We start from the raw sequence: 143,238 nt of genomic DNA on the forward strand, positions 1-143,238 counted from the left end.
TTGTGAAGTATTTGTTCATGTTTCATCAGACAACACTAGAGTTTGAGAGTGCGGTTTTGTTCTTTTGAGCTCTTTTATGTCGGGTCCCACAGGATCCCATGCCCCATGTCCAGTGAGCTGTGCTACATTGCTGTTCACTGTGCTGTGATGTGCTTCTCTGTTTTTCCCAGCTTCATTGTGCCGCGTAATGCTATTACACACTGTGCTAATCTGTGCTCTTCCACCATCATGTGTGGTGGAAGATTATGCCTTTTGCTACGTTTCGCTACATTCCACTACTGTGCTGTGTTTTGGAATGTGGTATGGCGTTGCTCCACATTTTGTTCTGATGTACTCACAAGCTGTGCACCATGATCACACAATAACACTGTAGTACTCTATACACTATGCTCTCTTCATATTAGTTCCTCCTGTCCACCATGCAATTTTATGTCGCTAAGTCTACATAACTTTGTGATGTGCTACATGACTGTTCCCCACAGTGTGCCATGTAACTGTTCTGTGGTGTGCTGTGCTATGCTATGCTATACTATGTTGTGCTGTGCTCAGTGGTTTCGTGCTCCTTCCGTCACATTTGCTGAGCATGGCTGTGCTGTGCTATGCTACGCTTCAAGCTATGCATTGTAATGTGAGGTTCTGTTATGCTATGCTATGCTATGCTATGCTATGCTATGCATGGCTGTGCTATGCTGTGATATGTTATGCAGTTTTATGTTCTGTTGTGCTGAGCTAGGTTATGCTATGCTAAGCCATGTTTTGCTGTGCTGTGCGGTTTTGTGCTGCGCGTTACGACCTGCTGAGTGACTGGTGTGGACTGGTCCTCGGGGGAGCGGAGCAGTGTGGTGCGGTGGCCCAGGCAGAGCCGTGCTGGGAGCCGCAGGGGCTAAGCCAAAGCTGCGCTGCATTAGCGCATTCCTCCCCACAGAGAGCCCCGGGGTCAGGGGTCAGCCAAACACTCCCACGCGTGGACCCCACACGCCCTGGGCAGCAGGACAGTCATGGAAAAAAAAAAAAAACTGCAGAAAGTCTAAACATTAACATCCCATTGACAAGACTAATGCTGTGATTAATTATTAAGAAAGGGACTAAATAGTTTTCAGCTGCAGGGAGTTTCATTAAAGTTTGTTTTAGTCCTTTCTCTATTGTGTCCAGTTTGTTAGAGACATTAACAGATTCTGCATCTATACTTCTTTCCCTTGTAATTTCTGCTTTGAAACAAGTGGGCCTATTAAACTCTATATTATCTTAATATGTGAGACCTGAATTCAGATGGTGGATTTCCAGCTTAATGATGTCACATCAGATATAATCCTATTACAGGGAGGGGGTCTTTACATGTGATGCAAACGGCTATGGTAGGGTAGAGCAGGACCTCCAGCTGACTTTGGGGGGGAAATCTCTGCTCTTGAGTAATCTGAAGTTCATCTCAGGTCAAAGGATTAGCAAAGGTTTCTGGGAAGAGATCTAAGTGTGTGCCACCGACACCCAGTACCTTCCTGTATGCTGAAGGCAGCCAATGTCACTATACAGTGTGTGTATATATGTCTGGTAGTCCAGGTTAAATATAAGACTGATAGAGGTCTAAATAGAGGTTAGGCATTTTGGGGGCATTTTCAGGTAAAAAGCATTCTGCGTCGAGACTTTGAAGTCCATATGATTCAATTTTCCATCATTGGAATTTATGAAGACAGAAATACTGAACATATATCAAGATGTTTAAACTGATGTATTTATTTACAAACATATATACAATATGAAAATAGACAAAAGTCATAAATACACAGATATACAAATCAAAATCAATGAGTCGAAATATCTGATGTATAAAATATGTTACGGTGCAGTTTGTTTGGCATACTATGTATTTGTGCCTGCATACATATATGCTCATATATATGTGACTCAGTAGACTCCACTCCCCCCACGCCCCCTCCTCTCTGGTTCCCCGCCGTGGTCTCCCGCACGTGCTCAGTGCGGTGTATTGCGTAGTGTGGCGCTGCAGGTGATGGCTTGCTGCAACCGCGGCAACGGCAGCAGACAGCAGGGCGTCTGACGGCTCTCTCTGACAGGGCCGCCCGCACCCAGACGCACTCCATGACCCTCCAGAGTCATCCCTCTCCTGAGGCATTCCTGAAATGGGTCAATTAAACCACGAGCGCATGAGAGAGAGAGAGAGAGAGAGAGAGAGGGAGGGGGGAGGGGGAGGGGGAGAAAGACAACACAGACAGGCTGAGATGGCAAAACAGTGAAAAAGTGATCCATCCATCCGTCCATTGCATGTCTGTCGTAACGGCTTCCATGTGCTGGCAGACCCCTTCAGAGGAAAAGGAACTTGCGCTCTCCGCTCGCGAGAGCAGCTATTGACAATTTCCTGAAGTATGCGAGTGCACATGCGGCGCCCATCCCAATAGGGCCCCATAGCCTGGCTAAATCAAAGGCAGACTGTTCTCACGTGGCCTTACATGTGGCTCACAGACAGAGAGAGAGAGAGAGAGAGAGAGAGAGCAGGAGCGAGAGAGAGAGAGAGAGAGAGAGAGCAGGAGCGAGAGAGACAGGAAAGAGAGAGTACTGTGAGAGGAGAGAGGCCACTGCAGCCTCAGGAACCAGCTGAGAAATATGCATATATACGGCAACAACTCAATGACCTCCGCTACATAAACTACGGGTGTACAATAGGATAAGCTCTATGTAACATACAGAAGTGGCGAGAGAGAGAGAGAGAGGGAAGGGAGTGAAGGGGAAACAAAGGGTCACTGTGGAGACTGTGCTGTTCCTCTTTCACCAAACAATGCCTGTGCATTAGTTTCCTCGCCTGTCCCTATTGGTCGGTTGCCATGTCACCATGTCACCATGTTCACATGAACAGCCTGTTCTCTGCTCAGTGGCGAGGAAACCGAAACTGGCCGTGACATCTAACGGAACATGGGAACAAAGATCAGGTTACACATGTGTGTGGAGGGGAGAATGGGACTTAGCATATAGAGGAGGAGGAGATGTATGTGTGTGTGTGTGTGTGTGCGTGTGTGCGTGTGTGTGTGTGTGTGTGTGTGTGTTTCTGAGGAAATATGTTCCCCAGTTTTTTTTAATAGGGAAAAAGCAGGTGTAACTTACCTGTGCTATCTTCAAACTAAATAAGTAGTTTTGTGTGTTTGTGTGTTTTGACCTTTTTGGTATGGCAGCTCCACTCCACTGCAACTCCAGACTTGTGAGCACCACCCCACCAGTAGAACAGACAAGCTTAACACATCATGAAATGAAAACATGTACACACACATCCCAAATAGCATCTGAGGTCCAGGGCGGCTGTCACTGGGCTGCACCTGACCTGACCCGGACCCCGTGGGTGGGGGTGGGGGTGGGGGTGAGCTCCTCTCTTGGTTAAACCGGGTGTTGTGTATGTAACCTGCCGCGGTGTCTTTAGAGCCATGTCCCTTTAATAAGATTGTCTGGCTTGTGCGTGTCCCCCGCTCAGACTTTCCGTAGAATTACATAATAGGCCCTCGGCGGAGGGAGCGGGTAGAAGCGTCTGGCTGACAGCTCCTGCACCTGACGTCACCATCGGGATTAAGGTTGAAGGTGCAGAGGCAGCAGATTAAAGATTCACAAGGAAATGTGTGTTCTCCTCTCTTCCTGTTCCCTTCATTCATGCCCACGATGATCCTCACCATCCACCCTCCCCCTCTCTCTCTCTCTCTCTCTCTCCGCTCTCTCTCTCTCTCCCACCCTCAAGCTCTAAACTCCTCTGCATTTTTCCTCGCTTCCCATCTTCCACACAAATCTATTGCATCTATTTCCAGCAAGTTGTGTAGTGTGTGTGTGTGTGTATGTGTGTGTGTGCTGAGTAGAACGTATACAGGGCAGTAGGGGTTTGGCTTGTTAGTCGGCGGCGGCCGTAGAGAGTGCGAGTATGTGCGCTCTGAGTCATCTGCCGCCATCGGACACCCAGGGATGGGTTTTCCAGTGCCCCTAATGAGTCCCCCAGACTGGCTGGACTCCTCTAGCAGGACAGCAGAGACGCGCTCCTCCAGCCAGGGCTATGGGGGTGGGAGTTGGGGTGTAGAAGGTGGGAGAGGAAAGGGTCTACGATTCCCCCACCTCTGAATTAAAGATGACATTTTTTGGACAAATATCACTGCACAGCCATTTTCTTACCCGATGGCATTTTTTAGTTTACACGTAGGGGAATTCACTCCGCATCCTGTCTGTGTGTGTGTTCAATGACTCATGCACTGAAATTCATATTTACCCAGGGTCAGTTTAGATGTGGTGTAGACACAGGGACAGTATGTGCACTGAGTGAGTATGTGAGTGTGTGTGTTTGAGAGAGAGAGGGAGGGAGGGAGAGACTAGGCCACAGCTGCAGTAGAGCAGAAGAACCTGAGGAAGCAGTGCACTGAGTCACTCTAGAGACATGTGACTCTCTTCCACTCAGACAAAATGGCCGCCGGAGAGCGCTTTTTTTAGGTCAAACAGTGCGTGTTACAGTACATGAACTGAGGATGGATAGTTCCTCACACTAAGAGTCAGGTGTTTGTTTAACTGTATGAATTAACCGTTTATCTCTTGGTCAGCTCATGTCTCCTTTCACTTTGAAGTATTTTACATGCTTATAATTATGTAACTTTGTACCTGTCATTTTGAAGTATATCAAATGCTTGTATCAAATATCACATGTTACATACTTCAGCCAATTTGTGTAAAACATGACCATCCTATCTCATCTCTCACAGTAAGCGTGGCACTGACCCTGGAATGCGGAGGTCAAGTTGAGATTTCAGGATAAGGGAGCGGCGTTGCAACACAGACTTCTCGTCAGGTGTGAGCGCAATGATCTCCCAGTAGCCTGGCGCTTGGTATAATCTCTTTAAGCAGCTTTCACATGGTTTAGGACGGGAAGGGGGGTTGGTACTGGGCCCGGCGTGTTCTCTGTTCCCCCCCTTCCCAATCAGAGCACGTGGAGGGAGAGGAGTCATCCAAAGGAGGGAATGGGGGGGGGGGGGCATAGAGCCCACTGCAGGCACGTCAGAGCAGTGACACACACACACACACACACACACACACACAGGTTCTCACTTCATCACAATCATTCACAATCTGACTCACTGACTTCACAACTAAATACTTGCTATTTGATATGGGTTCAGAAATGTTCAACAATCAACAAGGCAATCGCAGTCCAGACTGTTCTCATTTGGGCTTTCTTGATGGTGGGAATGAGCTACAAAATGCTATCAGAGCAGGGGCATCCTTCTCCATCAAAAATCTCTTTAAGACTCATCTCTTCCGAGAACACCCCTAACATTTTTGGACTTACCGTGCACTTCTTCTATTTGCTCTTGAGTTGTTCCTCAACTGTAAGTCATTTTGGGTAAAAGTGTTTACCAGATGAATTCATGTCAATGTAATGTAATGAACTGGTATATAGTTATAAAGTGACACAAAGAAAAACCTCAGACAAGGTAAATTGATTATCTCACACTTTATTGAACTGATAATTCAAAAATATGGTCACTGGCACAGCTATAGATGACAAAGCAAAGACTTCCTGCATGTGACCCTTCACCCAGTTATCAAATCACAGAGGGCAAGTGAGTGAGTGTGTGTGTGTGTGTGTGTGTGTCTGTGCGCACGCGTGTGTGTGTGTGTGTGTGTGTGTGTGTGTGTCTGTGTGTGTGAGACAGGGATGTGATCTCTGAGAAGTTGATCTGTCTCACCTCTTGAGCCTCTTGGCAGACTGCACCAGGTAAGCAGGTAGAGTCTATGAGGATACTCAAGGACACACTATCACATGCTAATAGCTACATAATACATACATGTACACATAGCTTACAGTTTAAACAATATACACAAATTCAGTTTAAAATAGAAAAGAACATAAATGCAAACTGGGGTCTAGCACACAGACACCATGGGAACCTTTGCCAAGACAGGCTTCTTGAGCCGAGAGGACCCTCTGCAATCTTTTAATGTACTTGGAGCCAGATTGCCTGCCGCCTAGAGCCGATCAGGTAGTCCACCTTAGCGCATGACCGCAGAAAACCCCACGCAGGGGTCAGAGTGTGGCCTTTGGAGAGCAGCTCTGTTACATGAGCAAAGTAGGATGTCTTACAGAGAGAAGATCTAAGAGGGGTGTAATCCTGTAGACATTGTGTGTGAGTATATGGACATGTTTGTGTGTGTGGGGGGGGGGGGGGGGGGAGAGAAGAGAAAGGGAAAAAAGGAAGAATAAAGAAACAAAGAAAGGGCGAGCTAAATGATTTTAAGAGATCATTTGTGCATCTTTTCTTTGGAGAAAAGATTCTTTGACTACACTGTACTCGTGGCTAGTACTCACACCTACAGAACTACTTTGTCCATTCAATGTCCAGTCAATTTAAGTCAAAGTCTGGCTCTTTCCTTGACTGGGTTCCAGCGGGGCATCTGGTATCTAGCGAGAACATTCCCTACCTTTGTGTTCATCTGGCTTGGCACTTTCCAGCAGGCCACTTTTTCATATCCTGTTTTCGGCGCCGGCTTTTGCCCTTGAAGTGCGATTTACGACGCGTTCGAGGGCCGGTCGGCCTCTGTGGCATGAACGTGTGTGTGTGCGCGTGTGTGTGTGTGCGAGCGCGCCGAACTATGACGGCTGTTTCAGGGGCACACGGCACATTCAGCCTGAACAAACAAAACTCCACAACAACAACAAAAAAACAACAAAGGCATTCAGACCACAAGGCAGGAGAACAAAACAAAAAAATTAAATAAAACAATGAAAATTACAAAAAAGAGAATTTGGGCTTTGGTTCCATGTCCAGCCAGTGTTTTTCATCGACTTTCTGGCAGAACGCTGTGACTTAACTAATAAACAGAAACACATGTCACAGTCACTGTCTGAGGCCCAGGGGGACAGAGGGGGGAGGAAGAGGAAGAGAGCTAGTGAAGGAGTCGCCTAATCCTCGTCTCTTCCTCCATGAGCCAGAGAAGAGAGACGAGGCGAAAGGAGAGCAGAGAGGGGGAGGGACAGAGAGAGCTAGAGAGAGAGAGAGAGAGAGACAGAGAGGGAGGGAGCGAGAGAGAGAGCGAGCAAGCGAGCGAGCGAGCGACAGAGAGAGAGGGAAGGAGACAGAGATGTATGGAGGCTGCCGGTTCCTGTTTGCATTGTAAAAGCATCATGCAGCCCCCTGCCCTACTCCGCGCCCAAATAAGGGCAGGGTGGGAGGACGTGACCAGGGTGTGGAATGTGGCTGAGTCAGCACGGGCCCTGCCCAGTTGCCTTTGTTTATGCCCGAGCAAAAATGCTCAGCCAGTTAGAGAGATGGCCAGGCCAGCGTGAGTGAGGAGGGCAGGGTGGGTAGAGGAGAGAGAGAGAGAGAGAGAGAGAGAGAGAGAGAGAGAGAGAGAGAGAGAGAGGGGTGGGTGGGAGAGATGGATGGGTTGTGTCTGATGTCAGGTCTGATCGAGGCTCAGCGAGCAGAGAGCAGCCCTACTCTTCAGCTGCAGCTCCATTTCCCCCAAGGCCTGGAGCCTCTCACTCCTCCAGCTCTCTGCAGCAGAGTGGGGCACCGGGGGCACTGGTGGTGGTGGTGGGGGGGTTGGAGTGGGAGGGGAGGGTGTGCAGGGAAAGAGCCAACCACAACAGTTCTTCAGCTGGCAGCTTTAGCTGGTACACAAGAACATAAAGCTTGCCAGTGAAGAACTGCTGCGGGTCAGCCAGTGAGCACGGCCTTCCCCGGGCGACTCCATCATGGCCCACTCCCTGTTCTACCCCGGGCGACGCCATCATGGGCCACTCCCTGTCCTCTCCCGGCTACCGCTGCTGGACAGACTTACCCCTGCAGGTGGACAAGGGGAAAGGAGGGAGGGAGGGAGGGAGGGAGACAAGAAAGCGAAACACGAGTTACGACAATGGGGCATCATCATGGCTGCTTCTAAGCAGTAGTGAGAGCTAGGAGACGGCATCAGGAAGTGCTCTGGATTCTGTTCTTTTTTCTCTCTCAATCCTCCCCCCTTTCACAAACACACATACACACATTTTGAAACTCAGTCTCTGCGGCCATGCAGTCAGTGAGCATTGGGTCCTAACACTCCGGCCCACTGAAACACCCCCAGAGCAGCAGAGCGCCCATGTGACCCGCCCTGCCTCCTGGGCCCGTCCCCAGCACCAAAATGATAGTGGAGGCGACGGAGGACAGCCATTGAATGAGCAACCCCAGCTCACCCAGGTCAGCGTGTACTTATCTCCCACCCAGAGCCACAGGCCTGTCTGGATTTATGGCGCTCTACTGTAGCATTAGCCAGACAAAGGTTAGATTGACTTTGGGGCTGAGCCTGTGTGTGTGTGACAGTGTGAGTGTGTGTGCGTGTGTGACAGTGTGAGTGTGTGTAGGATTGAGATTCCAGTGGTGCTGGAGCTTCATATGAGAGAAAGAACAGACACAGGGCTTGGGCCCACCTGGTGAGACCTCAACATCTCCCCCCCCACACACACACACACACACACACACACACACACACACACACACACACTCTCTTCTAAGAGGGGAGGAGCGGCGAGGTGAGGCGTGTGGCGCAGTCACACACTCCTCTCGCTCTTCCGATTCTGCCCCCCGGCCATCCTCCACTTCCCGGCTCTGCCCCGTTCCCCTGTCGCCCCTGCCTCTAATTGAACCCAGATCGACGCTCTGCCAGACTAGAGACAGACTGAAGACAGAGGAGTCTTTTTTGATCGAGCAGAGGAAGGCTTCAGCAGGGAAGGGCTCCTTTTTGTTCTAGTTTCCCCTTTTTTTTTTTTTTTTTTTTTTAAACAGGAGCTCTGGACCGCCACGCCCGCCAAGTGAACACGCTGCCGTGTGTTTAAGAGGCGGTCTGGTCTGGGCGCGTGCAGCAACTCGGCTCTGGAGTTCCTCACTGCTCACACACTCCACATTTCATGAGTCGTGTTGTAAACCTCACAGTCAAATCGTCAGGTTCACTTTCCTTCTGTCCGCCTCAAGTATGGACACTTTTCACTCCTGTATTTGGAGGCAATTGGGTACTTTCATCCCACTGAAGTGACTAAAATGTACTTAAATCTTTAACAAAGATGTGGTTTTAAAAGGAAACCTAGGCTACATTTCAACTACTTCCGAAAATCAGAAAAGCTGAAAATTGATGTCGAGTTCATTCTAAAAATAAAACGTGCAGAATCAGTGAGCAGTCACTTCCTTGACACCCATGCGTTCAGTCATGCTTAAAGACTCAAGTGTTTCTTTTTTTTTTGAGGTGGGGTGGGTGTGTGTGGGTGTGTGTATGGGGGGGTTTGCACATGGGACCTCAAAGAGACATTGATTGGGGCAGCCAGTGGGCCGGTGTTAAAGGTTGCTTTGTGGCCGTGCATTTCTGAAGTGGTTCTAGGACAAGCCCTGGGTGAGCAGGGCTCAGGCAAGCAGCACCACGAACCCATCGACCCCTGCCTGCGCTGTGCCGCTGCCGCGCCTGGAAAGAGCCAGAGCGCGAGGCACACACACACACACACACACACACACACACACACACACACACACACACACACACACACACACACACACACACACACACACACACACACGGCTGGTCCTGCCAAACAGCAAAGCCCTGTTTCATCTGGCCACACTCATTTAACTCCTCAACTGACTGCCAGATAGATGAAACCAGACTAGGGGAAAGAGCTAGGTGTGCGTGTTTGTGTGAGTGTGTGTCCCGGCCAAAGGAATTTACTAAATGTGGTTTGCCTGCAACAATCCGCTCATCCTGGGTTAGGTAACCCTCCCTCGACCCCACCCTGTCTTAAGCAGGTGGATATCAGACACCTAAATGCCTGGATTGTTCTTTGTTCCAGTTTGGAGATAAAATTTCCTCTCTGTCCAGGAGGCTACAAGCAGGGAAGACTGAGGAGCATAGTTTCAGGAGTCACACACACACACACACACACTTCACATTTGAACTACCAGTCTGAACAACCGACCTTAATAAGTATGGCATGGCAATGCAATCATCCACAAGACAGTGGGCAACAAGCATGTCCAACGCCCAAAAATACACTCTGCAACAAACTACTCTGGACCTCCACTAGGACCAAAACAGCTTTGCCCCAAACCACTGCCCAGGCCTCTGCTTTGCCCAGCCAGTACCCACACAGCAAGAGTACACACAATGCCAACCTCGCCCTGACCCCGCCAAAGGGGTATGGGTGGGGTGGGAAGGCTTGACACTGGTGCCACCACGGGACAAACGAGAGTGTTCAAGCATACTACACTCTTCCTGTTTCACGCTCATTCCCACACACACACACACACACACACTCACGGTTGCACGCAACCGCATGCGTCGTCGCCATGGAACACTCTGTTCCCAGCGACTGATTTATTGTCCAATGTGGACATTTCCCAGAACAATTACAGTCAGCCGGCACACCAGACTGAAGATGGAGCTGCCTGGTGTGGTGACTTATCCTCTCCTACCCCTCCACAAACACACACACGCCACCCCCCCCTTTCTCATTCTGCTCAGCCACATGCTACTCCCTGCGGCCTAAACAGCACCCCACCCTCACCCCATCTTATCCCCCATCCACTCTAAAAATCACAGGACCAAAGCGCCCTACTCCCCAAATGAAGCCATTAATCAAAGACCTGTGGCGACGTGGAGAGGAGAAACGCTTTCAGACCTTTCCTTCCAGCTTCTCTCCCGGCTTCCCTTCGCCAGCACGGCAGTTGCCGGGGCGACGCGGAGAGCTGTGTCACTGCCCTTCCGGAAAACGGCAGTTGGTTGTTGCCACGACGTGGCAGTTTAAAAGGCTACGGCGACAGGTGAAAGGGACCAAATTCGGTGCCCCACACATCTGAAGTGAGCTAACTTATCTCATTTCATGGAGTCGGGCATGGGAACCTCTACAGACGGTGCACTCGCTAACACTTAACATACATTCTCACACACACACACACACACACACACACACACACACACACACACACACACACACACACACACACACACACACACACACACACACACACACACACACACACACACACACACTACATTTCAGCACAGTGGTATGACTGCTGCTCATCTCACCACTGAACTATGAGGAGCTGCAGGATAGACAGATAGATAAAAAAAAAGTCAATTCCAGTGCCTCCCTGTCTGCCACAGAACTGTAAATGCCCCATACAAATCTATCAATGTAACACGGAGATCAATGCGTTAGTCATTCTCTTCAGCACCCGGATGAATAACCAAAAGGAGCTGAGGCAACCAGGGACTGGGGGGAGGGGTCCGGGAGGAGAGCGAGGGGGACAGGAGGGGCGGCTGGAGGGAACGCCGTTTAATTAATGTAAAATCCGGATTTCTGCCTTCCACGGCACAGGAAGCCAGCGTTCCGAAATAAAACGGAGCTAAACTGCAATAACAATTATGTAGTAGGAACAGCGTGTTCAACGGAGCTGCAGCTCGTCGCCATTCAGAGGCCGTGGCTGGAGATGTGAAATTCCTGTCATACTTGTCTCCTCAAGCAAAAGCCCAGAAAGAAAAGAGAGAGCAAGAGAGAGAGAGGGAGAGGGAGAGAGTGACTGTTTGTATGTTTGGGTGAGTGAGAGAGAGAGGGAGGGAGAGAGAGAGAGAGAGAGAGACACACCCAGTGGTGGAAATGCTGGAAGCACTCTCGTCCTCTCTACTGCTCTGAATAATTTGAGGTTGGAGCCATAAATTGGCATTCCCTCCAGAATGCAGCAAGAATCTCTGGAAGGAAACCGCTAGGGCCTTCTGGGAAAACAGAGAATCCATTTTAGTTATAAAGTGCCACTTGACGCAGCTAGCAAGGAAGACAGCACTGATTCGTTTTAAGCAGAAGTGTATCCTGCTACGCTTCACCCAGTAGACACGCGCACACACCAACACCCTTCACTACAAACGCCTTACCAAACGGGTACCCTCTATATCTACTCTGTAACCATGTCAGTGGTACAGAACGTGCCTTAGAGGATGAATGGAGAAGCTTTCATCCTCTTAAATAATTTCTTCATGTCCAAAAAATTGTCCTGTGTGAAGAACAGGAGCATCTGCCTGATGTGAAGAGTGCATCCTGTAGATTTGATGGTCCTGCATGCGCGCACACGCACGCACGCACGCACGCACGCACGCACGCGCGCACACACACACACACACACACACACACACACACACACACACACACACACACACACACACACACACACACACACACACACACACACACACACACACACACACACACACACACACACACACACACACACACACACACACACACACACACACACACACACACACACACACTGTGAATAATTCATCAACACCACATCCACTTACCTACAGTATCTGCTTTTAATTCTTAATACATTGGCGTTGGTTACCCTTCCAGATACCCACCATCACCACAACAGCACTTGATTACCCAACATCATCACCAGGCCTCGATGCAATGCATTAAGTCCAATAAATCACATCCACACCCCACACATGGCATTCAGGGCTTCTATGGCAGTCAGGATTGCATCTTACTCATTTCCATGTGAAGTAGTGCGTGCGGTGTGGTGCGGTGTGGTGCGGTGTGACTTGTTGGGACTGAGCTATAAATGGTTGATGAGATGTGCCATGAGGCACAATGGCATCAGGGACTGGGAAAGGCAAGGGGGGGAGGGGGGGGGGGTGTGGCAGTAAACAGGAAGTGAAGGCTGTGTCTTCCGGGCCACAGACGTCACAGAGACATCCTGCCAGCTGGATTCCACGAAGCCCAAGGCCCACAGGCTCCCAGACGCAGTAACCATGCGGGCCTCTCATCCTATCTTTAACAACGTGACGTAGCTAGCACTAGTGTGTGTGTGTGTGTGTGTGTGTGTGTGTGTGTGTGAGAGAGAGAGAGAGATGCCTATCTCTAATTGCCCTCAGCCCTGCCTGGATGCTAAGCAACCCCGTGCCCCTCACAGACAGACACACACGCCCATCATCAGAAATGAAGATACGCTGAATCACTGCTGCGCCTTCAGCACGGTCTCTTTCAGCAGGGAAATACGGAGAACACACACACACACACACACACACACACACACACACACACACACACACACACACACACACACACACACACACACACACACGCCACTGCTCCAGACAGGTCGAAATGACCTAGCCGGCAGAATCCACCCGCTTCAGATAAACTCAGTGGCTCTTCTCTACTTGTTAAAAAAAGGAAACTAGGTCCCTTGCAAAGTGTGTGGGTTATAATTGTATTTTTTAAATAAATTGTAAGTCCTCTCTTCTTCCCAATTAGGATGAGTGAGTGTGAGTAGAATGTGAATTGAAATGCCTGCCCACTGAAGGGTCTACAGGCCCTAACTCTTGAGTAGCTGTGAGTTGAACTTTGACCTTCATGCAGCAGCACTCATTCCTTAGGCCTCACTCGGCACACACACACACACACACACACACACACACACACACACACACACACACACACACACACACACACACACACACACACACACACACACACACACACACACACACACACACACACACACACACACACACACACACACACAAGCAAACAAAATAGTTTTGATGCAAAAGAGGAAATTCCATGCAGCTTATACAATGGAAAGGGCTGTGGGGCAAATGCGGAAGCAGCGGAGCCGCTCCAGGAATTCCCATAATCTCCTGCTAATATCTGTGCCGAGGGCCGGGAGAGAAGGGGAGACTTTCCATAAATCTCTCCCAAAATACGGACCGCAGGTCTGCACGCGGCCAACCATGGTGGGTGGGTGTGAGTTATTTATTTTTTTCAAAAAGATGGGGACGGGTGGTGTCAGTTTGATGACATGATAAGCTCCGTGACACTCCCTCATTTAGGACAGTGTGTTTGTGTGTGTGTGTGTGTGTGTGTGTGTGTGAGAGAGAGAGAATCACCCTACCCACACACGAAAGCCTGACCCAGCACTCAGACCAGAGATATGTATATGGAAAAATACTAAAAAAGGCTAAATGCCTCCCCGACACACACACACACACACACACACACACACACACACACACACACACACACACACACACACACACACACCCACACACACCCACACACACCCACACACCCACACACCCACACACCCACACACACACACACACAAAGCTGGTGTGTATGCATGCAAATAGGAAGAGGAGATGACAGGCTCTCAGGCTTTAACCTTAACTCAACTCAACTTAATAGCAGACACGCCAAAATGGTGTCCCGTCCACAGGCCAGCTGTGACTGTTTATCCGCTCTCTCTGGTACAGAGTGTAAAGAACTAATGACCACTTTTGGCAAATTAAGTGTGTGTGTGTGTGTGTTTGTGTGTGTGTCTGTAGGGGGAGGGGAGTGTTCAACACCCACAGGTAATTATGCTTTCCTGGGTTGCTCTTTGGAACTTCACATGCCAATGCTAAGACGCTGAGAACATCTGGCCCAGATTTAACAAAAGCACCAATTTCTTCTTCTACTTCCACTTCTCCCCCTCTTCTCATCTGTAACTTATGCAGCGGACTTTGTCAAAGTCACCCTCCAACTCAGCTCCCACAGGGACCAGAAATAGAAGGACAGACCAAGACGGCGCAGACGAAACTACAAGCGAATCAAAACAATCAAAATGCGTAGTCAACGTCCTACACCCCACATGGGGCCGGTGTTTACCGCTAGAAGAGCGTCTTCAGAAGAGCTACATGCTTCAGTAGGAAACTGAAAACTGCTAGGACACTCACAGTGGGTTTTCTGATCAAGTTTTCCAGACACACCTTCTGTGCTGTGAGACTATGGGGATGGAAGACTGCACCGCCACTGTTGCCTCAATGCGTCTCACTGAGTGCGAGTGTGCCTGTCCGAGTTTGTGCCGAGGTGTGTTTGTGTGTGCCTCTCCAAGAGTTTGTCTCAAAATATGTGTGTGTCCGCTCGTTCACGTGTCAGTGAGCGTGCGTGTGTGTCTCTCCAAGGTCCTTTGGCGTGACTCAGGCAGGGTATGATTTCAGTGGCTTCCAGCCCCCACCCCCCCTACATTCCTGTTGGTCCTGAAGTGGTTATAACACAGGGCCGAAGCCTGCATTCCACAGGAGTACATTCTGGAAGCCGTGCCATGGAAGCAGGCGCTCACGTTCACCACTCACACAGTCAGACCTGCAAGCCCTACCACCTCAGATCACATGATCACATGATCACATTAGGACTATCAAGACTGGCCATTCAGCTTGATCTCTATCTCTATTTCCCTTATCTCAGGCCATCTCCTCTCTTTGTGTCTGTCTGTTTTCAAGCTGAGCAATATACCTACTGCTAGACTACAGCAGATGATTCAGCTTGAAGAAAACAAACGAGTGTAGCACATAACAGAAAATTAAATTAAATTAAATTAAAATAACAAAATCTTGGAAATTCTGCTGTCTTCTAAAGTCTGGCTCCAACACCAGTATAGTAAACATTGGTGAATGTGAATACGCTTTCAAGACAAAGATGCACGATCGAGAGCAATGATCACTAAAGTTCCGTGATTAAGAGCATCTGTTCACAATAACAGACATTAATGGCGCACTTACGATTTGTGCTGGGACTTAACATGCATTCCAAGTGCAGGAAACATGAACTCAACACCAGGCCTTTGTGAGCGGCTTTTATCTCCACGGTTTGTCAGAAATCAGGAACAGCACCATCACTTACCCTACAGGCTTTTTTTCCTCACAGGGAAGTATGCTCAACAGGTTTGTTCCTGCAGCCTAGCCACCCCCCTGTCTGCTGTTCCCTCTCTCCCTCCCTCCCTTTTCTCTCTCTCTCCGTGTTTCCTTCCCCGACGCACCTTTCTCCCCCATCCCCCCCGCTGATCCATTCCCGTTTCTCAAGGCCTTTCCGCTGGTCAGGTCCCTGCGCCACACATTCCGGAGATGCCTGGTACATATGGTACACATTCCATTCCGCCTGCTGAGGCACTTCATGCCGTCTGAGCGGAGCAGAACTGTGCAGAGTGGAGAGAGAGGAGAGGAGAGCAGAAGAGAAGGGGAGAGGAGAGGAGAGCAGAAGAGAAGGGGAGAAAAGAGGAGAGCAGAAGAAAAGAGAGGAGAGCAGAAGAGAAGAGGAGAGGAGAGCAGAAGAGAGGAGGAGAGCAGAAGAGGAGAGGAGAGCAGAAGAGAGCAGAGGAGAAGAGAGCAGAAGAGAGCAGAGGAGAAGAGAGCAGAAGAGAGGAGCTACATTCTGCTGGACTGACTCCACCCTCCCTCTCCTCTCCCTCAGCACTGGGTCAGTGCAGCCTGTGTGCTGGTCAATGTGAATCAGCACAGAACAGAGGGAGACAGGGAGACAGAGAGAAAGAGAGAGAGAAAGAGAGAGAGAGAGAAAGACAGATTGAGGAATGAAAGATGCAGATAGAGACATAAAAGGAGATCAAAAGTGACAGCGGGAGGGGAGAGAGAGAGAGAGAGAGAGAGGTGATATAACATGGAAGAGAAGAGGAGAAAGAAGGGAGACAGAGGGTGGGGAGATGTCCTACAGAAGAATGGGAGAGACACACAGAGCATAGAGAGAGGGAATGCAAGTGGAATGAAATGAAAGAGTGCAGGAGAGAGAGAGAGAGAGAGAGAGAAAGAAAGAAAGAAAGAAAGAAAGAAAGAAAGAGAGAGAGAAAGAAAGAGACATAGAAATGGGTGCAACCGGTCTTGAGAAATGAATCCTCTCCTGAGCCCCCATGTGTTAGGCTGCGTGGCAGGTAGGAGTTCTGCACTGTCCCTTTCTCTGTGTGTGTGTGTGTGTGTGTGTGTGTGTGTGTGTGTGTGTTTAGGAGTGGGTTAAAATTCCATGAGGAACAATAGCCCGAAAAAACTTAAACTGGGTCACTTACATGGCAGTGTGAAACACAAAGCCTGCACTCCATTTAATCAAGGGAGATTACACAGCTCCCTGAGGACAGGCACTCAGAGGAAACACACTCGCTGGAGCTACAAGTCTCCAAGCCTGGCAAGGCCGAGGTATGCGACTCGGCTGTTAGACAATCCCCACCACACACACACAAATGCATAACATACCAAATATGAACAGTTTTTTTCTACAGGTGGGAAGAGAAGACAGCTCAAAAATCATCTACCTAGCCATACACTGAATGACATTACATTACAAAGGCCAGTGGAGGTTTGATCTGGGCCAGCTGGTGCTGCTGGATCCAGCCTGGGCTCCCACAACTCCAGCCTGGACGAGGACAGGGGGCCCAGTGGGGGGGGGTTCTGTTCAGGGGCGAGATCGAGCTGCTCTGTCACAGTCTGGATCTGGATGTCCGAAACCCAGACCCCCCAGGACCAAACAGGAGTGTGTGCGTGTGTAGGGGGGTGTTGTTATTAGTGGGGGTGGTGGGGGTGAAAGGTGCGGGGCGAAAGACTGGTCTTGCTACGGATCGACAGAACACCTTCTGCTGCACCTCTCCCACCATTGGTGGAGAACGGCAGCCGCTGCGGCCCCCTGCCAGAGCAGAGAGAGAGGCCGGGAGAGAGAGAGAGAGAGGCCGGGAGAGAGAGAGCTACACCCCCACAGCCCACACACTGTCTGTTCCCCACACACTGCGTGACAAATGGAAGCCAGAAGCCATTTCTGTTCGGAAGGGTTTTTGTAACGTCGTCACTTACATATAGTTGTAAAAACGGCTTGAATTTAATGATTTTGAGGATTTTTAAAAGGGGATTGTTTAAAAGTGACCTGTGAAGTGGCACTCGTGAAAATCTTGACAATGCAGATCACAACCTGCTGGTCTGAGCGTTCCGGCATTTAATTTAATGCTAGCTTACGACTATTGATCCCAGCACAGCAAAGGTGAATTGATCACCTCAGAAGGAATTCAAAATGTGGCTCCAATCCACAAGAATTTCACAAACCTATGCCCAGTAAGCACCTCTCGCCAGAGGCATGTGCAACAAGCTGAGAGGGAATGAAAGTATTTCACTGAATTCTCAGAGTGTTTTCGCACTGACAAAGCTGGGGCCTGCGGGACTTCTGCCCCACACCAATCCAAACAACACTGGGAGATATCTGCAGCTGGACCAGAGGGAAGACAGAGCAACGGCACAGGCCTTGAACTGCATTTGCGAAAGCCACTGCAGCCATTTCTCCATATGACGCACACACACACACGCAGGCACACACACACACAGACACACACACACACCGTCTGGAGAGGCAGGGCGGGCGACTACACTCTAGACGCATAGCCTTGGATGTGTGTATTAATCTATACGTCATGCAGCAGGGGAGGCTACACTCATGGTGCGTCACTGGCGAGACGGAGACTTGGCCAGTCACTGGGTACACAGAGCAAACATTTACAGAGGAGAAGAATGGAAGATGGCGGCTCCAAACTGCCTTTTCAGCATCCAGCAAAAAGGATAGACAATTGGTCTTCCTACTGTGGATACCATACAGGACATGCAACAGGGCTGGGCATATTCATTTTAAATGTCAAGTCTGATTGACGCATACATTTGGGAAAAATAAATAAATAAAGCAGTTTAAGAAAAAAGTATATATATATATATATATATATATATATATATATATATTCTATTTCTTAGTGGCCCTATTTCCACTTCAAAATGTACTTTGGCTTTCACATGTTTTATATTCTTGGCCCGTACAGCGGATGCTGTATTAAGTCACTGCAATTCAAAGAGGCCCATGACAGGGGCCACAATTGATTTTCAATAACTGTATTGATTTTCAATAACTGTATTGCTTTCCCATCAAGGGGCGACGAGCTGTGGCACAATAAGGGGGTGGGGGGGGGGGGGGGGTAGAATGGGGGCGGTATAGGGGTGGATGTGTTAGGGTGGTCCAGTGCCAACAATCTCTCCACAGCACCAACTCAAATGCTTGAAAGGGTGGGAACCAACCCAAGATGGCCCTGCGGCTCATCCAAACTGCCTACCGCACACAGCAGGCCAGGAAGCAAACTTTGGCCCTGAATAAGGGTGAAGCGTCAATGTCGCAGAGGAGACAAGTCGCGGGGGCACAGAATCGGGCCCTGTGTACATCATAGAGGGTGGCATTCCAGGGCAACCAACTGGCAGGCCTGAGGATAATCCTGGAGGGCTCGACAGCAATTCATAATCGATCGCTTCCGAGTTAACCAAATTTGCTCCCCCCCGTGTCGCAATACAGTCAGGTGAACTCAAAGTGGAAGAATCCCCTCTTGCACATACAAGACAGTTGAGAAACTTCTTGTTCAGCAGGATTTGGTTTGGTCAACTAAAACCAAGTTCTTTTGAAGGTTTCATGGAAGCTGGAAGTAGTATCAACTTGAAACAACATTTGTGTTGAAATCCTCAAACTATGGTTGCATAAGCATGAGTTGGGGATCTTGTAAACACTTGCTAACTTACATAATTCTTGCCATAATTTCAAAGCAGTAAGAAGAAAAAGGAAAATTCTGCAAAAAAACTGAAAACCATAGTCAAATGTGATTGTAATATGGTGTCTTACCTTTAGCAGACTGGCGTCAATGACTCGCTTCCTCCTGATGCTTGATTCTATGCATCTTTGTGTGAATTTTTCCACGAACACTACATGGGGGGAGGAAACAAAATGAGAGTCCCAGTGGACGATTGAAAGAGACACAGAGGTGAGAAACGTCTAGACAAAAGAAAAAATGGCAAAGGAGAACGTGCTCATCTATATCGCAATGTACAGGGTGGGGCCTGGTGGAATTTGCCATGCATTCATTTCGTCGGAGAGGACTGGAAAGGTTGCCTCCCTATAAGGCCCGATTGATCGACAAGCTAAGTCCAATAATTAGTTATTCAAATACGGTACCGTTTAAGTTTGTTGGCTATTTTGTCAGAACTACGACTTCATCGAATTATGAGCAGTTGAATAAGTTGAAAAATAATAGAAAAACTGCCATTGCACGTTCTCTTAATATCCCAAAAGCAACACTATGGCCTATAGTGATGATACTTCTAAGTTACTTCATGAATTTCCACAGACAAGAAACAGTGTGACAGAGTGGACATCTAAAAAGAAATTCTGCGGCTTCATTCTTCTTCATCAAATACATAGAAGCAACATATGTAGTATGTAATTATCACTCCTAATTAAAACAATTCATTAAATTAATCTCACACGAAGCGCCGCCCACTTTTTAATAACGATAAAAGTGTAGGGCTAATACGGCTTTCCCTGTTGCATTCTAAAAGGTTTGGCCTCGGCCAGACCGGCTAGTCGTAGCTGAGAACTGAAATACTACGCAACATCGATCCATTGACAGTGGAATTATTTTGAAAAAAAAAACATTATGTCCCATTTTATGTGTAATACGGTTGCTTTGAACTACGGACAGTGAAAAGTTTTAATTAACTACCTTTGGAAAAGTAGGCTACTTACCATTTGCTATGAAATCCCTCAGTAACTTGCCCTTTCTCGCGGAAAGAAACTTGATAGAAAGCTTTAGGTTTATGTGATTCTCCATCGTGCATAAATAACTAAAAAGACATCCTCAAATTCTGAGCTGAAGATCGTCCGACTGGACTACACTGCTCGCACACGCCCTATGTCGTTCCGTCAACTCTCAATTATTCAGTCCGTCGGTGGCCTGCATGTTAACTTGCGGTCTTTAAGTAAAAGCACATCCGAATGACATTTCCCAATGCTTCAATGATCAATTTCATAAAACGGTTACTTACAATGGGTCAACATTGGTACAAACGTTAACTTCATAGCATTGTTCTAGCGATTACTGCTGTGTAATCCAATGCTTCCTCTCCTCCTTCAAAAAGCTTACTCATCTCCGACAGTTGCCATAAAACCAAGGCAAATCTCTTTTACCCTCGAACAGCCTACAACCTCGGTTATTTCTTAAATGAAATCTGCACATATTCTATTAAACGATTTTACCCTTTGGTTAAATTCTCTTCTACATGGAGCCACACCTTAACCCTAAATCAATTCTGACATTCCAAATACCAAAGACTCATTTTAGCCATAACCCAACGTATATCCACTAGTGACACAGAATTACTCCCTTATCTCCTACAAATAAGTGCAACAAAATCGATAAAACGAGATGCTACCTAGACACCACATCTACACCACTCTCTCCAGCTTGTCGACGACTCTCGGATCCTGACTTCAACTCCCTTCATACCGGCTTCTCTTTTCGATCAGCTGGCAATGCAATGACGCCAAATGCAACAGCTGACCAATCAAACTCTAACGTCAAAGAACAGCTATGACGCCCACCACTTATCGATCTGGAATGTCAGGCCATCTCACCAATGCCGTTCTCACTGGCAGGCGGGGACAAAGTACGAGCAGCCAATCAAATAGCCTGCAGTCGACAGGCGTTTCGCCGTTGACCTATAGTATTGCATAAAAAGAAAAAACTCCGTCATCTGAGAGAGTTAAGTTCACCACACGGGAACTACCGTGTTTGGTAGCAATGGCAGGTTAAAATCCCCAAACTAATTCTTCAGTATGAAGAAATTACTTTTAAGTGTTTACCAGATCGCAGCTTCATTTCGTTGCCTGGAAAGCAGTGACAGAGAATAACAACTCTCTATGCTTTGTAGAGCAATACATAACTGCCCTTTAGTGTAGATATCTCTGTAACGTTGCTCATTTGCAACACAGCAGCAAATACCCTGTAACTGTCCAGTCTGCCAAATACTATATTTGTCGTACTTATGCTTAGCACAGTTGCATAAATAGAATAACATTAAGAGTGGCAGTTTTGCTTAGTTGTAACAGAGGATAGTTAGAGGATAGGAGAAGTGCTTTGGTGTTTTCTTTCAAAAATTGTTCCTGAGATTTTTATGGATGTATGCTACTGGCTTAACAAGTGCTGTTTTGTGGATGGAAACCTTAATTGGTGGCTTGCTGAAATTGCAGATTTTTTTCTTTAGACTAAATTCTTGCCATTCTCAGAGAGTGCGCTATTCTAAACTGCGGGCTTTCGCCCTAATCAAAATCCTGGGCATTTGCTTGTCAACATCTTTGACCACAGAGGACTCGAATAGCAACCTATGAGAGAGAATGATAATGATGGTGATGACAATGACTCCTAAATGTTGGCATGACATATTAGCACACAGACAGTTTATAACACTGCACAACATCTACTACGATCACAGTAAAATAGACCACCACACCACTCAAATCTCAGAATAATGAACACCCATGATTTGGTATAATCTAAAACTCTATAAAGTCTACACAGTAGTAAGCAAGCACTTGTCATAAGAAAATGCTTATCACAGAAAGGTAACACGTTTAACTGGTACCCCAACCATTACTATTTACAGTGTAAAAAAGACTAAAGTGATGAGTCCAGTGCTATACATTCTTAGCAGGAATAGAATGTAGCACAAGAGTTGATACAGAGTGAATAAACTAGTAAACTAGCGTGTTTGTAGTGAATGTTCCAGAATGATAAAACTTTCATTCAATAATCAGCTATCAGCATGTGCAGAAGTTTCAGATATGTAGCACTCTTCATTTTACTCGGCCATTCATTTTCTTTCTTCACAGGCATTTCATTGTTTTACTTTTTTTTTTGCTCTGCAGCTAAGTAGTCAGGAAATAGCTCAGTGGGCCGGCCACAGCCCCGGAGCAGGCTTAAGCGTGTGAGTGTGTCTTCCGTGCTCTGCTCGGGCAAAGACAGAGGCATACTTCTGCCTGGTTACCGCTGGCAGGGCCAAGTGTCCTATTTCATTCCACTGCATCTCACATTCCCACACCCATGTCCCTGCGGCAGGAGCGGAGAGGGCCCTGCCGCACAGCAGTCTAGGAATACCCTGGAAATGAACCACCACCTCAGCAGCTGAGACCCCTCGATTCACAATCAGGTGAAAATATGCAACACCGGCTCGGCCTCTGTGTAGAAAAACGCTGCCGCTATTACTTCAGGCATGCAGAGGATCTGCTGCTATGTGGGAGCTTAATTGAACACAGGAGGCTGTCATTCCTAGCAGTTTGTCTGTTGGGGCCTGAAATGAAGCCTAAGTCCAGTTTAAAGCCGAAAAAAAAGATTGTTAACTTCATCTTGAAATGTTTTAGAATGCAAAAAAGTAATCTCTAATATTTCAAAATGGGCTTTTGGTGTTATGAATATATGACTTTGTCTACAAACACATTTCCTGTAACCATCCCCCATATTGTTAAATGATAAAACTTTTACTGTTCAGCACAAACATTATCATCTATTTTGCTGTCTTTCTTGTAAGATAATACAGTCCACAAATATCCTTGGGGTATGCTGGGTTTACATTTAATCACATTATCTCTGTTCAAATCACACGCATGTCTTTCATCTCTTAGTCATTCCCATTGTGTAATACACCCTCTATCACAAATGTCCAACATGAAGTGCCACTTTTCATATTAATTGAGCTTTTCCAACACGCTTTCCCACTGTCCGCTGCAAGCACTTAAAAAGCAGCTCAGGCGGTGTGGCAGCCCTTTTTGCTACGCAGCTCAAATATAGTAGCGAACATCTAGTCTGCAGAGAGCGCCAGTCTCCGAGGGCATATTAATCCCACTCTTAAATGGATTGCAGGAATCAATCACTGCTTTGCCAAGCAAGAAGCTGCCCAGATGAAGGTCTGCACAGGTAATAATGACACACCTACCACCCACAATCTTTCAAACCACTTCCACACCGTAGTCAGGGATGAGGAATATATTCCCGGGTCTGTGGGTGATGGGGAAATCTTTTCAGGCTCATTTGGAGGTCTTGGCCTCCATCTGTTGTTACATTACTTGATGGTACCAACCAGTATGCATTATGCAAACTCGAGAGTTCACTTGGTTCAGTGGACAAGGGGATTAGGAGCCCAGGGTCCAGGTGCTGCATGACGCAAGAGTGGTGTACTGGTACCTTGTGTTGAGCGTTTTGTACCCAGTCTAAGTAGATTTCATGTCAAATAATGAATGAACTAGATTTTACAGATGTTCATTTTGACTCCTTCACATACTTCTAGAGGTTCGTTGCGCATTAATACTCTCAGTGCCTCATTTTGATTTTGTTTTTACACCCTTTGACCAGATCTTTTGTAGTATGCTGTGGATTGCTGCTGATATATACATAACATGTAAGAATGACAGATCAGTTATCAGCACCGTGTCTTGCATTCCACTACATTCTCTCCCTCTTTTCTTTCCTTCTTGTGGTGACATTTCAGCATATCTCCTGACTGCCTGACCCCACCCAGTCACCTCTGCAGTTTAGAGACAATGGAATGCTGCAAAGACACTGCTGCAACTTTAAGAGCTGCCTTTTGGAGAAAAAAGGGAGCTGATTAGTGGTGCTGGCAGCCAACCAGTCACACTGCTGCATGAGTACTCAAGCCAATGAGAAGCCCTGCTGGGCGGAGGTTACAAAACCAGCCTGAACCCAGTGACTCAGCAAAGGCAAGTGCGTGCGAAATGACACTTAACAGCAATTTAAAGAGCCAGTGCCCAATATGTAACGGTAGGCAGAGGTGGTACGCTTTCAAACATTTTTTCAACAGCTGGTCACCCCCTCCTACCCCTTCATCCCCCCGTGCTGCGATTGTGGCTTTGGATCAAAGTGACTCGAGGAAGCTTAAAATGTGGGGGGGGGGGGGTTCATAAATCATAAAGCTTTTTTTCCTCTTGCTCCATAGAGGGGACACACCCTTCCAGTCAGCGCAGACGACCCATGACTCAGCACGGCTCAGCCACAGCCACAGCCACAGCCACAGCGCTCCACTGATTTCAGATGCACTGATTCTCTGACACTCTCCTGGCTCCAGCCGAGGGGAACAGACTGTTCTGTGACACAGTGCAAACTGACAGGGTGGGAGAGAGGCCCAGTCTGATCGCACCCGCCCGCAGGCCATTTCAGATATGTTCTGATATCACTTGAGCACACAACTTCCCTTACATTTACACAATGGCCGTGCTGGTAAATGAAGAGGGGGGGGGGGTTGGTTAGGCTTCTGAAACCTTGCTGGGGAGAGAGCCTAGCAGCAGAGATTGTTTCCAGCAGCAGAGCCGCTGCAGTCGCGAGGGTAACACCTAAGTGACAAGGCACCGGTTCTATTTACATCATGTGCTGCGTTCCTCCGAGCTCTCGCTGGCCCGGGCTTAGAGGAGGCGATTCAAGAAATACCTCTTTGTCTGGCCCCGGAGGCAGCCAACTCCCAAGGCCAACAGGCTGACAGCTCACAAGGTGATAATCTCATGGTTTACCCCTCACTTACCCATACATTGGAGAGGGTAATTGATGGCTAACAAGCTATTTTAAAGGTTATAATTACAAACCACCAAATGGGGTACCAGGGATGAAGTAAGAAAGTATCATATCGCTGTAACACATATTTCAGTATGCTGCGCATTCTTTGTGGTCACAGGCTGATATGGCATTTCAAATGTGAAGTTATAGTGCCAACATTTTATAGATATAGTATGCCAACAAAATGCATTTATTTAACATATCAATATATACACTCATAACCACAGTGTATGACTATTCCATAAAATAAGCAATGGTACAACTAGTGCTTGTTAGAGAGCTGGAGCTGGTTTTCACTGGGGAGTATGAAGAGTAACCAGATCCTGCTGGAGTAGCGGTAGTTTCCACAGTACAGTATGGACAGACCAAGTCATGTGAGTGAGGGACAAGGTGACAGGGGTGTGAATGGAAACTGCACAGGATCTCTGATCCCACCACCACCCCTCCCCCTTTGGACTTGTTGAGACGCTGCACATAACCAGCCTCGTCTTCTCGCCATAGCCCCAGTGCCACTGCCTCTGTCTGCACAGGACTCTGACCTCTCTGCATGTGAACAGGCCTGCCCGGGAGGCACCAGGGATGAAAGTTTGAGAGGCATTTATCTCCGTTTCCACACGCAAGGCCAAGGCCTACTTACAGATATGATTAGCCTTGTTCTTGCAAAGGAACACGCTCTCCTTGGACAAACAGATCTTTCAGCATTTCAAAACAGCCTCATTTCAATACTGCAATAGCTGGTAACATTTTGTGCTCACAGTGGATTTTTTCTCTTTTTTTTTCTTTTGATTTTCACAGAAGCAGAAGACAAATGTGTGACGCTTACTGATCGAGACAGGTGGGGAAGGAACACGACGGCTTGAAAGATGACGACGTCACCAAGTCCCCATGCGCAATTCAAGGCATTTTGAGTGACTACATGGCCCAGCATATCATCCAATCAGACAGATTGTTTCTGGGTCATTCTGGGTTAGCATGCAACAAATTAGCATACAGTCCAATTCCATCCTGTGGAAGAGTATTGATCCACCCACCATGAATGAAGTGACAAGCTGGTGGAAACTATCAACTAAATGTATTCACTACTGACCTGCCTATCTGAGCTGGGGAGACAGACCTAGCACAGGGGTGTTTTCAGACCACGCCATAGCATTTTATAACATGAACCCTGAGTCATTGCAACACCGGCTCAGGTAATAGATGATCTGCAGTTGTGCTTTCTCTCTGCACTTAGGAATCAATAACATGTTACATAATGCCCTGGGTGACTGGAAGTGTGATACGAGCTGACGGGACATGTGACAGTGCTTTGGGTGTGGGTGACCCACATTCACCCCCCCACCCCCCCTCCTGAGCGGGCACTGCCGACTGGGTCACAGCCCCAGTGCCATGTGCCAAGTTTGCGCTGCTGCAACGGGTTTTTTCTTTTTCTTTTCTTTTTTTTGTGGTCTGAATCATTACGCAGCAAGGCAGCAGTGTGCTGCACCTCCTTAGGCTCCTGCTCCTGTCACATGTCCATTCAGACACTAGTGAAGGAGTGTGAAACCCATGAGTGTGTGTGTGTGTGTGTGTGTGTGTGTGTGAGAGAGAGAGAGAGAGAGGTAGAGAGGGAGAGGGAAAGAGGCCCACTGCGAGAAAGACAGATAGAGAATGTGTGCAAGTGTGTGTGTGTCTGAGCCCCAGTAATACAATGACCTTGCAGACAGATGTCACAAGCAATTGTGTTTCTACAGACAACATGGCTTTGTTGTGCCTTCATGGCACAGATGAGGTCACTGGGCTGTTAAATAATGTTGGGATTTCGAACGCCATTCCGGTCCAATCCGCTTCGAACTCGCACACTCTCTCTCTCTCTCTCTCTCTCTCTCTCTCTCTCACACACACACACACACACACACACACACACACACACACACCCACACACACTGCACCTTGCACACTCCTATGAAGTCTGCACACAGCAAAATCTGGCCATCAGAAGTGTGACACAGATTCCAGCAGTCCATCCAGCTGATTTTCCACAAATAGAGCCTGCTGGCCCAACTATAGCACAGTGCTCTCCTCGGCAGCGCAAATTTACATAACTCACATAGGCATGGGGGAAGCACACGCCAGATCCCAGCCGACTCTGAGCAGAATAGTTCCATCGCTGATCCATTCTAGACTTAACTACGCTGTGTCTTACCGGTCAACACAAACGGCAGCCAAGTGTCACTGGTCACACTTGGCTGGATGGCTCCCTATAGACTATCTACAGATGCTCAGATTATAAAGAAACTATACATTGAAACTTTATCTTTTTAACCGTATGGTTAAGGTTAGGGTAAGGGGTTGGGTTTGGTGATGTTCCGTGAACAAGTAGACTGAACTTCAACAAACCATCTGTGTAGGCAGACAATCCAAATAAAGTGTTACCAAATCACTTGAAGGTAGACACACTAGACAATATGTATGTCTCTTGTGTGTGTGTGTGTATGTATGTGTGTGAGTCCTCTCCCATTTTGAATGACATGGGGTGGTAACAAAACTGCAACAAATGTTTTAGCGTGGCGTTAGAGTGCCTTACGTGGGAAAGCCTTGCCCAGCTCTTGGAGTGTAACGCTTCATGAGTGGATACACTGTGGCATGGACTTCACCCACCCACCCACCCACCCACCCAGGTGAGACCCACTGTGAGGAGGATGCACTTCCTCTCTGACAGCTCAAGCTCGCTTCCCGCAGCCCTGCTGTTCCCAGCTGACCTGTTTGCGTTGGGCTTTTTGTTTTGTTTTTAGAAAGAATGTTCTCGCCAATAAAACAGTCATGTTCTTGAGGCACAAGCGAGTGAGTGGTAAGGTCTTGTTTCTCCGCTCATTTCAGATAACCGGATGATTGGGTTACTCCGGTCGCGCTCAGGTCCACAGTCTGTAGGCGTAGAACACTGTAGAACATTGCCAAATTCTGAGGCAAGCAGAATGAGTCTTCTGCTTCCACTCACCCTCTGTCAAAGAGTGTATAACACTCTCATTTGGTCATCTCATGCATCAGGCCCTGTTCTCCAGACCGTCCCATCCTTCCAAAAAAAAAAAAGAAACTAGCCCACATAGTTTCTCAGATCTCTGTTAGTTCTCTGAGGAAGCCTTTGATGCCTCCAGCTAGCCAGACCTGGGGGAGCGGAGCATGAAGAATGAGAGAGACAGAGAGAGAGAGAGAGAGAGAGAGAGAGAGAGAGGAGGGCTGGAGGGTGGGGGTGGGGGTGGGTACAGGGCAGGATGCCACCCCGGCAAGGCCGTCTCATTGGAAGGTAATGAGACACAACATTTCTGAGGCCTGGAGATAAGTGTGGTACTTTTCCAGGGGTGGTGGGCTTTCGCCTGCTATGGGTCCAGCCCTCCTTCACCCTGGCTCCCATTGTGTGTGTGTGTGTGTGTCTCTGTGTGTATACGTGTGTACATGTGTGTGTATACGTGTGTGTTGGGGTGGTTTTGGAGGTTGGTGGAGAATGAAGATTAGAGATGTTGGGGCCCCACAGATAAATGAAGCACATCACTGTCTGGGCTCAAGGTGCTTTGTTCTTGGCAGCCAAAACTAGGGAGGCACCTTCAATACCAGCATCTGCAAGGCTACAGGTTCCCTGTGTAGAGTCTGCCCTGCCCCACTGATGTAACGTAATATTGCATAATATTGTGTAAGATCATTTTATCAAGTCAGTCAGTGCCAGAGTTCATGTGTTCCTTATACAGAGCAATATCTGTGTCATCACTCAGGGTGGGGCTTGACGTGGCCACGCATTGGTGCTCCACACACACAACCTGCAAATGGAACTTTGGGTTGGATTGTACTGATGCACTGGTCCAATGGAAACAACTTGTGGCCATAGTTTAATGACAACGTATCTGTTAACAGCGTGCAAGTATGCACTTATAGTCCACATTGCACAGGAGTTGCACAACGGAGAAAATGAGGGAGAAGAAAAAAAACTATTCAATGCAAAGGGTCTCCAAGACGAGAGTGATGATGCAATGAGCTGACAAATGCAATTTTAGAGAAGAGCTCAGGGAAGTGTGAAATCCAGTATTCCTGTCAATCACTGTTATATCCGTTCTCACACACACACACACACACACACACACACACACACACACACACACACACACACAGCCACCACAAGGAATAGGGGAATTATTCTCTTGCCGTAGCAGCACCGAAGCCTGCAGTGGAGTTCAGCCTGCTGGCATCCATTTCTCGAGTGATAAAATGCTCTTGGGCCAAGACAGGCAGCCTGTCATTCTGAATTACATCTCCTGCGTTTGTGTGTGTGTGTGTGTGTGTGTGTGTTGTGTGTGTTGCGTTGCGTATGTTTGCTTACGGGGAAGGAGTTAACCAGCTCCTCTCCCCATTCCTATCAAGCTCAAGCACACACACACACACACACACACACACACACACACAGAGGGAGAGAGAGAGAGAGAGAGTGTGCGCTGCAGAGGCCAAAGCGGCGCTTGCTGCTATCACCCCACCTATTGTATCTACGTCACTCGCATACCTAAGAATTTGCCGAAGGGTTCTGCAAATATTTGAGGGCGAGAGTGAGAGATGGTCACACCTGGGAGGTGGTGTGAATCCAACCTTCGTCACACAAATCAAAGTTGTTTTTTTTTTTTTTTCATTTGTCTTTTGATCTTGAGCATACAGTTCACTAGTAGGGACAGTTAAAAGTCCACTTATAGGAGCAGTTAAAAATAATTCTACAGCAGATTGTTCATTGTATATGTTTGATTTGGAACAGTTTGTTTTCCCAGATTAGACTTGGGAGTTGCCTCACATATATTACCTTTATCAAACAGATAACCATTCCTCAACTGAATACTAATTACGATATCTTATGCATAGTCATCTGTAATCTTTGGTACATGTTCTGTGTATTTAAAAAAATCAACAAGTTGTTGCTGAAATCTGGCACATTCTTAAAGATTACTTGGTGCCTGTACACAGCTGGTACAGTGTATGTGTGTGTGTGTGTGTGTGTGTGTGTGTGTGTGTCATGCACAGTAGCTTTCACTGCTGGGAGGCGCTGGAGGCCCCTGCACCCCATTCATTGAGTGCCATTATAATACGGATAAAGAGCAGAGCTAAAGAAGACCTTCTATGTGGTGTTGTGATTTACAAGGAAAAATGGGAGCTAAATATAATCCTGGTTTCCAAGCCAAAAGGAAAGATAACTGCGTCATTGTGTCAGTCACACTGTTGGGAGCGGTTACCACACTAGGACACACTCTGTTTATACTGCCACCTACTGCATGGAAGAACCTCTCAAACGGTCCCTTATAATGTCAACACAAATGCTGAAACTATTCAAATGGACACTGTACTCAAAGCCTTAGTTCTGAGGGACTGACGTCATCAGAGATACATTGAATCAGACACGACAAACCCATTTATTTTATTCCTGTGGAATTCTGCAAAACATGAGATTTAGAAATATTTGTAAAAATATTAAGACATTTAATTGTTATCTGACAATTTGAATATATTGCTTCTGACATTATTGCCTTTAAAGGTATGTCTGAAAAGTTTGAGTGTTTGCTTTCTGTGCTTGAAATTCCACTAGAGGGAGCTCTATGACAATTCATACTTCATTGACTTACCTAACGATTGGTCTTCCTTGCTGAATTACTAGCAGTAATTTTGACCCAGTGAGATTAAATTACACCTACAAAGAAATGTGGGTTGTGAATGTATGTATGTGTATGTACATACAGGTAAAATGCAATAAAAAAAATGATATCCTTGAATAGAATGCAAGATTTCAAGATATTACTCTGACCTAAAAGTACTATCATAAAATACATGAAAATGCATGCAGACAGCCCACAGCGAAGAACTTATGAATAAACAAGAGAACGGAAAAAGTAATTTTCAACAATTGTTGTCTTTAATCTGTATTACCATATCTGGGCAGTAGGATATTGAGAGTAAAGCATCCCCCCTCCCTGTTCCACAGAAAGTGAATCATGTCACTCTAATTAAATGAGACCCAATGGTGATTTGGGCCGACAGCATTATGTAAACTAAAGGGCAATCCGATTCTAACCATTTAGCTGTGCTATTGATTTGTTAGGTCGCCATTTGTCGTCTCGGCTCTTTCCCGAGCCATGAGATTAACCACAAAATAAAAACCCCTCTCCCCAAAGACCAGCACACCCAGGCCATCAACAAATGAGAGCCTCTCCCAAAAACAAAATGAACCCAGTGTTAAACACAACAACATGTCTGCATAGTAATGAGGTCATAGAGTTACACAGAGTTTATTCATCTTCCAGGAATATGATTCCCTCACATAAGGCTAGAGTGGGACACGTCCACTAAGAGCAGTTATGGGGGGGGTGGGGCTTCAGCAACACTCTCTCTCTCTCTCACTCACTCTCTCTCTCTCACTTACTCTCTCCCTCTCACTCACTCACTCACTCTCTCTCTCTCTGTCTCTCTTCCTCTTACTCACTCTCACTCACTCTCTCTGTCTGTCTCTCTCCCTCTCACTCACTCTCTCTCTGTCTCTCTCCCTCTCCCTCTCTCTGAGCTGTGGCACAAACGCCTCCAAGGATGTGGATGTGACTGGGGCTTCAGAGGGAGATGTCTCTGGGAATCAGAGCTCCACACTCACAGTGGCAGCACCCCAGGCCTGAGCTATCTTTAGGAGCCACCGAGGAGGGAACTCCTCATGCATATGATCAACTCCCTCAGACGCACAGATAGCTTATGAAGACAGCCTGTCTGCTCCCAGATGCTGTGCACTGTGCGTTATGTATACATTCAGTGATAGCAGCTCATTTGAGTTTTAAAAATGTGCTCTTTTGTACAAATAAACATAAGAGAATCATAAAAATTACAGTCATAGTCATTTAGTCATAAGTAAGGAAAGGAAAAGAGAGGAGGAATATATTTATACATGCATGTTCCATCTTTTCAAGCAATCATAAAATAAAGATACAACACACTCATTAACTTAACAATATATTTTATTTTTTTTCCCATTTTAACTTAATGATAATTTACCGACATTCAACATTAGAAAACACACAAAGGGGTAGCAAAGAGAATCCAGAGGAGCTTGTGATCTCTGTGGTATAAACAAACCAGGATTTGAATTACAAGATCTTGAAAACCCACTAACCGGTTCCGCCCTGCTCTCCAAGAGACCATCACGTAACGTCGTTTTTTCCAGAGAGTTCCTTGCCATCCCACATAAATCCCAGATGTTCAGACACCTTGTTCATGTGGTCTTCAAACTCAGTTTTCCAATGGGGATATAGGACTTCAATGTTTCCACAGTTCACCAATGTGCAAACCCAATTTTTGAAAAAATATTCAACCCCCATATAAAAGCACCCTGCAATCCATGGATACTTTTTTTATCACAAGTAAGTGACTTTCTCTGTGTTTCTGGAATTCAGAGACATTTGGATAAATATGATATTGAAAAAAATAAAACACTGCTACAATTTGGCAACCTGATGTGAAAAATGCCACTTAACAAGACAGATAATAAGTGCACCTTGTGAAAATACTTCCTGATGAAATGGTTTGGAAATGAAAATACATTTCATGAAACAACATAACAGAGGAATAGTTGTTCCCACTAGTTGTAATTTCAATGCTCAGCAGTAAAGAAAATATGAAACACCTTCAATAAAACCACTGGCATAGCAGACCTGACTGAATGAAACCAACAGCCAAAAGTGACTGGACAAACCCCGGCGCATAGCACCATTCTACCCTGACACCACCTTTAAGCCTTCACTCAGACAGATTTCTTTACCAGCTCAGATGATCCCTGCTGTACTGTGCTCCACCACACCAGAAGGCCAGGCCTCACAGACACCGCCATCATCTGGTGTAGGACCTCTGCCAGCTGTAGATGGCGTGGATGTTGTGTGAGCAGACGGGCGCCTTCTTGCACGTGCTGATGGTCCGATGCCGGAACGCTTTGCCGCTGCCGCTGAGACCCCTGCGCCGCGCCGCGTGCTTCGCCCGTTCCTCGGTCGTGAAGAAGTCACTGGTGGCACGAAGGAAGTCCAGCAGCGCCTGGTGGCTCCAGACCGACGTGTCGGGGCGGTCCGAGGCGCCCTCCCTGGGCGTAGAGAAGCCGCAGTGGCCGCCTTGCGCCGTCAGCAGCAGGAAGAAGTGAGGGTTGCTCTCGAAGAGCTCCAGGGGCAGCGACGACTCTGGGTCCCCACGCACCGGGTCGTCCTGGCTGCACATGCACAGCACTGGGATGGCCACCTCGTCCACGTCCCGCAGGGGGTCGTTGTGCTCCCAGTAGGCCTCCCAGGTGCTGATGTCCGCCGGAGAGGTCTTTGGGCCGGGCCGGCAGAACAGAACCTCCTCCACGGTCCTGAGGGAGGAGCTGGAGAAGAGCGCGTCTGTCTGCACGGTGTCCCCGAGCACAGTTCTGTACCTACATTAGGAAACAAACACGCACAAACAACACAAGCCTCATTACAAACAACAGCAGGTGGCTTTGTGGTCTCTTGCTAGTGCTGATTTGAAAACCAAAAGTGAGGTCATGCTGCTTCCCTGAAATTGTTAACAACATTCAACAACCTCGGTCTCCATGGAGACATCACTGCATTACAACTCATGTCATTTTCCTTGCTGGTAAACAGTGAGATGTGTCATCATGACCCGGCGCATTACCCCCAAGAACACCTGCTGATTTACGCTAGCTTGCCTGCAGACATCTACGCCAATATCACAAAAAGGATAGACAAATAAAAAACAATTGTGATAGAAATTGAGAATCAGAGTCTGTCTGTCCCATTTAAAATGATCACCATCAAGTTCAAACGGCCTTTCTCTTTCAGCCCTCCAGAGGACCCACCTGCTGAGCCACATCTTCTGGTAGAGCAGCAGGGCCCAGTGGAAGGGCCAGGCGGGGCTGCTCTCGAACCAGCTCTGGCAGCGGAAGATGGGGGAGAGGCAGGCGGCCGCCGTCACGTAGCTGGAGGAGCCGCACTCGCCCAAGTAGGAGAGGAGCAGGCCCGAGCCGGTGCTCTCGCTCACCGCATACAACCTGCCTGCCGGCTGCCGGTAGCGGATGTAGCGCACGGCCTCGCGCAGGTCCGCCGGGTCCCCGAACTGCTGCAGCTTAACGGTGCTGAGGGGTGTGCCGTTCTGGCCGCGCCGGTTGAACACCACAGGCAGGTAGCCATGAGTCAGAGCCATCTCACACAGCTAGTGGGACACAGAGACAGAGAGGGGGCAGAGCATGAGAGCAGGGCAGAGTGCAGCAGCACCACACCAACAACCTTACCAAAGGTTGCAAAGGAAGCATGCACACACACACACACACACACACACACACACACACACACACAGAGACACTGACACACGCACACGCACACAGACACACACGCACCTCTAATTCTTACGAACGCACAAAACCACACAAGTTACATGAATTGAAATATTTCACGTGACAGGGTGCCTCTTGTTGCCCGGGTGAGTTCATCAATTTTCTTTTCACTGAAAAACTTTGCTGGAGTCATGGAGTCATCAAACTTTGCTTTAGCTTACATGAGCCGGCCATGTTTTACACAACGGCATGTAAAATACCTTCGTACTGCCAATGCCTGGTCAGCTCTCTAAACATGCTGATGAGGTGCATGTACGGCCTGTGCCTTTGCTGTTGCAGCCTCCCCAGTAGTTTTCCCCTCAGCGTAGCACTAGCATTGGGCTGCTGAGGAATTCTGTCACAGAGGCTACAGACACATGGAGAACAGCAGCACAGCTCCCTGACACCACATTCCTCACACGTTTGCTAAACCCTACAAACATTTCTGACCAGCTTTCCAGCTCAGATGAACGGGGTCAGGGCCCAGAGCAGAGGTCCGATGACAAACTAGACAGAACCAATTACCTGCGTGTGGGCCCAGTTAGAAGTCATTGCACTTCTGCACAGCATAGCAGATAGGACAATTATAGTTTGACATCACAACGGGTGTTAGAGAACAGGTGTTTGAGAACATACGCATGTTTCAACTGCTTCTTTTCTAGAGGACATCCCTGCAGGCTAAACTCAAGGACAGCGAAGGTAATAGACTTGCCAATGTCTTCTGTCTACGAGCCAGCTAATCTTTGCACAGCGATAAGATCAGATCCACAGTGCTGGGCTAACAAAGACAACTCACACGTATCACATTACTACTCCCTGGCCGTGTAACTTAATAGAAGGGGTTATTGGGGAAAAGAGAGTTTCATTCATCCTTCTCAGACGTTTCGCCACAGTCTTCTTTTCCTCCTCATGTGGCAGGTCACAACAGCCGGCCCTCTGTCTAGGGAACACAGCTGCCATTTACCGTCGCAATGAGACACTTTTATGATGTGTGAGCACGCTACGCCCTCTCCCCTATGTGCTATCATCACTTGGCAATACACATGCCTCTGCAACATACAACATATGAGACACCAAGTGTGTCTTGTGCGTCAGGAAATGGGGGGCGTAGGGAGTGCCAGGTGGGGGTTGGGGTGGCCAGAGGCTGAAAGGAATCTAACACACGTCATGTTGATGGTGGAGTACTTAGTTGTGTATGTGTCCCCAATGGGTTTCGAGAAGGAATGCAACCAGTGGCTTTTAAAGATGAAATCATATATGTAAATCAGTGGAAACAGGTATGAATGAAAAACAACAGAGAATGACTTCATTTCAGCCTGACCTGCCTTAATCATTCCTCCTTCCTATATGACACTCATTTCAGTAAGCTGCAAAGCTGATTTTACAGCACTCTTAGAGGGGAGCGCTCCAGAGTCTGTTCTGTAACTGGTGAATTGCGCCAAATCCAATGTCCCTGTCTGGTCAGTTTCAAGAGCTGCTGCTGCTGAAATTATCAGGGTCAGTTGTTGGTGTAAACGGTATGAATGATATTACATTTCAACAATTGTGTTTTCTCCAAGGACGTTACTGCATACCGTAATTTCCGGACTATTGAACCTGAATATAAGCCGCACCCACTGAATTTTTTTTAAATAATTATTTTGAACATAAATAAGCCGCACATGTCTATAACCCGCAGGTGCCTACCGGTACATTGAAACAAATTAACTTTACACAGGCTAAAATGAATATAAAAAGTAATACAATAGTGATGCATATTATTATATTATATTATATTATAAAGTTACGATAAGTGCACTGTTGCTTGGGTCAATCAGAAATAAGGTAGTTCTTCCTGTTCAGGTAGAACGTTAGATTGAAGACAGCGAGATAGAATAAAGATGCTAGTTTGAAACCAGTGAGCTATAGAACTTGAAAAGACTGGATTTGTATTGTTGTAAACTTTTTAAAACTTTGTTTTGAGTTGTGTTCTGTCTACGCCGGTAGACTGTGGTTATTTTGACATTAGTTAAGTTATTGAGAGATACTGAGAAATTGCGTGGAGCTAAGCATCCATGCGGCTGCATCCATGCTAGCATCCTAGCTCCACAAAGCCACCGTATACAGTCACAGGTATCATAATCCATAAATTAGCCGCGGCATTGTTTAAGCCGCGAGGTTCAAAGCGTGGGGAAAAAGTAGCGGCTTATAGTCCGGAAATTACGGTAGTTTAAGATGGCTTTTGAGAAGAGCTCTTCAATCACTCTTCAATCACTATGCTAACTGTTGTAGAAAATCTTAGATTGGCTGATGTATCATTATCAGATTTTTAAATCCTCAAATATCAAAATCATTATTGGTCTTAAAAATCCTATATCAGTTTGGCTCTAGTCATGGGTTAATTAATCCAGACCTTATATACATAATCAAGCCATCAGAATGTAGCAAATCTGGTACTCATGAGAGAGAAAGAAAAACAAAGGATATGACATTATTCAGGCCAGGGAGCGAATGGCAAGATTTCTAAAACAACACAGACAGACAAGCTGAGACTTCAAAAGAGCAAGGTAGGACATCAATTGTTGTTGCTACATTTGCCACAGTAGGCTAATAATCCCTCCACATAAGGTCCTTTGCAAAGTAAGTTAGCTGTTTATTATGGTAATCTTATGTCTGAAAATCTGCATGGCTGAAGTTAATGAGGGTCTGTGGATCTGTAGATGTTGTTTTTGCCTAATATGAGATGATTTTCTCATGCAAAACTTTGTTTGTGTAACATCAGGTCACCAGGTTATAGAGTGTGGGAGTCAATCGGAAGTTTGTAGTTTTTAGTGTTAGCATTCTCACACTTCGTATGTGTTTTCACAAAATCTGTGAAAATAAGGTCTGAGTGAAAGCCTTATTCTTACCCCAGTAGAATTAAAATGTAGTTATCAGTCAGTGTTTTCTAACTGTTGTCTTGTCTCGTAGAATAAAGTTTTTGCTACCAATATGCTAAAGCAGAAAAAAGATGTACTACATCGTGTCGCTTGCCTCAAGCAGCATGTGGGACTAGAATGGTACCATGGTTACAGGCAACTCTTTACTCACACCCCGTGATTTCTTATGAAACAAGCCTAAAACATCTGATTTATACTATGCAACAGGTTGTGGGTATCAAATCCATAGATAATTGATGTGTTTACTTAAAGGTACAGTGTGTAGTTTTTAGTGTCATCTAGTGGTGAGGTTGCTGAGTTGCAACCAGCTGAATACCCTTCCCTTTACAAATGAGTGTGAATAACTACGGTGGCCATCAAATGCCTGTGCCGGTGTTTTGTTTGTCCATTGTGAGCTACATGGTGGTGCAACATGGCCGACTCTATGGAAATCCCTATGTAGATACGAAGGGCTCATTCTAAGCTAACAAAAACACAACAATTCGTAGTTACTGGTGATTATATACACTAATGAAAACATAATTATTAATACTATATTCCATTTATACTAATAGATGCCACTAAAATATTACACATTGTGCCTTTAAGTTAACTGCGTTGTTGTGAGAACACTTATGATTCCCATTCGGTAAAGCTAACTATAGTTATCTACTGCTAGTGAAATTGGTGACAATTGGTAAAAAAAAGTGACTTGCTTTGTAGTCTGTTATTTTTCGCTGTTAGCTGTTAGTTATTTGTTTTACTCTGTAATACCTTGGTTTGTTGATAATGGTGATAATCACTGTGTGGGTTAAGTGACAGTAGTATACTATTAGCTAGATATATAACTAGCCAGATAACTGCTAGCATCAAGCTTGGATCAGTTGAAGGTTTTACATTTTTTTATTTGAGATGGATTAGGCTGGCTATGGGGTCCTCCACATTGGCTTCACATCACTGGCATTGCTCCTCTTGAGTTGTGGGCTTTGAAAAGGGTAGAGGAGTTCTCTCCCCTTCAAAGTTTAGGGATACTGGCAGACAATACTTTTAATATTAGCTTTCTGATTGGTAAGATTGCCTGTAAATCAAAGTCCCAGAGAAAGGTCAATTGGCTAGGTTACTAAACCTTTGAAGAAAGAGGGTTTTTTGGCAAGTCATTACATTACACCAGACATATCTAGAATTTATATTAACTGCCATTCATAACAGTTGCTTGAGTTCATTATTACATCATCAACTGGAACCTTCAGTTGGAAGCATTCTAATCACATTTGTGATCATACTCCTCAAAGGGCTGATGTGACATGATTTAAAAAAGACTGTATTTTTAACATTGGTGAATGAGAGTCAAGTTGATTATTGTAATGGGGGCAGGGCCTGTTGAAATCATTTTGTCCTAGGCTTCAGGCATGCCGGGCCACGACACACCAACCTGTGTTTGTTTACAAACACCTGAGATACGGGCATGCACAGCCCTGCCAATGCAGCACTCACACTATACAGCACACCAATACTGAATGAATGCATTTAGGAATGCTTAATGATTACATCAAATATGAGCTCCTCGAGACACTGAAGTAAAAGCTTGTCGTCATGCATGACTATGGAGTTTTACTTCATGTATCTACAGCGGTAGATGTCCTAAATAATTGATTTTGGTAAATGTGGCAGCAAAACAGGACATTGTATTAGACACTACACAAGAGGTTTAAAAATTAGGGGGGGGGGGGGGGGGTCCATTTGAACAGGAATGGTGGCATCTCCTTGAGTAGAGCCATTTTAATTGGGCTGACTCCTTGAAGTGCCTGTGTGACAGCTACCCCCTACCACTATGCATATTTATATGAACTGACTGATGAAGGAGACAGACAACTGATAGACTTTGGTGTTGGATCTGTCCCCTCTCACCCAACATAATTTTCAAGCAGACATCCACCAATTAAAAAATGCTTGACTTGAGTCTACGCTGGTGTCTGTCAATAGTTTATTTCAGTGCAAAGGGAAAGATGGCCAACATTCTTGCAACAAACTGGAAAGAGGAGGCAGCATAAACCACAAGGCAAAAAAAAATCAAAAAAATCACACAGTCTGTAACATGTCAACCAGCACATAGGGGGCCATATCCTGCAACATGGAAAGATTCTCACTTATCTCTTAATCAAGCACAAAGCATCAAAGCACAGAGAGAAGCACACTGTTTGTTTTTATAACAACACAAACCTTTCCTACAGTGTGGGACTGACTGTATATTTGCAACACCTATGTCATCTCGAGTGAGAAACATTATCAGTATAGTGAGTGAAAGTTTCTTATAGAATGTCATATATTATTCCCTATATGTCTTATTGACAAACAATACATTCGACAAATATGACAACTGCAAGGGAAAATACGTTTAACACTAACGACATGAAAGTAATATATATTAATATTCCTTAAGCCTGGCAATTATTGAAAATCAACTAAAAGACGTTGCCATTTGCACAATTGTTATTATTACTACAATTAAGCAAATATTACCGAGAATAACTTTGTATTTGTATGACTTTAGAGAAGATTCATTTCACATCACATTACCTTCAACACATTCCTGGTAATTTTACCAAAAGAATTTGGTACGATGAGAAGAATGGGGCTGGTGGAATTGCTGGATGTCCGTCTCCTCCTGTGAATTGAAGCGGAGGCAGCCACAGCCCAGTCCAGTGCTACTATACCATCGTCACTCATCTGGAGATGGTCCCGAACAAAGTGAACAGGACAATCGTAAGGCCAGCAGACGCCAAAAATGCTTTGCAGTAAAGGGCTCGCCCGCCAGTTCCATTTTGGGTACGAATGTAATTTGTAGAAAGTTACGCAGTGTTTCAGTAGGTAGTTGGCGAGAGCGGAGGGCTTGCATATTAGCGCAACGGAAGGGCTTTCACCTGGTGATCTGTCCACACTTTGACCTGTTCCGACATCGCGGCTGACGATACACCTTTCTGAGACTTTCTCCCTCCATTCTCGGCGTGAATTTCCAAGTCCTTGGACCCCCGACGACGACTGGCTTGATATTCCTAAATATTTTGAGGCTGGCCAGATTGCCGCCACTACCAGAATGATAAACACAGCACCAAACCATTCCAGCATTTGCACGGTTTACAAGGCTACAACGTTGAAAAAATACAAACCATAGGTGGCTGGCTTTGTCGTGGCCAAACAAGGAAACAATTCTGAACATACGAACGATTTACTTCTCAGGTTCATTTTCCTCTCGGAGACCAACTCATGCGCAACTACGCATGGTTAACGAGATATGAATGGGCATTTGCCTCTCGCTGAGCCATTCCAACCTCCCAAGTTGTTAAGTGTTTGATATTTGAAGTTTCAGATTCCTCAGATGCTATCAAATCATGAAACGTACTGCTGATGGAGCGCGCCCACTTTCACGGGTGACATGCAGTTTCACACGCGAAGATCTCCTCAATTACACACTAGTGTTTTCAAAAGAGCGCTCCCAACGGCTCACCTCTGCGTCTCCCTGATTTATGCAATCTGTGCGCTCTCGAACGGCCTTTTTAAAGGTAACGTGCAGTGTCCCGGACAATTACCTTAAAAATACGTCCCACTCTGTTGCCCACTCAGTCACGATAAAAGCTGTAGCAGTCAGATGTTGGCCTATGGTTGCCAAAAGCTGGTCTGGTTGTGCACGAGACAAAGGGAGGTAGGAGGAAGAGCGCGTTTAGAATCTACAGCTGAAGTCAAGCCGCTGAGGGGGGACGTCAGGAGGAGTGAACCACAAACTGCGGCGCATGCTGCCTGTGTCAAGTGAATACATAAATGAAAGCCTAAGTGGACAGAGTTGAGATTAATGCGCATCTGCTGCTTTGTAATATTGCCAGGATAACGAGTCTTTACCTGAGATCACATCTGGTCCCAGATATTTTCAAAACCATGGAATTATGGCAGTCCCTGTTACAATAACACAGGCTAGGGTGTGTGTTTAAACATACTGCATTTTAATATTAAGCCTACTTTAGCTCAGAAGATATAAATGAAGTCCTCATGACTGAAGTATGTTGTGAATTGTTGTTGTTTGATAAATGTTATCTTGTTGATATGTTGTCGAACCACAATGCCAGATGTAATGTTAAAGTCGGCAGAATTGTAGTCCCACTCCAGGTGGCATCTAATTGTGAAGACACATTAATTCAAAACAAATTGCATGCAAATTCCTGCTTTTATTCTCTGTTCAGTAAAAAATCAACAGGCAGTCCCAGGTCTATCCACAGAAACTCCCTAAAAGGAAGTTTCAGACTGCTGCAATACTGCAATTGATTGGCATTGCTGTTCACTGCAGGATTGCTATAACAATCAGATATATTGTCACTTGAACTAGCGATTATGCTACAAACAGGGCTCTGCTGCAAACTTGAGTAAGCAGAAGAGTGTCTCTGTGTTTTCAACAGTTCATTCATTTTTTCAGGCCTGGTTGTTTTTATTTGAAAAGGGCATTTACTCTCATGCGTATACTTTTAATGGGTTTCATTGTTAATGTTATGTAAATGAGAATGAGTGCTGATGACTGTCAAACAGCTGCTCAGAGTTAGGTTGCTGTTTGGATGCGTCTACAGCCTCAAAGAATGATGTCAAAGGATGGAAGGTTGCCAAGTTAAAAATTATGTTGTGGTTAAGTTCAGAGGAGGGGGTGAAAAAAGTAGCCAATACACCCTCAGGGAGAACAGGAGGACATTTTATCTTTTAGATACTTACTGGATCTTCTGCTTAGATGGGTTTCTGAACATACTGTTCAACATAAACACGTATGACCAAACTACTTCATGCTTCTCTTACTGACCAGTTTTCCCGAAGCACAGCGCTATGGCCAGACCACTATCAGAGCACCAGTATTTGGTTGTACCCAGTGTGCTTTCTGATGCTCTGTACACCTACGTGGGCCCTGTATCTCCAGTAATGCTTGGGTAAGCTTTAAAACTGATCCCCCACCCTGTTCCCAGCCTTGGGGCGGATGACGCATTTATAATGTCATAAAAGGAGCCTATATGTGGCACGGGTCCAGCAGGGTGTGTTATGCAGCCCACAAACGCTGGCAGCAAAAGCGCTATTGTTCTGCGAGTATTATTAACGCACAGAGAATAGATACTGGAATGCCTCATGTTTCCTCTCCCATCTCTGTTTGCAGCCTAAAGCATAAATCATCTCGTCCTCTAGGAGAGGGGGGGACAGGCGTACTATTTGCATGTGTGTATTATTGTTCTGACTGTTGTTTTACGTCATCTGTCATTAGTATCAGGGCGGAACACAGGGTGGCATTCATCGCCATGCACAGTAAGGTCAGTTAGCGTGTGCCCATTGTTTATAATACAAACCCAAATGTAAACATGAGAGGATCAGGCCTGGGTCCTTGTCCTATTTGTGGAATACTCTGAGAATAATGCATGTTGGTGGCCAGGAGGGAGGGAGAGAGTGAGTCACAAAGAAAGAGAGAGAGAGAGAGAGAGAGAGAGAGAGAGAAAAGAAAGAAAGGGAGAGATGCAACAGGAAGGAGTCTGGGGTTGCTGCTTGCTACTGCTTTTGTTCACCTGCTGCTTAGGGGACAGCGTGGCCTTCAAGGCCTTGTCACAGGATATCCAAAAACAACAACAAGACCTCTGTGGCTCTGTGCTCAGCACAACTACCCTGTTTCTCAAAAGAGCTCTGTGCTTTATGCAAAACAATGACAAATGCTCACCACACCACACCACACTCTCTCTCACACACACACATACACACACACCATTTTAAAGGCACATACAGAGAGTTGCATACTCACACTCCCGTAAAGTAAATTCAATGACAAAAAAAGTACATTTAGCATTTGTTTCTTTGATCATGTCTTCAGCTGTGCCCATGCTTCACTTCACATATTGTGTTTCATGTAAATAAAGTCTCATCACTAAAAAAAACATAAGCTTCCTAGAGCAGAAACACACGTACTCCCCAGGGTCCTTGACACGACATGCAGGGCTTGATGTCAGAGTCACTGACTTTGCGCAGCAAATAAACAAAAACAAAGAGACTAATGAGGGGAAAGGTTCCTGGTTCCACTATAACCTTGGGGCCATGAGCTGGGCTGAGTGCTCCAGCGAAGAACAAAACAAAATCAAACAGCTAAAAGGCGCCGCAGGCATCAGCCTCTCCCAATCAGCCCGTCTCATCCCTCGCTGCCTCCCCTGTGAAGTGCGGGGCACCTGGCCAGCAGACCAGCAGGCACGCTTGGCCCGTCCGGGAAGAGAGTGGGGTAGGGGGGGTGAGGAGCGCTGAGCTCCCTGGCCCTTGGCCCCTCACGCAAGTTCAGGCCTCTCTTCTACATTATTCATCTGTGAGAGATGCAGAGCTCGGCTAAATGTGCCCCCCCCCCCCCTGGGTGCTGACTCTAGGAGGAAAATGAAAATAAAGAGTTCATAATGGCTGAATTATAGATTGCAGCCCACATGCATTATGGATAAAATGTCTTCAAGAAATGCAGCTAGATGAGGATCGTTGGGTGATATCGTGCAGCTTTAATCTACCGCAGCTTAAACTGATACAAATTGATACAAAGTGTTTTATGTATTACCACCGGGAGGGAAGATATAGTGTAAATAGGCCATTGCATGGAGGAGCACATATAACACAGCAAGGACAAGTTGTGCGTCAGCCCTCTGTGGCCGTGTCAGATTCTGTCCCCCCTCCATCACAGTCCAGCCCACATGTTGCCTCTCTGGCTAGCAGCTGTGGCTGAGTACAGCGCTGATGCAGGCTGTGGATGTGCTAAGTGCTGCTGCTGATCCACACTCCCTGTCCTGTGGTTGTGTCTCACCCTGAAGCACTAGTCCTCTCTACATTCCACAGCCACGTCACTGTGGCAACACCACCCTCACTTTACAGTTGTTTGGTAGGCAACACCAGTGATGCACACAGAGCAGACATTGACACATAGCCGCATGAGAAAGAGGGATCCTCCCCTAGGCATCTCCAATCTCCCCATGGAAGCCTAATTACTAAACAGCAGAGCTACATCACTCCCTATTCAAACACAGATAAATATATCACACTGTAAATGTGCGATATTTCACAGGAGACACTCAAGCTTGCGTTCCATGCAAAATATGTCACTTTGTTTTGTGTTCCTTGGCTGTCCCCTGTTTGAACCTAACTGATAGCGAGGCCTTATGACGCAAACAGAATGACTTTTGAAGACTGGAAAAAAACAGCAGCTTTTGTTTTTCAAACTCACATTCTTTCACTTCTTGTCATTTCATTGTTTCTTTTCGGACCTGTAATATCTCAGTGAATCCCAGGAGTGTGTGACGCACAGTATGACCCACTCCAGCTATAAGCTGTCACGCTGCAGAACTGCATACTGTGTGCAGCTGTTCATTCGTTGGAGACTTTTGCAGATGGTATACAGTGCTGACTGTTTGCACTAATGCAACTATGACTACTGACGGTGTACACAGCATCAACCCGGGTGGCCACATCCTTTGTGGCACACTTCCTGTCCCTCTTTCTGTTCCTGCTGTGAGGGAGCGCTGTGATACACCAGACCGCTAGAAGAAACAACTGCAACTAGAACCCGGCCACACAGGCAAGCTGAACTCCGATGGAGCAATCTTTTCGCATCTGTGAGCTGCTGAGCTAATTCTGCAGCTGATGCAAACTTTGACTTTACATCCAACCTGAGTTGATAATAATGATGATGTTCTCAGGTGTGTCGTGGCTATTTATTAACAAGCATTCAGATAAAGCAACAGGTTGAATCTGTTCCCAGCACACCCACTGCAGATAGAGATGTGGAGTTAATGCTGCCTTGAGTGCTGCTCTGTAGCAATAGTGTTTTTAAACTGTCCTGCAGTCCTTCCATTCTCTGTGGAGACATGCACAGACTGGTGAAGAGAGAAGAAGAGAGAAAAGGATGTGTCTTCCTCGCACTGGTGCAGCCCTCCACACATCGTCTCATTACCCACACTGGTGAAACTACACTGGCCTCAAGACCTTGCCCTTACCTTTGTGAAATACTGGGATCTTCTCCATCCGTTGTTGGGTGGATAAATAGGCTATCTACTGACAGCAGAGATAGCAAAGCCCCTCACCCAGGCTATTTCCTTTCTGCAGTCTGCTAACACAGCCACCACACTCATTAGCTCCACCTGATGAAGCAGTGCCACAAGTGTAAACAATGCAGCAGTTCTTCACAGTTGCACTCTACTGACAGGTCTGCAGAGAATCTGCTGGCCAATGCTGTGGCAATGACTTCCACAGCCTGAGCGCCGAGGCATGACGCTAATGTTGACATAAAGGGATCATAAACAAAGCAGTGTGTTTGCCACCAGTGCCACTTCTTGGCATTTTAATTGAGATTGATGAGGTGCCAGCAGGTAGGCAACATCAACAGAAGATTAGACGGAGATTAAGGGCTCTCATCAACACCAACACAGTGCCATCCACAGGGACAGCGCCCTCTAAGGTTCCCATGGGGGGGTTGGGGGCGAGTCTGAGGCGGGGGTCCCAGGGGCACAGCCTCTCTGACGAGCCTCACCTCCAGCACTGCCGTCTTCATCAGCATTACCACTGTGGGAAAAAAAAAGCATGGCGCAGTCACTGGTGCCTGTTTCCATGGATACCGAAGGCATGCTGGCAGACGAACAAGTGAGCGAGAGAATAACTGCACTCAAGCGCTCGGTGGGGAGGGGCGCCAGGCATTCTTAATGGACTTGGACAGCTCTTTACAGGTTTGTGACCCAAATTCAAACTTTACTGTAAAAGTGAGCTAATGAACTCATTATCAGATTTGCCAAATTCCCCATGGCTTCTCCGCTCCACGTTATTGTTACGATTTTACTCCCTAAAGTGGGTCAATCTGCCATCAGTTCACATTACTTAAACCATCAGTTAGCTGTGTGAAGCTGTGCACGAAAGGAGACGGGCAAAAAGATGGATCTTAAATAACTAAGACTGATGTGTTTTTTCAGTTTAAAAAAAATTGGGAAAATATGTGGAAAGTGGGTCAGGGCTATCCTCCCTTGCTCTTTTCTGGAAAGAGAAAGCGAAGGAGTTTCAGCGTGCGTGTGAAGTAGGTAAGCACGGGCATTCGTGCATTTCTGTTGTGTGTTTATGTCTATATGTGTGTGCGCTGCGCTCGTGCGTGTTCTTGTATGTGTGTGAGGGAGCATATGCTAAAAATGTGTGGCCATGAAGGCCTGTTTGCTTTTTTTAAGTGTGACACCAGCGTATGGACACAATGTCCACTCCTGTGTGTTTGTAACATGAGTGTGCCCATGCCTAAGTGTGCATTTGATGTGTGTTTTAGCTAACAATGCCCCGTCTGTGTGTCTCTCCAGGCTCCAGGAGGATGATACGCCCAAGAGAGAAAAGGATGTGTCTTCCTCGCACTGGTGCAGCCCTCCACACATCGTCTCATTACCCCCCCCCCCCCCCCTCAGTGCCAGATAGGCCTCACTGGCTAATGGCTGTCAGCTGTTTCCATGGTCTGTTTTGTTTACAGAGCGATGAGGGAAAGTCTGGTTAGTTTGAAAGTGGAGGCCATAAGGGCCGTAATGCAGGGACGCGATGCGGACGGCACACCGTTATTGTTTCCGCTCGGTCGACTCTTTTCAGAGCTGAAAGCTAAGCATGACAGCATGAGGAGAACACACAGTGTCCTGTTTATGTGAACATCAGTTCCTCGCAGGCGCTAGGCTTTGTTCAGGCCTCATCCGTGGTAAACAAACGTGGGACCTCTGGAGCACACCAGAGGAACTGTCTGAAAAGCCAAAGAATCAAGTGCTTGTGGATCAACAGAGCTGCTAGATAGGAGACAGCCACCATAGAGGCGCGCCTTTGTGTGTAGCAGCGGGTAGAGTTTGGGAGAGGATGGGGCTGATGTGATGCTCGAGCAGCAAGACTAGGGTGCTGTGGTAACCGGACTGTGGGGGTTGGGACGGGGGGGGGGCGAGAGGGCGAGAGGGCACCTTGGGTTCATGGGAAGAGTTGCCATGGAATGAAGAGCTCCAGGGCTGCCAATGCCCTGACGCCTACATTCCCAAGCCACGACGGCCCCTGGTTTTCCCAGAAAAGGGCAGCAAAGTGGAGTGAAACTGTCCTCACTGCCTTGCTGTCCGAGTCATACAAAAAATAATCAGTCAGAGCTACTGCAAGGCCAGTCAGGTACTGTCAGCTCCAGGCTATGCTATTGTGAGATATAGCCATTTGTGTGAAGATCAGTGCCCTCAAAAGAAACCTTTTCTCTGTGTTTATTGAAATTCCTGGAAAATGAAGACCATAAGAGAGAAGGAGTGAGGAATTTAAACCCTGTAAGACACTTGCCTGACGTTAGCATGGGTGGGAGGAAGAGACACAGTACTTGTTTCATTGACGCAAATGGTCCACATCTGTAGATTTTTTTAATGATACAATTTTATCATTTATAGCTAATTATTTTGCAGCCCCCCTGGCTATGGGTCGCAGATCCCACTTTGAGAACCAATGCTGCTTGCTGTTTCAGCACTCAGGGCCTACCCCCCCCTTCATAAATTGTGTGCTGGAGGGCGTGTGCACACCGCCTCTGTTAGACTGGTTGAAAAATATTTGTGGATCCTCCGAAAAGCCCCACCCAGGGGTGAACCTTCAGTTCTGCATCAAAATGTTAGTCTCGCTTTCTGGGCATCACTGGGTTTTTGATGCTTTCTCTTGTGGAGTCTTTGGGTCAAATGTATAGTTGGCAGTAATTGTAACTGCTCCAGTGTGCAGCTTGCCTAATTGCTCTGACCACTTTCCTTTGGCATGAAGACTGGCAGGTTCTAAGATGATTTTTTTTCATTTCTCTTAAATCTGTCAAAGTAATACCCCTTTTCAAAGAGCGCCATCCTAAAATAGACTTAACTCTCCGGCTATTAAAAAATGATGCCCTGCAGATTCTGGAACGAACTGGCATTTAGTCAGAGACTTGTTGTCTTTCTTCTCCCTGCTCAAAAGAGATAAGAGAGAAAGAATGGCTGCCCTTGTAAGTCTGCCCAGCCCAGCTTATCCCTGGAAGTGCAAGCTCCCATTCAGTCTGAAGAAGACTGATACAGGGTATAGGAGTGGGACAGGATATAGATCCTGTTACCCAAAACTCACATGTGTAGTCTGCGTGTGGTGTTTCAGAAATGTGTGCTCGCCTCGGGGTGTTACAGATCTCCACACGTGTGTACTCTGCTCCATGTTTGTGCAACCCATGGAAAGCCACTAATCTTCACCAGGGAATGCAGACTGGAGTGACATAAGTAGAAGTAAAAAAGGACGAGACAAAAGCGAGAACAGGAAGTGACACCCCTCATTGTACGGTGCCTAGGACACCGAAGACAACATATAGGTTTTTATGAATTCAAATAATGGCGCATGGTTTGTCGTATTGCCCCACTGATGTTTTCCTCCAGTGATAAAGCCTGTGTGTGACTACTAGCCACGTTTCTCAAACTAACAGAGGCACTGAACGTTTAGATAATCGTTAAACATTTACGTGACCAGGAGCTGGGGGCATGTTAGCTACTTTCTCTCTTAAACAACCAAAATGTGTACTTTACCCAAAGTCTCTGTCAATGTCACTTCACATCAAAGGATGATGGATAGCAACTTTGACCTTTCTTTTCTGATAACCACATACACTAATGAGAACGACATCTCACTGAGAGCTAACGGGATGCTATCACACAGAAAACATCGACTTTTGTTCGAGTCTGAACAGTATCTTGAAAGGCTTCTTATCTCTCCGTGTTCAAAGCGACTGTACCTTCACATTACAATATTCACACAGTGGCCTCGCCCCGGCCACCATGGCTACGAAACAAGCTGCCACGAGCTCAAAGCGGTGACTCCAAACAGACAAATCCTATCACATGCCCGACTACATCAGAAGAAAGACAGATCTAATCATCACTGATTGGGCATGTTTGTGTTAAATCAGAAGGAAGCTTTTAAAAATGAAATACATTTCATGGCATTTGCAGTGAATCATTATAAATGGATTGTTGTATTCCAGATGACACATCTCAGAGGGTTATTATTCCGTCCTCTACATCCATGAGAGATCAAAGCAAGGCACAAAGACTGACTATTGCAACAAATTGAACTATTCAGAAGCAAAATTAGAATCGGTGCAAACATGAGTAGATCCTAAATGTAATTTAATTTAAATGAATGTAGAATTCTATAGGCATGGAAGTCTGTTATAACATACCCTGATGAAAAACAAATAAACAGGGTCTATCTATCATGTCTTTCAGTCTCTGTAGCATTGCAGTGAGGCCGGCTCAAATCTGAAATGCACTGAGCACATCTCTACTTGCACATCTGCAATAGAAAATGGTTTATTGATTTGGTTTCTCCAGTACTGGGTCTTGCTATATTATTTAGTCAATGTACTACAGAAACTGACAGTTTAAATTTGATGTCGAATTGACTGTGACTGTTGTTGTTGTGTTAGAGCGGATGAAGAGCATCTGAGCACCTGGAAATGTCTATCATCTTCCAAGTCCAGGCTGTTTATGTCATCTGTGAACTAAAGGGTGATCTGTCCATATTGTATTCATTCTTGCTTCTCACTTCTTCCAATTCTAACTTGTCTACCTATTCCTCTGTGGTGTTTGTCATGCAACAAGCTTTTTTCCATTTTGACAGCTCTTTTGAAGCTACAACGACCTTCACAATGAACAGGGGAGGTAACTTGGTGGGAGTGTATGATTTTGTGATGGTGCCTGCACAGAGCTTGGGACACACACAGATAGTCTGTCAGCCATTATCCATTATTCCACTCTCATCTGCTCCCTCCCGATACTTGGAAAGATACGGCCAGTGTTTCAGAAAAAGAAGATAAACATGTTAGAAGTGGGTGCGCTCTATTCATATAAAGTGATGTATTTTTGCCAACACTGAATAAAAATGTATCCAAGATTGCAAATCTAGCTCTCAGAGAATAGATAGATTAAGTGCTGCCTGTGTGTGTGTGTGTGTGTGTGTGTGTGTGTGTGTGTGTGTGTGTGTGTGTGTGTGTGTGTGTGTGTGTGTGTGTGTGTGTTTGTGTGTGTGTGTGTGTGTGTTTGTGTGTTTGTGTGTGTGTGTGAGTGTGAGTGTATGGTTTTGTGAGTCCCTGGGTTGATTTCATTCTTCAAGCTATTGTCATTTTTAAAATCCCGACCACGAATGAACAATTTTAAAGACATGTTGCCCTTCAAAAATACAAAAGGTCTACTTGCACATCTGCAATAGAAAATGGTTTATTGATTTTGTTTCTCCAGTACTGGATCTTGCTATATTATTTAGTCAATGCACTGTAGAAACTGAAAATTTCATGTTGAATTGAATGTTACAGCTTGGATAGTTAATTGAGCTTCTTTGTGCGCCAAGGTACCTCAAGGCTGTCTTCTCTCACAATGGCTGTGATGTACATTTCCGTTCCCCCCATCTTCCAATTCCAAACTCTTCACCTGCCAGGGTTACTCACGCTGTGGAGCTTGGGTTTGGGAGATCTCAGATATCTTACCTGATGTGAACTCAATTTGAAATGGGCCTTTGTGACCCAAGGGGCTTAGAAACTCTCACTCTTCTCAATTAATTTCACTAAGTGGTCTTCCTTATGGCTGGCTGTCGGCACATCATGGCCACGGCTGCGCCAAAGAACCTCACTTTTAAGTAAAAAGGGTGACACCTCTTACTTTTGAATTCTCATATTACTCTTTCAAATAAAAAAAACTTCTGATAATGATGTTCTACTAATGCATTTTAATGGGCAATGCAAACTAGGATGAAAAGGACTTGCGCTCTATTTGGGCACCTTAGCATATCTGTATATAACAGTAATCTATATCGATCTAAATTTGTTTTTAGATTGTTGCACTCAGTGGATTGAATGCATCATTCTGTATCAGGAAGTGACAATGTGACAATGAGTCAGTATCCCAGTGTTTTTGTCTCGACAGTTTGTGACGCACAGATGGAGGTCTATAACCTGGAGAGAAATTGAGAAGGACCCATTAAATTGCTGAGCTGTATAGTCTTGTTTATGAGACCCCTTTAACACATTCTGATGGGATTTAAGAGCTCTCACTGGATTATTTATTCATCTGGTCGCGTTGGCCCTCTGAGCTGAAGGTTTGTTTGATACATCCAAATGAATTGTGTGGGATACGAACGCCAGATCGCACGCCATTCCTGGCAGTTTCAGCTGGTGGCGATTAACAGCTCTTCAGGCTCCCAAAGAGCAGTTAACTCCCTCTGGGACCACAGTGTTGTTGCACGGGGGCCACTGAACTTTGTCTAAAGGGCAGAGGGCTTCTCGCTGGTCAGCCAATAGTTTCACCATATCCCCCCTCCTGGCCTTTCGGCAAAGGAACCGGCATCACTGATTCTGATTCACTGTCATCTGACAGTGAGCAGAGGTTTCTAAAAATATCCCCCAATTTGGAGCCTCAAGGACCCGAACAGCCGGTGTGTGAGCTATTAAATTACGGTAAACCCAATTCCACAGGCTTGTCTCCCATTCCTGCTCATCACCCGCTGAATACAAATGAATGAATGAGCAAAAAGCACAGTGATCAAATTCACTTGTGCAATATGTATGGAGAACACAACAAAGCTGTCATCTCCATTCCCACTGCTATCAGTGCTGTCAACTGCAACACCCAGCTTAGGGGAGTCCACCTGACTGATTCACAGAGGGCATCTCAGGGCATCTCAGGGCATCTGGTCTGTGTTTGTGCCAGCCTCCGTGCCCTTCTCCAGCCTTTGCTGTTGTTTTCCACCTGTAAATGCCATCTGCATCCCCAAGCTTGGCTGCTCCGGAGATGGACACAAAAGCCACCACAACAGCAATGACATTCAGCCGCGATTATCAGTACAAAGGGGGAATGAGCCAACAACAACAAAAATGGTGGCGGGCACATTTAAGGTTTAATTACGGCATTATCATGGAACATTGTGTATAATCAGTGACACGTAATCTGTGGCAGTCATGTTGTTTGGGGAGATGAGGTTCTCTGGCTCCATTCTATGATTCTCTATTCTCATCCATTTTCAAAGCATTAGGTAGCGGGGAGGGGGGAGAGGGGGGGCAGTGCACTCATTCTCACTTCCACTAGGCTTCTAATGGACGTAGAAGAGCACCTTGTCCATGTCAGTGTGTCCATAAAGCTCTCTGAGCCATGCGGAGAAGAATGAGCCTTATTTGGAGCCGTGCAGTGTAAATAATCTGCCAGGACACCAGGCTGTGGTAATTCTCTCTGCGCACTCTGTTGTTTACATGCACAGGGCAGATTCATGCCTGAGATCTGTTATGAATACTAACAGTATAATGGCGCAGAAACCAAAACCACGTCAGCTAACTTATGTTTTACTGAAAACGTCTCACATTTACCTTTGAAGAACCCCTATGCCGTATGTTGGCTGAACTTTGTTAAGGATCCCATTAAAGTTCAAATGAGCCTGTCCTCTGTTAAGACAGCTCTGACCCCTTGGTAATCTTGACTTGAACTGGATTTGGAGTTAGAGACGCTGAAAGCTTCTTCTGGATGACATTTTAAGGCCCAGTAATGGGAGGCAAGATAGCCCTTTCTTTCTTTCTTTCTTTCTTTCTTTCATCAGCTTCATCTGCAGTTGAAGAAGATCCTTGGCCAAAAGCTAATTCTGAATAGAATTTCAACAATCGTCGTTCATTAGACAGGGTCCTCTAAACAGAGCTACTTTCTATTCACTCTGACTCCCGCTTGGTTCAAACCCAAATGACATCTCTTAGTCTCCATAATTGTAATATGCTCTCCAAGGTCTCTGATAAAGAGGCGGCCACAGTACATCTCAATGCCAAAAATAGCAAATGAATTAATTCCCTCATCCCTCCTAAGAGTTTAGACAGAAAGAGAGATGGCCCTTCTGGGAAATGACACACTAGTTCTTTTTTCCACAGCCGAGGATAATTATTAGCTTAATGACACCTGACACAAATACATACTCAGAGAGATTTAATACTGTATGTATGTGTATGTATATGCTTATCTACTACGTGTGTATACTTATCCATTACACTATCTGTGAATATATCTATACAGTGATGGCCTGTAGTCCGAAGAAAGGGTCTATATCGTAGGATTTTTGTACAAAATTAATAACTTATAAACAAAGAACAAAAATAAAACAAAAGAGCATCCGACTGAAAGCCACAGCTTGTTTTGGTGACCAGCCTCCTCATATTCACTGTGGAACTGACGGAACCGTTGGGCTTTTGTTTAATTTCCCTACTGTCTGCATCTTCCCTGACAACTTAAATGCACGTAATGAAATGCATCAATCAATACAGTAATGAGACTGGGAGGACCCAGACCGCTCCAGAACACGCCAGCACAGACAAACACACTCACAGCGGCAGTCACCCTCATCTCCCTCCTTCCCACCACCAGGTCCTTCAGCTGTCTCTGCTTTCCAGTTTAATTAAGACCATTATTTAACCCTGATTAATTCACCAATGACGTCCTCAAACTGATTTCAGTGTCAAGGGGCAAGGGCCCGGCTTTCCAAGGTGCTCGGCATAGGATGAGTGGGAGTCATCTCTCCCTGTGTGCATTCACATCAAAGCGTGTGGACACACAAGGTAACCATTTCCTCCGTCGGCAGTGGAAACTATGAGCCGACGCACAAGTCAGCGGGGAGCGTGCTGTCAAATGGCCACTGGGACGGACGTCCAGGTAGCTTCATTCAGGTGGGTGTGAGGGGCCTCCTGCAGACCGGACGCAGCACACTTATGGGCATGTGTGAGATGATGAGATGATTAGGAGTTTTAGGGCTGCCAGTTTATTTTTAAGTTTAGTGCTGGGATTTTTCCAGATGAGTTGTTTGTGGGAGAGCTAACACATTTGAGAGAATGAGAGAGAGAGTGTGTGTGAGTGTGAGTGTGAGTGTGCGTGTGAGTGTGAGTGTGAGTGTGCGTGTGCGTGTGCGTGTGCGTGTGCGTGTGCGTGTGAGTGTGCGTGTGCGTGTGTGTGTGTGTCTGTGTGTGTGTGTGTGTGTGTGTGTGTGTCTGTGTGTGTGTATGTGTATGTGTATGTGTGTGTGTGTGTCTGTGTGTGTGTGTGTGTCTGTGTGTGTGTGTGTGTGTGTGTGTGTGTGTGTGTGTGTGTGAGTGTGAGTGTGAGGGAGAGAGAGACGGAGAGAGTGTGTGAAGTGGACGAGACATAGAGAAAGAGAGAAGGAGAGGGGGCTGAGCGAGTAAGTAAACATGTTTGTGCTATATGACTGGTGATGCGGACAGACATACTGTGATTGAGGCTCGACCGATGGCGCTGGTTGTGAGCCAGGGAATTTTCCGGGGTTCTGTTTCCGGGTGGTTTAGACTGCACTGCTCTCAGGGCTGAGTCACTCACAGGCAGGCCTGTTTGTGTAACACTGTGGAGACCTCCCAGCCTAACGGGGAGGAACCTGACCTCCGCTGTCAAGTCCCCGCTCCGGGACCAAATCAACGCTCGTTTGTATCCGCGTGGTCTCCAAGGTAACGTCACATTATCTCCCCCCCCTAACTTGCAATCCAATCTGTTTTGAAGATGTTCCCAATTTCCCTGCAGTGGGTGGACATCAATACATTTCCTGTTGCTCTCCTCAAAAGCAGTGGACACGATGTATACTGACCAGCTTCTTAAAAACCTGAGCATGGCCATTCAATTGCAATTTGTATTTAACCGAGGATGTTGTTATTTTTATGCTAACTAAGTCAGAGACATGTCTATAATCTACTCAACAGAAAATGGGGATGTTTTTACATCCTATTTCCACTGTGTTGACTCGAGACAGACAGACAGACTTTTAAAGGAACTGAGAACAGTTCTGCTGCAGGGCTGGAAAATATATCATAGTTCACTGAGTTTCTGTAAGGTGTAGGAAAATGTCAGAGTTTCTGTAGCGTATGTTTATAGTTACACCACAGTGGGGAACAGGAATGATGCCAACATCAACACATTTCCTACAACACTCCCCAACTCCCCCAAACACATCCTTTTTAAATACAGCACATCCTTTTCTAATGACAGATAGACATAGCGGTATACATGTTATCTCACTGACTGGATGTTTTCAATTATTTTCCCAAAATGAATAACTTTTTCCACAAGAATTCTCTTCTCCTTTTTGTATTTTGTCTATCCCTGATCATGTATGGACCGTCAGAAAGGAAACAATGAAATGAGTGTGTGCATCTTGGTGTTTACATATCCAGCCCCCTCCCCTCCCCTCCCCTCCTTCCTCTTGATTAGGTCTTACATGAACCAGGCCCAGTGGGCACGCGCTATCTGCACAAACTCTCTCGTGCGATATGGCACATTAGTGGTGAGTGTTCAGCCCATCCCCGGTGAGCGAATGTTTGCCGAGGAGTGGGCGAGAGGGTTAGAGCACTTTCTACCGACAGGGATGGTGGGGTGGCGAGTGGCGGCGGGGCCCTTAAGAGCCTCGAATGAGGGTCATTAGAGCCAAAGAGACTTCATTAGCCTCGCCGTATTGCGGCGGCCTCCCGCGAGAGCGGGGGTGAGCAGGTGGGGAAGAGAGAGGGACAGCTCCATTTGATATGACAGAGAGCAAACACTGCGCTAAGGAGTCTGGCTCTTAACCCATTTTCCCGCGGATTGGAACTGACCTCCACCGCAGAACAATCTAATAACGGTGCGCCTCCGTCTCGTCGGTAGGTGATGTATGGTGGAGGCAGACAAAGGCGGAGCGGAGCGGGTAGACTGTGGGAGATCAAATTAGTCAGGCAGAGCTTTTGCAGATGCTATCGGCTTTGGGTGGTATTAAGATGTATTGTACGATTACTCAGGCTCACTGGCTGAGACAGTAATGTCAGGAGATTACATATTTTAGTGCGATGGTAACCTTAAGAATAACAGTTTATCATTCAGGAGACAGCAAGATTTGTATAATGATATTTTTTTTCTTCTCTCTCTCTCTCTCAGTGCATGTGTGTGGACGTGAAGTAAGTTGCTAAGACAACATGGCACATGCGACACTAACAAGCGTCACATTTACGCAGGCCTGTGTGTTTGCACTGGCCTTGAGCTGTTGGCCTGACTTTTGCCCTGTGATAGGACCGCACTGAGACAGAGTCCTTGGGTGTCTCTGTTTTGACTGTTTTAAATGCCAGACGCGTGATGCGTTAAGTCCTGTGTGTCAGATTGATGAGGACACACTCCAGACACACACAAACTCCAGACACACACACACTCACATTAAGCCTAACTGGCTAATTTCCTTTCTAGAGACCAATGAGAAAGATCTAATGTCTCGTGCTTTATTCATTATTAAATGTTCCCACAGTAAAGGACACGCCATGTCATGGAAAGGAGGAACAATCTCTGTTCGGGTTTTAAAGGTCAATCTACATGTTTTTTTTTTCTCACATATCAGTAATATTGAAGATTACGCAGTGCCTAGACATACAAAGGAACCAACCTACTGATGTATATTTATCTTTGATAAATAATAAAGTTGTTAAACTAAAGATTCTAAAGAGACAGTTCATAATGGAATAATTAGAACCACTGCGCCATCTAGTGGGTTCAGTGAAAACTGTCAGTTATTCCTGTCATAATGAACCCTTTGTACTTGACAGAGGCTATTGGATACATAAATGGCACCCAGAGCTGGTTAATGTGTCAATATTATACATATTAGAATACTGACATTAGACGTGTTAGAATTTCAGCAGAATATGTGTGGCAGTCTGCATACTCAAACAGCACCAACTCCTATGTAGTGTTTCAGATTAGAACAGGATTATGAATACAAAATAGAAAAAAATGTCTGTTTATTAAATCAGATTAGACAGAGACAAGCCCATAAACGTTTAACATGACCTCAGATGTGTATTCTTCTTTTCTTGTCTTCTTAAAACAAGAAAAGCTCCTTCAGAAAAGCTCCTCATGATCATAATTCTGTACTTTGCAGAACTGGACAACTGCAAATAATAAACTATTTTGACAGGCACCACAGACACAAGTTAGAGGTTATGTTTTCTGACTTCAATAAGATTGTCAGAGCCACATTAATCACAGCAGCATCACTGTGTTAATTCCACCATATTTCTTTGACACAGAGAGGTGTAATCACCAAATCCATTTTGATTCATAAATTACAATGACTAAAAATATAGTAGTTAAATAAGTTAAAATAACTTAGAGATATTGACCTAATAATACACATTAATAACTGTTAATGGTTAACTTACAAACAATATAAAAGTGATGAGTGCTGGCAAAACAATGTACCTTGCTCTTTGTCTATGTGCAGATAACATAATGCTTGATATTTGCCAATTCTGTCTGAACACAGTGAACACAGTGAAGTTACTGTTCCAACATTAGTAGACTCATGATTGTGCAGCATGTTCCATTGCTTTACCAGCATCTAGTCCAACAATGACCCCACAGAATCAAAATAGGGAGGTAGAGGAGTCATTCAGTAATCGGAAGGTTGCTAGTTCGATCCTGCCTCCTCCTCACCAAGTGTCGAAGTGTCCTTGAGCAAGACACTGAACCCCTAACCGCTCCCGATGTGCAGGTTGGCAACTTAGATAGTAGCCTCTGCCATCGGTGTATGAATAGGTAGATGTCTGAGGCATTAATGTGTAAAGCGCTTTTAGTGCTCTATGAGTAGAAAAGCGCTATATAAATGCAGTCCATTTACCATTTAAAATTCGTCTGATGACAAAGCATAATATCCAACATATGTGGACCTTATTTGGGTTTCTTGCCTGGGTCAACATTGATACAGGCTTCAGTTTTGTCCTTTCCCCCTTGGCAGCTCTTCTCAAATGGACACAACTTGCACTTCCAAGCGTCCTCTATATCCACTCCCCTGGGTCCCCTCTGACCGGTCCAGTATGCGAAATAATCCTGCAGCTCTCCCCTCAGCACCGCCTCTTCACACTCCACATGTATTGTGTCTATGGTCACGCCGGAGTCCTGGTGGATGTACTCGAGACTCAGATGCTGAATGCCACTGACTTTAGCTGAGGTTAGACTTTTGAGCACCACATCAACCAGGCTCCCAAAGGAACCTTCCTCAACGCCCATGGACCCTGCGTGGTTCAGGACCCCAGTTCCCAGAACTTGCTTTGGCTGAAGTTTGAGGTGTCTGATTATGTCATTTCTCTTCACTGCCCCATTGACCATCCCATCAAACAGAAGTTTATACAATCCCACCTAAAAATCAAAAATGGCATGTGATTAAATAAATTAGGGTTGACATACATCAATTCAATTCACCTAAACAAGGTAACTGTTATAGTAATACACCTTCTATTCATATTGTATTCAAGCAGGCCTACTCAGAAAGATATCTTGGGAATTTCTCTACCCAAACAAGTTATTGGTAAAAAGAAATACATCCAGACAAAAGCGAAGCCGAGGCTGTGTTTAACCATTTTGACCAATAATGTAGGAAGTGAAAATGGGTACCTGGAGATGATGGCCTTTGACTTGAGCCTTGCCAGGAAGTGACATCTCTTTACGGGTTTTGAGCTCACTAAGGACAAGTTCCCGTCCCTTGTTGTAGCTCAGTTCATCAATGACACCCATGAGAAACACTCCTTCTAGAACCCCGAACACTGGAAACTCCCGCACACACTGTCCTGTAAATATAAATAGGGTTAGTAGTTAGTGCTAGTCAGTTGTTTGTGTCTAAGCACGTACCAACATGTGAGGCGCTCTTGAGACAATTGATGTATGGTTTCATGTGTCGACTGGACAAATCTGAGAACTGTATAGTAGAGGCTCTGGTCAACCCTCTAAAGAGCTGCTATCGATTTACTTCGACATTAAGACGACATTGGCACAAAAGTCTTCATGCTTTTTAGTGAACTGTATTATGTATGTTGTATCTTCTTGTTTTTCTCTCTTTTTTATAGTTGTATGTCTGTTATTTTATATGGAACTTGGCGTCTGAAATAAATATTTATATATATATAAAGTAACTTAGCTCTTTTTGCATATTCCAAAACTGTTGTATTTCAACTCTTTCTTACATTAAAGAAGGCCATAGCTAGCACATCCCAAATGTAATTCTTTACTCCCAACTACACTTTATCCTCTAGACCCTGTATATATCTTAATATAATAAGAGATTGAGATTGAATATGTACTGATAATACATTGACTAATATATTAAAAAACATAAGTCATACATTGATATTAGAACTACTACTACATTGGATGACTTCTTCCATGTCCTATAGCCTTATATGTTAGCCTTCTTGTACCATACCTTCATTTAATAATGACATCATGTGCATCACATTGAGAAGCTTGATGGCTTCTAAATCTTCTCTGGACTGGACTTGGATCGGAACAACATCATGAATTTCCAGCTCTGGAGGAAAATTACTATTAGAAAATGACTTCTGTTTTAAGCAAACATCTTTCATTGATACATTACTAGACGTTTTATGTTAAATTGATCGTACGTCTTGTCAGATGTATGGTGGCTCCAACTTTGACCTCTGGTTTCTTCATTTCTTTTTGTTTCACCAGCGGTCTCAAGAGTCCAAAGACCACCTTCATCTCACACCAAGACTGCTCACACAACAGCGTCACGCTCAGGTGCCTCCGACGGAACCGGTCCATTGGGCTGAAGCGCTGTTCTGCCTGATGCTTTCTCTTCAGAGATCTGACGTCCCCAACTGGATCACTAGGGGTGGACGACCAACAACAATCAGTGTCCCTCTTCTCTGATATGTAACATTAATTATGAGCCTGTCAGTTTAGACAACAGTTAACTTTCTGGCAAATAACAGGAATATATTTGTATACATTTGACTTGGCGACGCAGGCCTACCTCTCATGTAATGTGTTGTCCACATAGTAGCCTTCTTTTCCATGATTCTTGATGGGAGTCTGTCCGCAGTGCTCTATTTTCATAACAGGGTAGGCTATTTTATTGACAAATAAAAGAGCCATTTAACAAGAAAATATTCATGATTTCACCACAAATTAGATAATCGACATCTCTAAGGGAAGCTATGGAATATTATCACTTACCATTTTCTAAATCTATTCCCAGCAATTCTGCATCGCTTATGTTATCCAATGCCTCTGCTTTTCCTTCCATGACTGATGACATGATTCAATAAACCTTACTGCATACGCTTTCTTCTGTGACATAACATCAGCAGCGATCGACGTTTAAATGCCTTTATTTCCTCGTTGTATCGTTCCGTCTTGTTATCATACGCAGCTCACGTGCTATGTTTGGGTGCTTTGCCCGAACTTGTCCCTAAGCCACACCCCCTCTACGTCATGAACTTTGCTTTTGTTTTTGTGCAGCGTACATTATGATTCTGTTCCAGTAAATTACCAATTAGAAAATACATTTAGGGCAACTGGATGATTCTTATTGTGACAACAGCAACAATTCAGTATGCTCTCTTTACTTTTTTGCCCCAATCCTAATGTCGCTTTCACACATAGATGTGAAACAGAGAAATAGTAACAGAGAAATAATACAAATGTACACAAGTCACAAATACATCCATCATTTCCCCCCACATTTCTTCTCAACACTGAATTCTGATTTAATCTGCTGTGGGGACTTCCTCGACATGAGATCAGAAGGGACCCAAATCACTAACTAACATTCACCTTAACATGCAGACTATAAGCTAAAAGTGTAAGCAAAGTGAATACAAAACGTTGGCAATTCTTTCACCAGCAACAAACAGGCAATAAATGGCCTGATACTGGGCTTTCTACCTTCTGTAATGAACCAGCAACAGATTACTGGGGGTTGAGGGGAACCTAAATGACTGTTTCCAAGCCAACAGCAGTCTGGCTTGGGGTCAGGGGAGTGCATTCATAGACATATATATGTCTATGAGTGCACTACCCGTACCTTTTAACAACTCACATACTGCCCTTTCTCCTGATTTCTCAGCAACAGCGGATATAATCCTGTAGGGGGCACCATTGTCACACACACAAACACACTACTTATTTTGTATTCATTTCACCATACCAGACCTTAATGCTGTCTAAGGGGTCACAGCTGCCACATTTTTTCTCAACTCTTTTTTCTAAGTGATTACTGTATGATTGATTTCTAACACAAGGGATTTAACATATGTCCCTATGTATGACTGAAATCAAAGCAAATCACTTCTTGTTCTTAAAAAAAATGTGTCTTTATTGTCAACATACAATTGAAAGGAAACTTATTTACATTAAGGATTAAAAGATAGAACTGTGCCCTTTGAAAAACTGAACATCTGAAATCTTGTGGAACAATTTAAGCTTTAAGTGAGTCCACCCAATCCCCATCAGTGTAGATGTCTGCAATAGAAGAATGGTGCTGACAAACAATACAATAAATACAAAAGCACAAACACAAGTGACGGCACAGACTGAACGCAGCTTGGCTTACCAATGATCAAAAACAGTTAAGTACTATGCAAATGACTTAAATCCAAAATCTCCAATCGAACTTGCTTGAAACCTGTCACAACCTCTTTTGCAACATCAGCATGAGAACTTCACCATTGCACCACAGGCAGGTTGCTACACTACACAGCCTACGAATCCAAATGTAAAAGCAGTGGCTTAGGTACATCCAGATCAATAGTTACAGTAGTACGAATGCAGAGTCTCTTCTAGACTGGAGTGGGGTTCGCCTGTAGCACTCACTATCCAAACATACAAAAAAGATTTCCCATACCAGTGTGCAAAAATACCCAATAATACCCTGTAATCTAGGCAAGTCATTTTGACCTCTGTAATCGATCGACCTGTGACTGTAAATATCCCCTAATTAGTGATAGGCCCCATAACAGTGGAAACCCCACTACTGGTTTATATTACAGTATAAAGTGAGAACAGACCAGGTGAAATGATGAGCATTTCAGTGAGCAACTGCAAATGACTGAACAAGGAGAGATGAAGCCATGCTCTTGCAATATTAACCTCTCATAGTCCATGGTTTGATTCTCTTCAATTGCAGTCCAACATAAAACCTTTAAAACAAAGTCTTTAAAAATGCAGAAAATCTACAATCACCACTTTCACTTCCCCCATTCAGCTAAACTCAAAACTTCATTAGCCACACCTCAACTTCTATGTGAACTCTTTGCTAAAATTGTTGAAATGCCACATGGCAAAGTCAAAACTGTTGGCAGCTCGGTGCTTGGATCATCTTGGTACAGGGTTTCTCATTTAAAACTGCCCAAAGTCTTGAGGAGGAAACAGGCAACTGACAACCTAGATATCTGGGGCACCCTTTCCTTGGAGACATGCTGAGCTCTCTCTCTCTCTCTCACTGGGTAGCTCTGCTGTCGGACGCCTCCAGCTCGACACTGGAGAGGAAGCGCTTGGCCAGCCTCCTTCCGTCATAGCTCAGCTGGGTGGTGTAGATGGTGCGGGCGTGTTTGGGGTACACGATGGTGGTGCTCTGGTAGCGCTGCACCCGCTGCCGAGGCTGAAGCTCCAGCTGGGTTTTGTAGCGCCGCCAGGTACAGTTGGGCAACGCGAAGACAGTCTGGCTGCACTGGTCCAGACCCAGGCCCCGGGGCTGCATGGAGACGTCGTGGATGAAGTGCCGCTCAGAGTCGTAGCGCACTGAGGATGTGTATCTGTTACACAGAGAAAGCGGTCATGTCCATAAGCTTTCAATGAAATATGATCTAAAAAAGGGAAAAACTTGGAAATAAACAACCACATTAACAGCACAAAAAAAAAACAACAAACACAAAAGTTTGATATGCAAAACTTGCCATGACCCAAATGTATACACAGCTGGCAAGATTACCTTATTTCTTTTGGTGGCAGTGGGTCAAGCTCAATTCCTTCTCCATAGGATAATGGGCACCGTTGGTGAATAGGCCTACATTTGACGTTTTTAATGCAAGCCTACAAAGAAAAAAAAAACACTTATTTGATGCAAGTTCAATTGAAAGCAATTTGTATTGAAGTGGGCCGACAAACACCTTCTGGCCCAATTTGAAATGGACATGACCCAGTTTCTCACTGTCACTTGGGACACGTATTTAGACAATCTCTAACGTAGAGTTGCTTTCTGCTCTTGTTGTAGCCTTTAAACTTGATTGATTTGACTGCTGGCCGAGAACTACGTTTCTGCGCAAAGTGGAAAGGTCTGGTGGTTTGATTTGAAATATGACACTTACCGCCGATGACCCTTTGCCCTCGTCCTCTGAAGCCAAACTCCCAGAGCCTCTCTCGCCGCCGGCAGGCAGTAACCAGGGACTTGGACTGGGACTTGGAGGCAGTCCGGAGTCCGGACTGTCAAGTGCCCGCTCAGCTTTGTAGTTCATATCCAAAGGATCGTCGTCAGACACATTCTGTAGATTGAGTCTACCCACCATCGCTTTTAAGATAGCCGTTTAAGTGAATACAGATCAGTTTTCAAGGAGCTTTGAAAGAGTCTGGAGTGCGTTCAATCTTCTCACCACACTAAGTTATGAGGTTAACCATATACAGTTACGACCTTCCCCAGGTGTTTTTAAAGTCAATACTCATTAGCCGGAGTCCTCAGTGACAACACAAGTAACTATTACGATGTGACGCGAATTACCTTGTAACTACCTCTGCTGCTTGGCAATGTCGTCTACACAGTCGTCAGCCGTATAGTCCGTTTGAAATATGAGTAAAGACGGTTTTTGGTTTGTCCTTTGCGTCGTTTAGAGTAATATCGTGGTCAGGCACCCGTCTTCTCCGAATCCAGCCTCAAATAATTGTAAATCCTGAATGCTATGAAGTTGAGTATCTGCAGCTTCGTGTCACCGAAGAAGGCACCATTCGCCCGCCTGCCTTCAAACTTGCCTTTTCTCAAAGGCGTTCATTGTTTTACAAGCAAACGTAGAGCAGGGAACGCCTTTTAAAGCTGCCTCTCACTGCTGATTGGAGCAAGCGATTTTGGAAAACACAAAAAGAGCAGGGGAAATGTGTCAATGCTCTCGCGCTAAAAATACACACGAGCTGAATTGGAGAAACCACTAGTAATTTATCACTTTTAAGGCATACATACAAGTAAACACGGGTCTGAAGTTTGACTAGGACATTTTATTATGCCATTTCATCATTGTCCTTACACTTGCATTTCCGCAGTATAAAGTAATGTAGTAATATTGAAACAAGGCAGGAATGTGTACAGCAACAGCACTAACACAACATTTTAATATTGTTATGGTTAAGCACAAAAAAAAAAGAGAGCAGTGCAAATCAAGTAGTTTCAAAATCCCAGTCACACAATGCTTGAAATCTCACATATAATCTCAACTATACATAGCAAGTGTTTGCCTTCATCCTCATTGCAGAAATATGTGAATAGCATTTAAAAAAAAGAAGGTACTATAAGGTTACCACAAATTTCTGACAACTGCTTTAAAAGAAATGCAGACAAGAAAAACTGTGAGGGCTCAGCTGTTTGCACAGAGCCATCACAGTGTCCAAGCTCTCTCCAGTTTCCATACAGGGCTTACCCAGAGACTGAGTCATGCAGTCACATAAACGAAATGCTCAACATGACAATATGACATAACTATCCACATGAGTGATGGACAGAGCTACTGTATTTGCTGTTTCACGGAGAGGTAAATGTCACTGGCAACTCTAATGCTGTTTCCTTCTCGCCCTCTCTATCTCTCTCTCTCTCTCTCTCCCTCTCCCTCTTTCTCTCTGTCTGGCTCTCACATACTGGCCATTCTAGCCTGGCTCTTTTTAGCTTCTCACATAAAAAGAGATGGGGGTCTCCACAGACTGGATTATGTAGGGAAATGAGAGTTAAATAAATGAGAGCGTTAAACCAGTCTTACAGCTCTGGCACAGATTCAGAGACCAGTGGTAGAAAAAAAACAGACTGACACTGGTTTCAATTTTGAAACCAACCTGGGGATTTCTTTTTTTCTTTTTCAGAGAAGCCAAAGTGTGGCTGGTTTGTCTCTAATTGGGACACAGGCAATCCCAAGTTCCTCGGCCACAGAGGGCCTGGAGCCTCGACCGTGAAAACATGGCGAACGGGGGAGTTCACTTTGGGCCATGGTGACAAGGTTAGAGAGTGCCAAATAGAACATCTCCAACATTGCTGATTATAAGTTCCACAGCAGGGAGAACCGGGAGGGCCATTTGGGGGAAGCGAGGATGGGGACGCGACGCATTTAAAAGTGCTGCCACTAAATCATTTTGATGAGAGGCTCCCTGGCCGGAAGGACTGGAGCCAAGTAGCAGCAGGCTTCTTTTCTGGTCGATTCCAGTTAATGGCTGTCGATTCTGTTTTAAGTGCAAACATATTCCTCAGGAATTGGGGCGATGAATGGCATACATTGACTGCATGGCGAGGTTATTGTTAGTGTTGTTAGAGAGAACAGAGGAAGAAGCAGAGGTTAACTATAAAGTTGCGTGTTGCCACTCAGGACATTTCCTAAGACCAGAAAAATCACGAAACTCATTTGAAGGCAAGGAAGGAAAGGTACACAATCATGACTTTGCCAGCAACGGCCTCCGCTCTAAAGCCAGCAGTAAAGCTAGAAGTAAAGACACCCCCTCCCCCACCCACACAAAATATAGACAAATGTGCATGTGATTAGCTCAAGTACAGTTATAGTGTGATTACATCTGCATGGAGTCCATGACATTGAAGCTTCCTTGACTCTGTTGCAAGCTGCAGTAGATGCCATCAGGGCTGGTGGTGATATGGCAATGTTTTAGAGTCCTGCTCCTAGGGAATCCACAGCATAGAACCGTTCACATCTCTGCCTGCACAAACACATCTGATTGAGCTGATAACATGATTATGAAGCCCTTGATTAGTTCAAATGCATTTGGCTCAAGGAGAGCACAGGAAGGCTGAAGTTATAACAGCGCTGTGGGTTCTCAGGAGGAGACCAGAGCAACAGTAATAGGGGAGGCCGTGCAGCCAGAGGGCACACTGGGCCAGGCTTCAGGGGATGCGCAGGGTGCAAAGGCAAGGGGGACTGAAAGGGGTGTGCAGGGTGACGATGGAGGTTGCAGGGTGGTGGCGTCCAGCTTATCGATTCACAGTCTCTTTTTGATAAGCTTCTCCAGCTTGCGGATGCGGGAGGACTCCTGCTCCGGGGTGGGCGCACTGAAAGAGAGGGAGGGCGTGCCCTCGCTGCCCGAGGGGGGGGTGGGTAACCTCTGTCTGAAGAGCTCAATCATGCTGCTCTGCTCACTGCGCTTCAGGCCCTGCGGAGAGACACAGAGAGAGTCAGAGAAGGCCCAGATATTAGCACTGCACAAACAATACAAGAGATGGACAAACACAGGTACAAACAGTGCCAGTGAGAGAGGGGGGTATTAGTGGTCACTGAAAGTAACTCAAGCAGAAAGATGATAGTGAGTTACTGAACTATAAGAAAACAGACTCATTGGGAATGTGGTGAATACTACAAAGATAGTGAGAGTAAAAGATCAAAGGACTGAGTGAGCAAGAGAGAGAGAGAGAGAGAGAGAGAGAGAGAGAGAGATGTGCAAGAGAAATGTGTTTGAGTGAGAAGAGAGAAAGCATTGGGAATGAGAGGCTCCACAATGATTGGAAACATTTTCCGGGATGAGAGACACAAACCAACCACCACTCTGGAATGTGGTGAACTCCATGACTTATGTTAAATGGGGTCAGCTGATGAATAACTAGCCATAGCACTCCCAAAAACATGCATCACTACCAAACATGTACGTGTCATGGCACTCTGCAATTAAGCCAGGGCAAAGCCCTAGCCAAGCTTGCCTTCATGTCAAGAATCTTCTGGAAAGTCTCCGGGTTCCCGTCAGCAAGGAGCTTGATGTAGTTATCGACGAAGACCACGGGCGGCTCGTGAGGAGCCATGATGACCTGAGAGGAAGAACAGAGCAGCATGTCAGTGGATGTGGAGGAAGGGGCTGTCAGGGATGGAGGTAGCCTACAAAACACACTCCCTCCTTGGGCTCCACACTGAGGCTCAACCCTCACTCCGGTCCCTCCTCCACCAGGCAGCCTCACACAGGACGACCCGGCGCCTAAACGCTCCCACATGGGACTTAGCAGAACAAGGAGCCGTAGCGAGTATTAGTCAGTTAGCGAACGGCTAGGCTTGCAAAACAAAGCCCAACACTTGAAGTCTATATTTAGGGCCCCCCCTTTTTTATTTTTACAGAGCAATTACTCCACGCTTGGATGAGCCTGAATTAGCCTCACCGGTAATTATTTTTGGTGTAATGAGAGAGTCTGGGCAAATCAGCATCAGTAAAAAGGTTAAGTGGGGCACAAGCCCGTCCTTTGGAAATACTGTGTGTGTGTGTGTGTGTGTGTGTGTGTGTGTGTGTGTGTGTGTGTGTGTAAGTAAAGGTGGAGGTTTGTGTGGGGAGGAAAATCAGAGGGCTGGTGACTACTCATATTTGTAACAGAGCAGAGGAACACATGGCTGACAGATACCACAGGAGGTGAAAGAAGAAGATCTGGAGCAACACCCCCTACATATCTGTCTCTTTACATAGACAGACATACACACACACACACACACACACACACACACACACACACACACACACACACACACACACACACACATGCTCCCTTTCTCTCTGTCTCTGTCCCTCTCAGTCACACACACACACACACACATTATAATGCGCCCCCCCCCCCTCCCCCCTCCCCTTTCCTTTTCCCCACTCCCTGCTCTCTGAGGGGTGGGGGCCAGGGATCCTCAAGACAGCACAGACGGAAAAGGGACATGTAACGCTGTGGATTGTCTGGAATTCTAAAGGTTCCTTTCTTTTGACAAGAGTGATTTACTTGGCGACCATCCTGGCGGCTGGCCAAGGGAAAGCCTTGGAGGGGCCTTGTTGTAGAAAGAAAGGGTGAGAAAGAGAGAGAGAGAGAGAGGGATAGATAGATAGAGAGAGAGAGAGGAGAAAAAAGCCAAAGCTGGGCCTGCCTTTCCATTCACTCCCCTTCAAGAGCCACAATGGGAGGTGAGGGGGCCAGGCCTGAGGCAGTGGAAAACAGCCACGTCTCACAAGCTCTCGCACACTTGGCCAGCGCTGCCTCTTTTAGCTTCTCCGACAGTTTCACGTCTCTCCCCCTCTCTTTCTCTCTCCCTCACTCTTGCTTTTCTACAACAAGGCCGCATTCTCTCTCTCTCTCTCTCTCTCTCTCTCTCTCTCTCTCTCTCTCTCTCTCTCTCTCTCTCTCTCTCTCTCTCTCTCTTTGAGGTTTGAGCCGTTTTTTTGGAACAGTTTTTGGAGTTGGGCTGAGGGGAATAGAAAGAGAAATGGGGGGGGGGGATTGTAAATAGATCATCTGCCTAAAAAGTTGTGCTTTGTAGTGAGTGCCTTGATGTGGAGCCTTCCCTCAGAGTCTGCGAGCCCATCAGTCTTCCTCTGGGGAAACGTGCCTCAGTGACAGTGGAGGCAGAGTCTAATCTCCACACCAAAGCCCAGGCACTCGCCCAATCAACCCCCACACTGAGACAGCCATATGCTCTCTGACGAGCCTGACTGTAAACTCCCGGGCTGCTGCTGCAGCGAAGACAGGCGCGGTGCAACCCGTTCCAAACGCGGCAGAGATGCACTCGTCCCGCCCGATAGCCCGCTACGCTACGCTAACTATCCGCAAGACTCCCAGGGATCCACAAAAACAAAAAAAAAAACTAAAAGGCAGAATTCAAGATGGAAGCAATTACCTGGGAGGTACCTGGGGCAACGCAAAGTCAATCATTAAATGTTAACCAGATTTTGAAAAAAAAAAAGAAAGATCGGTAGGCCTGACTGTAAGCCTTTTCACAGTCCAAGGCCAGATTCAGTACGTCCCCACCCCCTTCAGTGGGCACTGAACAAAAGAGAGGAGAGCTGCGCGGCGGCGTACACACATTCAGCACATTCTCCTCGGGACCTCTGCTTCACACGTGTTCATCCTTACATGCCTGGGCTGTCAACACCTACACACGGGGACAACGACGCCAAGGCTGAAGGGGAACAGCAGACCCACCACAGCCAGCCCCACTCGGGATCAAATATGCAGAAAATGGCCTTCGGGTGTCTGGGAACGCACAGACAACTAAATATGCTTAAGTTCTCTGTGATGAGGATGGCAAGGACCATGCAGTACTATGAGGAGTGGATGAAATGAATATCTTCTGAGTCAAATAATAACATGTCGCTGCACCAAAGGCTTAACAGCGGTGTGTCCGTTTCTATTCTCCTCTGAGGTTATTTCTGATCTAATGGACATGTATGATCTGCCGTGATTAAGGCTGGTCCCAGTTTGAACGTTAGAGAGATCAAGGCTGAATTCCTGGCAGTTAAAGAGCGACAACAGGAAAAGCTCTGGGGGAGCCTGACGAGTGGCCAGGGAGCTGGGAGGGGGCGCCTGCAGACAGGGGTCAGGGAGAGACGGGCCGGGCCGGGCCAGGTCGTCTTGGGCGGCGGGGAAGGGTGTGTGGGGGTGTCTGGGTGGGGTGGGGTGGGGGTGGGGGGGTGTTGTAAAGGCACGCGCCATTGTCTCTGTACATTCCATCCAGCTACCTCAGTGGAGAGCGACCGACCAGAGACTGCACTGGCAGCAGATTAGAAAACAATACTGAGTCTGTGTGTGTGTGTGTGTGTGTGTGTGTGTGTGTGCGCGCATGTGTGTGTTTGAGACTTAGCGACAAAGTATGTGAATGTGTGTGTGAGTGTACATATATGTGTGTATGAGTGCGTGTGTGTGTGTGTGTGTGTGTGTGTGTGTGTGTGAGTGTACATTCTCACAAAGCTTCGAACAAGCCAGTAACTTGACAGGAATCCTGTGTGCAGCTGCCCGGGCTAACAGGCTCCCATCAGCGCCCACGCGGGGAGAGGTTCACTTCCTGGCCCCCATGAACACTCATTCAAACACAGACAGGCAAATACCTCCAAACCAGTGAGGCCATCAAGGTCTTTATGAGCACGTGATATTTACACACTTTCCTGTGGTGGGATGATTACATCTCCAACAGGAATACAGTGGGACACTGTAAACCCTCAGCAAAATACTGGTGTGTGATGTCTACGGTCCAAGCATGGCGCAAGATTGCTGTTTCCAATTTATCATTCCACAAATGTTTCAGCGGGCCAGCTCACCTTCAGAATCATTTCTGCTCGGGTCATCCCCTTGACGACAATCTTGGTGTAGCTCGCCGGAGCCTTCCGGACCACCTGTGACCCGATGGAAGGCAAGTCCAGCAGAACTGTTTTCAGGGAGTGCGTGTCCAGCAGGAGCTACAAGAGAGAACGGACCCACAGCTGTTAGTCCCGCGGCCCCGCCCAACAGCTGTGATCTGTGGGGTCAGTTGTGAGTCTCACACTCACCTGTTCTGCTCCCACCATGCTGATAGGTTTACATCTGAAGAGGTGGTTAATGAACTTGGGGATGAAAGAGCTGTGAAGGGAAGAACAACCAATTCGGTTTGGTCACACGGAACAAACAGACGGCATGGTACACTCTACTACAGAGGTCTGAGTCAATCCGCCCTGAGGATGGCAGAGTAAAGAGGATATGTCCTGCGTCCTGCTTACTTGGTAAATTTAATGCAGAACTGCGTAAAGTATTTGCGGGTGGCGGCCAGGTTGTCCCTAATGATGGGGACGTTCTGTTTGATGTGCATGATGACGGAGGTCACGTAGGGGCTCTGGTCTCCTACGTGCTCCACGCTCTGCCAAGGCATCTGAAACACACACACACACACACAGAGACAGACACACACACACAGAGACAGACACACATATCACACACTGCAGGGGAGTGCAAGCATGTCTGAGAAGGCTATTGAAGGGTTTTATGTCCTCAAACAGAAACAAGCACACAAACATCTCTCTGTCTGCCTGCACATGAAGAAGCATAGCTTTGCATGGATCTGGAGCACCTCGGGAGGTTGAGTCCCACTCACTTTACTCATGGCTGTCAGAGCAGGGTCGCAGGCCGCATCCAGATCCTGGACCAAGAGCTGGATGCTGTTGGAGATCACCCTGCCAAACCAAGCATGACACACAAGTGGAAACGAGCCGTGGTTTTCATAAGCCGTCTTTGAAACCACACACACACACACACACACACACACACACACACACACACACACACACACACACACACACACACACACACACACACACACACACACACACACACACACACACACCACTACTCCTGGAGAGTGACGGGGAGCCATGAGGTTTTTATTGGATATATCTCCCATGTGCTCCGTGGCCCCATGATCTGCTTTAAACGTTATGTTGTGTTAAAGTGATATTTACGTGCTGAAGGTGTCCATCTCGCCAGACAGGTTGATCCTCTCCATCAGGGTCATGTCCACCTTCTCCTTCAGCTTCTCCTCCAGCTGCGGGGGAGAGAGGGGGGCAGAAAGCAGACTGCTGAGCACCAGGGCAAATACTCAAGCCTACAGTTGTCCTCTAGCACATGCCTGCAGGGAATGCCCTGTGTATCGGTGTCAGGCATGTGCTTGTGTGTCTGTGTGTTTACGCATTTGTGTGTGTGCATACGTGTACATGTGCATATATCTGTGTGTGTGTGTGTATGTATAGGCATATATTTGTGCGTATTTGTGTACATATATGTATCTATCTCAATCTCTCTCTCTCTCTCTCTCTCTCTCTCGGTGTGTGTGTGTGTGTGTGTGTGTATGTATGTGCGTGTGTGTGTGTGTGTGTGTATGTGTGTGTGCATGCGTGCGTGCGTGCGTGCGTGCGTGCGTGCGTGCGCATGCATGAGACCTGTTGGGTGGTAGCTAGGCAGTACTCGGCTGTGCTGAGGATGCTGCAGATGAGGCAGAGCTCCTCGACGGTGAACTTGGCCACCTCAGAGCCCTCCTTCTCCTTCAGCAGGCTGCTGATGGTCAGACCCCCGCTGTTACCGCTGCTGGTCCTGTTTCACGGGAGACGGGAGACGGACCATTACCATGGTGACACTGTACGCAGTTAAGAAAAAATACAAATACTCTCCGCTCCTGCCAAACCGAGGGAAAGCCCTACAGAGATGGCAGGGAAACCACAGACACGGTTGTTGGGGAGAAAAAGGGGGGGCCCTTTCAAATCCCAAAGACAATACAGAGTCGAGCCACACAAGAGAGTGTGTTCGTGATTTTTTCCTAGCAGTCGGACATCGGGATTGAATAACCACTCTCCAACCAGGCCACAGAAGGATGACACACACTCTGGGGATCACCACAGGGCAAACAACCCCTAGCAACAAATTACATGTGACAGAGTGGGTTTTCTTAAGCCCTTGGAGGAGAGGCTGCCCCAGGGGCTGTAACTATGTGGGAGGCTGAGGAGGGAGGGGGGAGGACGGGGTACTCACTTGGGAAGGTTCCCTGAGAGGATCTTCCAGGCGTACTCGCGCAGGTACTTTTGAAAGATGGTGCTGAGGGCGATCATGGGCTCGCCCGTGCTGAGCTGCGAGCACTGCACCATGCACTTCTTGTAGTAGACAAAGAGGTCGGCGCAGCTGGGCAGCACCGCGCCCCCGTCCTCTGTGGCCGACTTGGGCGGTCCCTGGGCCCTGAAGTCCGCCACGAAGCGGTCAATCAGCTCCCCGAGGTTCCTGGAGCGGAAAGGCGAGACACAGAAGGAAGAGAGCGTGTTTGGCAAAAACCAACTCAACACCAGCAGTGACCTCCTTCCACAGGCCACCTGCTCTGTCACAGCTTGGATGCCCCGACAACAACAGGGATTTTACACTGAGAGGAGGAGGGAGGGAGGGAGGGATGGAGGGAGAGAGAGGGAGAGAGAGTGTGTGTGTGTGTGTGTGTGTGTGTGTGTCTTGCATGGGAAGTTCTAGTTCTCAGTGCTAGGCCATTGAGTTTGGGGAAATCTCCACAAACCCCCGAGTCATGAATGTGGGCAGCCTGTGCCAGCCAGGTCAGTCTAGAGCGTGCTGAAAGGAGGCCATTGTCTGGGGAAAGGTCATCCCTGCTTCACGGTCTGAAGAGAGGCGACTGTGCCAGGGCCCCAAGAGTATGAGAGACACAGAGAGGAGCTATGAGAGAAAGATAAGGCGCTTTTCCACTGCAGGAATGGCCCCTGCAGGAATCGCCCCTGTAGGACCTCCATCAGGGCCGTTTTTAGGGGGAAACTGAAACTGCTGGGTGGCACTTGCAGTGATGCAGAAACTCGACATGAGAGAGACAACAACAAGCGCCATATTTAAAACCATTAAGAATATTTTTCTACCAGACCTTACACAAAGAATACAGCAAGCTTACATGTTGAGGTTACTTCACATGTAAGTGAAACATCAGCAGAAATGTTGATACATAAGATGAATCAACAGTGGAGCTGTCATCTTCATTTATCAAGTAATTACAGTTGCCATGACGCCATTTAATCTTCAGCCATTTAAAATTCAGCTGTTGAGCAGACCTTGGAGTAATCCTAATGTTATCTACAAATTCTCTGGTTTAGTGGTCTAATGCTTGTGCTGCTGCTGGAGAAATATATCGTTACTTTGTGCTTCTTGAATTTGACGTTGCGATCGAAGAGCAAAGGCTAGTGTTAAGTCTAATTGTTCCAACACCGCAATGGAAACAGAAAGGTTGAAAAGGGCAGATTAGGGGGCCGTTCCTATCAACGTTCGCACCACCTGGGAAGAGCCCCCAGTTCCTGCTGTGGGAAAGTGCCTATAGAGGGAAGAAGAGGGAGAGAGAGGGAGAGAGAGAGAGAGAGAGAGACGGAGAGAGAGAGAAAGAGAGTGAAAGAGAGGTGGGAGAGGGGAGAGATCTGCTGCTCTGGCACTTTTTTTCCAAACCATTCGCAATGTCTGTGGTTGCACAGCTAATGGGAAACATTTCTGTCTGAGTGGAGGGAGAGAGAGGGAAAGAGAGAGAGAGAGAGAGAGAGAGAGAGAGAGAGAGTGGGGGATCAACATGGAATGGGAGAAAAAGAGGGGTAAAGACGGGGATGGGGAAGGGGTTTGATAAAGAGGTTTAAAACAAAAACCTCATGCTGCTCTGCTTTTACACTAGAATATTTTCCCTGGCTCTCTCTCCCACACTTTCCAGCTTCATCTAAGTATGCTGGGCATTATAAGGACATCGCAGTGCTGGGGGGGGGGGTTGAGGGGGGGGGGGGGTTTGGTTCAGTTGTGTGTGGGACTGACTGTCACTCACTTGTCCTGCGATTCAATGTAGACGTAAAGATGGGGCTCGAAACACTTGGAGACGATGCCGTGGAACGGGTTATCTGGGGCCTTGGGTTTCTTAGGCTGCAAACAGGAAAGGATTAGTCATTAAGCGCTTGTTAGAAAAATGCACTTGAGTCCCAAAGTGAGATCTGCTGTGATGGAGAATAGGGAAGGAAATTGTTTTGAGTAATTGCCGAAACCCTTGCAAAACTAAGAGGCATACAATACCGTCTGGTATGCGAGAACAAATTACTGAAAGAACACTGTGGTTTGAGCAAGAATGCAACCAGTACATTCTGATCCGTCACAATTTATGGTATTTGAAACGGCAGTGTCTGTGGATGATAATCCGCAGTTTGTAGTAGGAGACCTGTGGGATGATCAGTGATTTCTCATCACCTTGTCCAAATCCTCATCCTTCTCTGACGCCGTGTCCTCCCCTGTCTCGTCCTCCAGGAAAGGGTTGGTGGGAGCCAGGGGGGGTTCAGGCCTCTTCTGCCCAAACGGAAAGTGACACAGTGTAACATTATTATGTGGTTAGAAGAAAGGTTTTCTCTCTCCTGCATTAGACATTCTGGGCTTAGTTCTGGCACAGGGCCAGTAGGAGAATAGAGTAAGACATTTATGACCCTATATCGTCTCATACCCCGGGAACGTCGCTCAAGGTGCAGCCCGAGAACCTCTTGGCCAGCAGTCCCTCGAAGTTCGTGGTCCTCTGGATGGCGAAGAGCAGCAGTTTGACCTCAATCTCCCTGGCCCGAGCTCGCATCAGCTTGGCCAGCTCGATCCTGATGGAGCAAATCACATTCAAACCCTCGATCATCCAAACACAACAAGGCCAGGTAGTGAGGAGGCTGGCCTGCCGAGGGGGTCGGGTCGGTGACTATGTGGGTCATTAAAGCCTGGCATCCACATCTGAAGGACCTTCAGAGCAGGCCCTCTTGTCTTGACTTCTAAGTCGGCCATTTTCCAATTTCCCCCCTTTTCCACCTGACAATTCAGCATCATTATGTCCAAACAAGGTAATGAATGGATGGTCTGTGTGTCCCTGGTATCTGCAGTAGCCTGAGAGCTCATTTGGCTCCGTCAGGGAGGAAAAACGTAAGCGATGAGGAGATTAGGCTGCAGCAGAAGCAGAAGCAGATCCACACCTCTCCTTTCCTGCCAGCTGAAGCCTCATTAAAGCCAAGAGTTCAGACGGAGTACACCAGAGAACTATCGTGCCCAGACCAGAAGCCTCTCACACAGTCACGTCCCTTTGGGGGTCATTTAATACAGCAATCAATCAATTCACTCATTTCCCACAAATGAGAAACATATAAAGGCAAGGTTGTAAGGTTAAAATGATTTGATGTCAGGGAATAGTTTAATTGTATTGACTGTAGCAATCATCCAACCCTCAAGTTCACCCAACAGTTAAGATCAATGCAACATTCTGGACATGAAAATACATTTTGGTGAAGACATTCAGAGAACAGTAGCATTTATTGTTGGAAAATGTATATTGTGGATACTGTGGGACTTCTAACGATGAGTTTGACCCTATCCTATGTTTATCCCATACAAGTGTAACATGCTTTTCACATGGGAAGCGACACCCGCTAGCATTCAATTCAATTTCTAAGAGAAGCAGGTGGGCGGTTTGGGCGGTGCTCAGGTGGGCAGGTGCAGTCCTGAGAACACACCTGCCCGCCTCCAAGATAAAAGAATATTAAACTTTTGAGGTGGCGGTGCGGGAATGATATGAAGCTATTTACCGCATACCGGCAACGGCTACACAATGAAACCCCATGGGGCAAGCACCTGTGTCAAAGCCACAGACAAGCTCATTATGTTATTATAAAGGTCTGACAACATGGAAATGAACCCTACAGAGATAGACCTGTGTATGTTTATGCACTTTAAGTTTCAGTTTCTGTAGAAAATGACTGTAGAAACATTTTGATTGGAAAAAAAGAAATTATTCACAAAATCCTGGAGCGAGTTTTGGCTCGAGGAACAAAATGGAGGAAACTTGGTGGTAGCAGACCCAGAGTTGTTCAATACAGGTCAAAGAAGTTACCAGAACATAACATGGTCTCACTTTTAAAAGATGGCTAGGAAAACAGTCACTTTCCCCTAACGGAAAGACGCAATTTTTTTGGTGTGTGTTTATTGAACATAATAATGTGTTTTGACATTAGGCTACGTATAAACCAACGTTTTGAAATTTAAGAAATTTATGAGCTCATGAGTTTAAATTATGAGCTTTCTTTAGCCACATTTCTGATTTATAATTCTTGAGTGATACAATTTTTTAAAAAGGATTAAATTACAGGCAGGCTGGCTAACCATATGTGGTTCCTCAGCGCGGCGACATCCCGCTTAAACGACTCTAGACAGATGAGAGGACGGGGTGGGAGGGTGTGGGACAGAGAACTGAAATGTTGTTTGTTGTTTTTCAGTACCTGGTGATGTGGCAGAACTCCACAGCGATGCGCTCCGTCATGCACCACTCCTCTGGAAACATGCGGCCGTACTTCTCCTCATAGTCCACCAGCTGCCGCTTGATCCAGGCGTAGCGCCGGTCAATTTTGTCTAACCACGCCACCTATAAGGCAAGCAGAAACAGTACATGGAACCCACGGTAATCCTGACATGTTCCACTACGAAGAAACAATTAGTTGGTTTGGTAGTGAACTCACATCCTGGTTCTCCTGAAAGAGCACGAGGTACTCGGAGAGGTGCTGCCGGATAAACTTCTTTATGATCTCCTGCTTGATGCGGTGATCCAGAACGCTGGCCACCAGACAGGCGTCTTTGAGGACCATGCTGGGGCCTCCAGGTCTCTGTAAGAACATGACATCTCAATGCATCAAGAGAGTGCAGGTCAAGGACACATCTGACAGGGGGAGGGGGGGTGGTGGTGGTTAAGATTAGATTTGAGCGATGTGTGCCGTACCTTGGAGCCCTGTGAAGGAAAGGCCTCCTCGAAGTCGGCCAGGATCTGCGTGCCGAGCTCGCTCTGTGCAGCTTTGACTCTGTGGAGGAGAGGAGAACAGAACAGATGGGATGGGATGGCTGCCACCACGGTGTGTTAACAAGAGACCTCCTGCCCCCGGCATGGAAATCCCCGTCACGCCGTCCACTTCAGAGGGGCCTTTAAGGGCTTTCCCAGGGCCGGGATCCCACGGGGATATTCCCACCTCGGCAGGCCAGAGTCAGAGACGTTCAGGTGCTGATGTGACCTCTGACCCCTGAGGCTCTTGGGTTCCACCGCAGGGGAGGGGGCACAACACCGAAGCCCTAAAGGAGATGGTGATGCTCTCCCCATCTGTAACCCACTCCCAACATGGCTGCCATATAAAATAGCCGCACATAATATTAGAAGAGTGGCCATGGAAACACAATTGAACCAAGAAGGGCTTTGCGATCTGTTGCGGTGGCCATTTCTTCGCCTCTTTGTCTGAAGGGGTGGGAGCGGCGACACTTACGCAGTGTCACGTTACTTACGACAGGCCTCCATGAGCTATGAAACCCAGTGGGCCGTGACTCAGTGCAATCCCCGAACTGAATCCCCGAACTGCTGTCAGCCCCACTCGCTAGAGCAATCAGTGGAAGGGGGCAGCAGATGCTGAGGGCAAACATAGAGGGGCCAGACGGGGATTCTTCATGGCCCATATCATGATAACTGCGGCTGCATTCATTGTTGTTGGCCACCCCTCTTCACCCAGGGGCCTCATCAGCATTGGCGCTCGTGGCGGCCAGATTCCAGCCCTGGAACAACACGGACCCTCCAGAATAAACACTCGCATGGGCAGCTATGCCCACATGCTGTTGCCAGGCAGATAGATACGGGGCGAGCTTGGGCAGCCGTCCCTGACGAGGCCGATTATCTGTTTGTTTCTCAGCAGCTCCTCTGAAGAGGGCCCCTAGAACCGTCGGAGCCCAGGCCTCTTCACCTCCCCCGCCCCCCCCAATCACCCAGCTGCCATCCGTCATCCGGAGGCCAGCCACACCCTCCAGCCAGCACCACATAACTGCACAGGGAGGGACTGTCGGCTGGAATGAAAACAGCCCACTTTTTTTCCATATCGGGAAGCCAAAAGGCAGAGTATCATTGGGACGATCTGATAAGGAGCCACTGATGAACAGTGCACAATGAGCGCTGTGCTTGTTCTGGGCCTCAAACAAAAGAAACCTTATTGTAGTCTAAAAGAGGACCACAGGAGGAAGAGGGGGGGGGGGGTAAAGATGTTTGTGTTATTAACCCTGTTACCTCCCCCGCCTCCTTCCTGTCCACTAAAAGCACTTCATGACCCCCTGCTTAGGCCCAATGCAGACGGACTCTAGTTTGTCTGAACCCGGTGAACCCCGTCTCCGGATAGCCCTATCGTGCAGACGAACGCACTGTATCCGCACACTGTATCCGCACTCCCAGGGTTTTTCCTGCATAGAGAAAATGTGGGCGCGCGCCTAAGCCGTTTTCCCGAGCGCCTACAACAAATCCCGAGCGCCTAAGGCAAAAAAAAAAACCCCCGCGATAAAAAAAAATAAAAAAAAAAGCTGTCATTCATGGCGCAATTCAGCTTAATGGTGTTTTGAGCCCTCACCGTCGACTTCAAGGCAGCAGCTGCCTGGAAGGCGCATCCCACCTCCCACCCCCTGAGCCAATCATTGAACAGAGGCAGCTCCAAGCTTGCCAGTTTAGAGAATACGTTGGTTTGAATTTGAGATTTGAGCAAGCAACTAAATGTAGGTAGCTTTTAGCTGTTTTAAACCAAGGCACTTCCAAAATGTTGTTTACAACCTGCTTACAAATCTGGTTAAAACAACTAGTGAAGGTGTTTTAGAATAATATTAATGCCATATACAATAACTGACTTTATGTTAACACCACTAATTAATGTTAGCTGTCTAATTATTTAGCGCAATAATGCATGCAATAATAATGCATGCATGCATCTACCGTAATTCGATTTTTAACCAAGGTAGCCTATTGTACTGCAAAATATTGATCGCGACCTGTTTACAAATCTGGTTAAAAAGATAAAGGTGAGCTGTTATTTATAGATATGAATTATTTCGCTTAGGGGGTGGGTGAGCTGCTGCCTTGAAGTCGACGGTGAGGGCTCAAAACACCATTAAGCCGCAATTCATCACGCGTGCAATGCATGTAAGCGAATATGGTCTCAATAGTTTGTTTCAAGTATAAGCTACAGCCGAAACCTCGTTCTGTTTTGATCAATAGTAATCGAGTTGATAAGCGTGTCTTCTTGTCTGAACAATACGCAACTGTGAGGTGCGCGAATGCACAGAGCGGCCAGCTGCCAATCACTCAACTTGCGTATGCATCCGGACTTCATCAGTCGGCGGTGATTTTGAACATAACATTCCATTTTCAGTATTCATGGCTTTCAATGTATTAAAATATCTGCTATGTTGAGGACCTACACAGGTGTAGGCTATTATTTGATTTGTCTACCCGTTTGAACGAGTACCAGTAGACCGCGGGGCCTCGGGAGAGGCAGACAACCGCATTGGTTTATCAATGAAAGCTCAGCTCGTTCGGAGGAGAGCGGATAGATTTGTGTTGCATCTCGAATTAATATTATCATTGATAAACCGGTGCGGTTGTAAACTGTCGTTCCGCTGCGAGGGCCTGCCCGACGTGCACGAATACACCTGTACAAATGCAAATGAAATGTCCACTCAAAATGCTGACAAAAGTTTGATTTCCAACGCAGCCTCCATTGGTGGGCCAATAGAAGTTAAACACACTATTAAACATATTTGTGGACAGTTTTAATAATAAAACAAAAAGAATGGTATGTAGGTTTGTATAATAAAAATGAATAGTAATAATAGATAAACTTGAATCTCATAATTTGTGTGTTCCATTTCTGACCACTGGTTAGTTCTAGATTCTATTGATATACATTTCAGTAGTTTGCATATATATGTAAAGAGGTAAACCTTGATAATCTTTGAACCATACATGATAGCACCATGGGGCTTGGACTATTGTCAATCTATTTGAATCTAAAGTGGAAGCAAAATGATTTCCTGAAGCATATCCTCATTATTTATGAAATGGTAAAATGTAAGCTAATAAGGTGACATGGCAACACAGACTGAATTTTTTTTTTTGAGCACCGAAGACCCATTTTGACCCAGGAAAAACCCTGACTCCCTCGAATCGGGGGTCCAAAATGAGTAACCTCGAAATCCGATTGCTGTTGGTGTTCGTCTGCACGCTATCCGCATACCTAATCGGATTGCATCATTAGACCAGCCAGAACAACGAACACAACCGGCATTATTTAATAACTGAATGGGTTGCCATGGCGCAGTGAGTTTGGCAGCCAGTTATAACAGCTCTCCAGTTTAAAAAAAAAAATTCTTCCTATTACCTTGCTCCTTTTCCACGTGAATTTCCCTAACGGGATTAATACAAATGTATCTATCTATCTGTTGTTAGGAAAGGGATGACATTAACAAACCACACTTTAATCTATCACTGTTTAATCTATTTGCATCAGACCATTTTTCAAAAAACAGTTTTTAAAAGTGTCAGCAATAGCCTATATGAGCAAATCTGACCTGAAAAGATTTTTTATTATAGACGGAAGTTTCAAAACAGATGAATGTTACGTTAGCTTTAGTCCTGTCAGACAACGATAGCGATAGCTACTAGCTAGCGTTAACGTTACTTCAGAGGTAGCCTACAGTACGTGAAGGACAAAGCCCTCAACAATAGCCTACATTTGTTGTTAGTAATAAAACCATGAAATTGGAAGCAATTGTAAACCATGAAACATCCAGGATCCACAGCACTTGCATTGTGCTCAAGCTCAGCATCTCCATAAAGCACAGGCATTTAAACAACTCAGACATGTCATGTTGCACATTGCTTTGTTGCACTGTTCTAAACTCTTTATTATCAATAACAAATATAATTAGTTTTCGCTTAACCTACAGTCTGCTCTTACCACTGATTTTATAAACCACCATAATGTGTTACTGTGCAGATTAAATGTAGGCTATGCGGCTAAGCTAAACGTTGCTAGTTGGAGCTCAACTACTGTCATATGTTACTTTGATAGCATGCTCCTGTCTTCTTCTCCGTTTTCTTCAGTTGTCTGTAGCACCAAAGCGCCACCAACAGGCGTGGGGGGTGTACTACAGCTGAGTCAATCGGATTCGCTGGGTTCATGTGCACGCGATTTAAAAAGTTGATATGTGTGAAAAATGAACCCGGGTTCAGGCAAACTAGGCTTCGTCTTCGTCTATGGAGGACAGCACGGCAACCACATTATAGATTTTCTGTAAAGCAATACGCCCTTCAAACATTGGCTCTATCTTTGCAAACTTGTTCATGTACAGGTTCATCATCATGCTGCCAAGTGCTGTTTGACTAACCAGAAGATGACCCACTGACCACTCCAGTGCCTGCTGCCCCAGAACAACACAGGGACAGTCAGAGAACCAGTTCTCCCCGGCCTGTCCCTCCCCTCGGCAGACACCCTGCCGGCTGGCCAGCCCAGCCATCCAGGCCCCTGACGCCCAATCCAACACAAATAGGCCCAGGCTGAGCCCAGAGTCACAGGGACACATGGAACAAGGCCCCGGCCCTCCCACAGCTCATAATAGGGCTCAGTGTCCAAGCCAGCGGGGACCCACACCAACACACACACACACACACACACACACACACACACACACACACACACCAACACACACTGCCCCCTGAGTGTGCTCCAAGGCCGTGCTCGGCAGGGAACAAAAGTTCGCTCACTGCTAGAGTGAGTCTTCAGAGGCCAGGGTAGAAGCCATGCATGCATGCATAAAGAAGCTCTGTGGAGCAGGCTTCCTTCCTTTCCTGCTCTGCATCCCTTGTAAACATAAACAGGAAATCGTGACCCCCCCACCCACACACCCACACACCCACACACACACCTCGTAGATCGGAGAGGGAGATAGACACAAGGGCACGCCGGGCTGTGTTGACAGTGCCGCTGGAGTAAATTTGTGTCATGCAAACAGCTGGCAGACACAACAGACGAAAAGTTTACAAAAATCTGAGGAGGGGATCACCAAGGAGCAGTGAAGCAACACATGCCAGTTTTTCAGCTGGGGAAGAGAGGGTGTGTGAGTGTTTACAATGTGTGGGACAGAGAGACATCCGGATTTTGTTGAGAGAAAGAGAGCGACAGAGACAGAGAGAGAGAGCGAGAGAGAGAGTGTGTGAGTGAGAGTTTTGGTGTGTGTTGCCAGCTGCTGTAGATCTGGTTACCTCTCCGAGAGCTGGCGGATCTGAGGGATGCCCATGTACTTCTGGAAGTGCTCCAGCACGTTTACTACACCCTGTAGTAGATTAGCCACCTCTCCATACTGCCTCTTGCGCGTCATGGCCCTGATGGAACAAAATATATGACAATAAAAACCCAGTGGCTATTCCCCCTTGCAATGTATTATTGGCCAGTTTATTTCACATATTACTGTGCAGAGAGGTAACCATCTTAAGTGCTACTGCTTATGTTTTTCATATCCTAAAGTAGACAGAAGTAACTTCCATATAACCTCAAGTACATGAGTAGAGCCAAGCAAATGGCTAATTATCTTGGCTTTTACAAGGCATCCAAGCAAACTGCCTAATTACCTCAAATATTACAGTGGAGAGAAAGATCTGCCAAAATAATCTTGAAAATGAGAGTGCAGACAGACTGCAGCTTAATATTCTCACATAGCAGAGACAAGGCCCTGCCAAATGATCTCAAACACTGGAGACTATTAGGAGTGGAGACAAGCAACAGCCAGACTCCATCTCCAGTGGGGTAGGCGGGCTGCTGGGCGAGCGTGGCACCTACTCGAGTGAGTCCACCCCTCCGGCCAGCATGTGCAGGTGGTTGAGCGTGGTGATGGAGGTGGTCAGGTGGCGCTTGGCATGGTCCAGCTGTTTGATGTCGCGGGTGATCTCCTTGACCTGAAGAAACCAAACAACAAAATCTTTTTAAACTGGAATCCTCTTCCTCCTGCGTGGGCCTGGGTGGTTCCCCATTGTTCTTCCTCCAACCCCCCCCGGGGGTCCCTCAGTTAGCTAGCCAGCTAGCCCTGTGCCCTTCCCCTGACCTGCAGTGCTGACGTGCAGATGGCTAGCGCATTACTCTGGGCTCGCATGAGGCCTGCTGCGTGTCAGAAACCGCAGGATGTCACAGTTTCCTTGGGGGCCAGAGGCAGCCTGCCTACATCAGGGGACGTTTCTATAAATCTTTCCCCTGCATTTTATTTATTTATTTATTCTTTTATGCACTGGGGCTTATTTTTTTACCCACCATTTGCTCCGACTTCTCCGCCTTGTCCTTGATGTCCTTGATTTTGCCAAAAAGCTGCTGGATGGCTGTCTGCGCCTCCTCCAGTGCCTGGAAAACAACAGAGTGTGTGTGAGGAAGATGAAGAGCGGAGGAGAGAGAGAGAAAGACAGAGTGTGTGTGAGGAAGATGAAGAGTGGAGGAGAGAGAGAAAGACAGAGTGTGTGTGAGTTAGATGAAGAGAGGAGGAAAGAGAGACAGACAGAGTGTGTGTGAGGAAGATGAAGAGAGGAGGAGAGAGAGAGAAAGACAGAGTGTGTGTGAGGAAGATGAAGAGAGGTGGAGAGAGAGAGAAAGACAGAGTGTGTGTGAGGAAGATGAAGAGAGGAGGAGAGAGAGACAGACAGAGTGTGTGTGAGGAAGATGAAGAGAGGAGGAGAGAGAGAGAAAGACAGAGTGTGTGTGAGGAAGATGAAGAGAGGAGGAGAGAGAGAGAAAGACAGAGTGTGTGTGAGGAAGATGAAGAGAGGAGGAGAGAGAGAGAAAGACAGAGTGTGTGTGAGGAAGATGAAGAGAGGAGGAGAGAGAGAGAAAGACAGAGTGTGTGTGAGGAAGATGAAGAGAGGAGGAGGAGAGAGAGAAAGCACGAGAGAAAGACAGAGCTGATCTGCAGTGACTGATCTGTGAAGACCTCTGTGGCATTTCGAAAGATTTTTTCCAGTCTATCAGCTCGAGCCGACAACAAAAATAAGACACATCTGTTGACCCGGTTACTTGCCGCCGACGTATCCAGTGTCTTATCAAAATAGAAGTGAAAAGAGTCACATTCTCCTTAACCCTACTAAAAACCTCAGCAAATGGTTTAACTACTGCCTTGAGTGAGTCTGCTGCCTATCCCCCTAACTGGAGCTAAACTAAGACGACCAGAACAGCTGAAAACAGGCATTTTCAGACTGGGCCTTCCAGAACTCTCCAGCGATGACTGAAACCTGGAGGAGTGGCCCACACGCCACAGCACAGCACAGCACAGCACAGCACAGCAGGTACATAAAGCCCAAAAAAGGGTTCAATGTGGTGAGAAAGAAAAACATCCTTTCTCCATCTGCTCAGAACATTCCAGAAAGGAATTTAAGCTCTGGCTGCATTGTGGTAGTTCATCCAGGTCATGGCTCTGCCCAGACCTGTGACCCCCCCCCCCCCCACCCCCATCCTGCCACCCAAAAAAGAAAACAGGATTGACTGATGACCCTGATATTGGTGGAGTTATTACAGAGAGCTACTTGGTGAAAGTCTGCCTGATCTGAGTGCCTGTCGTAGGGGAGAAGGGGTTCACGAGCTGGTACTCCACTGGAATCGTGTTCCTGTCTGTTTGGCGGAGACAAAAAAGGGCTTAGGAGGATTATGACGATGTGTAATTGCTGTGCAACATATCTTTAAAGGGAAAACAGCTGTGTGGATGCCAGTCCACTGCATGTGCTGTCTCTGCCCTGGGAGACTGGGAGAGGAGGCTCTCCCTCTTCCTCTTTATCTCTCTCTCTCTCTCTCTTCTTCTCTCGCTCGCCCTTTTTATCTCTCTCTCTCTTTCTCTCCCTCCCTCTCTCTCTCCCTCCCTCCCTCTCTCTGTGCTGCGCTCTCTTCACAGACGGATGGAATGCTAACAGCCGGCAACAGCTGCCCATGGAATTTACCACTTTTACAAGCCTCCTAAACACACACACACATGCACAGAGACACACACACACATGCACAGAGACACACACACACATGCACAGAGACACACACACACACAAACACATGCACAGAGACACACACACACACACACACACAAACACACACAAACACAGACACACACACACACACACACACACACACACACACACACACACACACACACGCACACAGAGACACACACACACTGCACAACTTTGTGCTGACAGCAGCTTCCCAAGGAGCATCTTAGCAGGAGCAGCACAGAGGCAAGTTCAAGGACATAAGCAGACACCCTCACTCTCTGTATGCTAGCTTGGGCAATACACAGTGCAACGGCCCACTGATCCAGCCTCTCTCTCTCTTTCTCTCTCTCCTGACACTGTTCAGGTAATAATGTTTGACACAAGTTATTTGGAGGGGGAGGCACAGTTAGGTGTCATGTAGGTAGAGCTTGGATGAACTGTGTGTGTGTGTGTGTGTGTGTGTGTGTGTGTGTATCTGTGTATGAGCGTGAGTGTTAAATGTGAGTGTAAGAGTGGTGTGTGTATAAGCGTGTGTGTTTGTTAGAGAGAAAGAGAGAGAGAGAGAGAGAGAGAATGAGTGTGTGTGTGTGTGTGAGCATGTGCATGTGCATGTGTGTGTATGTGTGTTCGTGTGTGTGTGTAAATGTGTCAGCAGAGGGGGCCTTCACTTCGTAAGGAACTTGAGCAGAAGTGGCTGCCTGTTTGGCTCACGACCAGCACTCATTTCCGGCATTTCTCCCCTTAATGACCGGAGCAGGCTGGGAGAGTGCTGCACTGCACTGCACGCCTGCACGCCACCTCGCCTTGTTATCTTTCCTGCTGCTGCACCCCTGATGAAGGGATAGAGAAGGAGGGGAGAGGAAAGAGGGGAGGGTGTGTGTAGCTGTTTTGGTCTGGCAGAATGCGAATCCTGCCACGCATGTGGACTCTATTTGCCGCAGTTTCAGGATGTTTCCTTCAGACGGTTAGAGCGCGGCGGCCCAGCCGGCCGGTCACTAAAGAGGAGCGTCTGGACTGTCTGAGAAACAGGATGCCCGGCTTGTTTGGCCGTAGCTCTTGGCTTACAGCGGAGCAGATGGAAGAAACAAACATCTCCATGTGTTTGGGGAACACATCTGCATCTTACACCATGATTCACTGAAAGATACAAAAAATGTGTCTTGGCGTTTTAAACTGCTTTATTAGGGTCTAAAATAAGAAACAGAAGCCGTCAGAGACGAGACGCGATGAGACTATGGATTTGGCCAGGGCTCGTGTGGAGAGCACTCGGAGCCCAACCTGAGGTTGCAAACGGGATTTGAGCAGGAATGCACGGCCCATGTGCCTCTCTGTGGAAAAAACACTGGTATGAACACCACAGCAGAGATTGACTGCAAAGAAGAGAGGAGAGAGAGAGAGAGAGAGAAAAAGTGAGAGAGAGAGAGAAAAAAGAAAGAGAGAGGAGTGAGGAGAAAGACAGAGATAAGTATCTAAAATGTCAGAGAAAATCCCCACAGACACACGGGCTGTAAACTGCTTTCCTGTGTTTAGGTTAAATATTTACGTTAAAATCTCACGGAGGCGCTCTCGGAGTATTGTTAATGAGCGGCACCCAATGCCAAAATCTCCACGAGACATCCCCATCCTTACTGGCTCTCAAAACAGCCATAAAACCCCCTCGCGTGAGCTGACCATCTGGGGGGGACGCAACACGACTAACGCTTTTATATGGAACTTTTTCGGCTGCATTTGGGGTGGGGGGGGGGGGGTATACGTTTACTGTTAATAGCCAACTAGACAAAGGAAAAAAATCTGTAGAGTAGCCCCTTCGAATGACTGGGCATAATTGACAACAAATGTTTGGGACTGATGTTGACTCCAACCACACACCCCTCCCCTCCCTTCTTCAAATCAGATACCAAAAATGAGGTCTAATCATTTTCCTTTGCTGTAAATGACCCCCCCCCCCCCCCACTGACTTCTTTAGCTTGACAGACATCCTTACTGTGGTTCGTTAATGAGGACCCAGGCGAAGTCTGTCATGAGTTAGGACAATAAGAACCGCAGGGGGGTTAGGGGGGCAAAATTACTTTTCATCTCTGACTGGGGGGGTGGGGGTTGGCACTCAAGCTGGGCGACGGGCGCTGGTACAGTCTTAAGGTGCACAGCTGCATCATCCCGTTAGGGAGCGAAGGCTCTCAGCAGTCAGACAAAAACAAAATAGGGCTCTTGGGCCTGCGGAGCGGGAGGTGGGGGGTGATGGCATTTAAACAGGGAGAACATCTGTGGTGTGAACACTGCACAGCAGACCGGCGGCGGAGGACGTGCTTATCGGGCCCCTTTAACTCCACTTCCACATCAAAGGGGGATGAGTCGTGCAGCAACAGACCGCAAAACACATTACTCTAATACGCACCCATGACTCAAGGCTTTTTCCAAAAGACAAGTTAAGACATCTGAGTTTACTTCCACACACACACACACACACACACACACACACACATCATTGCATTGTTTCTCCACCCACACACACATCTACAAATACCATAGGCAGGACCCCAGGGCCCCTTCTTCAGGAGCATGTCTCCACCCTTGCCTGCTGATAACTACAGGCTCAGACTAAACAGGGAGAAGTTGTGCATGCTCAGTTCCCAACAGGCCCCAGGCACCCCCCCAGTCTCCATATCTCAATCCCCCTCAGCATCCACCCTCGCGCACACCTTCAGGGCTTTTCCATCTGCAGAGGGACTTTCCTCTCTTCCCCGACTAATGGAAATGGCTCAGTGGTCCTGGGGGGGGTGGGGGGGTCGGCCCTGCGAGCAAGCCGATCACATCTGACGACCACGTACCTACGCCAGACCAGATCAGGACCATCTCCCCACAGCCTCTTCCCTCAGTCCTCCCAGTCAGGAGTCGTGTTCCCTCCAGCCATCCTGCTCTGACGGAGCGGGCCAAGATCTGTGTTAAATCAAGGCTTTCGCTTTTTTTGGGGGTCTTTTTTTTTTTTTGTTCCGACGCCCTCTAAGCAGCGGGACAGTGAAAAACTGCTGTTCACAGATGGAATTATAGCAAAAAACGGGGGAAATAGTCGTTGCCCTCCTTTCCAGACGACGCAAGAGGAATTTCAAGCCCGGGGTCGCCGCAGACTCATCCCATCCCAGTCTTCCTGACTCATCCTGTCCTTTTCCATGGAGAAGGTGGAGAGCCACAGACAGCAGCGGAGGAAAGTGTCTGTCGTGACGGAGCGGCTTCAGATGAGAAACCCAAAGCAGCAACAGCCACCACCAAACCCTCATAAACACACACACACACACACACACACACACACACACACACACGGAGACACACACGCACAGGCCGACACACACGCACAGACAGACATACACACAGACAGAGAAATACACACACATAGACAGACAAACACCCATGCACAGACAAACACACACAGACACATGCACACAGAGGTAGACACACACACACACAAACAGACACACAGAGACAGACCCACACACACACAGTCCCCTGCAGCACGCCAGACCTGCACTGCAGCCCAGACAGGCACTGCCCCCAGTGGGTGAGGAAGCAGGAAGGCCAGAGAGCCATCCTTCATCCACCCAGAGCCCCCAGACGGCCCTCAGACTGCTCCTCTGCCTCCTCCATCTCACACGGCCCCTCTACAGCCTCCTCACAGCTGGGCGCCCCCGGCCTGAGGAATCTGGCAGGGCATGGTCCACTCGCAGTAATCTGCTACCCTCATTTATCTCCTGGCTGTCCCCGTAGTGGCATTTCGTACACCACACTTTGGCTGGGGAAAATCATTGTTGCATCGATGCATAGCGACGCTACCGTGAAAGATTCTGAATCAATGCAGGAAAATTAAATAATCAATTTGCTAAACAACGCAATTGAATAATATGCATGCCAGCATAATGAATTTGAACAACTCATTCCAACCCATTTCACTGCGATATGCAGTAGTTATGATGAATGAAAAGTTAATTTGCAGATAACACTGGTGGTAGCCTACGTACTATGCGCAACGTTACACATTCCTTAGCTAACTTCATTATATTGCTTTGTTTTAATGTGAAAACAATATATTTTTTCCGAAGTTGTCTTCACAATGCAGTAGGCTAGAAAATATATTTAAACAAAGGCATACTGCTGGGTAAACTTTGAATATCGAGACAGCTTTTTATGTGATGCGCGTCTCACAGCTGTTTAATAAAAAATGTAAAGGAAAATATGGGCATTGTGATGCATAGAGAATCGTTTTATACCCTTTGAATTGTAATCAAATTGAATCGTGAGGCCATTGAAGAGTCACACCTGTACTCCACTCAAACACATAACGGTGTACTTATTTATACTTCTACATTCTAGGAAAACAGACGAGCAAAAGCAGTGGCTGATTTGCATACCAAAGACACAGATATTCAAAAACAGTAACGAGACACAGACACTCAATGACAAACAACACAACACAACACAGACTGGCTTACAAACCAAGGCAGACTCACACAGAGACAGATTTTCATCAGCCTGACATATGGTGTCTTTCTATACTTTCCATTAACCAATATGAGCCACATTTCAGGCAGTTATAAAATATGCAACGGGGAAAGGAGCCAATATAAGTTGATTTGCTTTAAATGAATCAAGCTAATAAGATTATAGCCCCACACATCATCAGTCTGAAGCTGCAGCAGATGGCTGAACGTACGGTTCTGATTGGTCACTGACCTGCCGACCATCCTGGCCCACGTTTGTCTGTCCTCTCACCACGGTCCTGATGTTATCATCCAGTCGCCTGAGGGCAAGCACATTAAGGGTCAATATACAAACTGCGTCAGATAGAAGATCTAATCAAACTGGAATTACTGATAAACATCTGAAAATGCTGCTCACCTGATTTTCAGGCGGATCTTGTTCACGACATCATCTATGTTAGCCAATGACTACCAAAAAAAACAAAAACAGAAAAATGTAATTGATTATCACAGGCATTTCAAAATTCATGCCACAAAAATGTCATTTTAGAATATTCAAGCTCCATAATGAGAAACCAGAGAAAAACTGCAAGTGTTCTTCCAGGAGCATAGCACCTCCTAGTGGACACTCACCAGCACAACCACTACGGTCACAAACAACTGTTCTGACTGAGGAGATGGGCATTTAGTATAGGAAGTGTGTGCACTCTAACCAATCATCAGTAAAGCTTTGCAAAATAAACATATATATATATATGTGTGTGTGTGTGTGTGTGTGTGTGTGTGTGTAAAAATAGATACGTGTGAATGTAATGATCTTTAAGAAAGACCAGGGTCCAGTCCAGTCAACACTTTTAATGTCAATAGTCAAATTATGGAAGACCACATACAAAACTCTACATATGTTTTTAGAAAAGTTTAAACTTTAAATCTGTCACAGATTCTGAAGGCTAATACAGACATCTCGCTCTGTTTTCTATTAAACCACCAACAACAAGCAATGTTTTGAGATGTCACATTGTTTAGTCAGCCTCATTTTGAATGTTTAAAAGGAGTTGAGGCCTGGCGAGTTAGAAGGGGAAGCCAGGCAAAATTGTAGTCACCATCATTGCTTGCTAAGCCTGGTACAGCTTTGAGGCGTATTTAAAAGAACTGCCTGTGCAGAAAATGAGCACACTTGCACACAACACTTTAAGCCAAGGGAGAAGATAGCTCCCCTCATGCCCTACCTCCCTCAATCCCTCCAAGCACCTGAGCTCAAGCCCACATACCTAAGAACACAGAAAAGGACACATATACTACACCTAAACTATAATAAATGCTCTGAACAGGAAAGCACAGTCTGGTTGATGGAGTTGAAGCTGCTGGGTCATTTTGGACTCTTTGTAAATACTGTCATAAACGTTACACTTGTCAGAAGTGTTATGTGCTTGTTTATTGGAAACTGATAGATTGTGAGAAATGAAACAAAAATAGCTTGGTTGGTCCAAAGGCAAACTTGGTTGGTCCAAAGGCAAACAGGCCTTCGGACCAACCTGTTTTGGTTGCTTCAGAATGTAAAAATGGAACTATTATTTTGAATGTAACTCTAGTGTATGAGATCCACTATCCAGTATTACCTGCTCTGTGGGGAATAACGTATTGATGTATTCCACAGCATTGAAGTCCGGTCTGTCCAGTGGATCTTGGCTCGGAAAAACCTTTAAAATAATATTCATCGTATGTCACAATTAGCTATACTGATTCACCGGGACGGGCCATGTCGCCTTACCTGTCAGTTCTTCAAAACAATACATCTCAGGCCTTTTAAATGATCAAAACAAAAGTGAAGTTACAGAAAACCAATGACTTCTATTTGATAACCAAGTTTTCACTGTAATTACCTATGCAGGCTGTAAAAGAGTGGGCACCTTGTTGGCTATATAGCTATAGCTAGTAAGCTAGCTAAGGCTGCAGCTAAGTACACCAGCATCTACACCGATTGTACCAGAGAACAGCAACACATATGTTTGATTATGAGCATGTACATAGACAGATATAACTGGCAAGAATATGTCAAGGAAGTTTGCCTGCCAGGAGCAATCTAGATCAGGTAACGTTAATGTTGCCAGATGGTCTGCAAGACCACAGCTGACAGTGGACAGCAATGTCGTATGAAACTATGCTATAGATTGTGCGATTACCTGTTCAATGGCCAGTTGCACTTCTGGTGAGAGGTGTAAAATTGCCTCCAAATCCTCGGCAAATTCCAGCTCGTCTTCTTCCATAACTGACATAATAACAGGGCTCAAAGCTAAACTGTAGCAGCATCAAAGATACTACAGTACTTAGCTAATGGCATCCAGCGTCACTGACAACGTCGTAGCACTTCCTGAACGGGAGGGCTTATGGGATGCTGGAAGATCGTGACACAACTCGAGCCAAAGGTGAGAGTAGGTTCAAGCAAAAGACCTTTGGGAAAGACTAATAATTTATGGACTAACTATCAAGTAGTGACAGAACACAATTTTTTAAATACAATTATACATGTAAAATGTTGAAATAATTATGTAATTAAATAATGATGTTGAAATAAAAAAACACACACAATTTGATTATCTGAATTTTTCTTTCTTTTTTAATAACCCACAGAATGAAACACGTCTATCATCAACAAAGTATGCTGATAAATAGGCCATAGAAAGACTGACAGCAGTACCTTCTTAGTAGAAAAAAAATATTCGAACTTGACAGAAAATATATTTTTTAAAATTGCAATGTGTGATGCCAACATACTGCCAGTATATTTCACATACTGCAAACTGTTGGATTTTTACATAAAAACAGAAGTAGAATGTATGAACATGTTTTACATATTTCTTCAACAAATGTTAACAAGTCACTGGCATATACCACAAATTAGTTTTATTAGGTTGCTTCACCATACAGGATGGAGAACATTAATTTAGACTAACACATTAGGCTAACATGCTGCACCTTGGAATCACACTATTATTAAAGTGTGACATGGGGAACCCAATGCCTTTAGCCAGTCTTAAAGTAGACTGAGAAGGACGAAATGAAGATCTATAGAGGCAAAGGGAGTAAGCTGAGACACCTGTAATGAGGCTTGTCACTTTAACTCCCCCACCTCCATCATATCTAGAAACACAAGGCAAATGTAATTGGGTGTAATGTGACACTACAGCCTACCAGAGCACTGCTAACATAGCACTGCTACAAACATGTAGCTAAAACTATTGTAAAAATGGTGGTTGAAGAATATTTGCGTAGGCCATCAAACTTAATGTCACTTCAGAGCTACACCCTCCCCTTGGCAAAAGCATGTCATGCCTCTAGAAGCAACCTGAATGTTTGTCAGCGATTCATGAAAAATCCACTCATTTACACTGCTGAAGAGAGACATGTTCCTAAACCAAACAATGCAATTGACAAAACTATATACCAAATGCAATGTAATGTAATGATGTACACTACCGTGCAAAAGTTTGGAAACACCAAGGTCATTTTGTTTTCAAGTTTCAATTTTCAACTATTGTGTATCATTTGGGCAGCTTATTGTCCAGAGTGAATTTGCAAAACAAACAAACAACAGTCTGTATGTGCTTAAAAAAAAAAAATTGTGTCCATCACTGTACACTGTACAATCTAAGAATGCCATTTTCACAAGGATTCTTTACTCACTATAGATGATCCTTTTTCAATCCTTCCAAGCATGTGCTTAGGTACCCTAAGCAGCATTAAATAACCTGCAGGTGAGCTGATAAAAGGTTCAGTGCAATTCATTAATGAAGTACAACCTTGTTATATAAAGACAACAAGGCACTGGCAGAAACAGTGCTCGACAAGAAACGAGAAGAGAATTTTGTTTCAAAAATAGCCAAAAAGCCACAAGTTTCACCTGAAACTCGTCAGTCTGTCATTGTTTTTAGAGAAGGCTATCCCATGCGTCAAATAGCAAAAAAAAAAACGTAAGATCTCTTTCAAAGGTGTACATAACTGCCTAGAAAGGCTCAAAGAAACAGGACAAATCATGACTTTAGGAGAAGTGGAAGTGCCAGATGCACAACTGCACAAGAGGAGTTTCTAGTCTGAGGAACCAACTTCAGAGTTCAAGGAATACGGAGTCAACATGGCTATCTCTGTATTCTGCAGACACGCAACGCTTGATTGGTGCGGATTTATATGATATGTCAGAACTATCTGGCCAAGATAGACAGAGGGAGTACTAACTCTTTTGAATGGCACTGCATACAGATGTAGAATGCAAAGGCACAAATAGGCACTTTCAAAGCACAGAATTACAGAATTGAATTTTTTTAATTTCGGTCATGTGTTTTGTATCAGTCAGACTTGACACCCATTACACTGATGAAAATACTTCATTTCTTTCTGCTACAGTAAAACATATTCAGTACATGCAAAAATATATTCGTCTTTGTGTACACGAGATAATACAGAATATTACCTGAGAGTCCATTAACCAACAGTGAGAGAGGGAATACAGTACCAATACCCTTTGGCAAAAGGAGGAAACAGAAGTTACAGCATTCATTGTCTGTGACACTTGAGTAACAAGAAGAGAGATGATATCCTCATTGAGACGACTTCTACTCCAGTGGAGGCAGGGACACAAAGGAGACTATGGCAGCTGCAACCAACCCAGGTCATCAGATCTAATGCAAACGAAAACAATATAATTATATTTCAGTGCAAACTGACTCCCGATTTTAGATAGATCCATACTATCTTCCACAAGGAGGAGTTGAATTTTGTTAATTATTATATCTTTTTTTAGTTTTCTGATTTATGTCAATGGTTGAGTTTTGTGTTTTATATGTTTCTGATTCTATACCTAACTTTAAAGGTTGATCAAAGAGTATTACGTTTTCTGATGTAATTTTCTCAGTATTGTTCCAAGGTCAGAAGGTCTCCTCTAACTGTTTCAAAAAGACAGTCTATCTCTTTTGTCCCATGCAGCACTCATATCAGTTGCTAAATCAACTCTGACTATAACCTGTTCACGGACTGTTTATTTGCTTGGATGATGAACAGTTGTACATTGTAACATCTTGGTGCAGTAGAAACACAATATTCATCCATTCATTCATTTCAGCATGAGACTCAAGTTAATGAAAACGTACTCGATCTGAACTCTGGTTATGACCTTGCCGTTTGCAATCATTTCTGCCAAGCAAGCGACTGCAGGGTCAAAGTTCAGACTGGCTGCTGCCACCACCACATCGTCCCTGTGGATTTGAAAACAAAGTGTTAATGATCACCTTACTTATGAGATCATTATGATAACTCATGATACAGATGTTGTGAAGTCTTACTTCAGGTAGAAGGCTAGAAATTTTCTTTCTTCCACTTTGCCCTTGAACACAATGTCAGTATATCCTTGGCCATAGCCTATATAAATATAAAGCAACACATACTATATAAGGTAATGGTCTGATACTGGTATTACGGTAATGTTTTAATTACACAGTGTTGTGTTACAAACAACTTTGAAAGATCACCTGTGTATCGAATGCTCTTTCCCAAGAGCACAGTCCAGAAAAAAGGGACAGAATTGATCTCAGTTGGTTTTTTCACCATGGAGAGTCCTGCTATCCTTCCTGTCATCAATTCATAATAAAACACAGATCATCACCATCACTTGACTATAATGCAATGCTGATTGAAGTCAGTGTCAGGTTGTTAGTTCAAGACAAGAGTGGGCAAACACACTAAAGTCTTTATGTAGTGCTGGTTCTTTAAATCAAGTGAAGGTTATTTTCATTACCAAGTTCACCTCTGATATCTGAATGACTTTTGCTTCTAATCGGATACATTTTCTGGATTTGTGGATCATACGTGACAATAGGGCTGGGCGGTATGACGGTATGTACCGTGAAACGGTAGAAATGTGTCTACCGGGAGAGATTTGGCCATACCGTTTCAACCGCGGTATACTCTTATTTTAAATCCAATCGATTTATTTTTAGATAATGACCTCCGAACTATACTTCATCCCTCTTATTATACAGTAACTCGCCAAAACAATAGACATTCCTCCAAAAATACCTCTTTAACGATTTTGTAGCCGTTTTGTGATTTCTGCTGAGAAATAAAATAGAACTCTAAAGTTTCAGGTGTTGCGTAGCAACCCATTACTTCCCGTTACGTTAAATGACCGGACTACTTGCGGAATGATATGAAAGATGGTCAGCGGTCATTACATTTTCGCAGCAGTGAAAATAAAGAAATTACAGACCTGCGAACGTTGGGGTGGCCCGTTCAAATAAACGGAACTTTTTTGAACATTCTGAAGAGCCGTATAATACGATACCCAGTACAATTTTAAAGAACATAACCTGCAAGGACTGTCATGCCTACTTGTTGAGTAATCCTCGACTGTTGGGCAAGATTCAATATACTGAAAAATATGGACTGAAAAGTGTCTAGTGTAGGCATTTATTTTTCAGTATTTCAAAGTGAATGAGCTGTGAGAGCACAAGAACAGTGAGCGTCTAGCAGCGATTATCATATACATGTATGTATGTCAACGGCGATTACGGCCAAACCAACGAGATTCTAAGTAATATGGAGACAAAACTTTTTTTGGTACTCCACGTAGATCATAAACCCTTGAATATAAAAACGACTCAGTGAAATCGGTTGAGAAATATAAACGCTATCTATAGTGCTTTTTATCCAGAAAAACTGCAGCTCAATTTACTTGCGTCTGTTTACAGACCAGTCATCACGTTAGCACGTCGCAGCAACGGGATGAGGCCCTCAATGGAGCGTTTATGTATATGTCTATGTGTAATGGCCAACTTCTTAATTTTAATATGTGGCCATATAAAGAAAATATCTCATCATTTTTGCGTTAACATATGGGCACACATTGAAAAGAAAGTTTTAACACTTGAGTTATCTTCTGAAAGTACATTAAAGAACCACTGAAACATAAGCACTGGACTAATTGCCACAGAAAGATTTTTCCTTTTTTTTTTTTTTTTTTAACATACACTTTGCTTTTATTTTAATATTTAAAGATTCAATGGATACTGGCCACTATTGCTTAGGCCAATAGCCTATTGAGGCAGTATTGTTTCTGCACCTTAGTGTTCTTAAGGGTCAATAAATAAATGTCTGTGGACACATTTCGCCACCGCTGAAGTGTCCTCTTTTTCAAAAACCCAAATCTGGTCACCCTACGTATAATAAACCGTGATATATACCGTAACCGTGATATAAAATTACAAATACCGTGATAGAAGATTTTGGTCATATCGCCCACCCCTACGTGACAATAATATCCTATACACAGATCTATTCAAGACACCTATGGCACCTAATACTCTGCTTAAAGAACAGTCTACCATATACAGGTAGTCAACTCTCTAGAATACATTCTAGACATGAGGATTTTGACAGAAATGTGGTTACTTTGCGAAATAACTTTCTTTCAAGGGGTTATAAAGAAAAACAAACTGACCCTGTGATTAAAAAAAAATAATCCAGAGTAGACCTTTTTCTGCCGTTTTTACCACTCAATATACAAAACAGGTTTGGGGAGAAAAGGATTATACATAAACTCTGACATATTTTACAACCAGACCACACCCTTGATGTTTTTAAGGAGCCGCCTTTGACTGTGTTCAAGACAGGAGAAAACTTGTTGGTTATTAGTTACCATGAGCATGTGCCAGCTGCCAGTGCCCAATGCTGACGCGCTCATCTCCACGCATGGCAAGAGGGAACGACACCACATCTCCTGCAGAGAACACTTCTGGGACACTGGTCTTCATGCACTGTTAGGATAAGGATAATGTTCTGTAAACAACAGCCAACACTTAGGTCACTCATGTGAATGAAATGAAGGCTAACCTTATCAACAATAATGTTATTTCTTTGGTCTGTTGCAATCTTGCTTCCTTTCAGAAAATCTACATTGGGAAGGACACCTAAGAGAAATGCACAGCAACTTACTATACATCACCACATCATTACATAATATAGTAAAAAATTGCAATGACTCTAGCACAAACTCATGAAACACATAATATACTTGTCCAAAGAACCACATGACATCTTGTGCCGGTAGGGTGATGCTGAAGACCATTAAGGTCACAGCCTCTATTTACACATCACTGTTATATATTCCAAACAGACATATACTCTCAATAATCAGGGTCTGTACCATACCTATTCCAAAGACCACAACGTCTGCCTCTAGGCGTCCTCCATTTTGCAACAAAACCTCTTTGACCTGTTAATGTATTTCACAATACATCATTATTACCTGCAAATGTTTGAGGTTGTTCATTGTATTATGGCATTTGTTGTATTGTATTAAAGGTTTTCAACAACTTTGTGTCACCTTTCCATTCTCTCCAAGTATCTCAGCAACATTATTTTTCATGTAAAACTTCACATCTTTCTCCTCCAACATCTTCCATTTGTAAAAAAGAGGTCATTCAATTAGCAATAGCCACTATTGAAATCTCTAGTAAAAACCAACTCTACTAGCAAATAACAACATCTCTTACCTGCATGGTCATTTTGCCAATGTCCGATCCTAGCGACAACTGGAAGGGATATTCAGACCTTCCAATAATTGATACACTGGTAGCTTTGTCTGACAAATAGGCTGCCACCTCCATACCTACACAACAAACAAGAAGTTTCAATAGCAAACATTCCTAGAATTCTTAATAGAAATATATATAGAAAGAATAATAGAAATCTATTAAGTGTAGGGATGGGTATCGTTTGGTTTTTATCCGATACCGGTACATAACCGATACTTTTAAAACGATACCGGTGCCTAAACGGTGCCGGAACCGATACTTTTATAAAAAAAATGTTTTTTAAAAATTACGATTGACGACATTTAAGAAAGGCTTTTTTTATTGCCAAATATATGAACTGTTTAAAGTAGATTATATATATAAATAAATACAAAACACTTTTTAACTTAAAACTTAAATAATATATGAACTGTTAACAAAAGTTTAGACTATACTTAAATAAATACAAATAAATACAAAACACACACACACACACACTCTGTACACACACTACAGCTTCAATACTTCAGCAATTCTTTTGTAGAAATATCAGCATATTTGCCTTCTCCGGCAAAATGTAACACCTTTCCTGACTAATCGCATGACCTGCACAGGAGAAAACCCTCTCCGATGCTGTCGATGAGGCCTGTACACACAGATATGTATCTGAAAGTACACAATTAGGGATGGGTATCGTTTTTTTTTTTTTCCGATACTGGTGCTAAACCGATACTTTTAAAACGATACCGGTGCCTGAACCGCTACTTTTTTTTTAAAAGCACAAAGCGACGATTGACGACATTAAAGAAAGGCTTTTTTTATTGCCAAGGCAATTTTATTTCTTCAAATTGAACAATATATGAACTGTTTAAAGTATATTATAAATATAAATACATACAAAACACTTGGCTTCCAACTACAGCTTCAAACTTTTTAACTTCAAACTATGAACATTATATTAACTGTAAACAACAGTTTATAGTATACTTAAATAAATATAAATAAATACAAAAAACAGCTTCAAACTTCTTTTGCAAAAATATGAGCATATTGGCCTTTGGAGTCAAAAATGTATTATTTTGTTTGCATTTATTTCATGAAATTTCACCATTTTATGATTTGTTTATACCTATCTTTTCTATCTTGTTTATAGTTACTCTTGTTACTTGAACACACTGAGTACTAGAAAATGTGTACTGCCCCTTTAAGAGACTACCGTTGGTAGTTTAGCTGTCATCTCCGTATATTTTTCAGTCTTCGGTTGCTGATCTGGTTGACTCTTGCCTTCTCTCCCCTCTTTTCACGCAATTATTTTGTTGCATTTGCTGCACGTCGCGATGTTTGAATCTTTTTGTGCGAAATACAGCCACACTTTTGACCGTTTACCTTTCGGTATTTTCTCTGTTAAAAGGTTGATGGCTAGTTTTGTTTGTGCTTGCCTTCACTGTCATATCAGAACCGGTTCCAATACAACCGGTACCTACCCGGACCGAAATGCAACGCAGATTTCGGTGCTTCATTTCGGTGCCTGAGCCAATTGAACACGGTCGCTAGGCAGATTCTGTGGGGCACATGTAAAACTGCCCCAGCGCCTAATGTAAACTTTGTCCTGTGTCGCTCACGCTCATTGGTGTTTTCATAGCAACAGTCTTATCTGATAAATGCCGAAATGAAGCACCGAAATCTGCGTTGCATTTCGGTCCGGGTAGGTACCGGTTGTATTGGAACCGGTTCCATATTGGTACCGGTTCTCGGTACCCAACCCTAATTAAGTGTCTTACATGAAGCTGATAAAATGCTTATTTTTATTATTTAGTGTAACAGATAACCAAAATCTGCATTTACCTATGAACGAGGTCCCAACTACGACAGCCTTCTTGCCAGCACACAGGTTATGAATGTCTTGGGCATCTTGAAAGCTCTCCAGGAGCCTCACATTCTCTAGGTCTGCCCCAGGACATGCCATTGGCCTAGCTCTGATGGGCAAACACAAAGGTAAGCTGTTGTTCTCAACCTTAACCTCCTTAATACAGGCAGGTCACGCGGAAGCCACTTGAAACACTGACCTGCAGCCAGTGGCGATCAGCAGCTGGTCATAGTGCTGCGCTGTGTTGTCATCCATGGTCACTGTTTTTGCCTCAGTGTCGACAGAAATCACCTGTCACAGAAACAACAGGCACTGCGTGTCACATGTACCACAACAGTTTATGGATCCTGGACATGTAGTTCTAAATCTAATCGCTTATATACTGGAGCTTCGGTGGGTGACTTACCTCTTTCTTCATCCACAACTCAATGTCATGCTGCTGAAAAAACTCTTTCGGTCGCAGGAGTAGACGTTCACTGTCGACATTCATAGCCTGAGGACAAATACGACCTGACATTGATACTTTCCAGGCAAACTGACCAGTTTACTTCTTGTCTCTAGAGACGATATGTCAAACTCTATATCACATGTGGTGTGTCAGGTCTTACCTTACTCAACTTGGGCTTGTCAAAAGGTGGCAAGCCCTCTTTGGTGACCATGATAATTCTGCCACTGTAGTCATTCTGCCTGAGCGTCTCAGCACACACCAGGGAGGCAGGACCTAACATGAAGCACAGTCTGTTGATTTGGCATGATTTTACAGTATAAGACACGTCAAGATACTTCTGTGCAACTTCCCTGCACACAGCCCCCCACCCTGGGCACAGACTTGCCCTATCGGCACACAAGTGACACGGGAGGAAGACAAATTGGTTACCAGGTTACAGAACTAAACCAGTAGGCTAGACACGCTTGCTCATGTGTTGGTAGTCACCATGTTGCGTTGCTCAGTATTTGCATAAATTGAAAGCCTTTACTGTCATTGTATTTGCATACAACGAAATATGGATACAAATAAACATACACACACACAGGGTCACCACTCACCTCCTCCAATCAGAACCACTGTATGGCAGACCTCAGGCACTCTGTGGGACATCTCTCTTATGCGCTTGGTTTCCTGAGGACATGGAGAGGACACTCATATACTGTACATTAGAGAGGACACTCGTATACTGTACATTAGAGAGGACACTCGTATACCTTACCCTTAGCCTCTACACTGCTATATGAAAAGCACATGAAATGATAGATAGATGGATACGTTATTCATCCTGAGGGAATTTTTTTAAATGAGGAGGAGCGTAGATAACCTAGCCAAGATTAAAAAGTTTTAAAACATGAACTAACCTTTGTGTTTACGGTGACATATACTTTGCCATCCTCAGTTTTCACCTATTTGAAAAAGAAAAATGTAAACATAAAAGAATTGATATGAACATATTTTCTTGATTCATCAAGTCATTCTTTCTCTCACTTTTAGTCATTCATCTCTTCATTTCCCTTTAATTCACACATATATGAATATAGTTCTATACTATTCATGGTTGTGCACTGGTGATATCCAGAACAGTGTACCTTGTAAGAGGGTAAAGAGTCCAGGCCAGGATACTCTTCAATATCTCCAGTCTTCACGTTGAAGCAAGCTCCATGAAAAGGACATCTCACTCTGTCCCCTAACAGTGTCCCTGCAAAGATTTCCATGCTTAAATAAATGCTGCATGCTACAACACCTATAACCGGTCACTTACTCATAGCTAGCAAGACCTTGATTTACCAGGTTTAAATTGGAAAAAAATCGATGCTTACAAGTCCCTAAAACACTTTAGACTTCTAAGAGTGTGCAAAGGACTGCACTCTTTAAATGAGCAAAAGAACATTCCTCTTCAACTTGTACAGATTTTTACCATTTTTGCAAGTGCTATAAAGTTGGAATACACAACCCTGTAGCAAATGAAAGCCTAAATATTTAGCAATTCCAAAATTGTTCCATTTTTTTTATTGTCTATCCAGACATAAGGTGAGAAGGGTTAGACTGTGATATAAGCCTTATCAAATTAAGCCTCCTTCAGCAAACTCTGAACCAAAGCTTTTGGTGCTGACCTGCAAACCATTAACCATGACTGATTAGATTTCTAAGCCCTGCTCCAAATATTTGCATTACGTTATGAACAAACACTGAGGAGGATTTCAATTCAATGGCTAATTTTCCATAGTATTTCCAGTGTAACTCACTCCACAGCAGTAATAAAGGGGAGGGTTTGGCTGTCAATGGCTAGGTTGAGCTACTCTTGTTTATAAGTGATAGAGGTTGGTCTTTTTACTACACACAGTAAGAATCCAAAACTTGTCAAGTGATATATTAAGTGATTATGAAAGAAGTGATACAGTTCGGCATACTAAAATGCCCAAAAGTGTTTTAGCCCTGTCTTGTTGAATCGGTACATCTGCGTAAGTATAAAAAAAAACAGATGTATTAAAGGTACAGTGTGTAGTTCTTAGTGGCATCTAGTGGTGAGGTTGCTGAATTGCAACCAGCTGAATACCCTTCCCGTTACAAGCATGTGCGTGTACCTGACCATCAAATGCCATAACATGCGAAAAGCACTATTTCAAGCCGGTACAACAAAGCGGATTCCGTGGAAGATGACCCGCTCCCTATGTAGATACGAAGGGCTCATTCTAAGCTAACAAAAACACAACTATTCATAGTAATAGGTAATTATACCCTCATGAAAACATAATTATGACTATATTCCATTTATACTACTAAATGGCACTAAAAACTTCACACTGTGACTTTAAAAATGGCTGTCTCCAACCAACCTCATACTGCAATATGGGCTAGAGATATTGTCAAAAATTACAACAGAATATGGAGCAAATACTGAGCTAATTTAAACAATGTATTTCTTCAACATTCCTTTTCCCACGTCCTAGCCCTAGTCTTTTTGAAGACATCCTGCACACACACAAAACACTAATACACCTGGATGGTACCCTGTGCAAGGCAATCTTGAAAGTTCACTGGGCTGCTCTTCTGGATCAATGTGGCTAAATTAACTGTAACACACCATGTACAGACACAGTGTGGAGGCAGGGCAGTCGGTCCAGAGTTCCTAACTGGGAATCTCTTCCAAAAGTTCATTGCTCAGGTCTGTTGGCTACTGCAGCTCTAGAAACAAGGGGTTGCAAGGTATGCAGAGAATAGTGGTCGTTTGGAATCCGTTTACTTGCTAGGACCATGAAGGATGGCTACCTTTGACGAGTGGAGCTCCATAGTGAGAGCAACGGCTGCCAACTGCACTAAACTGGCCCTCATTCTTGACCAACAGGATTTTGTGCTTGTCCACTTCTACTTCTTTCATCCTGTGAAGAAAAAAAAAGAGAACATATCTATATTCTTTGCCTTTCTCAGACAAACATACATATGTGGTGTACACACACACACACACACACACACACAGACAACTAGCTATAGGTGATGAGACATGAGCTTACTGTCCATCCAGCAGGTCAGACTCCAGGCACACCATTTCCGTGATCTCCATCGATTCCTCTGGGTTAACCATTTTGCCTTTATCTGCAAAACAAACATATCATAAGATATAGGAATGCAGAAAACAGCATTGCAAACATTTCTATTTATAAGTATCATTAACTACCCAGCATAATTACCTGTCTGAGGAGTGCTACTGTACAATTCCGAAGTTCGCGTAAACCTGCGTTTACTAAAACGATCTGAAAGGTGACCAAAATAATGGCTTCCAAATGATGTAGACCTCGACGTTTGTACAGCAATGATGGATTTGTTTTTATGAATTTGAAAGATGCCTTTATAAACCACTCGGAGTACTATTGCACGAGGAACGATCATTTCGACTTCAACACGACCATCTACCAATAAGATTCAGGATGTTCAAGCATCAATGTTAACTTAGCGGCAGCGAACTGACGTTTTGTAGAACAGCTAAAAATAGTAGGCTAGCATTTCTCCTGTTCATAGTAGCATTGTATGAAAGAGGAGAAAAAGCTAATTCTACCCATTATTTGTGATGTAATTTAGCCTTTGCGAGGAATAACGCATCGACTGCTATACGGTCGGTCTGGTGAAGGCACATTTTCAAGCACAGAACAGAATAAACTACAAATTCAAATAGGCTATATCCCTAAGCTAGCATACAGTTTATTTGATATATTTATATTTTTAGACTTAAAATTAGCCTACCTCTCCTCGACTGACAGAGACTGCTCGACCGATAGCAGACTCAATAATATTCTGCTGTCCTATTTGTCTTCCACTCCTCCTTCACTTGCTGGACTAGCTGGCGCCCGCTGGTACAACCGCTGATGCCACATGATTCAGCATTCTGTGCCTTTAGGAATGAAAGACAGTTTGCGTGACGAAACGGTCTACATTGCAGGTTTTTCTTCCAGTCACGAATAATGTATTAAACTGAAAGTTTGTAACTAGACGACGACGAATAGTTTCACTAAAGTAGGCTATAGTTGTAGCAACTATAAGCAAGCAAGATGTTCTGTACTATATGTACTGTAATATTATATTTGTTAAGGTTCTGTGATTCAGATCCCTAGAACATGAGCAAGTGCTTGCTTACACGACAAACAGTTAACATCAAAATGTTCACATCAGAATTAAACCTGGAATTGGCGGGTTGAGGTAAAAACTTACGTTATATAGATATGACCTACACAACAATATGGGCTTGAATAAATAGGTCAGGCATTTTTTGTCAGGGTTCCTTATAATGATACAATGACATTTGAAGTATCTTATATTCTGGGGGCTGTTTCATCCAGTAAACACGCGCAACAGGCCGACTTCAAATTCCACTTACCCAAGGGCTTTGCGACGGCCCCTAATTTCACACTCTCATGACTGACTTGGTTAATTTGGCCGACTTGGCTGTGTAGCACTGGTATCACACAGTTTCACTTTCAAATCCAAATCAAAACACGAAATAAAAGTAAGGTAAAAAGTTAGGATAAAAACGCACTGAATTAATTGCAAATATGGCCGTGTCTATGGGCAATGTTCTTCAGGACTTGCCATACATCATAGGAGATACAGCGACCTGTGAATATGCCAAATTTTGGTCACGCATGAGTGGACATAGACTGCATTCAATAGTTTTGTGCATTTTATCTTTCATCAGTGGCAGCCCGCATCCCTCAAGAAGGAAGCCTCGAGGATGAGCTTGTCCTAATGCGGAAACACGCTCACGGGTGCCAAAAAACCCAATATAAAAGTCCTTATACAATGATGAATGTTTTGTAACGCTTAAGGACGCTGTCGGTAGGAAAACTGTATGATCAGGGAAAGTGTATTAAAACCGGATGTCGTCACTTTAAGCCGGTCTCTGGTTGGATAAAGCTTTTCAGCAGAAATGGACAAGGACCTTTGATTTATTCTGTAGGAACTATGCCCATGCCTGACTTTTAATTTTGTGTGACGTTGTTAAAGTTCAAGTTCAACATTAATAGCGATTGAATTACCCTTGTGTCGTGTAATCGCTAGCGGTAAATAAACGTTAATAACTTGAATGACTGATTAAGGATATATGTTACACATCACAAACACATGTAATCGATGGGTTTTGGGGGAAATGAGGTAATTGGTTAGCTTAAATTGCAGTATCTTAGGCGAGCTAATTGACCTGGCTAGCTATAGCGGAATTAACAGTGCTAGCTTTGTGTTTGGTCATATAGCTTCGTAAAAGTTCGGTTAACAAGTCACTTGTGTGTTTAGTTGTATGACTTCGTAAAAGTTCGGTTAACAAGTCAATTGAGCATTAAGCCACCTGACTATAATGGGTCTATTCATATTAGCATGCTAACGTTAGACGTATTAGCAGCGAGGCTAGCTAGCTACTATGTGTTCCAATGGATTGTTGGTCTAAGCGTTAGCTTCAGTTAAGACCTACGTGTACCACATGAACAACTAAACGAGTCAATGTAGACATATAAAAAGTTGTGTAGATAGCTTTATTCACATAAGCCGTATAACTTCACAAAAATAATAATAATTTAAAGAAAACCGATCGTTTGCATGCCAGGCGATCAACACAACTTCTCAACTAAAAAGTAAAGGTCCTTGTCCATTTCTGGCTTTATCCAACCAGAGACCCGCTTAAAGTGACGACATCCGGTTTTAATACACTTTCCCTGATCATACAGTTTTCCTACCGACAACGCTGTATTCGCCTTAATCACGTCGCGGCCATATTGAAAACGAAAACGAGGCTTGGTTGGGTAAACCCGACCGGAAGTCATTCTTTACGATACGAAGAGTAATGATGGACAGAGAATGGACCACAAATATTCTGCTCTTGCCCCCTGTAACCGTGTCATTAATAGATTCTTTTTTGCAGCTTACCGTCAGCATCATGTTTATTTACTTGGCTATTATGAAATGCACCAAACATACCATGGAATGTGTGTGCCAGAAAGCTCAACATGAGCAACCTTTGAACAGCCTCTGAACGCGAGGAACTCTTTTGCCTTAAAGTAACTGTATTTAGCAATTGTACTTTAGGGTAAGAGTAAGGATTAGCAATCTAACCTTAAAAAAACCAGCTTAAAAAAATTGGGGCGCTGCAATGACGTTTAATATAGAGAATAGCCTCTGTGCTATTGTCATACCAGGGTCCATAGGCATATTAGCCTACTGCGTTATGTAAGTTTGCCTTAAGACGCCAGATTACTACTGTCTGCCAAACTAGTAAGTAGCTTATTTGCCGTCTTGTGTTGCACTTGCTTGATGTCTGACTGTGTTAGGAAAGTCGTTGACTCACTAGTTTGTCATAGTGTCAAAGTAAGCACATTTCAACAGGTTTCGCCGCTAGCATCTCGTTAGCGATTAGCAATTCCTCCCTTCTGTTGCTGTAACATCTAATTTAGCTACCTTGACCATGTAGGGGATCTCATTCTTTCTCATGGAAGGAACTGCCCTCGCTCTCACACTTGCCCTGCCACTCTCTCTCTTTCTGACTGCAAAAGCATTGTTATGCACAATGTAGATCATCCTGGTAAAGATGCCATGAATCACCTGTCATTTTACAAATTTGACTCATTCGTGCTATCAATTCTGACAGTATAATTTAGCGGTCATTTGCTAGCTAGCCAAGTAAATAAACATGATTCTGACGGTGAGTTGTAAAAAAAACAATCTATTAATGCCGCAAGGGCAGAAGATGTGTGGTCCATTCTCCGTCCATCATTACTCTTCCTAAATTTCCCTCGGGATTAATAAAGTATCCATCTATCTATCTATCTTCGTATGGTAGAGAATGTCTTCCGGTCGGGGTTACCCAACCAAGCCTCGTTTTCGTTTCAAAATGGTCGCGCGTGTGAATAAGGCGAATGCTCAGGGGTTTTCAACCGGGGTTCCGCGGCCCCCTGGTGGTCTGCGACGGCATTACATGAGCCTATGTTGATCAGTTCACCATTACATTTTTTTCTTTTTATGAATTCGCTTTGATATTTCAACACATTTCCAGATTACTCTTGAATATCGTGAAACATATCTAAAATAAGAAAATATGTCAATCTAAATAGTCTGAATAGCCAAGTCGCATTGCCTGAAATATACCGATGTAGACCCATATTCAGCGAAGAAATTACTCTGACAGGCGGAATATGTGCGCGGGGGGAGGGGCGGCGGTTAGTGATCTACCCTGATAATTTCACATACATACTGTATATAACTAAGTGTTAACTAAGTGTTATAGGCAGAATATCTGTGCAGGGGGAGGGGGCGTGGCGGCGGCGGTTACAAACACGCACGCGCAGGCACATCAGTGGGCCGCAAATTACTTTCTAGTCAGAATGGTGGTCCCTGGGACAAAACCAGTTGAAAACCCCTGCTTTACACTTATCAAACTTAAACGTTTTATTTACGCAGCCTTATGCAACTGAAAAACACTGCTTGCATAAAAGTTTCACTGTGAATGAAAAACTGTATACCCCACAGAGATGAACAATTACCCAGTCAGAACAGAAAAGGTATAGAATAACTGTTTCTGTAGCCACAATAACCTTTCAAACATGTCTGTTTAGGACTGCCTCTGTTTTTTGTTTTTTTTTGCTTCCGCAATTAAATGGTCCTTCCTCAACATAGAAGATATAATTAAGATTTATGATGTCTTGCAATTGGGGAATAACCTTCCATGTGTATAAACAACAAAACCCACAGTGTAATCCCAGGATCAGACATTTTATATGAAAGAGTTGCCGGTAATAGTAGAGAGCAGTTTATGTGATGCACTTTTATTTGAAATTAACATTCTGTACCTGTGGAAAATTAACAAAATGAACAAAACTTAATATTGGATCATCTCGTTACTGGGTTAATTCCAAAGCCCTGAATCAACTTGTCAACACAGGTTTATGTTCAGTGGGATCTGACAAATTGTATTCCATTGGCATTTAATGGTCTCAAAATGAAACTGCTTGTGACCTTGCATAGCCTACAGGTGACGTCTTCTGCTTCACTATCATTCCACAGTAGCAAACCATTGATATGGCATGTGGACGAAAAGGGTGCTTTTAACTCCAGAATCTTAGGGATACAAATAACTTGCATAGTGTGTAGGCATTTAGCCTGGGAGTTGTAAATAGCAATAGTAAATTCTTATAGAAAAAAGTTCATAACTATCTTCTCCCTACTTTACTTGGCAAAACCCAAAACCTGACTGGAATCCAGTGGAACAGTTCCAGGTCACAACAGACAGAGTGAATGTGGATTTGGCACAGCAAGGCAAGGGAAACTTAGTCTTCAAAGCCAGACTTTATTTAGACTATTAGCATAAAGTCTGGCCTACATTATGACTTTTAGCCAAGGACTACATACTTTGAATTACAAGGCCTGCTGAACAGCATACAAAACTATCAACCACCTTTTTTTAACAATGTTCATTTTAAATCTAATTTAAAAAAAAAAACTTTTAAATACTTTATACTAATTATGTCTTCTTTCAATAAAACACATGCTGCTACAGCATAACTTGCTATTTGTGACTGTTTGTATCCTAGCACACAAAAATCCACTAATTTCTGTTTTCCGGAATTTTTTTTTAATTTACATTGTAGACAGTCAGTGACTGCACCACTGGTACATTTCACTAGCGTTTCAGGACTTTCTATTAATGTGCATCAGATTATGACATTCTGTGGGTAGGCAGTCTGAGACTGAGACCTCAGGCTAAGATTGTAGGCCTATTCCAACATAGACTGTCAATACAGAATGTCATAGACTTGCTCTGCAGCAAAACATTATGTCATGAAACTGATAATTTCTTATCCTTGCAGCTATCATGACCCCCTACCTTCACTGTAGCCATTAGTAACCAAATTACCATTATATTACTTTGGCAAACTTGTTTCCAGTACAAACAAACACAGGGGATAAATGACCATCAATTTTACAATAGAAACGTGCAAAACAGGCAGTGGTTGTTGTGACTATCATCTACCCAAACTTAAAAGGCTACTCGGGTCCCACCAGAAGGCTATGGAGGTCAATGATGCCTGTGATGCTTTTATTTTGATATCGCCACCCATGCTGGGGACTCTGCTTTGCTCTGGTTGTCACTTGCAGGCTACAATTTCATGATTAGCCACAAGATGGCGTAGACTACAATGTCACATAACATTTGCCCTTAAAAAAAAGCGTTGTTGGGTAACCAAGGTTACAAGACATCAGCCGCTTTTGCACATTAAGAAAAATCATGTTTTCATTACACTAAATCTTTGCCTTGTGCCCATAAATGCCCATTGTCCAAAATTAACATGTTGCACATTTGACTTCATGTCTATTCACCTCAGTTAGAGGGCCTTCAATGCTTGCTTTCCTCTTCGTGCTGCCTAAATTACATTTGTAAGATGGAATATTGTCTTACCTGATATATACATATTATGTACTTTACGAATATGGTGTACTGTGTTCATCAGACCTCAAATTTCCTGTGTTATTCAATTCTGTGAAATAAGGGGGCGGGACGAAGGAACTGAAAACAACTTGACGTGAAGAGCGCGTATTTGTCTAGCCGCACCTCTCGATAGTAGGGCGGGGAATCAGTTGTTTGGTCATGGTAAGGGCGAAAAGTTACACAAGCGAACACAGGGTTTTGTAATATAAGCATATGAGATTGACTCTGTCATACCAAAGGTGTCAGGTCTTTCTGGGTTGCAATATGCTTTCCCAGACATCTTGAAATAACCTGTAATCGAGCCAGACTGGACAGCAATTGTGTCCTCTTTTATTCAAACGCGTCAAATACGGGTCCATCATCTAAAATAAGGGGATTCAATTATAGTCTCTCAGTGGATTAAATGATATGCAAGAGATAACAAGATCAACACATTCATTTTATCATCTCTGGTGAAAAGGTAGTGGTCTCCTTTGCTTTTTCCAAGTTTAAGAAGCGCGCGACTTTTTGAAGCTCGGATTCACCCGCGTATTTGGAGACATTGACTTGGAACTAAGAAAACATGGAACTGCCTTCGGTCATCTTGACGACGGGAAGCTCGGTCTGCTTCTTTAAACTAGTTAACTGTGGAATTAGTAAACTCTCTATGCCAGAGAGTGCATGTAGGAACGCGTGGAAATGGAGAAACATCTCCACGTCTTTCGTCCATAGTCTCATAACAGGGATCTGGGCTGTGCTTTGGTGAGTTGCTTATCTCATTGTAGTTTACGTTCTCTTTCATGGATTTGTATCCATTCACACATTCGATTTGTCTTCTTTGAATATGAATTTCATTGCCATCTTTGTCACCAACAGTAACTCAGATATAGGTTGTGGGTGATGTGTGGCACCACGCAAGTCATTGTTTGCGCCTTAAGGTCCTAGATATTTTGAATCTTTTCTTAATTGCCTCGAAACCTTATGAATGACGGTCGTGTTGTCACACATCTGTATGAACACATGAATTACAAAGGGTAGTTTGACTTCAGTAAACGATTGGCGACCCACAGGTGACAGTCACATTTTCTTTATTCTCACAGCTTTTACTTGCACCCGCGGATGGCAGAAGATTTAATTGCAACCTATTCCGTCTTCTCTCATGCTCTGGTATCTGTATCAATTGGTAAGTGGGCGGGGATGGGCAGAGATTTTTTTAAGGGGCGTGGGCTCCCTTGTTTATTGTTGTGCACACTGGAAGCTCATGGTAATTGCCACTATTCATTCTCAGCCACGTGACTCAAAGACAGAATATTTTAAGCAAACGAGGTGCTACTTGGAAGACATTTGTAGAACACCATAACCAGTTTTAACATTATGCAGTGTTGACTCATCGTGTATTACTGTGTTTGCTCCTGATAATCCAGTAGGAATACTGGAAGTCCTACTACTTACATTTTGAGAGCGTAAAGAGGTCGTGATCAAAGAGGCTGGGTAGGAGGGTGGTAAACTCCTGTGAATAATGAGCCTCCATCAGCAAATGAAAGTGAGACTCACACTCACGGGTGGGGTCTTGGGGAGGTGGGCCGCCCATTTCCCAAAAGTCCCAAACATCCGACAGCATTGCCTTGCAAGGTTAGGGATGTAGATAGTAGTAGATAATGTGTTGAGCCATTTTCAACCCATAAAATGCTGGTAATCTTGTCAATATTAACACAATTCTCATCACAGTAAAGTTATATAATTTCATTTACAGCTCAAAAAACAAATGTAAGTGTGCAGCACCTTTTTCAGTGATTTAGTGTTTAAAAAAAGGGCTCCTGATGCCGTGTGTTAAAATGAACTGTTATAAAATATAAAGGAATTGTCCAGTAAATGGCGAATTTATAGAATCTATGCAGGGTGTTAGGGTACTGGAATTCCTGGAATATTTTACGTTCTTGGAAGAATCCCACCCCTGATCATGACCATGTTGGTAGCCCTGCATGTTGTATCAATGGGACGCTTTATGATCCGTCCCAGGCACCAAACCTACCCACACGCCACGTGACCTCCAAAGAATACACCACTGCTCCAAACAGACATTTTATTTTCACTTTGTTGAGGCTGAAATGCCATTTTCTGACTACATAGTCAGAGTGTAGATCTCAGTGTCTGTTAGCCATGAGTTTGATCCTGTCTAAACATACAGTGTAGGATACTTCCCAGCAGAAAAGGGGACGAATGAGTGAGCGTCCTATACTAATGTGATATAACTTTGGCATGATGACCAATGAGTGACCATCCTATACTAATGTGATATATAAGGTGCACATGTTGCTACACGTCAGCTTGTTCATATGTTTGTCAGGAGGACAAACCTGTATTATTTGCGTTTGTGTTATGAGTCATCCTGTTCATGAATTAAGTAAATAACCCTGCCCACCCTCTATATGCAGGAGCCTCTCTTCGTAAATAAAGGCATTTTAGAGAGGTATATGTTGATAGGAATACAAAGAGAAAGGGCAATGTTTCCTCCTGAAGCAAGGAGACTATCCAACACTGCGCACAATTCAAATGTTATCTTTCCACATGGGAATCCACAGCTGAAAAAGATACCTTTCTTAATTGGGTTTTGTGTTTAGCCAGGTTAGCACGGATTCTCTACTAGATATATACTTAAACAGAAATCATATAAACAGCACTGTTAAGCCTCTGTGTGCATGATTAGAGGTATGCTTATAGTGCTTGACGTGACTGTGATTTAACCAAAGTTTTGCTGAGATATAAAAGAAAGGCCTGCAGAAGCAACAGATTGCATCCATGGCAGTTTTCCAGTGGAATGTTTTCAATTTATAGAAAAAACAACAACCAAGAATCCATTTCGTCCTTTGTTCATGTTAAAATGTCGTTGCCATGGTTACGCTCATAGCAGATGGATATAAATAGCCTTCTGGAACTGACATGTAAGTAACCATCAGCAGTGTCGCCATGGTAGCTGATATGCCAAAACTACACTACCAAATCTTATTTTTCGAGTGTCTTCTCTCACATATGTGTCTTTTTTTACAGGTTACTTCATCTATGACTTCCTTGACATGGTCCTCAACCAAAAACTTAGCCAGTCATGGGAGCTCCTTTTCCATCACTGTGTGGTGAGTAATCACAGCACACTCACTGTTTTTACTGCACAGTTCATAATAATGTTGTCATACATCTATCACAGATACAGGCGAGGTAGTTCTTACTTGTGAACAACAGTCTTTCTATAAGGGTTTCTGTTACATATACCTATATATCCTATACCCTTAATGAAGTTGTTTGTACCCTACCCTTAAAATATAGCCTAATACTCCTGAAAGATCTCCTTTTTTGATTCTCCTTAAGTATGTGACCCACTGTACTGACGGAGGAAGTGTGGTCTGATGGAGTGAATCTAACCCCTGACTTGTGTGTCAATTACAGTAAGGTGTTTGCTGTTGCTAGCTATAATAAGCACACAGGGTGTGGTAGGATTGTGTGGCATCTGTGTTGCGTTTGCTCACACCTTTCTGCGAATGAGAGACCTGTTGGGGGTTCCTTCAGTGAGATGATGGAGATGACTCATTAAAGGAACATCCAGGCAAATGTCTGTGTTAAAATGTGGCATGCATCTGTATGGATTTGTATAGGCTAATGTTATAATAATTACTATAATGTAAGAAGTAGCTGTGAACTCTCTTCGTAAGAGTTCAGACATAGTTCATGCCCTTTGATGGGTCTATGGCATCTTCCGGCGAGCCATCAGAATGTCTGCCCCCAGAGAGATTATTCAAACATCTGTTGGCCTAGGCTCAAAAAATCGGCTACTGCTAACTATAAAAACAACACTCTTGTTACTTAAGTGACAGAGGTCGTTTTATGCTGTTCTTACTTAAGTGACTGAGGTCAGTTTATGCTCTTGTTACTTAAGTGACAGAGGTCAATTTATACTCTTCTTACTTAAGTGACAGAGGTCAAATTATGCTTTTGTTACTTAAGTGAAAGAGGTCAGTTTATGATCTGTTATGGCACTTATGTATGCAGGACCAAGGGCACAGTGCAAAGCTATCAAACCAGTAGGTGTAACTGTATTATCGCATCGAGATATGGTCTCAGTGCAAGTTTCTCTCTATACCAGGGGTACTCAATTAGAAACCCAAAAGGTCCACTCGCCAAATTTCCATTCAGTCCAGGCTCCAGAACAGTGACGGTCAAAATCCAAAAACATAACTCCAACAAAAACGTTCGAACTATGCACAAAAGGTGATGTGGTCTGGCCTTATTTGTGTGAAAGGTGACACCTTTTTTGTGGTTTAAACTTGGGCATAAAAGATGTGAAGGCCAGGCGGAGGCACTGATGTAAGTGTTCATTAGTGAGTGTGCTCCTGTATTTGTTTTTCACGATATTCATGGTTGAAAAGGCAGACTCACAACAGTATTTTGAGGTATGCACGCTCTTGTTGTGTGGCTGATCTAACTATTACACTGCATGTTGGTTGGTATAATGATTGCATGTGGTTTATTTTTCTGGCCCTTACCTCAGTTCTGGGGGTATTTTTGTTCGAAGTGTGCGTGCTTTGTTTCATAGTGACGTTTCACGTTACCACTTTTGACAAGGGCAACCGTCTCGTTGCAGATTAAACACGTCGGTTTTGTGCTCCCCACAGGCAGCACAAATGCATACTTGTCAGTCCACTCTTTCTTAAATTCGCGACTTTTGGAATTAACATTTTTTTTTCGGGTTTAGAGCACGCCATGATTTTCGTTTGCTAAGAAAAAGATACCGTTCCCAAATCGATCTGCCCGCGTGTTGCCATTGACACACACAACCTGCGTGACCCAAAGAGCTCGCAGCCATGAGTTGTCATAGTGATCTTGTTATTACAGCTCCTGATTGGACCTCTGGATTGGACACGGAAGATAGAAACCACATCGAGTAGGAAAAAAAATATATAGCGCGAAATCACACACCAATGAAAACTCGCTTGGATCATGATTAAATTAGAATGTTGATTTTGGCTTCGGTCCAAATTTGATTGCGTCCGGACCGGGGTCTGCCTATTGAGGACCCCTGCTCTATACCAAACCTAACATGTGACTTAAACCTTAAAGTGATTTAGTTGTGAAAACATGTTAAAACTTAATTTAACGAAAGCATTAAAATATTGGAGGCGTTGGTCTGTGTTACAGATGGATGTAGTTATATCATGTGAGAACGTGTTGAGGTCCTAAATGTGTTCCAATGTGTTAACAGTTAGAGGAAGGTAATGGCGCCCAGGCCCTAATTGGACACGGAGTGTTTTGAGTGTGTCACATGGAGAGAGCTGTTGCGTCACCTTTGGGGTTCAGTCTCAAAGGGAACACAGACAGGCTCCCTCTGTGCTTTTGGTTGTTGCTTTGCCCCCTTCTTCTTCCTGGGACCCCATTCATTGAAGTGGCTCTTAGATTGCCAGAGTGTGAGCTGTGGTGTGAGAAACGTTGCCTCTCTCTTCATCTGTTCTCCTCTTCTTGTGTTCTTTTTTTCTCTTTTGCTTCCTCTGGTCACGCTGCAGTGATAATAAACTGTTTTCCTTGTCCGTCAAATGAGCCAAAAGTAAACAAGGAAATCATTCTTTCAGCAAATGGAAACATCCTTTGTATTGTTTGAAAATCGGATTGCACAATAACACTTGTAAAGCTTGGCCACACTGATAGAGTCCCTGTGATTTGTGTCCACCCTGCTGTCCTTGTGATGTGATTCTGTACTCCTGAAAACAGATGATAAAGGATTGGCAAACTGCTTGAGTTGAAGTGCAGAGCGCGAATCACAAGTCCCGTGGAAATGTTTTTCCAGTTACTCTCGGGCGATGCAGGGCTGGCCAGAGCATTCCTTCAGTAACTTATGGGGTACTGGCACTGAGCCAAATGCTCAGAGACCCTCTTATCCCCCAAGCTCTGGGAGGACAGGAAGTCCCACTGACTGGGCCAAAAATAGGGGCTGATGGCTTCCACATCCAGAGGGGCTGGGAGAAGGGGGTGAGCCTGTAGAAAAGAGAAATTCAAACACATCGGACAGGTTACCTTTTCAGACAAACTGCATATAGACACCCTCACCCACACGGACGTTTAGGGGTAGCGACCAGTGTGTTAGGCTGCGGCCTCAATAGTGTAATTGTAGCTTAGTCCCTTTTAGCTGAAGCCATGGAAAAAAGGAACCATTTACTCCTTGACAGGAAAAAAAATGCCTCGAACATAGACTGAACCAGTTGGCAAGTGTGTTTGGAAATATCAAGGTTTTACTGTGGGGATAGCCACAGCACAATATATTGCCCTCTTGGATAAATCTAAGGGGAAAAAAGGACGCTGCTAGCAAGCCCCCACTGCATACCTGAGGTAAAGAAATATGTGTGTTGACTATTTTGCAGCATGTTTCACAAGATGTTTGTCAGTGTTCCCCAGCTAGAAATGACTGTCATCTTTCTCTCATTAAGTATAATTGAGTTTGCTCATTATCTCAGCCTTGACTGTGGGTGAGGGTCATCATGCGCTTTGAGTAGAGACGTTCTCACGTGTGTTCTCTCCTCAGACCTGCTCTTCCCTGAGTCTTCAAGACGTGCAGCGCCCCTGACGCTCGTAAAGTAGAATCTGAGGATATTAACAGAGCATTCCTTAAAGACAAGTGATGTGAACAGGCTGGAGTAGGTCAGATAGTTGCCGAGCTGCTGGGGGAGTGACGGCCATCTTTCATTTGAATGATGTTCCTAAAGTTGAGAATGTCCTCTCTACCATGCTCCTCTCGTGGTGTTAGCTAAGGCCATTACCAGAAAAAACCAACCTGATAGGCCTTCACCGCTATCACAGATCACCCACTCTCTTCCTGGGGCCTCATTTGCGTATGCAAAAAAATAAGGCGTACACCACTTTCTAAGCAAACTTGACAGGAGAATGTGCGGTGCTCCACGGACACTTTGACCTATGTGTACGCACATAAACTGTTGTACAGTTTAATCGGGATTCATATATAATTGTATTTGTAATTATTAAACAATACCTGCATGTTATGAAATTTATTTTCATGAATACGGTGAACAGCAGGACAAATGCCGTTTTCTGCGCTACAAATGCCGTTTTCGAGCAGATACGAGTGCGGTTTTGTATTTTGTTATCACATGTTCGTGGGTGAGTATAAAAAGGCAGGCAATAGCAATGCGTAACGATGCACAATGGCTGCTTTGGCACTGTTGAAAGATTTGGCGAATGGATGAATTTTGAGCAAGCAAATTTTCAGACGGTTCCGATTTCCAAGAGCTTTTCTGTTGGATCTCTGTGCTGTAGTGGGCCCAGATTTACAGAGAAGCACCCGCAGAAAACCAAGCCTTGCCTGTCCCATTTCAAGTCCTGACAACCCTCAGATTTCTGTCAACCGGCACTTTTTAAAGAGAATTGGCTGACAGGTGAGGGATCTCTCAGTCAACCTTTATTTATGTGTAAGGAGGTCTAATTGGATTGACGCACCTTGTAAGAACACAATGTATGGGAACAAATAACGTTATTTATTGACCTTCAATGAACAGCTTATGTCACACAAAACATTTCTTATTTCCCTTAACTCCGTCACTGTTTTCATGCAATCAGGATGAATGTTAGGGGTGTTTCACTGACTATTTTAGGCAATTATGGGCGTTAGAAGGGCTGGCTCACGTGCGCCAAATGTCAATTTCGTTGTGATTTAGAAATGGAAACTTGAGTGGGACGTGCGTGCACACTGTGTTATAAATCAGAATATTTTTGTGCGTAAGCACTTCTGTGTTTCATCCATACGCCAGTTTTTGACAGGAATCCTCCACACAGTTTTACAAATGAGGCCCCTGGTCTCCCCCCCACTGTGTGACCTGTGGCTGTATAGGGGAAATCCACTTGTATGGAGTTAGTAAACGCTGTTGCATTTATTTATAGACTAACAAACGTGCATTTACCAACCACTCACTATTTGTGAACATTCCTGTATTTATTTTTAGGATTTTTGACACTTTCCTGACGCAGCTTGATTGCATGATTGAAATGCATTTTTTTTCAAAAGGACATTCTCTGCAGCTTATCAGATGCCGTTTACAATTTCAGCCAATCATATGAATGTAAATTCAAGGGCATGACTGCATGTGACCACACTGCATTACATCTGTGCAGTGTCCAGTTATGTGGACTACTTCACCATAACAGATATCTACATTCAACTGATTACACAAAGTATAGAGTTGGGGTGAGGTCCAAAAGTTTTTGTGTTTGTAATTTTTTTTACAACTTACCAAATCACTGAAAACCCTGGTCAGAAAATACATGCCACAGACATGCGAAACAGCATGTGTGCTGTTCCATACATGCTCTATGTTCATGTGTGCTGTTCCATACATGTTATATGGTCATGTGTACTGTTCCATACATGCTCTATGTTCATGTGTGCTGTTCCATACATGCTCTATGTGATTTTGCCTAAGAAATACAAACCTGAAACCAGGGCTGTCCACCTGAATGGCAGAAATGTGACCGTTGTAAGTAAGATCAGGCAGCTGAGTCTGTCATGTGCCATTTGGTTTGTGCAAGCAGAGAGGGAAGCCCTGTAAAGAAGGTGCTCCTCCCCCCTCCCCCCATGGATAACCAGACTGGAACAGGGTAGAGAGGGTGCCCCTATCCCCTCCCCCCATGGATAACCAGACTGGAACAGGGTAGAGAGGGTGCCCCTAACCCCTCCCCCCATGGATAACCAGACTGGAACAGGGAAATCTGGTCTCCATATGTCCCTCCCTGTGTGCATGGAGATGGTGGACCCTGTGGAGACCCCTTGAATAACAAACCTATCTAACAACCTCCAGCTCTATCCCTCACTACATAGATAGATAGATAGATAGATAGATACATACATACAGTGGGGAAAATAAGTATTTGAACCCCTGCCGATTTCGCAAGTTTGGCCACTTGCAAAGAAATGTGTGATCTATAATTGTAATGGTAGGTGTATTTTAACAGTGAGAAATAGAATATCAACAAACAAATCCAGAAAACTGCATTTTATAACATTTATGACTTTATTTGTATTTGATGCAGAAAATAAGTATTTGAACCCCCAAGCAAACAGCAAGAATTCTGGCTCCCAATGACCAGTTATGTGCCCAAGAAGCACACAGATTAGTCCTCATTAGGCCTAACAAGGTACACCTCATCTCAGCTGATGACGTGTATAAAAGAAACCTGTCCAAAGAATCATACTTCACACCTTCAACCTCACCACCATGGGCAAGACCAAAGAGTTGACCAAGGACGTCAGAGATATGATTGTAGACCTGCACAAGGCTGGAATGGGTTACAAAACCATCGGCAAGCAGCTTGGTGAGAAGCAGACAACTATTGGTACGATTATTCGTAAATGGAAGCAACACCAAACAACTGTCCATCGCTCTAGGTCTGGGGCTCCATGCAAGATATCCCCTCGTGCGGTATCGGTGATCATCCGAAAGGTGCAGAATAACCCCAGAACTACACAGGGGGAGCTTGTGAATGATCTCAAGGCAGCTGGGACCACAGTCACCAAGAAAACCATTGGCAACATACTACGCCGTAATGGTTTGAAGTACTGCAGAACTCGCAAGGTCCCCCTGCTCAAGGAAGCACATGTACAGGGCCGTCTGAAGTTTGCCAATGAACACTTGAATGATTCTAAGGAGGATTGGGAGACAGGATGTGGTCAGATGAGACCAAAATCAAGCTCTTTGGCATCAACTCGACTTGCCGCGTTTGGAGGGGGAAGAATGCTGAATATGACACCATCCCCACCGTCAAGCATGGAGGTGGAAACATTATGCTTTGGGGCTGTTTCTCTGCCAAGGGTACAGGACGACTCCACTGCATCGAGGGGACTATGGATGGGGCCATGTAATGTGGAATATTGGGCTTGAACCTCATTCCCTCATTCCCTCCCATTAAAAACGCAACCTTAAGGATTTGGAGAGGATCTGCAAAGAGGAATGGACCAAAATCCCTCCTGAGATGTGTGTAAACCTGGTGACCAACTACAAGAAAAGTCTGACGTCTGTGCTTGCCAACAAGGGTTATTCCACCAAGTACTAAGTCATGTTTTGCTAGGGGTTCAAATACTTATTTTCTGCATCAAATGCAAATTAAGTCATAAATGTTATAAAATGCAGTTTTCTGGATTTTTTTGTTGATATTCTGTTTCTCACTGTTAAAATACACATACTATTACAATTATAGATCACACATTTCTTTGCAAGTGGCCAAACTTGCGAAATCGGCAGGGGTTCAAATACTTATTTTCCCCACTGTACATAGATTACTGAATAGAACGTGGAATGTGCATCATGCTTTGCCACTTAGAGGATAGGCCTCCTCCCCCGGCACAGAGGGGAGTCATCATATATTGTGGTGGACAGGACTGGATTCCTGTAGCGGTCCTTATTGCAGCAGATTTGAAGGAGCCTCCAACTGAAAACACCCTGCTGTCCTTCCAGTAGCTCATGCAGGGTATGTGAAGTGTTGTCCATTATGTTGAGCGGTTTGTGCAACATCCCTCAGATAGGATTTATTGTAGGTAGGTAGGTATTATAGATTCACTAATACTCAGGTAACAGCCTAAACAAGATTGTCGCAATGGCACTACGAGACGATCGAAGCCCATAAATGGTTTATTTGTTAGCATCAGTGAAATGTAGTTTGAGCGCACAGACCTGCCCAGCTAGGTGAATTACTTTCCTTTTAAATGTTGTTCAAATTCACCTAAATCAAACAAACCCAGATATGCCTTTCGTTGCAGATATAACGTCCAGTTTATGTCTGTGCACGCAAGAGAGAGCTGCATCATTCTTCCCCGTTAAAATGTGATCAGTTTTAAACGCACACAGATAGTGACCTACGTAGCCTGTATTACACATACTCCTTTCTTATATCTTGTATAAATTGGCATTGAATATACCGATATTTTCGATATACCGCCCATCCCTACTCGTGTACTAAGTACTATACATTTACTCTCTCCCAGCACTGATAGGTTACTCCTTTCAGTGTAACTCATTGCCAACCCCTCTCCACACATACACACACTCACACACATTCATTCACATTCTTCAACCTCAAGTACCAAATACCTGTCCTGTGACACATAGCTTCACACCCAAACTCGCCAGAACAATGCACACCCATGCAACCTCACCCACTTAACTTTTCGTCATGTTTGACGACCACATTGTAGGTGTCATTGTTCAGGTGACTAGATAAATGGACATTTTTGAGAAATACAATTTGGTCAGGCACGTCACACCAACGCAAACCCTAGGGTTTGACACCTGATTTTCTTTACTTATCTTTTCTGTTTCTATTTTTTTTTTTTTTAAACACATCTTACTTTTTGGTTGTAATTGGTCACACATAGTTCTGGGATGTGTGATGCACTCACTTTAAAGAAGCGCGCCCTTATGTGGAGACTGAAGTGTCAGCTTGACTTTGGTACACACCGTCTGCGAGACCCCAGGAATAGAGTGGATGACTGGCCTTAGCTAGGCTGAGCTATAGGCGCTCCATTGCTCCCTCAAGTAATTCCGCTGTCTGACCAACTATCAGCTGAGTTCCTAAAATGACCCTGCTGGAGGAAACATTACCACAGCTAAAAAGAGTTTTGTTCACCACTTATTTATTGGCTATGTTTTTGTAATTGGTTTCCTCTCTGGAAGAAATAAGTGGTCCTCCACACGAGTATCAGTTGGTTTGTTTATTTTCTGCCGCCTATTTTTTTCTGCCTGCAAATGTAGGTATCTGTATGTACCTCAAGGCCACAAGCCCACTTCAGGGTGTCCTGCTGGAGTTCAGTTACCTCTCTATGTTGGAAGTGCTGTCATTGGCATAGAATACTTGGAATGCAGTCGTTTAGCTTCAGGTATTCGCTGCATTCTAAAGGGATGACATTTCCGGCGGGGAATGGGGATTTTCCAGCTACTGTTAGTGTGTGTGTGTGTGTGCGTGTGTGTGTGTGTGTGTGTGTGTGTGTGTGTTTATATATATATATATATATATATATATATATATAATGTAGAGTAGTACTTAACTAAACTCTGTTCTCAGTCGTATGCAAGTGAACTTTGAGCTCAAGGTGATGGATATTCCTTGCCCCACCCAGACCCTGAGAATTACAAAATCTTGACTTGTCACTGAGCCAGCTGAATGCTTCACAGATTCCTATTTCCAAACGTAGCGTTCCTACAGCAACCCTCTGTGTCTATTGGTGTGAACACATACACAATCAAATTGATATACCGGTGTATATATATATATATATATATACACATATATATATATAGTTTTCTGGTTGGAGGGAAAATCTCTTATCATTCAGTGCTTATTAGCTGAGTCATAGAAATGGACTCAGATCTGTGTTTCCACCTGGCAACCTGGAGTGATGAATAAAAGAAACACAATGGCAATCTGTACTGTTGCCTGTTAAAATGATTAATGTTTACAGTGCCAGTTTTTGTGTTACGAGTTGACCTACCACATGATTTTCCTAGTCCTCAATTACCTGTCAGAATCTGAGAGATTGGTGGTGAGTCTCTCAAACTTCCTCTTTAGCAGTGCTTCATAAAACACTGGTGTGTGGTGGTGCGTCTGCGGTCATTTTACAACCAGCTCATCCTTATGGCCATATGTCTGTGTATCTCGTTTGGGACGCTAGTGTTCGTCTCTCTCTCCCCCTCTGGTGCACTTTGACCACGATGTGTTTGTGTAAACCCTTTCCACTGGGCTATCCATCGCCGCCGGTGAAAAGGAAGCCAGGAAGTTTACTGTGCTCTTTATGCTGAAGCCATTTAGCGCTTGATACCATTTCCCCTCCACTTTGCTACAACCATTTGGAGGCTGTAGCCGCTCAGGTTACCAGGCTGTTAACTTGTGTCACATTTGTTTTTTTATTCAACTGGTTCTGTGGGAAAAGTCTGTCTTTATTTTAGTATCTGTCATTATTATTATTATAAAACTGGTTGTGCAAAGAAAAAATCCCCAACCTCTCTTCCTCCCAGAGTAATGTACATCAGAGAATGTACATCTGTGAGTGTGTATATCTTCACATCGAAAGGGATTTTTACAGTTAATTCCATTGAGGTCAAGTAAGCAATGAATCCCTCGAGAAGACAACACCCTCCCTCCCACACAGAAACACTCGCAGCTACTACTAGTATGGTGCTATATTTTTAGCCACACAAATTACCACTCTTACTACACCCCACTAGTTGCTAAAGGGATGATCAGCAAACATATTTTTGATGCTCACGCCAACACTCACATCTTACACCGTCTGGTGCTCTAAGAACCTGTGTGTGCTTGGCACTATGCTGTCTGTGTGTGTCTGTGTGTGTGTGTGTGTGTGCGTGCCCGTGTGTTTGTGTGTCTGTGTGTGTGTGTGTCTGTGTGTGTGTGTGCGTGCGCCCGTGTGTTTGTGTGTGTGTGTGTGTGTGTGTGTGTGTGTGTGAGAGTGATGCCTTTTTTGTTATATTTAGTGTGTGTGGAATGTGCTGGATGCACAGAGCCTGGCCTGTGTTTATGTTAACTTGGCAGCACAGGCTTCAGTTCAGTACCCTCTTCTTGACCCTGTGTGGGAGGCAAGCCTGCCGCTGCGTGTGCGTGTGTGTGTGTGTGTGTGTGTGTGTGTGTGTGTGTGTGTGTGTGTGTGTGTGTGTGTGTGTGGTGAGATGGGGCAGATGATAAAGGCCCCACTTCCTTGGTTCACCACCTGTTTACCAACACCTGTTGCAAGGCCATCTGGTGAGTACCTGTTGAACTGGAGATTCCTCTGCTGTCAGAGGGCTATATACCTCAGACACTCCTACCCGGGGCAACTGGTTTCAGTGTCTCAAGCGCCTCCACTCCGGAATGTTCTAGCCTTCGATGGGCTTTACAGTTCAACCCCCTCCCCCCTCTTCTTCTCTCCCTCTCTCCCACCTCGCCCCTCTGTGCGAGATGCAGGGGGAGAGACCTTCACTGGTGCTAATTAACCCCACAGGGAGCTTTAATGGGAAACAAACATACAGGCACCACTGAATGTTTTTTCGTTTCCCCAATGTACGAGGTGACACGGGGGGCGAGGGGGGGGGGGGGGGGTCTTACTTGGAACAAAACAAACTCCTATAGTGTCTTTTAGTCCTTCCGGAGGGGACTTTTGTTTTGTCATACATAGTCAAACGTGAGACTCAAACAGGGCAGGATAGAGCATAAAGACAGGAGTAATAAAAAGAAAATATATGTCTATAATCCAAAGAATGTATGATCATGAAAACCGCCCACTGTTACACAGATGTGCAAATCATCTGTCAGCAAGGTGATACTATCTCTATGTGCAGTCAGTGCAAATTAGTGCGGGGGAGGGATGATTAGCTTAGTAAGGCCGTGGAAAAACCTTATGGTGATGGGAAGAATGGACCTATGGTGTTCAGTTCACACCAAGGCAAGATAAATCTATCACTGAATGAATCTATTGCTCCTCCTCTCAGGCAGTGTGCTGTATAGCTAAATAGACATTGTCCATGACGGCGAACAGTAGGTGGCTTTCACAATAGTCAATCCACTCCAGTCTGTCAGGTGAACATTACTGCACAGCCAGACCGTGTGTTCCACCATGTTAAAGTCCTTGTTGTTCCACCATGTTAAAGTCCTTGTTGTTCCACTGGCTGGTGAGGTGAGTGAGCGCTCCCGTGTTTTCACTTGAGCGAGAGTGAGTGTGAGTGTGCCTTTTGGCAGGATTACGGCATCTGCAGCCAGTCTTATGATGGATTACCGGGGTAAGACTACTAATGCTGATTCACTCTAATTGTCTGCTCCTGTCAGCGGACAGTTGGATCGCGTGGATTACCATGGCTGGTGCCCCCAGGGGCAGTCATGATCACCCTCACTGACGGGCATCTGGCCCCTGCACTAATCAACCCCCCCTCCTCTAATTCACCCCCCACTGCCACTGCCCTCTCTGCTTAGTCCCTGTGCCAGCTCTGTCCACCAGTGCCCTCCACCAGACACAGCGCTGTGGTGTTGACTCTCCTGCTCTGTGCTTCTGCCGTCTTAAACAGCACTGGGCTATGGGTGGTTCGGCCGTCTTAAACAGCACTGGGCTATGGGTGGTTAGGCCGTCTTAAACAGCACTGGGGTATGGGTGGCTCCTGGTGATTCAGTTTCACATTGTCAAGTTACTTGATTCAAAGCATGTAGAATCACACACCCCCCCCCCCCCCCCCCCCAAACGGATGTCTGTTTGAAATGTGAACCACAAATATGTTGTTTTCTTGCATGTAGAGAGAAAATAAGGTCACCCACTAAACTTAGACACGTGACGCATAAGAGCCTAGTTATTATGTTCACGAGTGATGTTTGTGTAAGCCCTTCATTGCATGTTACTGATAACATGTCAATGATTGGACAACTCCCAAGGTCAGACAGGCACTTGTAGTGCATGCATTGAACGGTCTCAGCCACTACCCCTCAGAGAAGACATGAGGACAGGAAACACCATCTAGATGGGTTACACACCACTAAGGGGCCGTCCACACCACAGCAGAATGTTTTGAAAACAATGTTTTTTTCTTTGCGTTTTCAAATACTTTCGCATCCATATGACAATGTTTTGAGGAGTTTGGGGGGGAACTTCGGTCACACTGATTCGCAAGAACTAGTGAAACACTGTACTGGCCCACGTATCAAGAGTTCCACAGGATTTGTTCTTGCTGGCCTGGTGTTTGATGGTGTCAAAATTTGAAACTCAACGCTGCATGTTTCAATAACAGTCTTTGTTACAAACGTAATGAGCCTTTTAAAATGTAGCCTTCATCTAGATTGATGAAAGAATGACTATGTCCTCAAATCACTGACTGTTACCAGGATGCCATCCTGGGATGGGTAGGCTATTTGGATATTTGGGGTGGGCAAATAAATTCAACATGAATAGGTGATATCCAAATTCTTCCATGAGCTGCAACTTCCTCAGTGAAGTGAATGACTTACCCTGCTCACATTATATCACATTATATCAGACCCAGAGAAGGCTTTGGCTGCTGATGCTTTAGATAGGTTATGTCCTCATCTTAGAAATGGATCAAATTGTCAGATCCCCACAATGTGTATGACCATCAAAAATAGATTTTCTATTCAGATGTTCTATTCTTTACTACTGAGGACACGTGAAGACTTTGTTGGGTGGAGTTTAGACTGAAGATTCACGGAGAATGAAATGTGATTGGATAAAGTTGAGGACGTGTCGTCATCATTTTCAAATGGTTCCATATTAACCTGTCTCCATGGCGACGGAAGGATTGTGTTTTCAAAAGATTCTACTCTGTAGCCCGTTTTCAAAAGTTTGCATTTTCAGACCCTTGTCTTGTTGGACACATTTTTTCGTGTGGAAAAAGTCCAAAACGCAACCAAACTCTCCAGTTTCCTGAAAACCTAGGAGGGCCAGGTCAATCAACCACACGGCGATAGAGGATTGATTTTATAAGGCACATAATTGCCCTCTTCACATCCTGTTTTCCCCCATGCTTTCCTAGTCTCTCTCTCCCCCAGAAGAGATTGGTGCCTTTGAGCATAGATAAGCTAGGTTGAAGATTACTGACTGTTATGGAAGTGTATACCCTTATCTGCAAACAGTATGTTTGAGATGGGGGCAGGCACCCGAGGCTTGTGTAAGGAGCCTCTCTGACCCTGCCCTGCCCAAGGTTGGCAGTTTGCCCCTATAGCTTCATGCTGCTCTTAGGTCACGCTGACCTCATTTGCAGGTGTCCGTTTGGCCGGTGGTGATGGTGGTGGTGAGGGGGGGGGCTCGGAGAGATCCGCTGAGGCAAGACAAGGAGATAGTGGAGAGCTTTGAGCAGCCCTAATCAGATTTGCTTGGCTCTTTGTGAAGAGGTGCATTTGTGATTAAGCCTTTCTTGATTTTTATTTTAATGAGTCAGAGTATGTTGCCCATAAAACCACCATTTTCCTTAAAGATACAGAGCATAATATTTGTATGTATACTGTGTGTTTGTACATTATTGGGTGTGTGTGTGTGTGTGTGTGTGTGTGTGGGTGTGTACATGTACATGTACATGTTTGTGCCTGATGTGTTGTAGTGTATGTGACAGGCATTCAAGTTGTAAGCGATCGCTCACATTTCAACTTCTCCATCTCCCCCTATTGTTTACGTGCTTGGCTTTGGCAACGAGCAGATTGTTCGTGTTCCAAACAAAGGGTAGAGTGACATGATCCTGTCACTCTACCCTTCCCCAGTCAGAGTGTGTGTTTCACACCGGCTGTGCCCATGTCAGTTTGGGTGCTATTACTACGGAGGTAGCTGGGGCATTCCTTCATGCCTAGTGTCACATTGCGTGTGGTTACAGGACACAGGGACACCTATGCTTATAGAGGAGCCATTACGCAAGCACATGTCTGACATGCTGGGTTGTTATTAGTGTGCGGTTGCTAAGGTGTGAGTGCCTGAACCTGTCTTCAAATAACGCCGCCTCGCCCTGTCACTGCTTCTCCAAATATGACATATGTAGAGAACGTAGGTGTTTATTTAGACTTTTATCACTGTCAATTCTTGTTCTCAGTAATACAAAGTAATGTTTGTCTTTTTCTTAATAGATGTTATCTTTCCTTTGTGGGAAGCTGACACTATGTTTTAGAATGTTGTTTCTTTGAAATGGGATGGTGTTGACAATAATAGTACTTCTTTTTTTTCTGACATGTTTTATGATCAGATCAGTAGATAAAGTACGTAAACTAATCAAGTAAGCTAATGTACTCTGGCTTTTTGACACTTAACAAGAGATCTTCTGTCAGATTCACTCTCTCTCTCTCTGACTATCTCTAAGATGGGCATGAGGAACACGTGAACATTAGTAAAACGTGTGTGTCTTCCCCACTTTAAATGTGTCAGTCTCTAAAGGAAAGGCTTGGGGGCTAATGAAAACCAATGGGATTGACCTTTTTTTTAGTTGCCCTTCCCTACTTTAGAGTGAATGGAGATATAATTAACAGAAGTAGATTAGGACAAATGGAACTAATACAAATGGAATTTTTAAATGATGTGGGTCTTCTCAACCGATTCACTATTTACACATTATGAATACCACACATTTTACCATCACCGGTGGGTAAGGCAGGAAGTAGCACAGACTTAGTTTCAAAACAGGTTTCCAGCCGGATTCATATGCGAAGTGATGTTTTTGTAGGAACTAAATAGAAGAATGTTATGTTAATATTATGCTGAAATCCTTTGGTGTTCCCCTTTTGAGTGGGAGTAGTGAGCCTCAACAGGGATACAGAGAAGCAGTAGGTTAAAGAGTCAACAGGCAATCTTAATATAGCTGCTTGTGTCGGTCGCCATCTAGTGGACATATGTTTGCTAACAACAAAAAGTGTTTTTCAGTGGGTTGCACCACAAAACCTTACAACCTCACAGACCCTTTCACTCATGCTCTTGCAGCCACCCTCCCCCGACCCACACACACATGCACACCGCATCTCCTCCCCTGAACCACACACATGCACACTGCATCTCCTCCCCCGACCTACACACACATGCACACTGCATCTCCTCTGAACCACACACACATGCACACCGCATCTCCCCTGAAACCACACACACATGCACACTGCATCTCCTCACAAACACACACATGCACACTGCATCTCCTCTGAACCACACACACATGCACACAGCATCTCCCCTGAAACCACACACACATGCACACTGCATCTCCTCACAAACACACACATGCACACTGCATCTCCTCTGAACCACACACACATGCACACAGCATCTCCTCCCCTGAACCACACACACATGCACACTGCATCTCCCAAGCGAGCTTCACTGAAGTCAGTGTAATTCTATCACTCATGATTAGCTAAATCAGTGCCAGTTGTCCATTGTGTCAGGTGTGCGGAGCAGATGTAGGGGGAACACAGGCAGTACAGCGAGGGGCCCAGGAGAGGGACTGGGAACCCCTGAACTAAATGAGTGTCGAGGCCTAATTTACAGACCTGGAAAATAGCCACTACTCGCTAGTTTCACAGCTCTGGTGATGGTTATTACACAGATGTGTGATAAGCCCAGTCTCTGAATGTCATCATTTCTTTCAGTCATAATCTACAATGTCTTCTCTCTTGTTCAGTTGAATTCTCGCATCTTGACTAAGTACACTACACATATTTGTGCAGGAAGGGGGCAGACGGGTGCACAAGTGTTAGTCGTGGTTGGTCTTCACCGGGCTCCCCTGTTAAACAGGTTTCTGTGCCCAGGACTAAACCTGATGCAACAGGTCTTGTCATTCTGAGCTAAACATTGATGTATCTCTCTCTCTCTCTCTCTCTCTCTCTCTCTCTCTCTCTGTGTGTCTGTAGGTAATCACCTGTTTTGGGATTGCGGTGTTCAGCTGCCGTTACGTGGGCTTTGCGGTGGTGGCCCTGCTGGTGGAGATCAACTCCGTCTTCCTCCACCTGCGTCAGTCGCTGCGCATGGCCAGCCTGGCCCAGACCACCGTCTACCGGGTCAACAGCATGCTCAACCTGGGCACCTACATGGTCTTCCGCATCGCCACGCTGGCGTGGATGACCCGCTGGCTGGTGCTCAACCGCGACAAAGTGCCCCTCGTCAGCTACACGGTGGGCAGCGTGGGCATGGCCATCATGACGGCCATGAACATCGTACTCTTCTACCGCCTCTTGCAAAGCGACTTCCTCAAAAGCAGCCGCGAGGGCAAGAAGAAGGAGAAGTAGGCGGGTGTATGGGTGGGGGGGGGGGGGGGCCAAACAAATCATCCCTCCCGCCCACGCATCTACCTCCCATTCCAGTCCTGCAGGGACCCTAAACACTTACATGACAGATGACTAGTGATCTAGACGGTTTGAAGCCTTTCCCAAATCGTGTGTCTTTTTAATGCTTCTGCCTGCTCAGTCATCTTGAAGGAATGAACAGCTCGCTATTGGTTATGTACCATGAAATGGAAGGAACTCCAGTGAGCATTTAAACCAATCATGTCTTAAAACAAAGTTGAAGTAAAGTGAGCAGTAAAAAATTCTCAGTCCTGTTGCCTTGAAATCACCTATAATGAATGGTTCACTGACAGCTCTAAGTGAACTGAATATTATATGAAATTAATGGATATTATTTATTTCATTTCTTACATATTACATAATTCTTTCTACCATCTCCCTGCACTGAAAATGTAACATGAATTTTATATAAATATACACATTATATTATTTTAATCTATCCTCAAACACTAAAATGATAAGATACCAAGCCCCTTCAGTACTTACACCTGCTACCTCAAAAACCTGTAGCAGTTTTTAAGCTCCAACTGCTTTTCCATTTTTACACTCTTTCCTTTTCATACAGTGGTAGAATTATAGAATTCTTTCTCTCTCTCCCTCCCTCTCTGAAGACTGTCACTTTTCTTTAAAAGTGTCTCTGTTTTGGTTTGGCCATGTGAAACAGCCATATTTGAAGTGACCACTGGAAAATAGCTGCCTGATTGTAGTGGTGTGTCTTTGTGCTCTTCCCTTCCTGTGGTCACGTTTGATCATCCGTGTGAGAACGGACAACAATCAGACCATTGACACAACTGACGAAGAAACAGAGAAATGGCTCCTGTTTCCACTGGTGTGTTTCTCTTCAGAGGTCCTATTGTGTTGAGGAGTTCAAATCGAAATGCTGGAGCTGTGCTGGTTACCATAACGATTGCTATGGCTACCATTGGAGAGCAAGGGAGAATTATAACTCTCCCTGCAATAATGACCACAAGAGATGCCAGGTCATCAAAAAGAAAACAGACAGTGATAGCCTTCGGTTGAACAGATACAGTCTGTAGGTGGCAGCCTCTGTACATACTAAGACAAAGTGACCTCATAACAGTCTCAGCCAAGATATCTCTGGCCATTCAAAAGCCTCCATCAACAACCTAATAGACCTAATGCCTAACGTGCGCTGAATGTTTTGTAATGAAGTTTTTGGTGGATAATTTATTTGTACTGTTGAAAGTTCATGGTAATTTGTCATAGATGAAATAAATTGACATAAATTGTCCTTTTTTTAATTAATGGCAGTAAGAAGTAATGTTATTTCTTGTGTTGTGAATCGGGTGTATAATTTGGTGCATATTTGATAGTTTTACCTGTGTGATAAGGCCTCAAATGCCATCTTTGACAATATCAGTTGAATATATGTGGCTGGAGATTTGTTCATTTTGAGTTTATTTGAATATTATTGGCATTGTTTAGACAATACAACCAAAGCACTGCTGTTGTTTGAGGGGAAAAAACAGTCATTTTGTGTCATTTAGTCTGAAGAGATTAGCCATTTCCTTAGTGTCTGATTACAGCATGACCATTACTTAATGAAGTACTGAAACCCATGCTTGAGTCCTTTAGGACTTGTGTCCTCTTGAGCAACTTAGTTGGCAGCTTGAATTAAAAGTGTCCTGTATCCTTGTGCTAAAACCAGTAGGAACCAGTGGTCTCCTTCACTATCACTTGGATTGATCCCCGCCTCGCTGGCATCACAGCGAAATGTATAGTTTCATACAGCGGACCCGTAGTAAAACATAAATGCGGTACCAACCACATTGGTGTACACTTGAAAGCTTTGTTTACTTTGAGGAGTCTGACTCCTTCCTTATGGCCAAAGTCTCGCGCTAGGGGCTAGTGATGTCCTGTCACTTGTGCTTTATCGTGTTTGTTGTCGTCGTTTTTTTCTTTGCAGATGACTATGTAAAACAGATGCACAAAACAAGAGGTGAAGGCATTCTGAATGCTCAAAAGGTCTAGGTCTCCAAAGCCAGGAGAGTAAGAACACACTGATGATGGTGCTGTCCTCCTCCCTGTCCATACCCACATATCAAACTCTTATTTTCATAGAGGTGTGTGTGAAATGTACATGGCATGAGAATGTTTTTTTTCTTGTTTGAGTTGTGGTTTTGTAATTAATGAAATACCAATTTGTATGACAGTGTCTTGTGTTAAATGTATTAATAAAATGTTATTAACACTGCCAGATTCTGTGAGCAATATTTTGAACCACTAAGCATCAGTAAACGAAACCATAGGTCTGCCTTTTCGCCATTGTGTTATATTACAGAATTATGATTAGTGATTTTCCAATTATCCTGTCTTGAACAATTTAATTGTAAAATACAATAATCTGTTTAAACCATAAACACCTCTACAACTAGACCATAGAAGGACATGTTAGTGTTGCTAATAGTATCCTCCTGAAAGGACAGTTTTGACATGTAGCCAGGAGATGCTTGACTTGAGTAAGGAACCATTCAGTTGCCGGATTGATGGTCTTACCTGAACTATAGGCACTGACCATGCATTTCTGTTGTGACATAGTGTGACGCGACATGAGGTAAAGGAGGGGTCGGACTGTGGCTGATGAAATGAAATGAATAATGGTCCTTACAAACCCATGGTGGAAATGGGGGAAAGTACCTATTCCACACTACTACATTTAGTGCCATTTCCACTGATTTCTGCCACAGCTGGTCATTGAAAGATTACAGCCAACATAGTTTAGACCAGTGCAATACATGAACACAAGTGGAACTGACAAATGAATGCATTCTGCAGGTCTTCACCCTTTCTTGTATAAAGGGCCAAGCATGGTGCTTGCATCCTTATGAAAGGGAGCATGTGCAAAACGGTGTCTGCATATTCATTATCCTTTCATCATCAGTTACCCCACACTTCTTTCCAGCAGAGTTGGATTCCTGCAGAATTTCACTCCATTATTGATCTGGCAGAGCTGCATAACATATTCGCCAGAGGTAACTGGTTTGCTTTATCTAGTCATGAGCTGATTGCTACTGGGATAAAGAGAAGGCCATATTCCAGCATCAACATCTCACCCTATTGCTCAGTAAATATTTAGCTAATTAAAAAGGTAGTGTGACCTAAAAAATATGACAAACATGAAAGTAGGTTGTTAGTATAGTGATATCCACCCTACCTACGGAGTCTCAAAGGGCTTAAAAGGTGACACAGACTGCGTTTGGCTAACACTTCATTTTCAATGAATGCACAGTCTGCACCACGCTACTGAGGAGGTCGATTGATCACGGGAGGAGTTTCGGTACAGTGTGGGAGGGATTGCTGCTCATCCAATCAGCTGTGGAGAAACTGTCTCGTGCGTTCCGGTCACGATGCGTTGTTGTCGTCCCATCTTTGTGCACTGGGCATCTGTTCAAGGGATAGAAGACGTGCCCAAAATAAGCGGCGAGGGATGCGGATGGTAGCTGGAGGATGTGTGCGGGGTTGTATTTTCCGTGACAGTAGAATGCTCAAACTTAAAATTGTAGGTATGGCTGACGTTTACTGGTGAAGCAACGATACTGTCATCAGATTTTCTGGCCATTTGTAGGGTCCATAGATGCCGAAAGGTTGGTTTTCCGTTGGAAGCGCATCGATTGATGCTGCACCTCTCTTCCGTGTACAGGCGTCTCCAAAAGCCTCGGCATCATGCGACCATCTTTTAGGAAACATTCTGTCTGTAGGAATTCGTTTATACTAAATCTGTGAATACCCAACGGAATTATCTGAAGCGGAGTAACCGTGGAGAACGCTGGTGACAAGAAAAGGAATACAACGGTATGTAAAATAATTTACGCACTTGTGTAGAATAACGGAATTTAAGCGTTGTGTGCGCTAAATGCTGTTGACGTTGACTTACATAGACAGCGAGTATGTCTAATATTATATGTAATGCCCTGTAATGCGAAAACTATGTATTAATCATTCACTGTGTATTAATTAATTCGACTTGATACTGTTGTAAGGCCTAGCTGTAGATGTGAAAGTTTGCCTTTGCATTTCTCAGTTGTGATCTTGCTGTGGTGCTAAATTTAGGCTGGATAGCCTTGTTAATCTTACAAATGGAGCTATATTTAGGCCTATTGCATGTATTCCCTTGCATTGCTAATAGATTTTCAAAAGGCCCTGAAAAAGTGTAAGCTGCTTTGTGGTAGTAGTACTCCCACACGCACTCACACTCTTTCTCACTCATTCAAACATGCAAGGTGTTGACAGCAAGGAACAAACTATAATTCAAGCTGTTTCCTGTTGCCCTCTGAGGGTAGGACCAAGACAGAAGAGGCATTCTTGTAGTTGACATCACATATGTATGGAGACAGTATAGCAGTATGGAGCAATTTGAATGACATGTAATATAGGTTTACTTACTCCAGACACCCCTGGATCTGTCCTTGTGAGGCAGGCAGCACAGAGGCCATTATGGAGAGTGGCTCCCTGGCCCAGCAGGTGGAGAGTGTGGAGAGGAGCATAACCTTCCTGCGGCAGGAGCAGCTGACTCTGCTGCATGGCCTGCACCTGGAGATCCTCAGCCTGGAGAAGCGCTGTACAGGTCAGCCTCACACCTCAGCATGAATGTCTTAAAGCACAGAAACACACACACAGCCAGTGTCCTTCTCAGTTGCACGCATACACGCTCTCTCTCTCTCTCTCTCACACACACACATATACATACACACACACACACACACACACACACACACACACACACACACACACACACACACACACACACACACAGAAACATACACACACAGACACTATCTATTTTGTTGCCACCATCATACTATCAGGCATATTTCATATTCTCTGTCCTGCATAAGCACCCTCTCACCCACAGTGTTTAATTGTGTAGTAGAGGTTGTTAAGAGCAGACCCAGGGAGAGGGCACCCGCACAGACCCAGGGATTTGTCTGAGGAATTAAAACAGTGGAGCTTATGGAGGCTGGGTCTGCAGCAGAGCCATTCATGTGGAGTAGTAGTTTTGTATTTTTCATAAGGAGATAATGTGGTGGCTCTGCAGTTATTATCCCCCACAACAAAAAGGGCAACAACAACATACGAGCACTCACACACACACACACACACACATACACACACACACACCAACACACACACACACACACACACACACACACACACACACACACACACACACAAACACACACACACACACACACACACACACACACACACACACATACATATCCCCCACCATACATTTCAACATTATCCACAGTTGTCTATCATCAGTTCTGACGGTATGTATTTCACTGGACTATCCTACTCCCTAGTGCACCATAGGGCATATGTTCCCCTGTGGTCGTGAGTTTGAGGAGATGACGCCACTCAGATGCACGTGGGAGAGGCGCCTCACACTGAGTGCCTCACCCCCCTCCCAGTTGAAGCTCATGGCTGAGAGGCCGTGCAGCGTCGCGCGGCATCAATGATACATGTGCTCGCCCTGCTGTGCCATAAGCATCCATTACAGAAGCGTGTACCACACCCACCCCACCGGTCCGCGTGTCCACCCTACAGCGCTGGCGAGGTATGGCCAGACTGCAGCATAACTTCCTCCAGAGTCTGGACGTGACGGGCGATGCGATTGTCACACGCAGCGAGGGACGACAGAAAGAGAACCATGAGTCAATAGCTTCCTGGCAGTGGGAGGCTTTTGTTTCCCCTGCTTTGAGTAATACAGTATGAGGCTTGTCTGTTGCCCTCACACCCCTGGTGGGGAAGCGCTGAGCCAGCCTACAGCAGAGAAGGGTGGAGGATGCTGATCTCCCTCTCTCTCTCTCTCTCTCTCTCTCTCTCTCTCTCTCTCTCTCTCTTCCCTGGTGAAAACGGTTTATGTTTATTTTTCTCAGTGCTGCGCTTCAGGGCAGGCCAAGTGTGATAAAGATCTGTCTCGCTTTGGGACTGCTGAGCGATCAGAAATACAATCTAGTGTGATTCGACACACCGCATCGCCAGCTTTCTGTCCAATTTAACACCGCCATAAAAAGGCAACTGGAAAGAACCTGGGTGGGGAAGGAGCATAACAGGCTTATGACAGTGCACTGAAGTTTAATAGATTCAATAGATTATGCCTTGTGTCAGGTATCTTGAGCAGCTTTTCTCAGGAACTTCTGAAGTAATCCTTTTTTTTCACAATTTAGGTTAATAGTGAAAACCCAAACCTGGTGAACAGTTTGTGCACTACTATATCTATGTTATGTACTATAAGGTAAACACCCTGTTTTGTTGTTTTACTGGTGTGTTTGTAGAGTTGACCCATGAACTGAATTTGAAGCCACCAGGACCGTCTCAAGCAGGTGAGCACAACATGCCTCTGTCTGTGTCTGTATGTGTTCATGTGTGTTCATGTGTGTGTGGAAAGACTGATGTCAGCCAACACAACCACTACTTTCATCTCCCTATCCTTGCTCCTGTGGTGGATGCGTTAGGGAGAGATAGCGAAATGACTATTGGCGACAGCCAAGCTATGACATTTGGTATAATACACTAACAATAACAGTGCCAATGATGCCAGACTTCAAAATAGAAACAGATCCAGATAATCTCTCACATACTTTCAATAGGTATACTGTTGTGTAATCACGGTACGTCCACACGCAACATAGGACCACGTGAATTTCGCCAGGCGAAATTTCGCCTAGGGGTCGTGGTAAGAAAAATCACTGGCTGTCAAGTAGCAAGTTCAGTTGCAGTGCAGCGCCTGGCTGCTGGCGGCGGCTAGGAAGCTAAAGAGCTAAATAGCTAGGTAGTGGGTTATTTGCCCCAAATATGTTCATGTGCAAAGTAAACAACAATCAATTGTCTCATGTTCTACCGAAACACCATATAATTCATATCAGCATGCTAACGTTATAGCCTGCTATCGCCTCCAGTGTGGATGTACTGTCATAGGTGTGGCAGAAATATATTTAAAAAAATGGGGGAACAGAACCTAGAGCAGCTGACAGACTATGTGTCCGTGGCCAGACATCTCATTATCCTTGTGTGACCCTCCCCTCCTCCTCTCAGGGTATCTCTCTTTCTATTCATCCATCACTCTCTCCATCTCTCCATCCCTCCAGCCTCACAGCCTCCACTCCTGCCCCCACAGATCGATGCACAGTTTTCTCATTCTGTCCTCTTGTTTTTCGAGCAGTCCCACTGGGAGTATCCAATTACCACTTGTTTTTTTATGCTGAGGCAGTAGAGGCGGGCAGAGCAAGAGGCAAGCAATGGGGAAAAGGAGGATGGGAGATAGAGGGAGAGAAAGACTGTGTGAGAGAGAGAGAGAGAGAGAGAGAGAGAGAGAGAGAGAGAGAAGAGAGAGAATGAGCAGGTGGTGGAAGAAGAAAGAGACACAGATGACAAAAGCCAATGGGTGATGAGAAAAAAAACTAATAGCAGTACATTTGTGTAAGATGGTCACTACAAGAAAAAGGAAGAGCCTTCAAGGAATTGTGGGGGGGGGGGGGGGGGGGGGTGATGATCAGATTGCGTTGCGTTTTCCATACTGAGTGGATGAGCTCATCTCTGCTGTGGTCATCCACTCTGGTGGTCAGGTAGGGAGGCTGTGAAGGAGACGGAGGGGTGGCAGACTGAGGGAGGGAGAATTTAGTCATGGGATTAGGGACTGCACAAATAGCTTTTGGTTTTCATCATTTTGGGGTCAGACAGATTATATGATATGCTGAAATTGGAATGTCTTCTCAAAGATGGTAATTATCGTGCTCCAAGGACCTCATTATAAATGGTCTAATGACTCCATCATCTTCCCTCTCTGGTGAGTCGTGGAGAAATGGGAAATCTACTGAATGCTGTTTATCTGAGCTGTGAGTCAGATAATTGCATTGTACAGATTGATGATACCAAAATGACTGTAACCATCTTTCTCTCATATTTCACTGGCCCTTGATATTCCTGCCATTTTGTATCTTCTTGAGGTTACCGACACGACTTTCCGTGATCATTTCTCTTCAGGCCAGACAATAAGAGATTTGAGTTTGCCCTAAAAGCCATAAACTAAATATTATGAAGCATTTTTTAAGATTATTCCAGATGGATGTGCTCTTAAATTGTAGTCTTAAAATATCATGTGCCATTAAGACAGTTAGCGCTCTGTAACTATTACTGTGGGGTGAAGCAGAGTGTGTACGGTCCAAACGCTGATGAGGACATTAGCTCCTCCTCACTCACTATGTTGACCTATGAAAACTGAGCGTAATTCTGGACATTTCACTGACGACCCCCTGACAGATGCTGACCTCTACAGGGGCCATAGTTCAGATAATCTGGTTGGGATTTGCCTGTGCATTCTGTAATCCCACCCCATAAACAGTCAATCGATTGCCTCTGCATTTTGTCCGTTTCTCCACATGTGCAGGAGTCAGATTGGTGCTTTCGAGGCACAGAAAGCGGAAAAGGAAAGGTTTGCTGAAGCCTGTTTAGCCTGTATAGCCTGTCTAGTGTGCTGCACACTGCCCAGAATAATGGGATGATATGTGACATCTGTGCAGTGCTGTCCCCAGGGGATATGGTCTCCTGTTTGCTCCCTGCAGTCTGTGGGACAGGATGCAGAGATGGCAATTATTGCCTATTAGGGTGCACATTACTCATGCTGTATGTGTTTTTGTGTGTGCATATATGTGCATTTGTTTTGCTTCTGAGTTTGTGTGTATTTGCTTATGTGTGTGAATGTGCATTTGTGTGTGTGTTTGTGTGTGTGTGTGTGTGTGAATATGTGTTTGTGTGTGTGTGTGCGTGTGCGTGTGTGTGAATGTGTGTGTGTGTGTGTGTGTGTGTGAATGTGTGTGTGTGTGTGTGTGTGTGTGTGTGTGTGTGTGTGTGTGTGTGTACGTGTCTTTGTGTCTATAACAGAGGTGCTGGAAGAGGAGGAGCTGCTGGAGGTTCGCTGTCAGGAGGTGCAGGAGCGCCTGGCCGTGAAGCAGAACACCCTGAAGGAGCTACAGAATGAGCTGAGCCACAAGGGGGCGCTGGTGGGCGCCATGAGGGTCAGCCTAAAGGGCAAGGAGCGCAGTTTCCTGGATGAGCTGAAGAGGCACAGCCACAGCACCACTGTGCTCACCACCGAGTTGCAGAAGCAGACGGAGGCCGCTGCCTATCTCTCCTTCCAGTTGCACTCGGCCAGACGGAAACTGAGGCATCAGCAACAGCATCAGCAACAGCAGCACCACCACCACAGGCAACGGGTCAGTCACCAGGATCCCCAGGTCCCCGTGGGACCCCCTTCACTCACCCCTAGCGGCGCCCCGGCGAAGCCCAAGCGGCGCAGCAGCAGCAGCAAGCACTCCGCGGCGCACACCCGAGTCGAGCGGGCCAGAGAGTGCGTGCCGCGCGAGAAGGTGACGGGCCCCGAGGAGCCCAAAGCCATGCCTGACCCGGCGCTCTTCTTCTACCCACACAGACACAGGGCCCGGAGCCGCCACACGCACAGACAGCCGCTGGAGGACAGAGAGGGGTTGGGTGACGCAGAGGCCCCAGACAGGGTGGCCCCTATACTGGCAGCATCGGCCCCAACAGCCACTATTGCTGCTGGAAGCAAGGCTGAATAAATAATCTGCTTCGCACCCCTTACAATATCTTAAGGACTGCTTCTGTTTGTATTGTTTACCTCTGTCTTGATGTATTAGAGATGTGGTTGCAATATTACTCCTTTATGTTTGACTGGTATGGTAGGTTTGATTTCATATCAAGTTATCTAGACTTATTCAAGGCAAGACTTTGGCCTAGATCACATTTAGAGTGATTTTCTGCTTACATTTGGTACACTTGACCAGCACATGTCTAGTTAAGAAATGTGGCTTCTTTCTGCTCTTTGTTGGTAACATGGTAGTGGGTCAGTAAGTCTCAGCCATGGATTTCAGCTGTTGCGTTAATATTTACATATAACACTAAATCAATCTGTGCCTCAAGCACATCAGCCCTCTGCATGGTATTACTGAAGAAATAGAATATGTCCCTGGAAAGTATCTGAAGTTATGGGGACATGATTGCTTTACCGAGACAAATCGGCCTGCTCTACCATTTACACTTTACTCAATTAACACACACTGCTTTCCAGTTACTTAAAAGTATAGTGTAGGTATACATTTTCATTAGTATGGGTACTCCCCAAGTAACAAACCCATGACCTTGGTATTGTTAGCACCTTGCTTTGATAGTTGACCTACTGAAGCTACTCTACCAATACTTGTTCACTATACTAACATGTAGCAACAGCCAATAAAACAGGAATGTGTTGAAGGCAAAGTAAACATGAAATCAATAGAAATGGTGATTTTGGCAAGTATTCCTTTAAAATTCGATCAGGGCTGTGATTGCATGGAACTATTTAATTGCCTGGCCTCCCTGTATATGTGACTTCAGGTGCATTCATGCTAGAATATTTATGCTAGTGTGCTTTCATTTGGACATTTAGTTTTGACTTCGTTGGTCAGTGCAGCTGTGCATTTCAAAGTCAGTGTTTCGCTCTTGCTAGATTGTCTTAACCCGCTCTGTTTGCCAAGTTTGCCTCGTGCTTTGAACAGACAGAACTTTTAGTGTGGCCTTGTATACAAAGCAGTTGTTACTTAGAGGCCAACAGTATCCTGGAGATGTCCATAGCATTGGCAGAAATGTTTGTCTCACTAAAAAGCTCCTTGATTAGGTACAAGAGCAGTTGAAAACTGGGTGTGCACAATGTACAACATGAGCTGGGTATGGGCTTGAGTGGAAGGCTGTTAGCCAACTGTAGTGTATACACAAAATCTATTTGTGTGTGTGTGTTTGTATGTTTATAGTGATAATGAAAGGACTGCCCTCAGGGATTAAGGACCATACCGAAAACCTGTTTATGGTACCATCAATGCCATTGACAAAAAGCTTGCTGCTCGCTCTGTTGAATTTATACCTTGTTTGTTATTACTGAAGATAGAAATCCACGCTGCTTGGAAACTGTTAGCCCAGTGCACAAATTGTCATCTCAGGTGGCATCAGAACCTTCCTGTAAGCAAGTTCTGTAGGAATGAGTGTGAGCAGTCTTTTATTATGCTGAGAAATTATTAACGCCCTCTATTGGTTTGACAGTGCAATAACAACTCACACATGCAGATGCAGATGCAGACGAGACTTGGCTGTTAGCTATCTATGAGTACATTTGTATTGACAGTGGTCAAAACATCATTTAAAAATATGATGTCATTCAAAGGCTGGATGAACAACTAAATCTGCAATCACTAAATTATAACGTTCAAATAACGCAGTAACAGAAATAATACGAAACCGTAACCATCAGGAGCTCTACAGGCTGGGGCTGGTCTGGCTAAAGCGTCACTAAAGTTTGTCATGGTTTTCCTAGACCAGGATGTAATATTGTGTTGTGAGTGTGCTGATCAATGTACAGTTATATATGATAGAACACAGAGCCTTACATACTCACTAGGCCATATAAACTAATGTCAGTGATTGTCATACCAGTTATATCCTCATTACATAAAGGAAAATCATTTTGATACTATTCTCTTCACTAATTATAATATCAAAATGACATACGGATACGCGATAACATTTTATAAGAGTTTGTGTTGATATAATTTAGGTTTCTGCTCACAAATGAAAACGATATGTTTTTATTTGATGAACTCTGGGATGACTGATTGCACTGACTGACTGGAAAACTGAGTGTAACAGAGGAAGCAGGAGCCTTAAAGGACATAAGAGCAGTCTCTGGACAGCTCAGTGCGTTTTAACTGGGTCACTAGCACCGGACTTTCTAGTTTGTTTTTATACAAGGCTTCTATATTCCACCATAGAAAGGGGGACCTAATTTCACTTGTTGGCATACAAATTTCATGCATTTCAGGACAAAGCAACACAGACAGTGTTTGGCTGTCTAGCTAAAATTACTCTTTTTTTTACTTTGTATGTGTGGGAGAAAAATGGTAATAAACTGTAGTTCATCAGCCTGGTGAAAGCATATTTGCATGACATGCACCTAACAGGCACTAAAATAGTTTCTTGCACTTTGTTTCTGAAGCTTTCTGTATGCTCTTTTCCAGGAGTAGTTTTGTATGACTGCTGTCAGAGACCACAAGCTATTTGCATTGAATATGAACACCAACTAAATGTTTTAACATTTTCCTTTGTTACACTGTGCATCAAAGGTTTTACAATTTTCTGTAGGCTTATGTAGTTTTTTTCTTCTTTAACAAAATATTTAGTTTTTCGAAAAATGGCCTCAAGTATGACAGATTGGTATTGGTAACATATGGCATGCTTTCTGGTAACAGAACTTTGTGCTAAACGGTTAGGATGGTCGCTTTCATCTTAATTCTTTCCCTGAGAAACTGTGTGTAATATTAGGCTATCCCATGTCAAGTGTGCAATGAAGTAGGAGCTTACGCTGGTAACTCTTTGGAATGCAGTCTTCCTCTTAAGTGATGGTTAGGAAATACTCAGCCAATTTTGAATTAAGAAGGGCAATGTGACATTCAAAATGCAGTTTTGGATGGAAGTTGTTCCGAATCCAAACCAAAAACAGATCACACAATGCAAACTCTGTATGTATTGTTTTGTAGCAATAATCTGCATTGTAGTCATTTTTGCACATAAGGCAAAATATGCAGTAAACAGCATAACACTGACCGGACTGTGCAGCGTCTTTAATATTCTTTAATATTATTCTTTAATATTCTGTCCTAACCTCATAAACTGTTTGCCTAATACTCATATTTTAATAAACTTTAATATTGACTAAGGGGTGTGTGGACATGAATGATAATTTAAGGTAAATGCAGCAAAATGTACAATAT

At 44.9% G+C, this 143,238-nt stretch overlaps 7 protein-coding genes and 1 long non-coding RNA gene across 15 annotated transcripts; 2 read left to right on the forward strand and 6 right to left on the reverse strand.

The window, feature by feature from the left end:
* Positions 1 to 5,464: 5,464 nt before the first annotated feature.
* On the reverse strand, positions 5,465 to 19,573 carry LOC122133160. The gene is made up of 2 exons (XR_006152570.1): positions 19,508 to 19,573; positions 5,465 to 7,811 (listed from the first exon to the last, which is right to left on the reverse strand). It is a non-coding gene; the product is annotated as an uncharacterized LOC122133160 (long non-coding RNA).
* Positions 19,574 to 32,254: 12,681 nt separating this feature from the next.
* abhd15a (abhydrolase domain containing 15a) lies at positions 32,255 to 41,350 on the reverse strand. 2 transcript variants are annotated; one of them, XM_012825214.3, is made up of 3 exons: positions 40,122 to 41,350; positions 34,135 to 34,487; positions 32,255 to 33,711 (listed from the first exon to the last, which is right to left on the reverse strand). In XM_012825214.3, the coding sequence occupies exons 1-3, from the start codon at positions 40,668 to 40,670 to the stop codon at positions 33,141 to 33,143; spliced, it is 1,473 nt and encodes a 490-aa protein (XP_012680668.2). In that variant the 5' UTR covers positions 40,671 to 41,350; the 3' UTR covers positions 32,255 to 33,140. The 2 variants fall into 2 exon arrangements, with proteins under 2 accessions (XP_012680668.2, XP_031429050.1); XM_031573190.2 differs by having other exon boundaries at positions 41,132 to 41,339.
* Positions 41,351 to 58,168: 16,818 nt separating this feature from the next.
* Positions 58,169 to 60,962, reverse strand: exo5 (exonuclease 5). Of its 2 annotated transcripts, none has more exons than XM_031574158.2 (6): positions 60,602 to 60,962; positions 60,399 to 60,471; positions 60,028 to 60,251; positions 59,829 to 59,933; positions 59,024 to 59,196; positions 58,169 to 58,768 (listed from the first exon to the last, which is right to left on the reverse strand). In XM_031574158.2, exons 1-6 carry the CDS (start codon positions 60,681 to 60,683, stop codon positions 58,301 to 58,303), a joined length of 1,125 nt encoding a protein of 374 aa, XP_031430018.1. In that variant the 5' UTR covers positions 60,684 to 60,962; the 3' UTR covers positions 58,169 to 58,300. The 2 variants fall into 2 exon arrangements, with proteins under 2 accessions (XP_031430018.1, XP_031430017.1); XM_031574157.2 differs by having other exon boundaries at positions 60,399 to 60,492.
* Positions 60,963 to 61,721: 759 nt separating this feature from the next.
* rflnb (refilin B) lies at positions 61,722 to 64,416 on the reverse strand. Of its 2 annotated transcripts, none has more exons than XM_031573192.2 (4): positions 64,140 to 64,416; positions 63,733 to 63,919; positions 63,357 to 63,457; positions 61,722 to 63,180 (listed from the first exon to the last, which is right to left on the reverse strand). In XM_031573192.2, the coding sequence occupies exons 2-4, from the start codon at positions 63,877 to 63,879 to the stop codon at positions 62,865 to 62,867; spliced, it is 564 nt and encodes a 187-aa protein (XP_031429052.1). In that variant the 5' UTR covers positions 63,880 to 63,919; positions 64,140 to 64,416; the 3' UTR covers positions 61,722 to 62,864. The 2 variants fall into 2 exon arrangements, with proteins under 2 accessions (XP_031429052.1, XP_031429051.1); XM_031573191.2 differs by having other exon boundaries at positions 63,733 to 63,932.
* A 191-nt stretch (positions 64,417 to 64,607) lies between these two features.
* vps53 (VPS53 subunit of GARP complex) lies at positions 64,608 to 92,633 on the reverse strand. Its single transcript, XM_012825247.3, has 22 exons — positions 92,390 to 92,633; positions 91,826 to 91,906; positions 90,625 to 90,674; positions 90,460 to 90,526; positions 84,029 to 84,115; positions 83,564 to 83,679; positions 82,990 to 83,109; positions 77,656 to 77,734; positions 77,399 to 77,542; positions 77,162 to 77,304; positions 75,361 to 75,502; positions 75,114 to 75,209; positions 74,701 to 74,795; positions 72,894 to 73,136; positions 72,308 to 72,458; positions 71,831 to 71,913; positions 71,467 to 71,545; positions 71,096 to 71,244; positions 70,889 to 70,958; positions 70,661 to 70,798; positions 67,311 to 67,415; positions 64,608 to 66,769 (listed from the first exon to the last, which is right to left on the reverse strand). Exons 1-22 carry the CDS (start codon positions 92,480 to 92,482, stop codon positions 66,599 to 66,601), a joined length of 2,502 nt encoding a protein of 833 aa, XP_012680701.1. The 5' UTR covers positions 92,483 to 92,633; the 3' UTR covers positions 64,608 to 66,598.
* Positions 92,634 to 94,507: 1,874 nt separating this feature from the next.
* aifm4 (apoptosis inducing factor mitochondria associated 4) lies at positions 94,508 to 105,878 on the reverse strand. Of its 4 annotated transcripts, XM_031573194.2 has the most exons (21): positions 105,497 to 105,878; positions 104,866 to 105,013; positions 104,316 to 104,378; positions 104,139 to 104,220; positions 103,897 to 104,006; positions 102,216 to 102,325; positions 101,988 to 102,032; positions 101,685 to 101,757; positions 101,246 to 101,358; positions 101,044 to 101,130; positions 100,837 to 100,928; positions 100,616 to 100,746; positions 98,750 to 98,865; positions 98,581 to 98,652; positions 98,406 to 98,469; positions 98,088 to 98,164; positions 97,894 to 98,011; positions 95,729 to 95,827; positions 95,543 to 95,618; positions 95,351 to 95,455; positions 94,508 to 94,882 (listed from the first exon to the last, which is right to left on the reverse strand). In XM_031573194.2, exons 4-21 carry the CDS (start codon positions 104,207 to 104,209, stop codon positions 94,849 to 94,851), a joined length of 1,593 nt encoding a protein of 530 aa, XP_031429054.1. In that variant the 5' UTR covers positions 104,210 to 104,220; positions 104,316 to 104,378; positions 104,866 to 105,013; positions 105,497 to 105,878; the 3' UTR covers positions 94,508 to 94,848. The 4 variants fall into 4 exon arrangements, with proteins under 4 accessions (XP_031429054.1, XP_031429055.1, XP_031429053.1 ...); XM_031573195.2 differs by lacking the exon at positions 104,866 to 105,013; XM_031573193.2 differs by lacking the exon at positions 104,316 to 104,378 and having other exon boundaries at positions 105,497 to 105,877.
* Positions 105,879 to 110,512: 4,634 nt separating this feature from the next.
* tlcd2 (TLC domain containing 2) lies at positions 110,513 to 130,501 on the forward strand. Its single transcript, XM_012825221.3, has 4 exons — positions 110,513 to 111,328; positions 111,667 to 111,749; positions 113,615 to 113,697; positions 129,968 to 130,501. The coding sequence occupies exons 1-4, from the start codon at positions 111,150 to 111,152 to the stop codon at positions 130,340 to 130,342; spliced, it is 720 nt and encodes a 239-aa protein (XP_012680675.1). The 5' UTR covers positions 110,513 to 111,149; the 3' UTR covers positions 130,343 to 130,501.
* Positions 130,502 to 133,663: 3,162 nt separating this feature from the next.
* Positions 133,664 to 143,070, forward strand: si:dkey-54n8.4 (coiled-coil domain-containing protein 92). Of its 2 annotated transcripts, none has more exons than XM_031573204.1 (4): positions 133,664 to 134,212; positions 134,809 to 134,984; positions 136,702 to 136,749; positions 139,307 to 143,070. In XM_031573204.1, the coding sequence occupies exons 2-4, from the start codon at positions 134,855 to 134,857 to the stop codon at positions 139,999 to 140,001; spliced, it is 873 nt and encodes a 290-aa protein (XP_031429064.1). In that variant the 5' UTR covers positions 133,664 to 134,212; positions 134,809 to 134,854; the 3' UTR covers positions 140,002 to 143,070. The 2 variants fall into 2 exon arrangements, with proteins under 2 accessions (XP_031429064.1, XP_031429065.1); XM_031573205.2 differs by having other exon boundaries at positions 133,666 to 134,212; positions 134,838 to 134,984.
* The last annotated feature ends 168 nt before the right edge of the window (positions 143,071 to 143,238 follow it).

The sequence above is a fragment of the Clupea harengus genome, chromosome 9 (genome assembly GCF_900700415.2).
Source record: "Clupea harengus chromosome 9, Ch_v2.0.2, whole genome shotgun sequence".
Classification (NCBI taxonomy): Eukaryota; Metazoa; Chordata; class Actinopteri; order Clupeiformes; family Clupeidae; genus Clupea; species Clupea harengus.

Coding starts and splice junctions, on each gene's coding strand:
- exo5 (XM_031574157.2), bottom strand. CDS start 60,683: ATGTCATCAGTCATGGAAGGAAAAGCAGAGGCATTGGATAACATAAGC. Junction 60,252..60,398: donor GACAACACATTACATGAGAG/GTAGGCCTGCGT, acceptor GTCCACCCCTAG/TGATCCAGTTGGGGACGTCA. Junction 59,934..60,027: donor CACCATACATCTGACAAGAC/GTACGATCAATT, acceptor ATTTTCCTCCAG/AGCTGGAAATTCATGATGTT.
- rflnb (XM_031573191.2), bottom strand. CDS start 63,930: ATGGTGGGTAGACTCAATCTACAGAATGTGTCTGACGACGATCCTTTG. Junction 63,458..63,732: donor AGGGCAAAGGGTCATCGGCG/GTAAGTGTCATA, acceptor TTTTCTTTGTAG/GCTTGCATTAAAAACGTCAA. Junction 63,181..63,356: donor CTGCCACCAAAAGAAATAAG/GTAATCTTGCCA, acceptor TCTGTGTAACAG/ATACACATCCTCAGTGCGCT.
- vps53 (XM_012825247.3), bottom strand. CDS start 92,482: ATGTCAGTTATGGAAGAAGACGAGCTGGAATTTGCCGAGGATTTGGAG. Junction 74,796..75,113: donor AGGATGAGGATTTGGACAAG/GTGATGAGAAAT, acceptor TCCTGTTTGCAG/CCTAAGAAACCCAAGGCCCC. Junction 71,914..72,307: donor GCCTAGCTACCACCCAACAG/GTCTCATGCATG, acceptor TCTCCCCCGCAG/CTGGAGGAGAAGCTGAAGGA.
- aifm4 (XM_012825213.3), bottom strand. CDS start 104,209: ATGGTTAACCCAGAGGAATCGATGGAGATCACGGAAATGGTGTGCCTG. Junction 102,326..103,896: donor TGGAGCTCCACTCGTCAAAG/GTAGCCATCCTT, acceptor AAATCTTTGCAG/GGACACTGTTAGGGGACAGA. Junction 98,866..100,615: donor AGTTGGGACCTCGTTCATAG/GTAAATGCAGAT, acceptor TTTGTTGTGTAG/GTATGGAGGTGGCAGCCTAT.
- tlcd2 (XM_012825221.3), top strand. CDS start 111,150: ATGGAACTGCCTTCGGTCATCTTGACGACGGGAAGCTCGGTCTGCTTC. Junction 111,329..111,666: donor GGGATCTGGGCTGTGCTTTG/GTGAGTTGCTTA, acceptor TTATTCTCACAG/CTTTTACTTGCACCCGCGGA. Junction 113,698..129,967: donor TCCTTTTCCATCACTGTGTG/GTGAGTAATCAC, acceptor GTGTGTCTGTAG/GTAATCACCTGTTTTGGGAT.
- abhd15a (XM_012825214.3), bottom strand. CDS start 40,670: ATGCTGGAATGGTTTGGTGCTGTGTTTATCATTCTGGTAGTGGCGGCA. Junction 34,488..40,121: donor TTACCAGGAATGTGTTGAAG/GTAATGTGATGT, acceptor GTGTCCCACTAG/CTGTGTGAGATGGCTCTGAC. Junction 33,712..34,134: donor CAGAAGATGTGGCTCAGCAG/GTGGGTCCTCTG, acceptor TTCCTAATGTAG/GTACAGAACTGTGCTCGGGG.
- si:dkey-54n8.4 (XM_031573204.1), top strand. CDS start 134,855: ATGGAGAGTGGCTCCCTGGCCCAGCAGGTGGAGAGTGTGGAGAGGAGC. Junction 134,985..136,701: donor CCTGGAGAAGCGCTGTACAG/GTCAGCCTCACA, acceptor GTGTGTTTGTAG/AGTTGACCCATGAACTGAAT. Junction 136,750..139,306: donor ACCAGGACCGTCTCAAGCAG/GTGAGCACAACA, acceptor TGTCTATAACAG/AGGTGCTGGAAGAGGAGGAG.